General features: G+C 43.8%; 1 protein-coding gene and 1 non-coding gene across 2 annotated transcripts; one reads left to right on the forward strand and one right to left on the reverse strand.

Annotated features, from left to right (window-relative positions):
• Positions 1-46,451: 46,451 nt before the first annotated feature.
• Positions 46,452-119,616, forward strand: SCAI (suppressor of cancer cell invasion). The gene is made up of 17 exons (XM_038744590.1): positions 46,452-46,580; positions 50,826-50,957; positions 79,134-79,229; positions 80,207-80,293; positions 85,544-85,642; positions 86,659-86,755; positions 88,000-88,098; positions 88,415-88,567; positions 94,937-95,038; positions 95,785-95,886; positions 96,403-96,481; positions 98,452-98,551; positions 99,633-99,714; positions 107,436-107,508; positions 109,696-109,869; positions 110,040-110,140; positions 110,814-119,616. Exons 2-17 carry the CDS (start codon positions 50,851-50,853, stop codon positions 110,961-110,963), a joined length of 1,701 nt encoding a protein of 566 aa, XP_038600518.1. The 5' UTR covers positions 46,452-46,580; positions 50,826-50,850; the 3' UTR covers positions 110,964-119,616.
• LOC119927964 lies at positions 75,662-75,799 on the reverse strand. Its single transcript, XR_005450927.1, has one exon. It is a non-coding gene; the product is annotated as a small nucleolar RNA SNORA7 (small nucleolar RNA).
• Positions 119,617-123,500: the final 3,884 nt, after the last annotated feature.

Raw genomic sequence — 123,500 nt, forward strand, 5'->3', positions numbered from 1 at the left:
TTCTACCAATAATAGTGACATTTGTAAAGCACGTCCTATGTGCCAAGCACTGTCCTGAGGTCTGAGATAGATACAAGACCGTCAGGTTGCCTACAGTCCTTGTCCCCCTTCGACCTCACGGTCTAAATAGGAATATGATTCACCTATGCCCCTTACCCTTTTCCTGATTCCCGAGGATGGCCTCAAGGAAATTTGGGCGGTAGCAGCTTCTGTGTAGTCGGAACAAGAAATCCAGATTCAAGCAGTTCTTGACAGAGAGCTGACTTGTCGCCAGCCAACTAGGCATAATGGTAATTAGATTCTCGCCTTGGTGATTCTGCATCGCAGTCGTAGTTTTTCCGGCCTTTACCTTTCCTTGTGGAGCCATTGTTATTCTTTTAATACTTCCTGCACACCATCCATGTGCTAGAAGTGAGGGTGAAGGAAAGATGCTATTAAATATTGGACTAGTTTATGGAATCTCCTTCCAAGAATGTCTTTAAAAATAGATACCCAGCTGTCTGGGCTAGTTTGAGTGCGGTCTTGCCCGAAGGCGTTGGAATGGATTAGATGACTTTGCAAAGCCCTTCTAACTCTAGGGCTCTCAGATGGTTCTCAGATGGAGGATGTTGGAGCTGGTATAGAAACTTGGAATATACAATATCTTTAAGATGATGCCAGCTAACTTCTGAAATGTAAAGGAGCTCAGGGTGGGGACTCCTAAAAAGTTATGAGGCGTTGATAATAAAGTATTCCTGGATTACTTTGGGGCTCTCCAAACCACTTTAGTAACAGTGGTAGTCGTGGTGGTGGTTGTTGAGCACTTACTATGCACCACACACTGTAGACATAAGAGCCTGTGGTCGAACACGGTCCCCTTCCCTCATCGGGCTCACGGCCTAAAGTGGAGGGAGAACAAGTATCGAATTCCCATTTCACACATGAGGCACACAGAAGTGAAGTGACTTGCCCAAAGCCAGAGTAGGCAAGTAGCATCTCTGTGCCTTGAGAATATTTTTATTGGATGATTTCAATTAGGTCCCTCTGAATACGGCGTGTCTTTCTTGCTTCTTACTGGTGGGAAGAGGAGAGGAGGGCTCTCAGGGTTGTTACCTTATGAACACTGTGCCCACTGAGCTCACTTCTACTAGTTCAAAGCATTTATCATAGGCTTCGAAATACAACTACAATGTGTACACTATGTTTTTAAATGAGGTGTAATCAGTCAGCATTTGATCCGTGACAATAGTTCTGTTCGTAAAAAACAGGACTTTGGGGCCATGAAATGGAAGTGTTTTTCCCTTCCAAATGGTAAATCCTGGAGCCCAGTTTTAAAAATACCTCACACACCGCCGTAGCCCAGAGGTAATTCCTAAATTCCCAACTCTGCTGGAATCATGGAGAATACTGTGATGAGAGAGAGCTCCCTCTCCCAAATTCAGAGAGCAAACTGATTCAGGCTTCGAAGCCTCACACCAGGATATTTAATGATCGCCAAAAAGCAATCAAGGGCTTTGCAGATGGTTTGTACAAATGCTTCTAAAAGATCAGCAGGGAGTAGTTTTATACCATGGATACATTAACAGATGTACAGGAAAAGAAGTGTCAAATAATGAGGCATTCCTAAAAGACATATGAGAAAAATAAATTCAGTTATTATTGCAGAGAATGTTCAGTAGCCGCTTAGCTGCCCTCATTGGCGGGCCCTTCTTCTCAAACCTAATACTTGCCTGAAAAATCAGGAATAGGGAACTCGGCCGAAAGTTGAACCCAGGCTTCATGGATAGCTTTTTTTTTGTGTGTTGTTCCGATAATACTTTTTTGGGTGCATGATATTTGTTTTTGTTTTTTATAAATATTGCCTTGGTCCTGGCTGGTCCATTGATTTCATGGGCAGCTGTCCTCCGTCCACGAGTGTGTATTACTAGAGAGAGGAAAGAAGACAGGTGTAACAATTAGCCAGCGTTCCAGCTTCAGATACATTTAAATAGCACAGTTCAGTCCCTGAAGTGTAAACCTACCATCACATCTTTTTAATAGTTGTAGCTCATTTATTAACATTTGGCAAATGAGTTTACTGCAAATAACATTAAGGGAATAATGTTGGGAACGTCTTGTAGATAAGGTGGAATGGGGTGTTGTCATATTTAAGGGTGACCGAGGAGATGGAGATTAAAAATTCTACACCCATTTCAAGGTTGAGGAGGTTTATTCAGAAGATGCATCAGCAACCTCACGGTATATGAAAACTGGGGATCTGTTCTGGACTATTTCCTGATTTACCTCACCGATAGGGTTTTGCACAGTCCTTGAAGGTAAATCAATAAATCGATTGAAGGAATGAGTGAATGAATGAAAAACCACTTGCGGCATCTCCCTGTGCCCATCAGTTTTCAGTCAATCAATCGTATTTATTGAGCGCTTACTGTATGCGCTGTATTAAGCACTGAGGAGAGTACAATCTTGGGCAAGTCACTTAACTTCTCTGTGCCTCAGTTACCTCATCTGTAAAATGGGGATTGAGACTGTGAGACCCACGAGGGCTGATCACCTTTTATCTACCCCAGCACTTAGAACAGTATTTGGCCCCTAGTAAGTGATTAACAAATACCATTATTATTATTATTACACTATAACAGAATTGGTAGACAAGTTCCGTGCCCACAATGAGCTTGCAGTTTAGAGGGGGAGTTGCAGACCCCATCCACACCTCAAACTCAGCCTTCCTTCCTCTAATTTTTAGCTCTCAGTAGGACTCAACCAACATGTTGTAGGTTTTTCTGGAGCAAAACCTAACTTACCGCATGTTGGTCTACGGGGAAACTCTCCCCACGATGCAAACATTTGTGATGCAGCCACATTTTTGCGGATTTTCTTCCAGCTGACTCGTGGGCTGTGCCTTATACTCTTAAATAACCCTTTAAAATCTTGAGTTCTCGCCTTTGTAATTGCTTTCGGCGCAATAGCTATTAGAACAGACAAACTGAAGGTTTAATAACTAGATTGGTTATTTCCCTCTGAAATAACAGGAAATACAAATAGGAAAAACACTACCACAGAAAGTTCATTAAACACGTTCTCCCTATTCCTCCCTTTCTGTGTCCCCAAACAACCGACTGCCTCTTTTTCATGCCTCATTTTAAAGTTATTAAATTATAATGTTCTCGGAGATTGGATTTGCCAGGTTTTTGATAGCATCGTTTCAGGCAGTCACGAAATAGTCTTGCCTCTTGCAAGAATTTCTCTTTTGGAGGCAGCTGCTTGATTTTATGCACAGTTAGTGGCACATTACACATATTTAGTCCTTTTGTGGAAAACAAATGATATACCGGCCTGCAATTCCTTTTACTGTTCTGATTTCCCATTCAGTAAGACAATTTCTTTTATTTTTTAGCCATATGCTTCTTTGTCCATCGTGTTTGAAATCAATCGATCAATGAGTCAATGGTATTTGAGCCCCTACTGTGTACAGAGCAGTGTATTCAGTAGACTTCAGTACCATAAGGGTTGGTAGGCACACTCCCTACCCGCAAGGAGTTTATAGTCTAGAGGGAGAGACAGACGTATCACGTGTCCAAAACAGAACTTTTTATCCTCCCAAACCCCATCCTCGCCTTGACTTTCCCGTCACCGTAGACGGCACCACCATCCTTCCAGTCTCATGAGCCCGTAACCTTTGCGTTCTTCTTAACTCACCTCTCTCATTCTACCCACGTGTTCGAATCTGTCACTAAATCCGGGCAGTTCAACCTTCACAACGTCGCTAAAACCCACCCTTTCCCCTCCATCCAAACTGCTACCGCGGTAATCCACGCATTTATCCTCTCCTGCCTTGATTACTACATCAGCCTCCTTTTTGACAACCTGCCTCCTGTCCCTCCCCACTCCAGTCCATACTTCACTCTGTTTCCCAGATGGTTTTCTACAGAAATGTTCAGTCCTTGTTTTCCCACTCCTCAGGAACCTCCGGGGGTTGGTCATTTACCTCCCCGCGAAACAGAAGCTTCTTCACCTTACCCCCACCAACCTCTCCTGGCTGCTTTCCTACCTCAACTCAGCCCATAAGCATCTCTCCCTCAATGCCGAGAAGCAGCATGGCCTAGTGGATAGAGCACAGGCTTGGGAGTCAGAAGGTCATGGGTTCTAATCCGAACTCTGCTGCTTGTCTGCTGTTTGATCTTGGGCAAGTCACTTCATTTCTCTGTGCCTGTTTCCTCATCTGTAGAATGGGGATTGAGACTGTGAGCCCCACTTGCGACAGGGGCTGTTTCCAACCCGATTTGCTTGTATCCACCCCAGTGCTTAGAACTGTGCCTGGCACATAGTAAGCACTTAAAATATCGTGATTATTATTAATTGCTAACCTACTCAGTGTACCTTGATCTCATCTTTTTCGTTGCCGTTCTCTCACCCTCATCGTGTCTCTGACCTGGACTGCCCTCCCTCTTCATATCTGACAGACGATCACTTTCCCCGCCTTCAAAGCCTTATCGAAGGCACATCCCGCCGTCGACCCCCAGCCCACGTCCTCCCCCTGGCCTGGAATGCCCTCCATCCACACATCTGCTAAACTAGCTCTCTTCCTCCCTTCAAAGCCCTATTGAGAGCTCACCTCCTCCAGGAGGCCTTCCCAGACTGAGCCCCCATTTTCCTCTCCTCCTCCCCACCCCACCCACCCTACCTCCTTCCCCTCCCCACATCACCTGTATATATGCTTGTACAGATTTATTACTCTATTTTACTTGTACATATTTACTATTCTATTTATTTTGTTAATGATGCGCTTCTAGCTTTATTTCTGTTTGTTCTGATGACTTGACACCTGACCACATGTTTAGTTGTCTGTCTCCCCCTTCTAAACTGTAAGCCCATTGTTGGGTAGGGACCCTCTCTATATGTTGCCAAGTTGTACTTTCCAAGTGCATAGTACAGTGCTCTGCACACAGTAAGTGCTTAATAAATACGATTGAATGAATGAATGAATCTCCTCCGAAAGGCCTTTCCCAACAGAGGCCTCATTTCCTCTAATCCAATTCCCTTCTGTGTCGCTTTTGCACTTGTATTTGAACCCTTTATTCCCCCCTCCCTTAGCCCCCAACACTTATACACATAGCCATAATTTATTTATATTAATGTCTGTCTCTCCCTCTAGGCTGTAAGCTCATATGTCTACCAACTCTGTTATACTATTCTCTCCCAAGCGCTTAGGACAGTGCCGTGCATACAGTAAGCACTCAATAGATATGATTGACATTAAAATCAATTATGATATGTGCATTAGTGCTGTGGAGCTGAGGGTGGGGTGAACAGCAGGGGTTTAAAGAGCATAGGTGAGGGAGTTGGGGAAATGAGGGCTTAGTCGGGGAAGGCCTTTTGGAAAAGATGTGATTTTAGTAGAGCTTTGAAAGTGGCAATTGTGTTAGTTGGATATGAAGTGGGAGGGAGTTCTAATCTAGAGGGAGGACATGGGCAAGGCATTGGCAGTGAGACAGATGAGACTGAGGAATAGTGAGTAGGTTGGCATTAAAAGAGCAAAGTGTGCGGGCCGGATTGCCATAGGAAATCAGCGAGGGAAGATAGGAAGGGGAGAGCTGATTGAATGCCTTAAGGAGTTTGATTCAGAGATAGATGGGCCACCACTGGAGATTCCTGAGGAGTGGGGAGAGATGGACTGAACTTTTTTTAAAATAAAAAATGATCTGGGCAGCACAGCGAAGTATGGACTGGAGCGGGAAGAGGCAGGGAGGTCACCGAGGAGGCTGATGCAGTATTCGAGGTGAGATATGATCAGAGCTTGGATTAGCATAATAGCAATTTGGATGGAGAGGAGAGGGTAGATTTTAGAGGTGTAGCGAAGGTGGAACCGACAGGGTTTGGTGCCAGATTGAATACTTGGGTTGAATAAGAAAGATGGGTCGAGAATAAGGCCAAGGTTATAGGCTTGTGAGACAGGGAGGATGGTGGTGATGTCTACAGTGATGGGAAAGTCACAGGGAGGACAAGGTTTGGGTGGAAATAGGAGGAGTTCTGTTTTGGAAATAATGGGTTTGAGTTGTTTTGGCAGGACATCCAAGTAAAGATGGCCTGAAGGCAGGAGAAAATGCAAGACTGTAAAGAAGGAGAGAGATCAGGACTGGAGGTGCAGATTTGGGAATCACCCACTTAGAGATGGTCGTTGAAGCAAACAAATTCTCCAAGGGAGTGGTGAAGATGGAGAACAGAAGGTGACCCAGAACTGAGCCTCAAGGGACTTCCGTAGTTAGTAGTGATTGCTATCTTTAAAACAATATATCTTCTGACATTGATTTCTTAATGTTCGTGCAGTCATGAGAGATTCTTCTGGAACCAGGCCTAATAATTCGGTTGTTAGCTTTACCAAGTTAAAAAGACGGAGCTGCATTTTACTCGCGTTTCAAAACAGCCCTTTAAGTTTTTAGAAAGTTTTGAAGCACAGCTAAAAAGCCATCGTAAATGAGTTGGCAGAATAATTGCAAACCTTTCCCCCCCTGCTCAGTAAGCAAAAAAGAAATAAAAGACTATTCAAAAGGTAATGATTCTGTGATCATCATCATCATCAATCATATTTATTAATTATACGATTAATAAATCATTATTATTTAATTGCATTATATAATTATATAATGGTTTTTTTCAGTCCACTGTACGTTCAGTAATTGCTCCAAAGCGGAATTTTAAGATTTAGGTGTAAGCATAAAGAAGAAACCAGTATAGCAAAATTGCACATTCTGATCCTGCATTATTACCTGCTAGAATCTTATCTTGTTGGTATCTTGTTTATACCATTTAGGAGGCAGAGAATCCCAATGCTATGTCTTATTTTCTGGAAAAACGTAAAAAAATGTAATGCTGGGTAACACTCATGTTTCATCCAGCCTTTTTTTGTTGGTTTTTTTGTGGTACTTAAGTGCTTACTATGTGCCAGGCACTGTACTAAGCACCGGGGTAGATATAAGTTAATTAGGATGGACACAGTCCCGCCCCACATAGGGCTCACAGTCTTATTCCCCGTTTTACAGATGAGGTAACTGAGGCACAGAGACGTGAAGTGATTTGCCCAAGGTCACACAGCAGACAAGTGGTGGAGCTGGGATTAGAACCCAGGTCCCTGTTGTTCCAGTCCCATGCGCTATCCACTAGACCATACTGGTATTGTGTTTCCAGAAGAGGTACCAGTACAGTGCAAAAGGATACTTGAACACAGTTTTGCCCTTCTTTTTTTTTTTTGATAGCATTTACTAAGCGCTTACTATGTGCAAAGCACTGTTATAAGCCCCAGGGGGATACAAGGTAATGAGGTTGTCCCACATGGGGCTCACAGTCTTAATCCCCATTTTACAATGAGGTAACTGAGGCACAGAGAAGTGAAGTGACTTGCCCAAAGTCACACAGCTGGCAATTGGCAGAGCCGGAATTTGAACCCATGACCTCTGACTCCAAAGCCCGGGCTCTTTCCGCTGAGCCATGCTGCTTGACATCTACCCTCATTTTAGACTGTGAGCCCACTGTTGGGTAGGGACTGTCTCTATATGTTGCCAATTTGTACTTCCCAAGCGCTTAGTCCAGTGCTCTGCACATAGTAAGCGCTCAATAAATACGATTGATGATGATGATGATAAATGCATTATCCTACAGCACTAACTTTCTCTCTCATTACCTTACTATCCATAAATCTATCTAATCTTTCTTGAGCTTTCCGAGATCCTCAACTTTTCCTTCTAACTGTGGATTAAGACTCTTTCATCTATGAATTTACCCGAAACCTCCTAGAACCAATTGATGTTTTTCTGCCTTCATAACTTCCTGTGTACAAAATAATGAAGTTGAATAATTTACGTAAATGAAATGGAAAAATCTATGCTTAATATCAAATGATCATAGAATACTTTATGTACACACTGTGGTATTGTTTGTGTGTTCGTGTACATAAACATAGATGCAGTACCAAGTAGATATCAGGTAGAAAGCTAAGTGCCAAGAAACAGGTAGTTGATTAAAGGGTATAGCAATCAGGAGTTTGATTGGAATAAAAATAAAGTCAATCCTGAAATCACATTATACACATACCCCTACATTTGATTGCATTTGCCAGCTGTAATGAATTTTAATGCCTGTCTCCCCTAGTAGATTGTAAACTCCTTGAGGACAGAGATCGTGTCTACTTGCTCTGTTCTATTCTCCCAAGTGCTTATTATAGTACACTGCACATAGTAAGTGCTCAATAAATTCCAGCCCCAGAGCACTTATGTACAAATCAGTAATTTATTTATATTAGTCTCTCTCTCCCCACCTCTAGACTGTAAGCTCACTGTGGGCAGGGAGTGTATCTGTTTATTGTTGTATTGTACTCTCCCAAGTGTTTAATACAGTGCTCTGTAGACAGTAGGTGCTCAGTAAATGTGATTGAATGAATGAATGATTTCAGGACACCCAATAATTCTGTCAGGTAAATGCCCCAAATTGAGTACATTTTCCAGGAAATCAATCAATCCATCGTATTTATTGAGCGCTTACTGTGTGCAGAGCACTGGACTAAGCGCTTGGGAAGTACAAGTTGGCAACATATAGAGACAGTCCCTACCCAACAGAGACAGAGAACAAAACCAAACATATTAACAAAATAAAATAAATAGAATAGATATGCACAAGTAAAATAAATAGAGTAATAAATACGTACAAACATATATACATATATGAGAGCTCACCTACTCCAGGAGGCCTTCCCAGGCTGAGCCCCTTCCTTCCTCTCCCCCTCGTCCCCCTCTCCATCCCCCCCATCTTACCTCCTTCCCTTCCCCACAGCACCTGTATATATGTATATATTTTTGTACATATTTATTACTCTATTTTACTTGTACATATCTATTCTATTTATTTTATTTTGTTAGTATGTTTGGTTTTGTTCTCTGTCTCCCCCTTTCAGACTGTGAGCCCACTGTTGGGTAGGGACCGTCTCTATATGGTGCCAACTTGTACTTCCCAAGCGCTTAGTCCAGTGCTCTGCACACAGTAAGCGCTCAATAAATACGATTGATGATGATGATGATGAAAGCAGGAGATAGTCTGAATCAGAAAAATGATCAAAAAAGGTATGACTTCACTGTAGGGGAAAAATCTGAGATAAATGAAATTAGAAAGGAAAGTGGAAGCGAAAAGATGAGAGTTAAGTTCTGTGGCTAAGGTCATCACCGTTGCCCACGGAGACATGCTCTTCCATTGGCGTTCTACCCTAGTACTTGGTAGGCATAAAACAGAACCCAAGGGTGCTAGTTGGCACATTTAACACAGTCCCTGTCACACCTGGGAATGACAGTGTCTCAGCCCCATTTTACAGATGAGCAAAGGGAAGCCCTGATTCATTCATTCATTCATTCAATCGCACTTATTGAGCGCTTACTGTGTGCAGAGCACTGTACCAAGCGCTTGGGAAGTCCAAGTGGGCAACATACAGAGACGGTCCCTACCCAACAACGGGCTCACAGTCTAGACGGGGGAGACAGACGACAAAACATTCATTCATTCATTCAGTCGCACTTATTGAGCGCTTACTGTGTGCAGAGCACTGTACCAAGCGCTTGGGAAGTCCAGTTTGGCAACATACAGAGACGGTCCCTACCCAACAACGGGCTCACAGTCTAGACGGGGGAGACAGACAACAAAACATTCATTCATTCATTCAGTCGCACTTATTGAGCGCTTACTGTGTGCAGAGCACGGTACTAAGCGCTTGGGAAGTACAGGTTGGCAACATACAGAGACGGCCCTACCCAACAATGGGCTCATGGTCTAGAAAGGGGCGACAGACGACAGAACATTCATTCATTGTCGCACTTATTGAGTGCTTACTGTGTGCAGAGCACTGTACTAAGCGCTTGGGAAGTACAGGTTGGCAACATACAGAGACGGCGCTACCCAGCAACGGGCTCACAGTCTAGAAGGGGGAGACAGACGACAAAACAAAGCATTCATTCATTCATTCAATCGCACTTATTGAGCGCTTACTGTGTGCAGAGCACTGTACTAAGCGCTGATGGGTTGTGGTTTGTCCAAGATCATACAGCAAGCCATTATCAGAGCCGAAACTAGATCCCAGAGATTCTGAGTCCCAGGCACAAGTTCTTTCAATTAGGCTAGGCTGCCTCTCTTACCCCCCTCCCCCACTACATACTATCTATTTTTCCTTTTTTTCTAATTTTTTTTTTAACCTTTAGCCCTGGAAACCCTGCCCCTTGGCTGTTTTTGAACTCCCACAAATCTGATCACTTGTACTTATGATCCACTTGATGAAAATATTCAGCAAGGTGAACGTTATCAGCTTAAACACAAAGCATTCATCATCATCATCATCAATCGTATTTATTGAGCGCTTACTGTGTGCAGAGCACTGTGCTAAGCGCTTGGGAAGTACAAATTGGCAACATATAGACACAGTCCCTACCCAACAGTGGGCTCACAGTCTAAAAGGGGGAGACAGAGAACAAAACCAAACATACTAACAAAATAAAATAAATAGAATAGATATGTACAAGTAAAATAAATAAATAAATAAATAGAGTAATAAATATGTACAAACATATATACATATATACAGGTGCTGTGGGGAAGGGAAGGCGGTAAGATGGGGGGGATGGAGAGGGGGACGAGGGGGAGAGGAAGGAAGGGGCTCAGTCTGGGAAGGCCTCCTGGAGGAGGTGAGCTCTCAGTAGGGCCTTGAAGGGAGGAAGAGAGCTAGCTTGGCGGATGGGCAGAGGGAGGGCATTCCAGGCCTGGGGGATGACGTGGGCCAGGGGTCGATGGCGGGACAGGCGAGAGCGAGGTACGGTGAGGAGATTAGCGGTGGAGGAGCGGAGGGTGTGGGCTGGGCTGGAGAAGGAGAGAAGGGAGGTGAGGTAGGAGGGGGCGAGGGGATGGACAGCCTTGAAGCCCAGGGTGAGGAGTTTCTGCCTGATGCGCAGATTGATTGGTAGCCACTGGAGATTTTTGAGGAGGGGAGTAATATGCCCAGAGCTTTTCTGGACAAAGGTAATCTGGGCAGCAGCATGAAGTATGGATTGAAGTGGGGAGAGACACGAGGATGGGAGATCAGAGAGAAGGCTGATGCAGTAGTCCAGACGGGATAGGATGAGAGCTTGAATGAGCAGGGTAGCAGTATGGATGAAGAGGAAAGGGCGGTTCTTGGCGATGTTGTGGAGCTGAGACCGCAGGTTTTGGTGACGGCTTGGATGTGAGGGGTGAACGAGAGAGCGGAGTCGAGGATGACTCCCAGGTTGTGGGCTTGTGAGACGAGAAGGATGGTAGTGCCGTCAACAGAGATGGGAAAGTCAGGGAGAGGGCAAGGTTTGGGAGGGAAGACAAGGAGTTCAGTCTTCGACATGTTGAGCTTTAGGTGGCGGGCGGACATCCAGATGGAGATGTCCTGAAGGCAGGAGGAGATGCGAGCCTGGAGAGAGGGGGAGAGAGCAGGGGCAGAGATGAAGATCTGGGTGTCATCAGCGTAGAGATGATAGTTGAAGCCGTGGGAGCGAATGAAGTCACCAAGGGAGTGAGTGTAGATCGAGAACAGAAGGGGACCAAGCACTGAACCTTGGGGAACCCCCACAGTAAGAGGATGGGAAGGGGAGGAGGAGCCTGCACATTCCTGGTGTAAATCCGTACCGTATTCGAAGGAGAGTTTTGAACTAGCGTGAAGTAGTATTTTAGGGGTGGAAAACAATCTTATCGCGGCCTTTCGGTGACGGGCGTGCTTGAATTATGTAGAAGTTTGGTTTGTTTTCTTACAAGGTGTAGGTGAACAGGTTTACATGAGAAGCAGTATGGTGTAGTGGGTAGAGCATGGCCTGTGAGTCAGAAGGTCATGAGTTCTAATCCCAGCTCTATCACTTGTCTGCTGGGTGACCTTGGGCAAGTCACTTCTCTGTGCCTCAGTTACCTCATCTGTAAAATGGGGATTGAGACTGTGAGCCCCTCCTGGGACAGGGACAGTGTCCAACCCGATTTGCTTATATCCACCCTAGCGCCTAGTACAGTGCACGGAGTGCTTAACAAATACCACAGTTATTATTATTATTGTTATTTCAAAACTTTTTGCAGATTGTTAAGCAGCAACATACAGATAGTGGTACTACCGGAGCCTGAAGTCAATATTGAAATGTATTTTCTGACTTCAGCCAAAGTCCCTTTCTGAAGGTCTCTGAATAGTTCAGTGGATTACCATAAGGATAACACCGTTGGTGACTTCACTGAGAATATTTAGCATTTCTGAAAATACTAAGCTGAGTGTCAAGCAAATCATCCCCTGCAACTAAGGATTATTTTTTTTTTCCCCAACATCTTAACCTAAGGCTGAGAGAACCACCGAACTTGTCCAACTTATGCACCCCATAAGACATTCATTAGAGCCTTTCAGAAGCTAAAAAGTGTTTTTAGGTTTGAGGCTTTGCTACATAAGTATTTTCTGTTTCTGTCCAACTGGCTAATAATAATAACCGTGGTATTTATTAAGCACTACCAAGGTCCCAAGCACTGTACTAAATACTGGGGTAGTTACGGTACAATCAGATCAGTCTCACCAAAATCATGGCTTCGTTGACTTGTGACTTCCCTAGATATTACCTATTTTTCTTCCCTGTCTCTTAAGTACAGCCAATTTTTCCATAATATGTGTTTTCAGTACAAGAGTTGTTTAGAGTGCTGCTGAAAAATTAGGGAACTTTTTCCATAATACACTTTTATCTGGATACAGTGAGATCTGATGACAGAAGAAAGGATTATGTTGGCGCATGCGACATCAGATGGTAAAGACTGAGTAATAAATTGTAATTTCTTCTTAAAAGGAGGGTTCTTTAAGAACTGCCCCATTATAGGAAATCTGACTTTAGTCTTTGGGGGTTGATTAAATCCATTTATTTCCTTCTCATTTTTCAACCCTGTTTCTTGAATTTTCCGTTTCCAGCTCTCTTTACGTCTTCTTTAGCCTTGGTTTTGTGTGGCTGCCTCCCTGATAGTGTCTACTGTCTTATGTGTTTGTAGTTCTGTGTTGGAAATAGTTTTGGGGGAAATGTTATTAGCCACAGTATTTTATCCAGTTCTGCTGCTGTTACACGAATCCTAACGTTTTACATTCCTGAGCCCCAGGTGAGACAGGGACTGTGTCCAACTTGATTATCTTGTATCTACCCCAGCACTTAGAACAGTGCTAGTCACAAATTAAGCGCTTCCACCTCCGCATCAAAGAGAAACTCCTTATCATTGGCTTTAAAACAGTCACCTTCCCCCTCCTACCTCATCTCGCTACTCTTCCGTTACAACGCAGCCCGCACACTTTGCTCCTGTAATGTTAATCTACTCTCTGTACCTCGCTCTCATTTATCTCGCCCCCGACCTCTCGCCCACATCCTGCCTCTGGCCTGGAACACCCTCCGTCTTCGTATCCGACAGACAATTACTCTCTCCACCGTCAAAACCTTATTGAAGCCACATCTCCTCCAAGAAGCCCTCCGTGACAGCTCTTATTTCCCTTTCTCCCATCCCCTTCTGCATCTCCCTGATTTGCTCCTTTAGTTGCCTCCTCCTCAGCCCCGCAGCACTTATGTACACGTTTGTAATTTATTTATATTAATGCCTGTCTCCCTATCTAGCCTGAAAACTCATTGTGGGCAGGGAATTTGTTATACTGTTGTGTTGTACTCTCCCATTCATTCAATCATATTTATTGAGCACTCACTGTGTGCAGAGCACTGTACTAAGCGATTGGGAAGTACAAGTTGGCAACATATAGAGACGGTCCCTACCCAAGAGCAGGCTCAAAGTCTAGAAGGGGGAGACAGACAACAAAACAAAACATATTAACAAAATGAAATAAATAGAATAGTAAATATGTACAAGTAAAATAGAGTAATAAATCTGTACAAACATATATACAGGTGCTGTGGGGAGGGGAAGGAGGTAGGGCGGTGGGGGGGGAGAGAGGAAGCACTTAGTACAAGTGCTCCCAAGCACTTAGTACAGTGCCCTTTACACGGTAAGTGCTCAGTGAAGACGATTTATTGATTGATTGGATTGCCTTGCAGTATGTTATCATCTTCGTATGAGTTTATTGCCCATGCTACATCGGTGGGTTCTCATTTTGGGTCAGATCTAGCAGGTGGCAGAACTGTTCACATACATTGCTAATTAAGTTAAAAAGAGGGACTCTGAAGAGAAGTTAAACTCTGACTCTTTAAGAGTATATCTGTTCCATTAAGGCTATAGGTAAAGAAGTACTTAGCACTGAGTTGGTGTGCAGCTTAAAAATGTGGGAAACTCAGAATTTTGTAACCATCCCGAAGAAAGAGGAAGGAATACTTGGCATTCCAGATTGCTGAGGAGAAAATAATTCCTGTAATGGAATCTGACTCCTCAGGTAAGAGTTCTTCATTACAGAATCAATCAATTCTGTATTTATTGAGTGCTTTCCGTGTGCAGAGCACTGTACTAAGCATGGTTGAGGATTTCGGGATGAAGCAGTTGTAATCTGATCAAGTATTCCTTTCTTTCATTGACTTCCCGGGATCTGTTTGATAATATCTTCTAGCTCCTCATTTGAAAATAATAATCAGATAGCCCCTTCTTAGGCAGTGGGGACACTGGCTGGGCGGTGATGTGGGCTGTACTTAAGCTATAGCTTTTAAAAAAAATCATTTTACCCTATTTAACTTCAGATTTATTTAAATGACGGTTATGCCTGAAATTCCGGCCTCTTTCTTCCCCACCACCCCAATGCTTCACATTTTTAATTTTTATTTTAAATCATCTATTTTGGCAGTGGAATTAAGAAAAGCATGCATTGATTTATTAATCCATCTTAAATCTGCCTTGGTTGGAGTCAATTTAATAGCTTTGTGAGATTAAGCTGCTGGTATTTCTGCTTTGGTCAAGAGGATTGATATGTGTTTTGGAATGTCATATCTTGGTGGGTGGTCATTTTAAACTGCATCATAAATATTTTGTTCATGAGGGATTTCCCTTCTTTTCAATCTATGAAACGTAGAGTTTGCCTGGATAACTGGCAGTCTGTTATCAGTTTTTCCATATCCTTTGCGTGAATGTCACCATTCTCAAAATCACCATTTGAATATTGTTAATTTTGGTTTCATGCTGGAGTCCAATACCCTAAATTTATCAAGGACGTCTTAATATTGCTATGTGTGTCAGTGGTAGCAGTGATGCCGAGCATTCGTTTAACTATTTGCTTTACCTGCTAACACCGGAAAGGGATGCTGTTGAATAAATACCATCCAAATGCTGTATGCAAATCCTAAAATAAAAATATGAGTTTTAATAAGGCCTCAAACTTTAAAAAATGAAACCTAATTTTCCTATGAATTTTTTAAAAGCTCTGAAAATTATCCCCTATTATCTTTAAACCTGAAAAATCCATATCCTAAGTGCAACCAAAATTGTATTTGTTTTTCTTTAATCTTGCTAAATGTGTGGGGTTTCGTCCTGCTGTGTCTCTCCTTTTCCTTCTCTTCCTTCCTGCAGATATTTAAGCATCCCCCATGAAAAAACGCTTCAGATGGAATCAAATCTTCCTGCCTTTTTTTTTTTAATAAGGGAGTGTGCAAAACGCATATGAAATTGTCAGGCATTGTTAAAACCCTCCTCCTCTTTCCGGGTTACTATGGTGATTTTCTTTTAATGCCTGACTTGTGCTTTTTAGAAGCTCATACACCCCTATTGTTAAATGTTCAGTCTTGCGTGACTGTTCAGTGTATTATTGTTCACCTGTGGAGTTCTGGTTCCTTACGTGCATTTTGTCTTTCAAACACTTTCCTTTGTCGTGCTGTCTGGAGCAGTCAACTTGTATACACCCTGTCAGCTCAGATGACAAGTAATATTCTCCAGGTTTTTATGAGTAATAATAATAATAATGAGAGTGGTATTTGTTAACATTTTCCATGTGTCAAGCTCTCTACTGAGGGCTGGGGTATATTCAGTATGACCAGATTAAACACTTGGGGCTCACAGGCTAAGGGAAAGAGAGAACGATTGATCCCCATTTTACAGAAGAGGATACTGAGGCTTCGAAAAGTTTAGTGACTTGCTTAAGATCACACATATGGCAAGTCATGGAGCCGGGATTAGAATTCAGGTCTCCTGACTCCCAATCCTTCCTTCCTTCCTTCCTTCATTCAATCAATCATATTTATTGAGCACTTACCGCATGCAGAGCATTGTACTAAACGCTTGGGAAGTACAATACAGCAAATAGAGACAGTCCCTGCCCACAGCGGGCCCAGAGTCTGCACAGTAAACAGTCCTGTGCTCTTTCCACTAAGCCACACCAATATTGATAATAATAATAATAATAATAATGATGGCATTTGTTAAGCGCTTACTATGTGCGAAGCACCGTTCTAAGTGCTAGGTGGGGATACAAGGTGATCAGGTTGTCCCACGTGGGGCTCACGGTCTTAATCCCCATTTTACAGGTGAGGTAACAGGCACAGAGAAGTTAAGTGGCTTGCTCAAAGTCACACAGCTGACAAGTGGCGGAGCCGGGATTAGAACCTATGACCCCTGAATCCCAAGCCCGGGCTCTTTCCACTGAGCCACGCTGCTTCTCTGGTAGCAGATTCCCACCCCAGATTCGAAATTGGATGAGAATTCATGGCAAAATAATTTGAATTTTGCAAATTTAAAATACTATTCAGGTGTGTAAGTTAAATCCTCCCGATTAAATCTGTGACTAATTTATTGGTTTAAAATGTGTATTCTGAAATCAATCAATCATTGGAATTTATTGAGCGCAGAACACTGTACTAAGCACTTGGGAGAGTTCAGTACAACAGAGTTGGTAAACATGTTCCCTGTCCATAATGAGTTTACAGTCTAGAGGGAGAAGAACTGGGAGGGGAAGTATGATTTAGAATATCTCGTCTAATATCCTTTTGAAGTGTAAATGTCCAAGCTTGCCTTCTTTCTAGTTTTTTCTTTACTCTTTCTGGGTTGCAAGTTAAATCTGAGTGATTACTTAAAACGGTTTTTCTTGAGAAGTGGAGTTAGTCATTTCTTAAGGAAAGAATAATGATTTTTCCCAGAGTAAAACCAATTAGCACATTTTCAGTGAATGGAGGGCTTAATTTTAGAACAACTGTGATGTACTTGCTTGTGTTTGCTAAACTGTAATTGTTCCTGGAAAGTATTCTTGCAAGTTTTGTAAGCAGGAATGTGCAGATGTATTCAGAAGGACATAAGGTGCCTAGGTAACTGATATATAGTCACTCAGGGTCTAAGCATACAGAAGATCTAAATGCATTTATTGAACTTCATTTTGCATCTCCCTTCCTTTTGTGTTGACCTCTCCCTTCTGCACTTGGATTTGTACCCTTCAGGCACTCGAACTTCACCCCACCCTCAGGCCCATGGAGCTTTATATCTCTAATTTATTTTAATGTCTCTCCCCCTCTAGACTGTAAGTTCATTGTCGAGGGACCATGTCTACCAACTCTCTTACGCTGCTATATTGTACTCTCCCAAGCACTTAGTACAGTGCTCTGCGAATGGGAAAGGCTCAATAAATTCCATTGATTGAATGATTGATTATTGTTATAGTGTACTCTCCCAAGTGCTTCACACACAGTAAACGCTCAATAAATACGATTGAATGAATCTGGGGGTGGCAGATGGTGGTGTACAAAAAGGACTTAAAGTCTCAGAAGGCAGAAATTATATGTTGACTATTTAAAATAGAGAGCATTGAATCAGACAAGCATGTGAAGGAGCTGCAGGCAAATTCACCTCATCGAAGTGTAGTCCTCTAGACTTGAAGTCGACTGTACAGTTGTGTGTTACAGGCTCTACTCTCTCCTAATCCTCTGTGCCTTTATGCTTCCTTCAAAACAATTGACCACTCTCTTTTCCTAAAAATGCAATTCAGTCCTAATTTCCCTTCTCACTTGGCTCTCTTACCATTCTTCCTGGTTCTTTTTTCCGACTCTCATCTGCTAAACCGTACGTGTCACACAAGTGTCTATTCCTGGATCCCTTTTCTTCTGCCTCTGTTTTCAGAGAAGCAATTCACATGGCTACCACTTCTACGTGGATGATTCCCAATTCTACCTTGCTTCAGGAGTACCCAGTGATTCAACTCTGTTGCATTCCTTGAAAATCATGAACAACTGTGTCATCGGGGTTATTTTCCCGTAGACTTTCAGGTTGTAGAGTTAGAGTTGGTTCCAGAACCAACCCTGATGTGACAGCTGCAGTGATAAGTAAAATTACAGAGTAAATCGCTGTCCATTTTTTCCTGTTCCTGGTGACTTTCCTGCGCCTTTCCTTCCCTTCCCTCTCTCCCCTCAGCCCAAACTTGCTTCTGCTCCCCACGTGTCTCTCCAGTCATTCATTCAGTCGTATTTATTGAGCGCTTACCGTTTGCAGGGTACTTTACCAGGGCCCTTCATGCTCCCTTTGTACTCTACGGCATTTATTTCGCTTCTCTGAAATTTGAAATTTTGATCTGAGGGGTAGTTGCTAGTGCATCCACCGCAAGCAAAGCAACGGGGTCAGTGGGGGAGAAGCAGGAGGGAAGTTGTAGTAATAATAATAATAAACGTGGTATTTGTTGCATGCTTACTATGTACCAAGCACTGTGCTAAATGCCTGGAGAGAGACAGTCTATACAGATTGACCCAGTCCTTCTCCCTCAGTCTGTCAATTAGTAGTACTCAGTGTTTACTGTGTGAGTGCAGAGCACTGGACTAAGCGCTTGGAAAAGTTCCAAGTGCTTAGTCCAGTGCTCTGCACACAGCGCTCAATAAATACAATTGAATGAATACAGTACTACAGAGTTGCTAGACGCGATCCCTGCCCACAAGGAGATTACAGTCTACGTGGGAAAACAGGCATCAAAATAGGTCAGGATTAGGGGAGATAATAATAATAATAATAATAATAATAATAATAGCATTTGTTAAGTGCTTACTATGTGCAAGGCACTTTTCTAAGCACCGGGGAGGATACAAGGTGATGAGGTTGTCCCACTTGGGGCTCACAGTCTTAATCCCCATTTTACAGATGAGGTAACTGAGGCCCAGAGAAGTGAAGTGACTTGCCCAAAGTCACACAGCTGACAACTGGTGGAGCCGGGATTTGAACCCATGACCTCTGACTCCAAAGCCCGTGCTCTTTCCAATGAGCCACGCTGCTTCTCTAATAATAATAATGATGGCATTTATTAAGCACTTACCATGTGCAAAGCACTGTTCTGAGCGCTGGGGAGGATACAAGGTGATCAGGTTGTCCCACGGCGGGGGCTCACAGTTTTAATCCCCATTTTACAGATGAGGGAACTGAGGCCCAGGGAAGTGAAGCGACTTGCCCAAAGTCACACAGCCGACAGTTGTCGGAGCCGGGATTTGAACCCATGACCTCTGACTCCAAAGCCCGGGCTCTTTCCACTGAGCCACGCTGCTTCTCTATTCTGTAATAGAGTATAAGAGTATTCGCATATGTATTGTGGGGCCCGGGTGAATATCAAAGTACTCCCCTTTAGCAAGACAGCCAGGTTCATAATTGACACAGAGGGGAGGGCAGATAGAGGAGATAAAGGTCTTAATCTAGGAAGGCCTCTCGGAAGAGATGTGATTTTTAAGAGGGTTTTGAAGATAGGGGGAATGGAGGACTGTTGGATGTGAAGGGCGAGGGAGTTCCAGGCCCGAGGGACGATGTGAACAAGGGGTCGGTGGGGAGGGATAGGTGACATAGAGGTACCGAGAGAAGGTTGGTGTTAGGGTTTTAGACTGTGAGCCCACTGTTGGGTAGGGACTGTCTCTATATGTTGCCAATTTGTACTTCCCAAGCGCTTAGTACAGTGCTCTGCACATAGTAAGCGCTCAATAAATACGATTGATGATGAGTGGAGTGTGCTCGTTGGGTTGGACTAGGAAATTAGCAAGTTTCGATAGGCGGGATCCCCAGAGTGAGTGGGCGAGCACTAACAAGTCATCATCATCATCATCAATCGTATTTATTGAGCGCTTACCGTGTGCAGAGCACTGGACTAAGCGCTTGGGAAGTACAAGTTGGCAACATATAGAGACAGTCCCTACCCAACAGGGGGCTCACAGTCTAAAAGGGGGAGACAGAGAACAAAACCAAACATACTAACAAAATAGAATAGATATGCACAAGTAAAATAAATAAATAAATAGAGTAACAAATATGTACAAACATATATACAAATATATATTTGCATATATGCAAATAAAGTCATTTGCAGTTGCTGCGAGTCCTCGGGCAAGTGTTGCCAATTCCTACGTTCTACACTTGCCGTTTCTCCTTGGTACGTTCCCAAGCTCAGGGCAATGTTCCCGCTCCTTGGCATGGTCCTGGGATCGTGGTATGTGGAGGATGGAGGTGGGGGGTCAGCAGTCTTTCCCCTTTCCATGGCCTCAGGGCTACAATTCATGGAGGGAAGGCTGAGAGCGTGGCGGGCGGGGTGGGGGGGGGAATGGGTCACCATCCCATCCTCCCGTTGCGATCGCAGGCCCCCCGTGTGTGGAGGAGTGGACTGGAGGGATTGGTGACCCTTCCCACTTGTGCGCTTCCAGGGCCCCGTCATGAAGAGATGGTTGGCATCCCTTCTCCTCAGCTCATTCCACGGCCACTGGCATACCAGTGGGTCCGCGTCCCTTTCCCTGGCAGGGTCATTCATTCATTCATTCGTATTTACTGAGCACTTCAGGTGTGCAGAGCACTGTACTAAGCAGTTGAGCGAGTACAACACAACGGTAAACAGACACATTCCCTGCCCAAAATGAGTTTACAGTCTAGACGGGGGAGACAGACATAAATACAGATAAATAATTAAGTCCCAGACCTCTGGCGTGCGGTGGGAGGGGTTGGAGGGGTCAGGGCGGGTTGGCGTCCCTTCTCCTTGGCACGGTCCCAGTCTCTTGGTGGGTTGGTGTTCTTATGGCCGAAGCACTGGGCTAGGTAGGTACGGATCATCAGGTGGTGCATTGTGCCTGTTCCACATGAGCTTTACAATCTAACCAATCCACCAGTGGTGTTTATTGAGCATTAACCGTTCTGAGCGCTTGGGAGAGTACAACAGAGTTGGTAGTCGTGATTCCTGACCACAAGGGGCTTACAGTCTATTAGGGGGAGTCTAAGGTAAAGAGAGCAGGTATCTCATCTCCATTTTGCATATGAGGAAACCGAGGCCCAGAGAGGTTTAAGTGACTCGCTCAGGGTCCCACAGCAGGTCAGTGGCGGAACTGGGATTAGAACTTGGGTCTTTTAATCATCATCAATTGTATTTATTGAGCGCTTACTGTGTGCAGAGCACTGTACTAAGCACTTGGGAAGTACAAATTGGCAACATATAGAGACAGTCCCTACCCAACAGTGGGCTCACAGTCTTATAATTCCCCATCCCTTGCTCAATCCACTAGGCCTTTAAACTAATTTTAGTTTTTAGTTTTATTTTATGGAGTTTGTTAAGCACTTACTAGGTGCCAGGCACTGCTTTAAACCCTGGGGTTGATACAAGCTAATCACATTGGACACAGTCACAGTGCACCGTATGGGGCTCCCAGTCTTAATCCCCATTTTACAGATGACGTAACTGAGGCACAGAGAAGTGAAATGATTTGCCCAAGATCACACTGCAGACAAGTGGCGGAGCTGGTGTTATTACCCTAGTCATTCATTCATTCAGTCGTATTTATTGAGCGCTTACTGTGTGCAGAGCACTATACTAATAAACCAGAAAAGTGGGTTCAGTCTCCCATTCCTGGGTAGAAAGTAATGTTGGAACGTCCTAGTGACACATTTTTTTGTCCTCAATTGTTGTCCATTGCTGTTATAGGGCATTAGTAGTTCATTCATTCATTCATTCAGTCGTATTTATCAATCAATCAATCGTATTTATTGAGCGCTTACTGTGTGCAGAGCACTGTACTAATAAATCAGAAAAGTGGGTTCAGTCTCCCATTCCTGGGTAGAAAGTAATGTTGGAACATCCTAGTGACACATTTTTTGTCCTCAGTTGTTGTCCATTGCTGTTATTAGAGCATTAGTAGTTCATTCATTCATTCATTCAGTCGTATTTATCAATCAATCAATCAATCGTATTTATTGAGCGCTTACTGTGTGCAGAGCACTGTACTAAGCGCTTGGGAAGTACAAGTTTGTAACATATAGAGACAGTCCCTACCGAACAGTGGGCTCACAGTCTAGAAGGGGGAGACAGAGGACCAAACCAAACATATTAACAAAATAAAATAAATAGAATAGATATGTACAAGTTAGAGTAACACATATGTACAAACGTATATTTTATATATTTTTATGGAGCGCTTATGTGTGCAGGGCACTGTACTAAGCACTTGGGAAGTACACGTCGGCAACATATAGAGACGGTCCCTACCCAACAACGGGCTCACAGTCTAGAAGGGGGAGGCAGACAACAAAACAGAACGTGTAGACAGGTGTCAAAGTCGTCAGAACAAATAGAATTAAAGCTAAATGCACATCATTAACAAAATAAATAGAATAGTAAATATGTACAAGTAAAATAAATAGAGTAATAAATCTGTACAAATATATGTACAAGTGCTGTGGGGAGGGGAAGGAGGTAGGGCGGGGGGGATGGGGAGGAGGAGGGGGAAAAGGGGGCTCAGTCTGGGAAGGCCTCTTGGAGGAGGTGAGCTCTCAGCAGGGCTTTGAAGGGAGGAAGAGAGTTTAGTTTGGCGGGGAAGCAGCGTGGCTCAATGGAAAGAGCCTGGGCTTTGGAGTCAGAGGTCATGGGTTCGAATCCCGGCTCTGCCAAGTGTCAGCCGGGTGACTTTGGGCAAGTCAGTTCACTTCTCTGGGCCTCAGTTACCTCATCTATAAAATGGGGATTAAGACTGTGAGCCCCAAGTGGGACAACCTGATCACCTTGTAACCTCCCCAGCGCTTAGAACAGTGCTTTGCACATAGTAAGCGCTTAATAAATGCCATTATTATTATTATGATGATGTGTGGAGGGAGGGCATTAAGGCCAGGCGAAGGACGCGGGCCGGGAGTCGACGGTGGGACAGGCGAGTCCTTTTAACTTCAAGGCCCGTGCTCTCTCTGCTAGGCTATGCTTCTTCTCTAGTTCCTTAAATTCATTCATTCATTGTTGTATTTATTGAGCACTTAACTGTGTGTAGAGCACTGTACTGAGCGCCTGGAAAGTACAGTTTGGCAATATAGAGAGACAATCCCTGCCCAACACTAGTTACTTGCCCCTCCTGGTAATTTATTTAAGTGTTCCTTCCCCTGACCCCTCTCCCCCCTACCTAAACTGTAAGGTCCACAGGGATTCTGGCTACTAATTAATTCTATTTTACTCTTCCAAGTACTTAGGTAAGTGCTCATTAAATATTAGTGATTGATTGATCAATCATGTTATGTCTCACAGTTGTTGGGTGTCCGAATGTTAGAAAACCATTTAAATTTTTCTCAGTCTTTGAGAAGGAGTAGGGGACAGAATGTAATTAGAATAACTCTTCACTGCTTCCTTGAAGCAACCTAATTGGTCCTTCTCTATAATCAACACTTTTGGCAAAGTGTCAGCCTTTAGTTAGGCTGAACATGGTGCTTTTAATAATAATAATAATAATGGCATTTATTAAGCGCTTACTATGTGCAAAGCACTGTTCTAAACGCGGGGGAGGTTGTCCCACGAGGGGCTCACAGTCTTAATCCCTATTTTACAGATGAGGTAACTGAGGCACAGAGAAGTTGTGTCTTGCCCAAAGTCAATCAATCAATCAATCGTATTTATTGAGCGCTTACTGTGTGCAGAGCACTGTACTAAGCGCTTGGGAAGTCCAAGTTGGCAACATATAGAGACGGTCCCTACCCAACAGCGGGCTCACAGTCTAGAAGGGGGAGACAGAGAACAAAACAAAACATATTAACAAAATAAACTAAATAGAATAGATATGAAAGTCACACAGCTGACAATTGGCGGAGCCGGGATTTGAACCCATGACCTCTGACTCCAAAGGCCGTGCTCTTTCCACTGAGCCACGCTGCTTCTGCTTTAGTAGTTGGACATTAAAATAGATAAGATAGTTTAACATTTAAAGTGATTATTAAGCATGTGAAATATGGTCAATACCTAGAATTTATGGAAGCAGATCAACAGAGCTCTGTTAGCTATAATTGTGTCTTATATGATTTTCCTACGATCATTTTTTTTTTAAATCATCCAGTTGTGTTAGATATGGAATGTTAAAGCATATCAGCTTGGCCACATCTTTTCATTCATTCATTCAATCATATTTATTGAGCGCTTACTGTGTGCAGAGCACCGTACTAAGCGCTTGGGAATTACAACTTGGCAACATATAGAGATGGTCCCTACCCAACAGTGGGCTCACAGTCTAGAAGACTGTGTACCAACACCTTCAGTTGTGGAAAAAGGTAGCTCATTGTGGGCAGGGAATGCGTTTTCCAACTCTGTTATGTAGTACTCTTCCAAGAACTTAGTATAGTGCTCTGCATATGAGTACTCAATAAATAAGACTGATTTTCCCCCTTTTAGACTGTGAGCCCACTGTTGGGTAGGGACTGTCTCTATGTGTTGCCAATTTGTACTTCCCAAGCGCTTAGTACAGTGCTCTGCACATAGTAAGCGCTCAATTAATGCGATTGATTGATTGATTGATTGATTTTGGGGGGCTTTTTTCAATTTTCTTACTTGATCTAAATAGTCCAGATTCTGAATTGCTCCAGCCCTTTCTAAGTCTTTGGGTACAAAGTGTCTCCAGAGGTGTTTGGAGCCTGACTTGAATCTCCAGGCAGATTTTGGGTACCCTGAAGCATCCTTATTAATACTACTACTGCTACTAATAATAATAATGCATATGGGGTGTGTGGGTCAGTGGGACAACTGATGAATTTTGGGGTTTGGTTGACCCTCTTGCTTCTACTTGAATAGCTCTGCTACTGCAGTGCAGCAACCACAATGGCAAATTAGAAGTGGCTCAATGTTCTTCCAAACAGGGAGGATTGCATTATTTAACCAAAGCCAGACTGAATTGAAGAGTCTACTGACTATTCTTCCAGGGTGCTGCCCTCCAAATTTTGGTTTTTCAACGTGCTTGAATGCGACAGTTCCTTCGAAGGCTTTTCCCCCCCCCTTTTTTCCCCACTGTGATCTCTGCCTTCTCTGTCTTTCTCCTTCCCTATTTGGCTCGAGCTCTCCCGGTAGCACTTAATGCTAAGAGGATGAAGGCACCTACTGGAGTCAGTTCAGCACGGCCAAAATTGGCTGGAAAAATGAATGTGTGAACTTGGGCCGGCCGAGCTATTTCAGAGGCTTTTGCAATTTTCTAGGTGAAGTCTTCCGTCCGGTTTTCCTTATCTGTCGGGTGAAATCATCGTCTTAGCCCATTCTGACTCCCTGTTGGGCGGCAGGAACAGATGGAACTTCTCACCAGCAAGCATCTATTTTCCTGAATGGGGAAGCCCAGAAAACACAACACATGTCCCGTATGTCATTAATTTGAATGGAAATATTCTAGTTCATCAGAATTTGTCTTCCCGAAGCATTAACTGCTGCTTAATAAAAATTTTAGGTTGTTTTTGTAAGGCAGCATCTGGGCAACTCCTTTCATTCTTCATGGTTTTTTTTATGGTATTTGTAAAGCACTATGTACCAGGCACTGTACTAAGCACTGGGGTAGGAGAAGCAGCGTGGCTCAGTGGAAAGAGCCCGGGCTTTGGAGTCAGAGGTCATGGGTTTGAATCCCGGCTCCACCACAAGTCTGCTGTGTGACCTTGGGCAAGTCACTTAACTTCTCTGAGCCTCAGTTACCTCATCTGTAAAAATGGGGATTAAGACTGTGAGCCCCACGTGGGACAACTTGATCACATTGTATCCCCCCAGCGCTTAGAACAGTGCTTTGCACATAGTAAGCGCTTAACAAATGCCATAAAAAAAAGCAAGCTAATCAGATTAGACACTGCCCTTATCCCACTTGGGGCTCACAGTCTTAATTCCCATTTTACAGATGAGGTAACTGAGGCACAGAGAAATGAAGTGGCTCACCCGGGTCGGCGGAGCTGGGATTAGAATCCAGGTCCTTCTGATTCCCAGGCCTGAGCTCTATCCACTAGGCTATGCTGCTTCTCTAATTTGAGCATTTTACAACCAACCTGCTTTTATCTTATATATTTAAAGGAAAATAAGGCAAGCGATACAAACTGAGGTTATATACCCATGCATAGGTGCATCTATATGCATGCACTTGTATTTTCAGTTCCTTTGCCTTGGTCAAAACCCTCTCGGCAAGGGGAAATTCCTTTTTGGGCCCAAATCTGTTTGGCGCAAACTAAATTTAAGCAACGAGCTAGCACCAGGAGGGATTGTCCTGGGTAGGCGAGTTTATTGTTTTTGGAACCATGTGCCACTATTTTGGCTAACTGACAGAGTTGTAGACTTCGCTGGTCCTGTCAGCTGCTTCCCCTCGCTCCCTTTGCAGGCTAGCAAGAGGTGAGAAAAGCAGTTCACAGCCTCTGTAGCCACCAGCTGGGCAGATTTCCAGCCATGTCAGGAGTTACACCCAAAAGTATCGTTCTACCCCTCCCTCCCCCCAAAAACCCTGCCTGTGTGACGTCAGACTACCCATGGCTTTTCAGTTCATTATTGTTGAACTTCAACACAAAATGCTAGTAAAAAAATAGCCCACATTAATGACCGATGAGGCATATTTTGTTAGGATTACTTGGATCAGGCAGGGGTCTGCAAAGTTTTTTTTTTTTTTTCCAAATTTGTATTTCCTTTCTCTGTTCGTAGTCGGCTGGTGAGTCAGTCAATCACATTTATTGAGGGCTTACTGCGTGCAGGGCACTGGACTGAGTTTTTGAGCGAGTACAACCCAACAATATAATAGACGCAGTGAGCTTACAGTCTAGAGGGGGAGACAGACATTTATATAAGTAAATAAATTATGGATATGTACATAAGTGCTGTGGGGCTGAGACGGGGTGGGGAGCAAATCAGGGAGTGGAAGAAAAGGAAAAGAAGGACTTAGAGGAGGCCTCTTGGAAGAGATGTGCCTTTGAAGGCTTTGAAGGTGGGGAGAGTGATTGTCAGATATGAAAAGGGAGAGCGTTCCAGGCCAGAGGCAGGGCGAGGGTGAGAGGTCGATGGCGAGATAGAAGAGATTGGGGTAAAGTGAGTAGATTGGCACTAGAGGAGTGCAGCCTGTGGGCTGGGTTGTAGTAAGAGAGGAGCGAGGTGAGGTTGGAGGGGGCAAGGTGATTGCTTTAAAACCGATGATAAGGAGCTTCTGTTTGCTTTGGAGGTAGATGGGCAACTGTGGGAGGTTTTTGAGAAGTGGGGAAACATGGTCCGAATGGTTTTGTGGAATGTAAAATAAGTTTTTTTTAAAATGGTATACAAGCACTTACTGGGTGCCAGGCACTGTACTAAGCACTGGGATAGATACAAGCTAATCACCTTGCATGCGGTCCCTGTAATAGTAATAATATTGTGTGGTATAAGTGCTAACTGTGTGCCAAGCACTGCACTAAGAGCTGGGGTGTATGCAAACGGATCGGGTTGGACACAGTCCCTGACCCACGCGGGGCTCACAATCTCAATAACCATTTTATAGATGCGGTAACTGGGGCCCAGAGAAGTGAAGTGACATGCCCAAGGTTACACAGCAGACAAGAGGATCAGAAACTAGGTCCTTCCAACTCCCAGGCCCGTGCTTTTTATCCCCTGGGCCACGTTGCTTCTCAACTTCTCCTCCATTTGAACAGTAGGAGAGCACTCCCCCAGACTAAAGAAAGGTAAATGGATGGAGGCGGCCCTCTCTGCCACCGTCGAAAAAATGCTAAAATTCCTTCATCTCCCAAACTGCCTCCATCCAGGGGCAGCTTCTGCATTTGAGTAGCTTTCTTCCCTTGTCACCTAAATTTGCCTTTCAGGCTCGGATCAAAAGCTTAGAGTTCTGGGGCCTTCTCTCTCTTTTTTTTTCCCCATGAGCAATAATACCACTTGTCCTTGGTATTTGAAGGTGTTGCTGGTAGTATTACTAGTTTTTCATTCAATCGTATTTCTAGTTTTGCTAGAAATTACTAGTTTCTAGTTTTGCTAGAAATTACTAGTTTCTAGTTTTTACTAGAAATTACAAAACTATTACTAGCTTTGTGTACAAGTGTGGCTGGAAAGACTGAAGGGTGTACTTTAGTCTTTTTTCATCCCATGTACAAGGATCCTACTGTTGGAGGTTATGCCTATTGGCACTCCAGACTGGAAGCTCATTGTGGCAGGGAATGTGTCTGTTTATTGTTATATTGTACTCTCCCAAGTGCTCCATGCAGTGCTTTGCACACAGTAAACGCGCAATACATTTGAATGAATGAATGAATGACTGCTCTCTGGCTCTGCCGCCTTGTTTCTTGGCTTAGCTCACATTTTTCCTCAAACTGAGTTGCTCCATTTGACTACTCTGTGCCAGAGTGGTTTGTCTGATGTACTTCCCAAGCGCTTAGTACAGTGCTCTGCACACAGTAAGCGCTTAATAAATACGATTGATTGATTGATCACTCCTGCACGGTACATTATCAGGCTTCATATTGGACCTTGGTGCCTGTTCATATTGTTACTTTGTTTCCTGCTGACTATAGCGCTTAGAACAGTGCTTGGCACATAAGGCCTTAACAAATGCCATCGTTATTGTCGCCTGCCAACTCGGTTCAGTCAATCAACGGTATTTATTGAGTGTGTACTAAGCGCAGAGCCTCTCAGGGTCACAAATAGAGAGTTCCCAGTACGCTACCAGTCTGGACTACAGTGGGGAGAGTCAGGCAGGGGCCTATCCACTCCATTTCTAGCTTGGGCAGTGGCTAGCGAGTGGAAGGCAATCTACTACAAGTCAAAACTCATCTGTGCCGGGCAGCAGTGGCGTGGAAGAAAATCAAGGGTGAAGACTCAAGTTTACTTCGTGGAAGGAGGCAGTGGTAAACCGCTTCCATATTTTTACCACTAAAACTCTATGGATACACTATCAGAACGATTGCAGATGGAAGGGGGGTATTCTGGTAGAGATACATGTCCATGGCGTCACTATGGGTCGAAGACGACGGCATAAGACCAGACTGTGTGCAAAGCACTGTACTAAACACCTAGGAGAGTACAAGTCAACTGAATCAGCAGACACATTCCCTGCTCATAATGAGTGTACAATCCTGTTGTCCACTGTTGTCTTTGCCTGACCGGCCAACTGACTACGTGAGTTGTAGATCTGAGCTCTCTTCTAGTTATTACCCAATTTGAGATGAAGTAGACCTTTCGGTTTGGGCATAAACACGCTAGTTTGGAGGCAAGGAGCAGAGGTTTCCAAATCTCTGAAACAGAATGTCTGTCGCTTTCAAAAGGCATATCTGTCTCTCTGCACCGAGGGAACAAAAATAAAATCCTGGAGATGAGGAAAAAGGGTTTGGAGCCAGTTGGAGCACGCGTAGTCTATACCGCTTGTATTTGGTATTTAAAGGTGTTACCGGTGGTATTACTGTAGGCAAGCCTACCTCAGAGCCCATAGTCATACCAGTAAATTCAGTGATAGGATGAAAAGCGGAAAGTCTCCCCCTAATTTTTTCTATGTGTTTCCAAAGCTGAATCTGCACCAAGGCTCTTGCCGTTGTTTGGAAATCAGCAAGCATTGTAATAATGATTCTAGAGGAAAACTGTACTCTGCCAGGTGCTGTTTGCACACTGTAAGCGCTCAATTTATACCGCTGATTGATTCAAGGCCCTACTGATAGCTCACCTCCTCCAGGAGGCCTTCCCAGACTGAGCCCCTTCCTTCCTCTCCCCCTCGTCCCCCTCTCCATCCCCCCATCTTACCTCCTTCCCTTCCCCACAGCACCTGTATATATGTATATATGTTTGTACATATTTATTACTCTATTTATTTATTTTACTTGTACATATCTATTCTATTTTATTTTGTTAGTATGTTTGGTTTTGTCTCCCCCTTTTAGACTGTGAGCCCACTGTTGGGTAGGGACTGTCTCTAGATGTTGCCAATCTGTACTTCCCAAGCGCTTAGTACAATGCTCTGCACACAGTAAGCACTCAATAAATACGATTGAGGATGATGATGATGATGATTGAAAATAGACACTTTTTTCAGCTTCCTTTCAGTTTGCACTGCATAGTTCATCAGCAAGCATTGTAATAATGATTCTAGAAGAAAACTGTAGTCTGCCAAGTGCTTTTTGCACACTAAGCGCTCAATAAATACCACTGATCGATTGAAAATAGACACTTTTTTCAGCTTGCTTTCAGTTTGCACTGCATAGTTCAGTCTTACATTGATGCTCTTAGCGTGGAAATAGGGTCAAGCTGGTCTTGCCTTTTCATATTCTGTACAAAAGTGTTTTCAACAATGGCAGTGGAGAGGCTCTGGTCCCCGTAGAGCTAGGAAAGGGACAGAGAGGGACATGTTTCTTTAGAGGGAAAGAGGGGGACATGTTTTTTTTTTTCAACACCAAAAAGCCATTCTTGTTAACACTTCCCAGTCTCTCCCTATCTCGGCTTCCTGCTTGGCACTAGAATTCAGCAGGACCATACACATCTGCAAGACCCAAATAGACGGAGCCATTTGTTTCTTTTGCCTAAACTGGTTGCAGCACTGTGTCTTCACAGTGCTGCGTGTTGTGCTCTGGAATAGAGGGAAAAACTAGAGCATATGCAGGATGAGGTAAGTAAGGCTGTCGTCTACTCTGATTTTATTTTTTTCCTCCTTTTCTAGTGTAATTGTATGCGCTCTCGTTCTCCTGTTTGTCTTCTTTACCGTACTCTGAATTTAGGTTGCAGTATGGCTGAGAGGAAGCGGGGATATACTCAATGCCTGGCAGCACTAATTTCATTCTATGAGTCTCAAGTCAAATCACATCTTTTGGGACCCAGGCAAAGATTTTTCCGTGGAACTTCCTGGAAAATATTTCCAGATTGATCCTTTTCTGATTGCAGCTTGCTTTGGGTGCCCCTGTCTTAAACTTCATTTCTGACATTTTCCCCGTTCCCCTTTTTTCTAACTATTTCCAAAAGAAAAATGATTCCCACCCCCACCTCCCCCAGTTTTGTCTCATTGTTTTCCTTGATCATTGAAGAGCCCGGTATTTGTAGAGTGGTTTCTTCTGTATTTCTCCCAAGCACATTGGCATATTAAAATATTATGTGTAACCCAGGAGAATCTTTAAAAAAAATTTTATTTGCTTATTCTAAAAGGCAGATGTTTGTGTATTTTTGATTTTTACTGTCTCATTTGGTCAACATTTATATTACAGACGTGATCAAAAGGAAAAAAATACAACCATAACAAAATCCGTTTTTTGTTGTTGTTGTTGAAAAGTCCAACACCAAACTTTCAACAGCAAGGCACAGCACCAAACTGAGGACTTGACTGTCAATCTGGAAGGGCCTATTACATTATTAGACAGCCAGTACTGTACTAATAAACCGGAAGAGTGGGTTCAGTCTCCCATTCCTTGGTAGAAAGTAATGTTGGAACATCCAAGTGATGCATTTCTTTGTCCTCAGTTGTTGTCCAGTGCTGTTATAGAGCATTAGTAGTTCATTCATTCATTCAGTCATATTTATGGAGCGCTTACATGTGCAGAGCACTGTATTAAGCGCTTGGGAAGTACAAGTCGGCAACATATAGAGACGGTCCCTACCCAACGTCGGGCTCACAGTCTAGAAAGGGGAGACAGACAACAAAACTAAATATGTAGATAGGTGTCAGAATAGTCAGAACAAATAGAATTATAGCTGTATGCATATAAAAATATGGAACGCTTCACGAATTTGCGTTTTGGGGGAGCTTCCAAAAAGACATTCTGCCACATATACCTTAAAGGGGTCTTAAGGTCAAAAGGACCTGTTGGTAGGGCTTCTCTTTAGATGAGATATTTTGGGGCCAGGAACCAGTACCGAGCAATCCGTAATCATTGCCCTTACGTAATAAAGGTACTAAGGCGCTTCGACTTACTAGCTGAGGTTCACGATTGCTTGTTCTCAGAGAAGAACAGCAAATGATGCTGTGCAAATAATGTGATAGTGGTATTAATACTACTACCGATATTTAAGTGCTGAGAAAAACTACACGGGAGGAAATTGATCATTGAAGAGCCTGGTATATGTAGAGTGGTTTCTTCTATATTTCTCCCAAGCACATTGGCATATATTATGTGTAACCCAAGAGAATCTTTAAAAAAAAGACACTTCACTTTAAAGGACACTTCATTGGCAGAAAGTACCCAGAAAGAGGAGAACAATAGAAACACACACAAATGGTATTGGTTAAGCGTCTGCTATGTATCAAGCACTGTTCTAAGCGCTGGGGAAGATGCAAGTTAATCAGGTTGGACACAGTCCTACTTCTGTTGAAAAACCACTACCAGAGTCAACAGAATAATAATAATAATAATAACTTTGGTATTTGTTAAGCACTTACTATGTGCCAAGCACTGTTCTAAGCACTGGGGGAGATACAAGGTAATCAGATTGTCCCACATGGGGCTCACAGTCTTAATCCCCATTTTCCAGATGTGGTAACTGAGGGGGAGATACAAGGTAATCAGGTTGTCCCACATGGGGCTCCCAGTCTTAATCCCCATTTTCCGATGAGGTAACTGAGGCACAGAGAAGTTAAGTGTCTTGCCCAAAGTCGCACAGCCGATAAGTGGCAGAGCTGGGATTAGAACCCATGACCTCCGACTCCCAAGCCCACACTCTTTCCACTGAGCCACGCTGCTTCTCTAGCAAGCTGCTGCTTCTGTAGCCACCTGCAAAGCCTCATAATCAAATTTCAGTTCATTTAGCCGATGCGATTTTTGTGCTTTGAATTGCTCTAACAGAGTTTAAACAGTAAATAATAGGTGGTGTTTAATGTAACTATATATTGCCCTTAAAGGGATTTCATATTATTTTTCCAGAGGTTCATAGCATGTAAATCTTGAGGAAAGCATACCCCACGGTTCAGCCGTGCACGATCCATTCACGTATTCGAGGAACACATCACAACTATATCAATAGTATGCCCGTATGCAAGAGGTACTGTGGATTTCACATATGACAGGGTAGCAAGGGGACAATCATTTCATGCACTGATGTGGAGGAGATTGTTAGTCCCAAATCATCCTCCTGTTACCTGCTTGCTTACTGATTAAAAATGTCAAAAAAAGAATCTCCCGACGGGAGTCTTATCAGCACGCGCAAGGGCGGATGATAAGTCAATGTGGAAGAAAATCAGTAGACCCATCTGTCCCCTTGTGGCCCTGCCATATTTGTTTTCCTCAATGCCTAGCCTCAATTTTATTTCTCCCTCGCTGAGGATCTGACAGTTTGCTTTATTATGCCTTTAAAGCGTTTCTTATGTCCTTCCATCTCTTCCCTAAAGAGCAGGTCTCTGAGTGGCCTTCTCGCCATCCACTCTCCTGTCATGATTGTGCCAGCAAAGGTGCGATGCAACAGATATGTAGTCATATTAGTAATGTTTATTGGAACACCCGCCTTGCGCAGTACTCTGACTTAGGTGCTTGGGAATTGTAAAGTACTATGGAATATTAATACATTTATCAACTATGAACACTGTGTTAATAATTAAGAACCTACATGCAATTGTTTGGAGTTCTGTCTTTCGATTTGATCTCAAATTATGGCCTAAAGGAGGTGTCGATGCAACTGCTAAGAAGCTGGGTGTGGCGTAAGATAAATTCAGGTCTGTCATCTGAATAGAAGAAGAGTTTACAATTGCTCCGCAAACCTCATTCGGCTCTAAGATAATACAGTGTTGTGCTACCTACTGTCATTCTCCCAATTTCATTATAACCCTCCTGAATTGGGCTGCTTATCCTTTCCGGCAGCATTCAACTCCGGGTCACCAGTGGCGACCCTCGGGCTTTGCCGGGTGCAGCCTGGTATCGGACTGGGTGCTAATTACGACAGGTAATTCATAGTCGGCCGCATCCAAACTTGAGAGCGTGTACTTCCCAAGCACTTAGTACAGTGCTCTGCACACAGTAAGCACTCAATAAGTACGGTTGATGATGATGATGATAGTACTCCTCCCAGAGAGAAGCGGCTTGGCTCAGTGGGAAGAGCCCGGGCTTTGGAGTTAGAGGTCACGGGTTCAAATTCCTGCTTCACGACTTAGCTGTGTGACTTTGGGCACGTCACTTCACTTCTCTGGGCCTCAGTTCCCTCATCTGTAAAATGGGGATTAAGACTGTGAGCCCCCCGTGGGGCATCCTGCCCACCTTGTAACCTCCCCAGCGCTTAGAAGAGTGCTTTGCACATAGTAAGTGCTTAATAAATGCCATCATTATTATTATTATTATTATCAGTAGTAGTAGTAATAGCTTGTGTTTGCTTCAAGAGGTTTCTATGGTGTTTGTAACTTGAATGGAAACTGCTTCCCAGTGGAGAGGAGTCTAATTTGGCAACCAGATTCCTTGCTATTGTATCAAGAATAGGTTGAACAAGATTAGACCTATTCATAAGTGGCCAACTTTTCAAGCTCACTGTGGGCAACGGATTTGTCTGTTTATTGTTATATTGTACTCTCCCAAGTGCTTAATATAGTGACCTGCACACAGTTAGTGCTCAGTTAATACGATTGGCTGACTGACAGGGGCCAAAAGGAAGTAAGAATTGTTGGGGATGAGGAGTATGAGAAGGTAGACTTCAATCCATCAGTGGTATTTATTTAGTAGCGCTTAATATGTGCAGAGCACCGTACCTCACAGAGCCAGCAGATCAGAAAGCCGTCACATTGGATCTTTTCCGCCCCGACTGGAAACCCGTGTTATCGTCAACCCTGGGAAGTGAGTCCAGGAGTTCAGCTCCAAATGCCACCACCAACTCTGTGGCACTTAGTACAGTGCTCTGCACACAGTAAGCGCTCCATAAATATGATTGAATGAATGAATGTGTTGTGCACACTATGGTTGGAGTATGCAGCCCTGTTTTATCTCATTGCTGATGGAGAAAACATCAGACAGAGCTCTTCCAGTTGTGTTGAGGGGGCTAGCCATGCCATCCTGGAGTAATTTTAGACTCCTGATAAAATTTCCAGGGCAACCGAAGTATAGGGGAGCCCTAGCTTGCTGATAAACCTACAAATATTGTGCTGAGGCCTCATGAAAAGTGGGGTTACCGTGTGCTTCTCAAACCTCGTTGAATCTTTAGATTACAGCAGGGATTAAGATAAGCACTTTGGAAGGAGCATTAGCTTTTCCGTACCATTTCAGCAGCATATGTGCATTGTCCCTGGGAAAAGATTGAACACTCCCTTGGTTGTCTGAAAGAATTAATATTCCTCCCAGGGAGTAACCTTGGGGAACTGGGCTTTTCAATATTGATGGAATAGATTGATAAATAATAATACATGAATAACATTTCACTTGATGGGTCATTGATTACCTGCCCAGAAGTACTGGAAGCCAAATATGGATCAGGTCATCTTAAGGATCCTAGGAATCCTCTTCCTATTTATCCTATTTTCAAGGTAAATGCACAGAGATTGCATTTGTTCGGTGAGTAGAGACATTTATTTGTAATCTCACCTAAATGATTGCTTAACAAAAATTGCAAATGATATTTTAGGTTTGCTAGATGACTTAAAAGTTCACTGAAAGCAGGGACCCTATTTGAAGGAAGTAAATCAAGTTATTAAAATGTGATGGAATTCGTTTCTCAGGAAACTGAAGGTTGGCACCCTTCTTCTGATAGCTTTGAATTGGCATTTGTGTATGTGTTCCCAGGGAGACTTCTCTTTCCAGGCATTTGTGACGGAATAAATAGAGTAAATAGATGGCTTGTTCTGTGGGAGCATAAGATGGAAGCTTAAAATCAGTTCATTTTACCTATTCCATTGTTCAGTTGTCTTTCAGCCAGCAATACGTATTGCTGTACTTCAACTTCTTCTTGATTCGCACCCCTCGCCGTAGACTCTGAGCTTGCTGTGGGTAGGGAACGTGTCTACCAACTTGTATTGTACTCTCCCAACTGCTCTGCACACTGTAGAGGCTCAGTGAATATCATTGATTCAGTTCCATTTTATCTTTGGATTCTTGGGCACATTTTTATCCTAGACCCCAGCAACTTGTAACACACACTTTTTACTGGGCACAGGGTGAGGAGGGACGGTATCCCGGGAGAGTAGGAGCCTCCTGTCTCCAGGGACTTGGTTGCAACCCCCGTTGGGAAGAAGGAGGGGCTCTTCATTCATTCAATCGAATTTATTGAGCGCTTACTGAGTGCAGAGAATTGTACTAAGCACTTGGGAGAGTACAATGTAACAATACACAGAAGCATCCCCTGCCTTCTCGGTTGGCGTCTGGATGGCAAAGCGGAGAGAGTGCACTGCTGTCACCGATGCCAGGTCACGTGGGCTCTGCCCTCTTGCTTTAGGAGAGAACTGGGGATGTGTGACGGCTCTTCAGGCCACCTCTCCCTTCTCTTTTCCTCCTCCTCCTCCTCTTTTTCTCCTTTCCTCGCCCTCCCCAACCTCTTCTCCTCGTTCCTCCCCTCCCCGGCTAGCAGCAACAAACTACGAAACAACTGTGCATCATCGCACCACACCGTGTGCAGCAGAACATTCATTCATTCATTCAGTCGTATTTATTGAGTGCTTACTGTGTGCAGAGCACTGTACTAAGCCCTTGGGAAGGACAAGTTGGCAACATATAGAGACAGTCCCTACCCAACAGTGGGCTCACAGTCTAGAAGGGGGAGACAGACACCAAGACAAAGCATATTAACAGAATAAAATAAATAGAATATGTACAAGTAAAATAAATAGAGTAATAAATACGTACAAACATATATACACATACACAGGTGCTAGGGGGAAGGAAAGGAGCCTGGACGAGTTTTTTGTGTCGTTTGTCTTTTTAAATGGCGTTTATTAAGCTCTTACTCCTCTAAGCGCTGGGGGAGATGCAAGGTCATCAAGTTGTCCCACGTGGGGCTCACAGTCCTCATTTTACAGATGAGGGAACTGAGGCCTGGAGAATAATAATAATAATGGCATTTATTAAGCGCTTACTATGTGCAAAACACTGTTCTAAGCTATCCATGCCACATCTAACAAATGCTACTTTGTCCCAATCTTCCTCTACCTCTCCGTTGCTTTTTTCATAATGACATCATGTGTCGCCTAGGGGCCCCGTAGAACCAAGTAGCCCTGGGTCTTCTGGGAGGGAGCAGGGATGTCGCAGAAGTTAATCTGTTCCATCCTCTGCAGAGCAGGCATTGCGCAGAGTTGGGGTGAAGGAGGAGGGCTATTTTTTTTTTTTAAATGGTATTTGTTTAGTGCTTACTATATGCCAGGCAGGGGTGGATACAAGATAGTCGGGTTGGACACCGTCCCCGTCCCAAATAGGTCTCACAGTCCCAATCCCCATTTTACAGACGAGGTAACTGACTTTCCCAAGGTCACACAGCAGACAATTTTTCGGCAAAGAATCAGAACGCAGGTCTTCCGATTCCCAGGCCCATATTCTTTCCTCTTGGCCACGTTCCTTCGCAGCATTGAAACTGTTAATTTTACAATGGAATAAGCTCTGTTAATATGGATTTAAATTGTTTGGTTCTTGGCGCACCAACTGCTCTAAGATTTCATTGTGTGTTTGGCCCTTCTGCGCAAAATGGTGGCCGTTTCCTGTTCTTTGGCTCATTAAAAAGGCCCTGTCAAGATGTCTCCTTTCTCACCTCTTTTTTTTTTTTTAACATGAACAGTCAGTTCTTTAACGTGGGGGTTGTGTTCCTGAAGAATCTCACATTACGGGAAACTTGCACTGTGGTACTTGTACCTTGACTGACACCGCACCCAAGGAGAGAATCTTTTCATCTGATCTGACCTCGGATGACATTGTATCCAAACAGATGCACACTGTAGGAATCATGTTCCATAACTCCTCAATAACCTTTTATCCCCCCGTGAAAGGAAAATGTGTATTATGGAATTGACTGGATTACTTCTTTTGTCTGGTCTTAAATCACTGGTGAACGAAGAATTCTAAAAAAAAAAAATCAATGTGGTCGACTAGCAATTATTATCAATTTTCTTGTCGTATATATAAATTAAATTGAATCCCCTCAGAAAAGCAGAGTGACCTAGTGGAAAAAAAGCATGGGCCTGGGAATCAGAGGACCTAGATCCTAATCCTATCTCCGCCACTTACCCACTGGTCAACCTTGGGCAAGTCACTTGAACTTCTCTGTGCCTCAGTTCCCACACCTGCAAAATGGAGATTCAGTACCTGTGTTCCCTCCTACTTAGACTGTGACCCCCAGGTGGAACTTGATTGTTCATTTGTTCATTCAATCGTATTTATTGAGCACTTACAGAGTACAGAGCACTGTACTAAGCTCTTGGAAAGTCCAATTCAGCGGTAAAGAGAGACAATCCCTGCCTACACATCTCATATCTACCCCAGCACTCTTAGTACAGTGCTTGGCACGTAGTAAGCACTTAACACATATTACTATTATTATTAGTATTATTATTATTCTACCATAATGCAGATTTTCACTAGCCCTTTCGGTTAGCGCACTGTTGGAGAATTAGGGAACATTCTTCTGGAGTGAGCCTGTTTGCAAACAACCCGATATTGTGTTGGAATAAATAGTTGTGGCCACGTGTGCAGCGTCAAACACAGGGAGAGAACTACAGCACAGGTTTTCCTCGACATCCCTGGGTTATAAGAGAACTGGGTATGATAATAATTAGGGTATTTAAGCACTTACAATGTGCCGGGCACTGTATTAAGCACTGAGGTGGAAACAAGCAAATCAGGTTGGACACAGTCAGTCCCTGGGCCACGTGGGGCTCACAGGCTCAATTCCCATTTTACAGGTGAGGTAACTGAGGGACGGAGAAGTAAAGTGATTTGTCCAGCAGAGAAGCAGCGGAGCCGCGATTAGAACCCATGTCCCTCTGATTCCCAGGCCCGTGCTCTATCCACTAAGCTATTTATGTAGTGTTGTTCCAAGGTAATCCCTCAGTTGCATTTTAGGAATTCCCCTGTAGGTTGTAAACTCCTGAGGGGGAGAGATCATTTCTAACAACTCTCTCGTATTGTGCTTTCCCAAGAGGACTCAATGCAGCGCTCAGTATATACCATTGCGACCGACAGTGCTCTGCACACAGTAAGCGCTCAATAAATGCGATTGATGATGATGACTGATTTAGCAGGAATGCTTGTTCTTCCGCTCACTGCCAAGGCAGCTTGATTTTTCCCTCTTCCAAGTTTTCATTCCAGAATATTTTGTGTCCACCCTTGTACAGTTCAGATCTCTTGAGCTGGTGAAACTGCTCCTCCTCTCTTCCTGTAGGAGCCCGTTTTCAAATAGTGACGTCTTAAAGCGATCGTCTGGCCTTTCATAGAAGATTGCCTTTCACCAAGTGGCCTTAGAATTATCGTTAGTGATCTAAATCCATATGAAGGAATTTGGCCTTTCAGAGGAAGAGTTTCCCTGTGGCAAAAAGGCAACACTATAAAAGCCAGAGTTTGGAATATTCCCTTGAATGTATATCATCTGTAAGATGGGGGTGGAAACTGTGAGCCCCATGTGGGACATGGACTGTGTCCTACCTGATTAGCTTGTATCTACCCCAGTGTTTAGGAGAGTGCCAACAAAAAAACCCAACATTTCTTTTCTCCTCTGTAATGCCTCCTTTTTTTTCTACTTTGTCACCAGAATGTGAATCTAATACTACAACCCCTACAAGGCCTTTGCTTTCTCTAGTGTGAGAATGGGACCTCCCTATAATAATAATAGCTGTGCTATTTAAGTGCTACTATGTGCCAGGCACTGTACTGAGGCCTGGGATAGGTACAAGCAAATCCCTGTCCCACGTGGGGCTCGCAGCCTCAGTCCCCATTTTACAGATGAGGTAACTGAGGCCCAGAGAAGTGAAGAGACCAGCCCAAGTCCACACAGCAGAAAAGTGGCAGAGCCGGGATTACGACTCATGACCTTCCGACTGCCAGGTCTGTGCTGTCTCCTCTCTGCCGATCCGGAGCAGTCGAGCATTCAAGCGCTTAGTACAGCGCTCTGAACACAATAAGGGCTCAATAAATACGACTGAATGAATGAAGGAATCATTGTAAGCATTCTGGTCCAGGCTCTACAAACCGCATTTGAAGTGACATAAATTGGGATCATAAACAGTGAAATTCTGGAACCAAGTCAGTCTCCTAGTATCGAAGCCAGGCTCACCTTAACCCAGGAGAATGAATAAAAGCAGCATACCCATACCCATCTTACCTCCTTCCCTTCCCCACAGCACCTGTATATATGTATATATGTTTGTACACATTTATTACTCTATTTATTTTTTTATTTATTTTACTTGTACATATCTATTCTATTTATTTTATTTTGTTAGTATGTTTGGTTTTGTTCTCTGTCTCCCCCGTTTAGACTGTGAGCCCACTGTTGGGTAGGGACTGTCTCTATATGTTGCCAACTTGTCCTTCCCAAGCGCTTAGTACAGTGCTCTGCACACAGTAAGCACTCAAGAAATACGAGTGATTGATTGATATGACTTTCCTCCCACCCTTTATACTGTGAGCCCTTTGACCGACCCGATTAGCTTGGATGTATTCCAGTGCTTTGGACAGTGCTTGGCCCATAGTGCTTAACAAATACCCTAATTATTATTATTAATAATAATAATGATGATGGTATTTATTAAGCACTTACTATGTGCAAAGCACTGTTCTAAGTGCTGGGGAGGTTACAAGGTGATCAGGGTGTGTCACAGGGCGGCTCACAGTCTTAATCCCCATTTTACAGGTGAGGTAACTGAGGCACAGAGAAGTGACTTGCCGAAAGTCACAGAGCTGACAAGTGGCGGAGCTGGGATTTGAACCCACGACCTCTCACCCCAAAGCCCGGGCTCTCTCCACTGAGCCATGCTGCTTCTCTAATTACTGTTATATTCAGAGCTGAAATTAGGATGCTGAAAGCGAGGACAGAAGAAATGATTTCGAGGACACAGTAAAACAAAGCCTCTGACCATACTACGTCCTTTTAGACTGTGAGCCCACTGTTGGGTAGGGACTGTCTCTCTATGTTGCCAACTTGTACTTCCCAAGCGCTTAGTACAGTGCTCTGCACACAGTAAGCGCTCAATAAATACGATTGACTGATTGATAAATGAAAATGGAGAGTTTTCAGCCAGGGATAGACCAGCAGGGCATACTGCAATCAAGAAAGGAGACACTCTTTTTGAGCTAAAGCCTTGTAACGATTGAGAGGCGAGGAGCTAAAAGCTGAAAGAGTGCTAGGCACTGCAAGCATCAAACATAACCTTTTTGTGAACTTGGAGGGGATGGAACGGTTGGTCTTTCTTTTACATGTTCACTCGTAGGTGAATTTCACCCTCAGTGGTGTCGTCTTGGAGTATGAAAGACAAATATGTGTATTTATATATATGTATATTTATAGATAGGGGAAGCAGTGTGGCCTAGTGGAAAGAGCACACGTCTGGGAGTCAGAAGGACGTGGGTTCTAATCTCGGCATCACCACTTGTCTGCTCTGTGACCTTGGGCAAGTCTCTTCACTTTGGCTCAGTTACCTCATCTGTAAAATGGGGATTAAGACTGTGAGTCCCGTTCATTCATTCAGTCGTATTTTTTGAGCGCTTACTGTGTGCAGAGCGCTGTACTAAGCACTTGGAAAGTACAGTACAGCAGTGTGGGACGTGACTGTGGCCAACCTGATTGCCTTGTATGTACTCCTGTGCCTAGAACAGTGGCTGGCACATAGTAAGTGCTTAACAAATGCCATTAAAAAAATAGATACCAAACGTTGCCTGTTTCCCAGCCTGAAAAGCCAACTGGAAAAAGCCTGCAGGCAGGACTCTGCTACCTGTGGTAAAAATGGGAGTTGAGGTAATGAATGCAGTATTTGTTCAACTGACCAACATGGAGTGAAACTTGATTTTGAAAGTATTATGATCAGCATGCGAGCAAGTGGAAATTTCCTGTTTTTTGGCCATTTATGGCTATAGTGACAGCAGCATGATGCCAATTCTGTGCCGTAATGTTGTAACCCAGCTGCTGGTTGTCTTGGTGGTTGCTGCGGACCCTTTGGTAGCCAGATACTCCAGGGTAGCCAGATACTTTCCGAGATTCCAGTTGGGCCAGTCTACCTCCTGGAATGCCCTGAGTCATTCTCCTTTCAGAAACCTTTGCTAATCATCATCATCAGGTGCTTAGTACAGTGCTTTGCACACAGTAAGCCCTCAATAAATGCAATTATTAATAATCATATTAATAACAATCATCATCATCAATGGTATTTACTGAGAGCTTACTGGCTGTGGGACTAAGCCCTTGGGAGAGTACTGCAACAGAGTTGGTAGACACATTCCCGTCCCACAACAGTCTAGACATTGATGACATGCCCCAAAAAGGCAATCCCCTATTTGCAAAGCCAGGACTGGAACTAGAACCCCGGTTCTCTGATTCCCAGAGCCATGCTTTTTCCAACAGCAGGGATAAAGCAGTCCTGTTAATTTGGTTTTCAAAAATCTAAGTAGAGCAGCTAGCAGGCACGTACTGGGGGCACATGCCAGGGAGATGACTGCTGGACAGTGTTAATTTGGGAATTTGCCCTGTGCGATCTCCACCTTGTTTCCCCACAGCTTCCATGAACCCTCACCTCCTGCTCCCCTGACTTTTCCACTCACCCGCATCTCGTCCCCATGATCTCTCCAGGTATTCACCCTACATCTCTAAGCTGGCCTGACCAGTGAAGCTTTTAAAATGTTATTTTTAAACCCATTTTGCCATTGCCTGCCATTCCCTGGTCTGCCCTTTCTTCTTCTGGGGCCTCTAAAGCCCCGGGGATCAGGTTGGGCCAGAGCAGGTTAGGGGATGAGTGATGGCAGGCCCCTTCTAGACTTCTCTCCTCCTCCCAACAACTCCCTGGTAATGAGCCCGGGAGTCAGAAATTCATGGGTTCTAATCCCACTTGTCTGCTGTGTGACCTTGGGCAAGTCACTTCGCTTCTCTGTGCCTTGGTTACCTCATCTGTAAAATGGAGATTGAGACCGTGAGCCCAACATGGGACAGGGACTGCGTCCACCCCGATTTGCTTGTATCCACCCCAGCGATTAGTACTGGCACATAGTAAATGTTTAACAAATACCATTATTATTATTACTACTAATACTTCTGAAAATGAAGCTGCAAACCAGGGAAGGGGACGGGCAACTTTTTTTTTTTAATGAACTAAAAAAAGGAATTAATGCTGGGAGGGTCTGGGTCTGAGTGCAGGGGTAGCTTGGCAGGAGAGGTGTGTGAGTGTGTGTATGTGGAGTGAGGAGGGGACAGATTTAGGAGTGTTTGGGAAAGCAAAACACGTAGTTGTCATACTATAGCAAACCAGGACACATCTACCTATTGTGTGCAGTTCTAGTCACTGCATTAAAAGAAAAATGTAATAGAGTTGAAGAAAGAACAGAGGAGATAACCACCCTGATAAGAGATTTGAGCAATTTCCCTTTGAAAATAGAAAAGATTGGGACTCTTCAGTGGGGCAAACTGGAAACCGAGATGAAAACATAATTGAAGTTTTAAAAAATCATACGCACTTGTATCTGTATGCTTTAAACACCCGATATTCACTCCATAGCACTTAGGTACATAGCCGTAATTCATTTTCAGGTCTTCATCATCATCGGTGGTATTTATTGAGTGTTTATTGTATGCACAGCCTTGTACTAAGCACTTGGGAAAGCACACTGCAACAGAGTTTCTAGACACGTTCCCTGTCTGTTTCCCCTCTATAGACTGAAAATTTCTTGTGGGCAGGTAATGTGTCTATCAACTCTTGTATCGTGCTCTCCCAAGCTCTTAGTACAGTACTCTACACATGTAAATGCCCAATAAATACCATTGATTGATTATGCACTGAGAAACTGCCAGGAAAGAAAGTTTTAAAGAGGTTGGAGGTTGGAAGGAGGGAATAAGTGAAGGGTGAAACTTACTTGACGTCTAGCTGAGACGGGTGGTGGACATCAGCATGGAACGACTGATCAAGTTTGGCCAGAAGGAAAAGTCAGCTGCTGTTACGGAACCGATTTTGGGACCCCAAAATGACTGGCATTGAATTAGATTGCAGTAAGAGGCAGTCCAGTCCAAAAACCCAATTAAATTCTGGCCAACAATAGGGAAACCATAGAAAGCAAAACACATAGTTGTCCTACCATAGCAAACCGGGACACATCTACCTATTGTGTGCAGTTCTAGTCACTGCATTAAAAGAAAAACGTAATAGAGTTGAAGAAAGAACAGAGGAGATAACCACCCTGATAAGAGATTTGAGCAATTTCTCTTTGAAAATAGAAAAGATTGGGACTCTTCAGTGGGGCAAACGGAAACTGAGAGGAAAATATAATTGAAGTTTTTAAAAAATCATGAAGGTTGTGGTTAAGGGGAAAGTGGAAGTTTTTTACTGGTATTTAAGTGCTCACCATGTGCCTGGCAGGCACTGTACTAAGTGTTGGGGTAGATACTGAGCCCCTTCCTTCCTCTCCCCCTCGTCCCCCTCTCCATCCCCCCCATCTTACCTCCTTCCCTTCCCCACAGCACCTGTATATATGTATATATGTTTGTACATATTTATTACTCTATTTATTTTACTTGTACATATCTATTCTGTTTATTTTATTTTGTTAATATGTTTGGTTTTGTTCTCTGTCTCCCCCTTTTAGACTGTGAGCCCACTGTTGGGTAGGGACTGTCTCTATATGTTGACAACTTGTACTTCCCAAGCGCTTCGTACAGTGCTCTGCACACAGTAAGCGCTCAATAAATACGATTGATGATGATGATGATACAAGCTAATCAGGTTGCACATGGTTCCGTCCCACATGGGGCTCACAGTCTTAATCCCCGTTTTTCAGGGTAACTGAGGCACAGAGAAGTTAAGGCACTTGCCCAAGGTCACACAGCAGATAAACGTGGCTCACCAAATCCCACAACTCCCATTCCTGCATTTACGTGGCAGGTTCACGTCAAAAGAAGCACTTGGCTCACATGCCAGGTAGGTAATCACGTGGAATTTCTCACTCAAGTTTTCCAGGCCGAAAATGTAGTTTTAAGAGAAGAGTTTGGATGAATTAGTCTTTCGTAATGGATTATTAGTGGTATTAGTGGTCTTAAGCCCAAAGAGTTTAAAATGACAGACAACAGGTCCATGTGAATTTAATTTTTAAAGAATTACAGTGGTAATCTCTAACCAAGAGGGTATTTATTAAGGAGGCTCTAGACTGGAAGCCCCCTTGACAGGGAATGTGTCTACCAATCTACTGTTTTGTTCTCTCCCAAACTGCTAGGACGACGCTCAATAAATACCATCGATTGATTGACTGATCACAGTATTCCTCAAGATTCTCTGTTACTGTTAAAGATAAGACTTTCGGTCGGATGGACCTTTGTTCTGACCCGGAGTGATTCTTTTTATGTTCTTATGTTCTAATTCTATGGGCGAGGGAGCGTATTGCTCAGTTACAAAACCTTTAATAATATGGAGCGTAAGGGCCCTGTGGGCGGAATCACAACTTGGTCTTGTGCTCCCAAGGGCTTAGTACCCAGTGCGTGTTCAATAAATAAATACTCTTACTTTAATGTAATGGATTTTTTAACATGCTGACAAAGTAAGATGATGTGTGTGGTGAATTCAAAGATTCATAGAATTCTTGCATTTCAGGAGGACATCTGGACTCTAGCACCAGGCAGCGGAATTCCCAAACTATGCAAACAGATGATTATTTGTCTTATTTTAAATTTTGTCCTAAAATGAAGCGAATGCTAGTAACGTGGCTCAGACCACTGGTATCATAATCATTTCCTTCCCAGTTTTTGGGCCCGTAGTCTTTGTGACCGGATTGAGCCTTTTGTGTCATTTTCAACCCAGCATGGTCAAAAGGTTTTGGGGGGTTTTTCTCCCCGCAGTTTAAATGCATTTCTCAATCCGTTTTCTGATCGATTGGAAAACAACTGTTCAATCACCTGCTCGTAAAAATTTTCCTCAGTGCTTAAAGTCAATGAAGTCCTCAAGCCTAAACTTTCATTTCCAGCTCAGCAACCTCGATTCCTTTAACTTGTTCTCAGCCCTTCCATTGTTTTTGCTGTCCTTTTCTGGGTCTTCTCCAGTTTCTGCCCTTCCTTTTGAAAATACAGTAAGTAATGATAATGATGGTATTTGTTAAGCACGTATTTTGTGCCAAGCACTGTTCTAAGTGCTGGGGTAGATATAAGGTAATCAGGTGTCCCACGTGGGGCTCACAGTCTCAATCCCCATTTTACAGATGAGGTAACAGGCACAGAGAAGTGAAGTGATCTGACCAAAGTCACACAGCTGATAAGTGGCGGAGCTGGAATTAGAACCCAAGACCTCTGACTCCCAAGCCCGGGCTCTTTCCACTAAGCCACGCTCCAAAGTAGAACTGGACATTGCATTCTCAAGACTCTGGCCAACCCGGAAGGACGAAGCTTCGGACTTTGCAAGGTCTGTCGGTGCTCCTGTGGATGGATGCATCCTATGATTGTGCTTTCTTCTTTAATAATTGCAACTTGGCATCTTTTCTGGTCACGCTTGTGCCTTGCCAATCTTCCTCCTCCTCATATCTGGGATTGGTTTCTCCTCCCGTGTAAACTAGTCTGCACAAATTCCATGAAAGCAGGGGATGGAATTCAAGAGGAATTGCCTTTTTTTAAATTTCTGGGGTGAAATACAGTGTTTAGTTTCAATTCCATCTCTTCAAAGAATTTTGATTATTTAATGGCATTTATTAAGCACTTACTAATGTGCGAAGCACTGTTCTAAGCACTGGGGAGGTTCCAAGGTGATCAGATTGTCCCACGGGGGGCTCACAGTCGTAATCCCCATTTTACAGATGAGGTAACTGAGGCACAGAGAAGTTAAGTGACTTGCCCAAAGTCACACAGCTGACAAGTGGCGGAGCCGGGATTTGAACCCATGACCTCTGACTCCAAAACCTGTGCTCTTTCCACCGAGCCACACTGCTTCTCTAATTAGTAAAGGGGTAAAGAGTTATTTGGTTGTGTGGGTGTAGACATTTTAGGTGTTTGGTTTTTTTTTAAGAAAAATATCACATGGTTGAATATTGATTGTTATCATCAGTTAATTTATACTGGCTTCCAATTAATATAATCAATCAATTGTATTTTCTGAGCACTTGCTATGAGTAGAGCACCGTACTAAGTGCTGGGGTAGAGTCTAATGCAACACAATCAGCCGACACGTCCCCAGCCCATAGTCTAAAAGGGAGCACAGACATTAATATAATCAATCAACCGTATTTTCTGAGCACTTGCTATGTGTAGAGCGCTGTACTGAGTGCTGGGGTAGAGTCTAATGCAACACAATCAGCAGACACGTTCCCTGCCCATAATGAGCTTACGGTCTAGAAGGGAACACAGACATTAATATAATCAATCAATCGTATTTTCTGGGCACTTGCTATGAGTAGAGTACTGTACTAAGTGCTGGGGTAGAGTCTAATGCAACACAATCAGCAGACACATTCCCCGCCCATAATGAGCTTACGGTCTAGAAGGGAGCACAGACATTAATATAATCAATCAATTGTATTTTCTGAGCACTTGCTATGTGTAGAGCACTGTACCGAGTGCTGGGGTAGAGTCTAATGCAACACAATCAGCCGACACGTCCCCAGCCCATAGTCTAAAAGGGAGCACAGACATTAATATAATCAATCAACCGTATTTTCTGAGCACTTGCTATGTGTAGAGCGCTGTACTGAGTGCTGGGGTAGAGTCTAATGCAACACAATCAGCAGACACGTTCCCCGCCCATAACGAGCTTACGGTCTAGAAGGGAACACAGACATTAATATAATCAATCAATCGTATTTTCTGAGCACTTGCTATGTGTAGAGCACTGTACCAATAAATAATAAATATTATTATTAATAAATAATAATAAATACGATTGGTGATGATTGATGATGATGTACCAAGTGCTGGGGTAGAGTCTCATGCAACACAATCAGCAGACATGTTCCCCGCCCGTAACGAGCTTACGGTCTAGAAGGGACCACAGACATTAATATAATCAGTCGAAGGTATCAGTCAATCAATCGTATTTATTGAGCGCTTACTGTGTGCAGAGCACTGTACTAAGCGCTTGGGAAGGACAAGTTGGCAACATATAGAGACAGTCCCTGCCCAACAGTGGGCTCACAGTCTAAAAGGGGGAGACGGAGAACAAAACCAAACATACTAACAAAGTAAAATAAATAGAATAGATATGTACAAGTAAAATATCAGTTGGCAGGAACCAGCCCAGGACAGGACAACTGAGCCAGGGCCAACATCCCTTGGCAGGGTTGAGAGAGAAGGGCGGCTTCATTCATTCATTCATTCATTCATTCATTCACTCACTCATTCATTCAGTTGTATTTATTGAGCGCTTACTGTGTGCAAAGCTCCAGGCTGGGGAACCGGGCAGCGTTTGTGCAAGTCGGTCTCAAGGGGTTCATCCTGCCAATGCAGCCAGCAGCTCCCCAACCCTGGCACCGCCTCGCCCCTGGCGTGTTCCTCAGGCTGTTGGAAGGGGATGGGGAGGAGATAGGGGCGTCTACCGACTCCAGGGGGAAGAGGAGCCCCTGGGTGCCGGGGCTGGACCAGTGAGTGATGATCAGGGCCCAAAAGCATTCATTCATTCATCGTCGTATTTATTGAGCGCTTACTATGTGCAGAGCACTGTACTGAGCGCTTGGGAAGGACAAGTTGGCAACATAGGGAGACGGTCCCTACCCAACAGCGGGCTCACCGTCTAGAAGGGGGAGGCAGACAACAAAACAAAACAGATGAACAAAGTAGGATAAATATGTACAAGATAAATAAATGAAGTAATAAATATGTACAAACATATATACAGGTGCTGTGGGGAGGGGAAGGAGGCAAGGCGGGGGGGAGGAGGAGGAGGGAAAGAGGAAGGAGGGGGCTCGGTCTGGGAAGGCCTCCTAAAAAAAAAAAAGGAGCGGGCTGCAGTGGGTAGAACATGAGCCCAGGAGCCAGAAGGACCTGGGTTCTAATTCCGGCTCTGCCACCTGTCTGCTGTGTGACCTTGGGCAAGTCACTTCGCTGCTCTGGGCCTCAGTTACCTCATCTGTAAAATGGGGATGAAGGCCGTGAGAGCCCCATGTGAGACGAGCTGTGTTCAACCTGATTAACTTGTATCAAACCCAGTGCTTAGTACAGTGCCTGGCACATATTGAGACTGTGAGCCCCGTGTGGGACAGGGATTGTGCCAACCCTATTTGCTTGTATCCACCCCAGCACTTAGGACAGTGCCTGGTACACAGTAAACATTTAACAAATACCATTATCATTATTATTATTATTATTATTATTATTATTATGAAGTGCTTAACAAATGTCATATTTTTAAAAAATGGAGCCCTGACATCCTGGGACCACTTTCAGGCCCTTTCCGTCTCCCAGGGGTGGGGCGGTCTGCGGATAGCTCCTGCAGTGCCTGCTACACAGTAAACATTTAACAAATGCCATTAGTATTATTATCATCATCATCATTATTATTATTATGAAGTGCTTAACAAATGTCGTATTTTTAAAAAATGGAGCCCTGACATCCTGGGACCACTTTCAGGCCCTTTCCGTCTCCCAGGGGTGGGGCGGTCTGGGGATAGCTCCTGCTGTGCCTGGTACACAGTAAACATTTAACAAATACCATTATTATTATTATCATCATCATCATCATCATTATTATTATTATGAAGTGCTTAACAAATGTCGTATTTTTTAAAAATGGATCCCTGACATCCTGGGACCACTTTCAGGCCCTTTCCGTCTCCCAGGGGTGGGGCGGTCTGGGGATAGCTCCTGCCGTGCCTGGTACACAGTAAACATTTAACAAATACCATTATTATTATTATCATCATCATCATCATCATCATTATTATTATTATGAAATGTTTAACAAATGTCGTATTTTTTAAAAATGGAGCCCTGACATCCTGGGACCCCTCTCAGGCCCTTTCCGTCTCCCAGGGGTGGGGCGGTCTGGGGATAGCTCCTGCAGTGCCTGCTACACAGTAAACATTTAACAAATACCATTAGTATTATTATCATCATCATTATTATTATTATGAAGTGCTTAACAAATGTCGTATTTTTAAAAAATGGAGCCCTGACATCCTGGGACCACTCTCAGGCCCTTTCTGTCTCCCAGGGGTGGGGCGGTCTGGGGATAGCTCCTGCAGTGCCTGCTACACAGTAAACATTTATCAAATACCATTATTATTATTATTATTATTATTATTATTATTATTATAAAATGCTTAACAAATGTCATATTTTTTAAAAATGGAGCCCTGACATTTTGGGACCACTCTCAGGCCCTTTCCGTCTCCCAGGGTTGGGGCGGTCTGGGGATAGCTCCTGCAGACTGCCTTGCCTCCAAAGCCGTGAAGGTGATGACTCCCCTCATCCCCCATGGAGTTGCACGGAACAAAAGTGGTGTTTATTTAAATTGAAGACTAGATCTATAATTCCCTTTAAAAATCGTCTGGGATTTTCAATAGCCTGGCCATGTTTTCACTCTCACTCATTTATCCTCCTCCGCCCTTTCGGAGCCTAATGACGAAATGAGAAGAGCCGTGTGTTTAAAGCCCACTGAACTCTTAATCCAGTGAAAGTACAATTGCTCCCGGCTAATACGTGTATGGATTGTCTTTTTTTACAGGACTGAGCTTGCCCTAAAAGAAATCATGTCCTCAGGAGGAGCCGAGGATGATATCCCTCAGGGAGAGAGGAAAACGGTCACAGATTTTTGTTACCTTCTGGACAAATCTAAGCAGCTCTTCAATGGGTTAAGGTCAGTGGATTCTTGTTGCTTTTCTGCTGTTCTCATTCCTCCTTTTGAATCGGGAAAGGGCCAAAGTTTCTGGAAGCGGATAATAATAATAATGTTGGTGTTTGTTAAGCGCTTACTATGTGCAAAGCACTGTTCTCAGCGCTGATGGAAGCAAACATCGTAGGGAAGAGAGTGGATTTGGGGGGCAGTGGGACTAGATGAGAGAAAACGATGAGAGAGAGGGTTATTTGTAAATTGTGTATTTCAAATGATTTCTTACTACACTTGAAGACCTACTACTCACTTTAGGCCTGCTAGAGCTTACCTTTTACGGCAACCACTGGAGGTTCTTGAGGAGTGGGGAAACGTGGATTGAACGGTTCTGTAGAAAAATGATCCGGCCAGCAGAGTAAAGTATGGACTGAATTGGACAGAGGCAGGGAGGTCTACAGGGAGGCTGATTCAACAATCAAGGTGGGATAGGATAGGGAATTTTTAAAAATGGTATTTGTTAAGCATTCACCATGTGCCAGGTTCTAAGCACTGGGGTAGATACCAGGAAATCAGGTTGGCACAGTCCCTGTCCCATGTGAGGCTCACAGTCTTAATCCCATTTTACAGATGAGGTAATTGAGGCACAGGGAAATGAAGCGACTTTCCGTAGGTCCCACAGCAGGCAGGTGACAGAGTCGGGATTAGAACCAGGTCCTTCTAACTCCCAGGCCCATTCTCTATGTCACCCGTCGTCCGGGGACAGGTTTGTTCGGGAATCAGCGCGGAGAGAGAGAGAGGGAGGCCGGGGACGGAAAGCCTGAATTTTATATAAAATGTATTTTGCGAGGTGAATCGAATTATTTGTTGAGGCACAATGAATTGAACTTCCCTTTTGGGAGGCATGTGATTAATTAGTAATATTAGAGCTTCCCTAATGGGAGGAACACACTCATACGGTAGTCGCGCGTGGCAGAACCCCCGGGTCCCACCCATGCAGAATTCGTATGCGGTGGGGTGGCTAGCTCCCATCCATGTGCACTTCCCACTCGGGAGAAATCCACTTGATTTACACACCCGTGGGAAAGCCCTTAGTTCCCACCCATGAGTACTTTCCACCTGGGAGGAATCCATTCATTTGTTACGTACCCATGGGGAAGCGCCTGGCTTCCAGCCCCACGAGCGTTCAGCGGGACGGGACAGTCCCCCATCCCACGGCTCCTCACTTCATCATCATCAATCGTGTTTATTGAGCGCTTACTGTGTGCAGAGCACTGTACTAAGTGCTTGGGAAGTACAAGTTAGCAACATATAGAGACAGTCCCTACCCAACAGTGGGCTCGCACGTTGCTCACTTGGTGCAGGTTTCTCACGCTCTGGACAGAGGTGCCCTGCAGCCATCTGCTGCAAGTCTCGATCCTCTGCACAGAGGGCCGGGGCCTGCAGGTATTTATCTCCTGTGCTCCTAGGCCATTCCAGCTTCCAGCCTCAGTTTATCCAATCTCTGCCCTCCCCTCTCCTCCATACCTAATTTGATCAGCACGAAGGCGAGGGACATGTTCTGTATTCCCAGCTCGGGCTGCCAGTGTAGCAGTTTTGGTTGTGGGATCGGTATCCCACCCTCACTTCCTAGTTCCGTCTGCTGGTTCAGGCGGAAAACGAGCCATCATTTGACCTTGAGACGGCCGGTACCCCGGGGTTGCCTTGGGACACTCTCCACTTGGGACACACTGGATTTGCATGGTTGCAGTTTAGATGGGGAGGAAAGGACAGATTTTAGTGACGTTGTGAAGGTGAAGGTTGAGCCAACAGGATTTGGTGTTGGATTGAATATGTCATTTGAATGAGAGAGGTGATTTGAGGATAATGCCAAGGTTTGTGAGACAGGGAGGTTGATGGTGCTTGTCATCCTCCTGGGAAAGCCAGGGGGAGGGGAGGATTTGGGTGGGAATATAAAGGAGTTCTGTTTTCGACATGTTTTGTTTGAGGTGTTGGTGAGGCGTCCGGATGGAGATGTCCTGAAGGCAGGAGGAAATATGAGACTGTAGAGAAGGATTGATTGATTGTCAATCAATCAATCAATCGTATTTATTGAGCGTTTACTGTGTGCAGAGCACTGTACTAAGCGCTTGGGAAGTACAAGTTGGAAACATATAGAGACAGTCCCTACCCAACAGTGGGCTCACAGTCTAAAAGGCTGGAGATGTAGATTTGGGAATTAGCCGCATAGAGATGGTCATGGAAGCGATTGAGTTCTCCAAGGGAGTATGTGTAGATGGAGAATTCATTCATTCATTCAATCGTATTTATTGAGCGCTTACTGTGTGCAGAGCACTGTACTAAGCGCTTGGGAAGTACAAATTGTCAATGTATAGAGGCCGTCCCTACACAACAACGGGCTCGCAGTGTAGAAGGGGGAGACAGACAACAAAACAAAGAAGTAGACAGGTGTCAATACCAGCAGAGTAAATAAATTAATAGCTATATACACATGATTAATAAAACAGAGTAATAAATATGTACAAATATACACAAGTGCTGTGGGGAGGGGAAGGGGGTAGGGCTGAGGGAGGGTGTGGGGGCAATAAGGAGGGGAGGAGGAGCAGAGGGAGACCCAGAACTGGACCTTGAAGCCATTGTTAGAGGGTGGGAAGCCGAGGAAGAGCCCACAAAAGAGACTGATAAAGGACGGCCAGAGAGACTGGGGGAAAACCAAGAGGGGACGGTGTCGGCGAAGCCAAGATTGGATAATGTTTCCAGGAGAAGGGGGTGGTCCAAAGAGTCCCAAGTGTCCTGTTTCCCCCTTCAGCCTCTCTCTCTGGTTCCTTTACTTCTGCTTTCCACCGTACTAAAAAAGCTCCTTGAGAGTGGGGATCATATCTACTGACTGCATTGTATTCTCCCAAGTGCTTTAGTACAGTGCTCTGCAGAAAATAAGTGCTCAGTAAATTGATTGATTAATCCCATGGCATCATCCGTCTACCACCCCATCTCTAGGCTTCCAGTCCCGTGCAAGGTTCCTGAATGGGCTAGATTCACCCACTGCCTTTCCACAAGTCTTTCTCAACCCACTGCTACCTGGGTTTTGTACCTTACACTCTTCTGAAAGGGAGCAGAAGCAGCGTGACTTAGTGAATAGAGCATGGCCCTGGGAGTCTGGACCTGGGTTCTAATGCCAGCTCCGCCGTGGGTCTGCTGTGTGACCTTGGGTAAGTCACTTCACTTCTCTGTGCCTCAGTTACCTCATCTATAAAATGAGGATTAAGAGCGTGACCTCCATGTGGGACAGGGACGGTGTCTAATTTGTATCTATCCCAGTGCTTAAGAAAAGTGCTTGGCACATAGCACTTAGCAAGTACCATAATAATACTCTTAGTATTAATATTGTGAGCTCACTGTTGGTTAGGGACTGTCTCTATGTGTTGCCAACTTGTACTTCCCAAGCACTTAGTACAGTGCTCTGCACACAGTAAGCGCTCAATTAATACGATTGATTGATTGATTGATTATTAGATTCACCAAGGTCTTCAACAAACTCAGTATAAGGGACTCTCCTCTATCCCGGTCCTTCTTGCTCTTTCAACAGTCTTGGACACTGAGGCCACTCTCTAGTGTCAGACACCGTCTCTAGCCTCGCTTTCACTCACACAGTACTTTCCTATTTTCTTCCTACTTTTCGGACTGCTCCTCCTCAGTCTCCTCTTTCTGCTCTCCCCCTTTCCTAAAATCAGTCATTCAGTACAGTGGTATTTATTGAACACTTAGAGCGCTCTTGGTATGCAGAGCAGTGTAGTAAGCACTTGGCAGAGCACAGTACAAAATGGTTGGTAGACACGGATCGCTGGCCAAAAGGAGCTTACAGTCTAAAGTACAGTGCTCTGCACACAGTAAGCACTCAATAAATACGATTGATTGATTAAAGGGGGAGAGAGACATTAATTCGTAACTAGGGAAATGGTGGAGTATAAGGATATGTACGTCACTGCTGTGGGGCTAGAGGTGAGGTGAAAAATGAAGTAGCTAAAGGGCAGCTGTACAAGTTCATAGGCGATGCAGAAGGAAGAGCAGCTGAGGGGAATGAGGGGGCTTAAGGGATCAATTATTCAGTCAGTGGTACTTATTGAGCACCGACTGTTTGGAGAGCACAATACAATAGAGTTGGTAGATACGTTCCCTGCCTATAGTGAGCTTACAGTCTCATGGGGGAGACTGTCTAGAGGGAGAAACCCTTTTGGAGGAGATGTGAATTTAGAGAAGAAGCGTGCCTCAGTAGAAAGACCATGAGCCTTGGAGTCAGGGATCCTGGGTTCTAATCCTGGCTCCGCCACTTGTCCGCCGTGTGGCCTTGGGCAAATCACATAACTTTTCTGAGCCTCAGTTCCCTTATCTGCAGAATGGGGACTCAATACCCTTTCTCCCTCCTAATTAGACTGTGAGCCCCATGTGGGACCTGATTATCGTATATCTACCGTAGCTCTTAGTACAGAGCTTGGCACATTGTAGAGGCTTAACAAATACCACAATTTTTTAAATAGTAGTAGTAGTAGTAGTAGTAGTAGCAATAGGGCTCTGAATGTGGGGAGAGTGTTGGTCTGTCATATATGAAGTGGGAGGGAGTTCCAGGCCAGAGGGAGGATTTGGACGAAAGGTCCTTGGCGAGCTAGATGAGATTAAGGTTTGTTGAGAGATCGAGGTTGGCAGAGTGAAGTGTGCGGGTTGGGCTGCAGTAGGAGGTTAGTGAGGTCAGCCAGGGTGGGGAGAGCCGATTGAGTGTCTTAACACTGATAGTAAGGAGTTTTTGTTTGAAATGGAGGTGGCTGAGCAACCCATTAGAAGTTTTGGACAAATGGGGAGATAGGGACTGAACGTTTTTTCAGAAAAATGATCTGGGCAGCAGTGTGAAGTGTGGACTGGAGAGGAGAAAGAGAAGACGCAGGGAGGTCAGCGAGGGGGCCGAGGCAGTAGTCAAGGTGAGGTCTGAGTGTTTGAATCAATATAGTAGCAGTTTGGTTGGAGAGGAAGGGGTGGATTCTAGAAGTGTTTTGAAGGTAAAAACGACAGAATCTGGTGACAAACTGAATATGTGAGTTGAATGCGAGATGTGATGGAAATAATGCCAAGGTTACAGGCTTGTGAGACGAGGAGGAAGGTGGTTGTGTGTACAGTGATGAGAGTCAATCAGTCAATTATATTTGTTGAGCACTTGCTATTTGCTGAGCACTTGGGAGGGTACAGTATGATAAAATTAGCGGACCCGTTCCCTGAGAGTTACAAGCTTATGGTCTAGAGAGGGAGACAGACATTAATATAAATAAGTAATTTGCAATATCTAATATAAAGATATATATGTGAGTACTGTGGGGTTGGGGTGAGTATCAGATGTCCAAAGATCACAGATCTAAGTGCCCAGATGATGCAGAAGGGAGAGCGGGCTGGAGAAAAGAGTCTCAGAGAGGACAGGGAAAGATGAGGAATTCTGTTTCAAAAAATATTACTCTGCCCCTCCAAAACTTCCAGAGCCTGTCTGTTAGCAGAAACTCCTGATCGTATCGTTGTACAGTTATATTGGATACAAGGCTCTCCATCAGTTGTTCCCTTTCCTTTCCATTCATCCACTCTTCCCAAACTAACTACCTAACTGTGTTCTTTGCTTGGACATCTTCCATCTCTAAGTAGCATTGCCTACCAGAAAGAAGGAGGCAGAGTACCTTGGTTCTAATCTCGGCTCTGCCATGCGCCTGTTATGTGACCTTGGGCAAGTCATTTAGCTTCTCTGTGCCTCAGTTACCTCATCTCTGAAATGGGGATTCAGTACCAGTTCTCCCTCCTACTTAGCTGGTGAGCCCCATGCGGGACAGGGACCATGACTGATCTGATTATCTTATACCTTCCCCAGCACTTAAAACAGTGCCTGACACATAGTAAGCACGTAACGAGTACCACCATTGTTATTATTCAATCATATTCATTCAGTCATTTTTATTGAGTTCTTACTGTGTGCAGAGCACTGTACTAGGCGCTTGGAGAGTACATTATTATTATTATTCCCCCTCGTCCCCCTCTCCATCCCCCCCATCTTACCTCCTTCCCTTCCCCACAGCACCTGTATATATGTATATATGTTTGTACATATTTATTACTCTATTTTACTTGTACATATCTATTCTATTTATTTTATTTTGTTAGTATGTTTGGTTTTGTTCTGTGTCTCCCCCTTTTAGACTGTGAGCCCACTGTTGGGTAGGGACTGTCTCTATATGTTGCCAACTTGTACTTCCCAAGCGCTTAGTACAGTGCTCTGCACGAAGTAAGCACTCAATAAATACGATTGATTGATTGATTATTATCATTATTAAGTGCCGTTGAGTTGTTTCCGATTCACAGCGACTCCGTGTTTATACTTTCTCCAGAACATCCTGTCCTCTTCTGCCTTTCTGCAACCTGTCTAATGGTTCTTCCATTAGCGTTGTTATGGTCTCTATCCATCTAGCTGCTGGTCTGCCTCTTCCACATTTTCCCTGGACTTTTTCTAAAATTAGTGTCTTCTCCAGAGAATTAATCCTCCTGATTATGTGTCCAAAATATGCTAATCTAAGTCATTTGGCCTTCCAAAGACCACTTTGGTTTAACTTGCTCCAAAATCCATTTGTTGGTTTTTCGGGCAGTCCCTGGTATTCACAAAAGCCTTTTCCAACGTTGGAAAGTACAATTCAGCAATAAATATTATTATTATTTTTTTTTAATTTTGACCACCGCTCATTCTCATCTTTTTGCCTTTGCAAATCTGCCAAATCAGCCCTTTCCACCTTCCAAGCTTCCATAAAGAGCAACCTCCTCCAAGCAGGGATTCCTCTCTTACTCTGCCTCGTGTCATCCCATAGTCACCTTGAGCACTTTCATATATATCAATTTTATTCCTTTATATTAATATATATATACATATGTGAAGATATAGTATATATGTATTAGATATAGTATATAGGGATGTGTATATAGAGTATATATGTGTCCACTTTTGCTGTTGTCAGTTGTGTGAAATCAGTTTGTGTCTGCAACAGTGCCCAGCGCTTAGAACAGTGCTTAGTACATAGTAAGCACCTAACAAATGGCATTACTGTTATTATTATTATTATTATTATTATCATTATATGACTCTATTAGAACATTACTTCCCCAAGGGCAAGGACCCCGACATCTTCCTTTAGGATATGCTCACAAGCACTCAGTACAGTGTTAGGCACGCTGTAGGTGCTCAGTTAATACTGATGATGATGATGATGATGATCCCACAGGAAATATTTAGGCTTCAGAATGATTTAGGCAGATCTAGGGATGAGGGGGAGTGATTGGCTCCAGGCCTCTTGCCCCCAAGTTAGCAAGCACATCTCTTCAGGCGATGACATTTGGGGATTCCAGACCCCGGAGCCTCTGGGTGTTTATGCATCGGACTGCCTTAAGCACTTAGTACAGTGCTCTGCACACAGTACGCGCCCAATAAATACAATTGAATGAATAGCTGTCCAGTTGAGCGGTGCACCGGGCCTTCGGGTGGGGGCTGAACTGCTCCTTGGAGCTGTCTGAGAGGCAGGACATTGTCCCTACATTGGCGTGTGCTGCTTATTACTCATCCCCTTAAGGAGCCCAAGTGATGGGCTGTAGTGGATGACAAGAGGTGACAGAGCAAGTGCTACCCAGAAAGGTTGGAACAGTCAGGTTGATCCAGGGCTAAAGTCTTTCAGGGCTCAGGCATTCGCACGAGCACTGGGTAGTCTCCAACGGTCAACGGACAGGGCTAGCACCAAGTTACCCATGGGATGACGTCTGTAGTTGGAAAATGAATCATTCTATTTCCCCCTCTCTTTGAAGCATATTGTTAGTTTTGACTTTCTCAAAGCATTTTCAGCAACCCCTGAAAGTGTTCTGTTCTCCCTGAACACGATCTTCACCACAGGTCAATATTTGCAGGTTTTTAAAAAGTTTCAGATAGTTATAACAAACTGGTGTCAGGGGACAGATCCGTTAAGTAATATTAATATCCAGAAGAGCTGACCTATAGCCCTACGGATTCAGTGCCAAAGTGCTTGCAGTGCCTGTAAACTTATCTTGATTTCCTGGCTATTCAGAGGTCCTATTTGTATCTTTGACTCTTGGCTTCTGAAATGTCTGAGGAATGTTCCTTCCCCCACACTTGACTCTCCCTCCAGGAAGTATTATCCAGTGTATCATCCCACATTCCCAGTCACGCCACCCTATCTGCCACCTCGGCACTCGTGCATGTATTCATTTGTGTGTATCATCTTTACTTATTTATCTGTTTTTAATGGCATTTGTTAAGCCTCCCCCTTTTAAACTGTGAGCCCACTGTTGGGTAGGGACTGTCTCTATGTGTTGCCAATTTGTACTTCCCAAGCGCTTAGTACAGTGCTCTGCACATAGTAAGCGCTCAATAAATACGATTGATTGATTGATTGATTAAGCCTCCCCCTTTTAGACTGTGAGCCCACTGTTGGGTAGGGACTGTCTCTATATGTTGCCAACTTGTACTTCCCAAGCGCTTAGTACAGTGCTCTGCACACAGTAAGTGCTCAATACATACGATTGACTGATTGATTGATTGATTAAGCGCTTACTATGTGTCAGGCACTGTACTAAGTCCTGGGGTAGATATTAAGTAAAATATTAAATATTATTATTATTATTAATCATATTGAGCGCTTACTGTGTGCAAAGCACTACTCAAGGGCTTGGGAGAGTACAGTATAACATCAATTAGTAGGTGAGCTCTTTATGAGCTGGGAATGTGCCACTTACTTGTCTTGTTCTCTCCAATTCTCAGTGTTGAGTGAAGTTTCCTTCACTCCCTAACAACGTGCAGTGAAAACAAGCACAATGACAAAACTGATGTTCTCAGTTTATCCAGCCTGCCGAAGTGTGTTTGCAACAGCCCTCAGTGACAGCCACATATACCCCAGTGCACCATGCGTGGGCTAACAGTGGTGGGGAGAGGACTAGGATGTGGTAGCAATGGCATCAACACCTAAATTAAGGTGGGTAGGAGCAGTAGCATTTATTGAGTCCTCACTTGATGCCGTGCGGTACTAGGCACCTGGGAGATAGAGGATTCAGAAATAACATGTTCCCTACCCTGTCATGGCATGTTCATGTGTGCCAGCACCCTCCAGCCCCCCTCAGTTCATGAAGACCTGAACCTCCAAGGGGGAAGAGGAGTCGGGCTATATCATCCCCCGCTACCCCAAAACGGGCCCTTCTTTGTTTGCAGGGCGAGTGACAGAGGAGAAGTTGATCCATGGACTATTGCAAGCCTAAGTAGAGTAGGTAGGGATATTATGGAATTAAAAAAAACAACAACTAGAAACTGTAGAATATAAACTGAACTTGATCTCTGCCTTATGGGTCAGGATTGTTCCAACGACATTATCTTTGGAACAGTTAAGTAGAGCGATCTTAAATAGGAATGATTACCGTATATGAAAGGAGCAAGGAAAGGACAGCCCCAGTGATGGGGTGGATGTAAAACGTTCTCGGAGGATACGTGGCAAATGAGAACACGCTTTCTTCTGCGTTTGGCAGCTGAATCTGAAGAGGATGGAAGTACATCCAGCTCTTCTAAAGTGAGGGAGTTATGTGCTTGCAAAAACCGACGTTGAGGGAAAGCTGTCTCTGTAGTCGCCATGGAGTCCAAAGCTGTGCGCGTGCGTTCATAGGCATATGCCATTTCTTCCGGCACCGCAGCTTTTTCTCTCCAAGCCGGTTTGCATCGTCGGACGAACATTCCCTAATTTCCTTATAATGTTCCAGCCAAACCATGCAGTGATGACAGACATTCTGGCCAAACCGGGAATATAGCAAGCACAGATACCAAACTGGGACATTGGTTAAGCGCTTACGATATGTCAGGCACTGTACTAAGTGTTGGAATGGCCAGAAGATAATCACCTCTGAAAATCACTGGGGCTCCCAGTCTAAAGAAGCGGAAGAATAAGTATTTAATTCCCACGGGGGATTGAGGGGTGAGGGAACTGAGGCACAGAGAAGTTAAAAGTGACTTGCTCACGGTCACTCAGCGGGCGAGTCGCAAGACCAGGACTAGAACTCGGCTCTCTCGTTCCCAGGCCTGTGCTCTTTACACTCTGATGTGCGGCTTCTCGTGCGGCTTTAAATAGTTGGTACCAGCAAACACTCCCCACCCCCAAATTTTGATGTTGCCTGGTGGAAAGGGAACAAGATTGGGAGTCAGGGGACCTGGGTTTTAGTGCCCGCTCTGCCCACCTCACCTGCTAAGTTACCGTGGGCAAATCACTTCTCTGCACCTCAGTTCCTTTCTCTTTACAACAGGGATAAAATACCTGCTTTCCTCCTTAGACTGTGAGCCTTGTGTGAGGCCTGGATTGTGTTCATTCTGATCATCTTCCATCTTCCCCAGGGCTCAGCACAGGGTTTGGTTCATAGTGAGCTGTCCAGTTTATTTAGCCATTTCATCCTGACATGCTTGTACTATTACGTGTAATATCTTTTTGTTCTTCCGCTATTTTTAAACCATTTATGTATGCCTATCTTCCCGCCATGAGACTGGCAACCCCCTGAAGACAGTAAATATGGCTTTCGCTTCTGGTGAAAGTTCAGTGCTCTGCACACAGAAGGGGCTCAGTAAACACCATTAATTGGTGGGTCACATTTGGTTATGTTTGAAGACAGTCTAGCTTCCTTGGTCATGATGAATTTCATCTGTTAATCACCCGGTGGGGGGGAAAAAGAATCTAGATTCCTCAGGATTGGATTCATCAGCCCTTAGTTTTATGCGAGGTGCCTTTTCTCCATTTTCTGAACAATCCAGTTGAGTAACAAGGGAATTTCCTTTTCTGTGTACTCAAGGATTACACGGAAGTGTAGCTCTGTGCCAGCATTAGCTGTCCCAGTTCATGCTATCATTCAGAAACTTTCTAGGAAACAGAAGCATTTTAACCTCCACATTTAAAATTCCACTGTGTTCCCTTAGGGTTGGAAAATAGGCACTTCAAGCATTCTCCAGTTGGTTCTCACGTATTCAGTCGTATTTATTGAGTGCTTACTGTGTGCAGAGCACTGTACTAAGCATTTATTGTACTGTTGTGTATAATATCTTTGTGTTCTTCTTTCTCCCGCTATTTTTAAACCGTTTATATGGTTTAACATATCCACACAAGGGAGCAGGACACTAACCAGATGTCAGGAAATCTTCCCAGTAATTGGATCCAGGATTTTGTAACTAAATTTCCGACTCGACTGATTTGCTTTGAAAAGCCACAAAAAGGTAGAGTGGGCCATAGGAGCCCACATTTACTTTTCATTAGGCTAATAAATCGGAGATTTGGAATGAAGACTGTTTATTTTGTGCTCTGAAATTCCACTCATTAAGCAAATGAAGTATATTTGCAATAGATCAAAGGCAAGGGGCAACATCTTGGCAAGCCATCTGTGTTTCAAATATCAGCAGACCTTCTGGGCCAGAAACGATTACACAGAGAGCAGTGTGAGGTGGAACTGGTAGAGGGAAATATCGCCTGTTCACTGTGGTGCGGTGGGTACGACGAAGTAGCCGGAGATGACACAAAAGCAGATCTTTAGAGAATCAGCATGGAATTAGTGGAAAAGAGCACGGTCTTGGGAGTCAGGACGCGGGTTCTTATCCCGGCTCCACCACTTGTCTGCTGTGTGGTCTTGGGCAGGCCACTTAACTTCTCTGTGCCTCAGTTACCTCATCTGTCATGGGGATTAAGACTGCGAGCCTCACGTGGGACAAACTGATGATCGTGTATATTACCCCATGCTTAGAACAGTGCTTGGCACGTAATAATAATAATAATAATAATAATAATGTCGGTATTTGTTAAGCGCTTACTATGTGCCAAGCACTGTTCTAAGCGCTGGGGTAGATACAAGGTAACGTAGAAAGTGCTTAACAAGTACTGTAATCATTATTAATATTATCTTTCAAGAAAAAGGAAATTATGCCCACTTTGCTGATTACCTCTGGAGCATCTCCATCCCCGAGCCTCTCCGTATTCTCCCTCCAATGTTATGACGGGAAACTAAACTGCCCAGCTGTGGTTTAAATCCTGGGAGCCATCGATATTTGTGTCTTCAGAATACCCAGAATCTTCATAAGAGATATTTTCCTTTTCCCACTGTTTCGTTGGGATGAACCATTTCATTTATCACGAGAACCGCTGCAGGCTCTGGATTGCCCTGTCAGGGGACTGATTTTTTAAGGGCTCATCTTGGCCTTGGAATGTCTAGTTGAGCAGTGTTCAAATAACAGAATTCGTAGTCACCTGGGGAGTTCAGTCCATAGCCCCGCATCATAAGACGCCTCCCAAATGCTGGTGATTCAAAGGCTGAAATGGAGAATGATTATCGGAAAAACAGGTTGAGAGGGGAGCTGAAGGACCCAATTTAACCTATCTTAGGGAAAACAAAATGAACTTTCACTTACTACTGGCTTTGAGGTTACACTTTGTCACCAAGAAGCAAAGAAGCACTTTCTCCTCAGCTTATTCAGACCAACTACCTCTCCTTGTGAGATATTAGAGGGAGCTAGAGCCACTCCTTTAAACTATTTTTTAGTATTTAATTTTTTACTTTTTGTACATCTTTCTCTTGTTCTCTTTAAGTAATAAAAATAATAATTGTGGTTTTTGTCAAGCCCTTACTATATGCCAGACACTGTTGGGGTGTGGGGGGGACACACAAGCAAATCAGGTTGGACACAGTCCCTGTCCCACATCGAGCTCACATTCTTCATCCCAATTTTACAGATGAGGTAACTGAGGCCCAGAGACGTGAAGCGACTTGGCCAAGGTCACACGGCAGGCAAGGGGCAGAGTCGGGATTAGAACCCACGACCTCTAACTCCCAGACCCGTGCTCTGCCTAGTAACCCAGGCTGCTTGAGGTTCAATACTTGGGGTGGGATTCACCTGCCAAATTTGCGAGGGAAGTTCTGAACAAGCCGTGAAGTTGAGGTAGTGAAAAAGATGGGAAAAACGGTGTCCGTGTTGTAATGTTTTCTCCAGTAGTGCTGGTGACGGAATAAAATTACCGGTGGTGTTATTATCGGTAACAATAATAATAACGGTTGTAGTGTTTGTAAAACATTTACTTTGTGCCAAGCACTGTGCTAAAGGCTGGGGTAAATAGGCAGTTCGTACACAGTCCCTGCCTCGCATGGGACTCACAGTGTAAGAGGGAGAGAGAACAGGTACAGCGTGACTCAGTGGAAGTAGCACAGGCTTTGGAGTCAGAGGTTGTGGGTTCAAATCCCGGCCCTGCCAATTGCCAGCTGTGTGACTTTGGGCAAGTCACTTAACTTCTCTGTGCTTCAGTTCCCTCATCTGTAAAATGGGGATTAAGACTGTGAGCCCCATGTGGGACAACCTGAGAACTTAGAGCAGTGCTTTGCACATAGTAAGCGCTTAACAAATACCATCATTATTATTATTATTATTATTATTAATAAACCCCATTTTACAAATGAGGAAACTGAGAAACGGAGAAGTCAAGTGACACTCCTAAGGCAGGCAAGTGGCAGAGCCAGGATTAGAACTCATGACTTTCTTACTCCCATGCCTGTGCTCTTTGCACTAGGCCCTGCTGCTTTTCCAAACAGAAAAAGGGAACAATTTTCCAGATCCAGAGTCTCCCAAACGTTGTACTTTTTCTCCAGCTTTCTAAATCTTCAGCAAATGGGAAGCTGAATAATAGCCTCGTGCTACTGAAGATTGAAATGTCCTTCCAGGGAAGATGGCAGTGTTATGCCTGCCTGATGTTTCTCTTTTTCCAGTGTGACTATCATAATGGGATTTCTCCATGATTAAAAATAACTTCTTGTAACAATTGTGCATAATTAGTTTTTTTTTTTCATCCCACTGTGAAAGATCAGCACATCAGGGAAGGCGCACAGAGCCCAGAAAGGAAAACCCAAACAAAGCAAAGAGCATTTCGGTAGTAACAGCTCTTGCATGTAGTTCCAGCAGTATCATAAAATCAAAACGTGGTTTGGAGCAACCTTACCAATCAAGTCTCATAGTGGCAAGACAATCCAAAGCACAAGTGCTTGCTGATTCCTAGTTTCCAGGGCAACGCAGCTTTTCACTGCAAATGGAAAAGTACTTGGGATTATGTAAGGCAGCCGTCCGAGGCGTCTGTGTCGCCATCCGCAGTCGCTATCAATAATAAGCAGGCCGCGTGGAGGCCTCCTAGTACATCAATCAATCAATCAATCAATCGTATTTATTGAGCGCTTACTATGTGCAGAGCACTGTACTAAGCGCTTGGGAAGTACAAATTGGCAACACACAGAGACAGTCCCTACCCAACAGTGGGCTCACAGTCTAAAAGGGGGAGACAGAGAACAGAACCAAACATACCAACAGTACATTACTAAGTGTTTGACATCGAGAGAAAATAGATAACCAGACAGAAAGCATTGGGGGTCTATGGGAATGTGGTTTTAAAAGAGCAGCGCAACAAGTAGAGAACCGCATGTGGAAAGGAGCCATTAAGTCCTCTGAAAATGAAGATGCATTGACAAAAATGCAGGATTCCCAGCACGCCACTCATCACCGAAAAGACTGACGCTCAGAGAAATGAGCCTTCTTAATATTTTCATCCCAGATGTGGCACTGTGGTGATCCCCTGTCCCAAAAGGGGAATGACTCTGAAATCAACCATCTCCCAAGCGCATAGCGCAGGGGTTTGCGAATGATAAGCGCTCAACGAGTACCACTGATTGATTGATTTCTACATATTAGAATGTGAACCATCCAGGTTTGCTCATGACTTTAACGAGATCCTCAACACATACCTTTCAGGGCAGGTGTATAAATGGGTGTTGACCAGTTATCTTCCTTCCATCGATCACTCTGTAATATTTAGCGAGTACTTACTGTGGGCTGAGCACTCCACTAAGGGTTAGGGAGAGTATAGTAGAGGTAAAAGACATGCTTTCCGCTCACAAGGTGTTTATTGTAGGGTAGAAAGACACAAAGCGATATAAAACTGGGTGGGAGAAGATATGGAAAGATGGCTAAGTGAATAAATAAGTGGTTAAATAGCACTTTAGACTGTAAGCGCGTGATGGGCAGGGATCACGTCTACCAACTCTGTTGAGTTGTATTTCCCCGAGTGCTTAGTACTGTGTTCTGCACTGAGGAAGGGCTCAGTAAATAGCATTTTTTGTATGATTTGTAACAGAGTCAGCCCAGCCTCCTAAACTGAAGATCCGCAAGCCAAGAAGATGGTGACCCAGGGTCTCAGCTTGAAAGTGGCAGAGAGCAGACATTCTTGCGGGAGGTGTCGGGCAGTGGCAGCGGGGAAGCAGCGAAGAGCCCGGGCTTGGGAATCAGAGGTCATGGGTTCGAATCCAGGCTCCGCCACTTGTTGGCTGTGTGACTTTGGGCAAGTCACTTCACTTCTCTGTGCCTCAGTTCCCTCATCTGGAAAATGGGGATTAAGATTGTGAGCCCCACGTGGGACAACCTGATCACCTTGTATACCCCCAGCGCTTAGAACAGTGCTTTGCATATAGTAAGCGCTTAACAAATGCCATCATTATTATTATTTATTATTCACATGGGAATAACTGGCCCGACTCATGAGAGACGCCACCTCGGGCCAGTGGGGTGACAGTGGAGGACTTGGCTTGGGCAAGTGTTGGGGGCTAGGTGATTTGGGATAATGCCGCTGTCCCTTCGGGCATCTTCCTTCTCTTCATCTTGGCTGAGCCCACTGTTGGGTAGGGACTGTCTCTATATGTTGCCAACTTGTACTTCCCAAGCGCTTAGTACAGTGCTCTGCACACAGTAAGCGCTCAATAAATACGATTGATGATGATCTTGGCTGCTAGGCTGCCACTTCCTCTTCTGGTGGCTCCTCTCAGGGCTCAGGCTGCTACAGAAGTGGATGGAAGCACTGCAGCTGAGAAGCAGTGTGGCCTAGTGGATAGGGCCTCAGAAGGACCTGCCTTCTAATCCTTGCGTGCTGTGTGACCTTAGGCAAGTCACTTAACTTCTCCGCGCCTCAGTTACCTCACCAGTAGAAGAGGACTTAAGACCGTAAGCCCCATGCAGGACATGGATTGTGTCCAATCTGATTAGTTTGTATCTACTTCAGCACATACTACGGTGCCTGGCACGTAGGAAGTGCTTCGCAGATGCCATTCGTTCATTCAGTCGTATTTATTGAACATTTATATTCCCCAACAAAATGGCTAACGTTGCTTGGATCAAAGCACGGCAGTTTCAGGCAAAGTTAGGGCTTAAAATGAGGACGTGGCACAAAGCCATAGCGGTGCGGGTGTTGGTGGCTGTGGTAATGGTGATGCCCTGGGATTCCTATTGCCGATGTCCTCGTATGGCAGTCGCCGTTGCTGCCGCTCGGGTCTTACTTCCTCGAATTTCTTGAGGGCTGCAGGAATGGGGGGTGGGGGTAGTGGTCATTTATTCTTCCCTCTCCCTCATTAGAACTGGTGAACAGGCGGATGACTCTTCTCCACCCTGCTCTTCAGAGTCAACCCAACTGCCACACCCCCTTTAATGCAGTCCAGTAGCCCAGCCTAACCTCCCATTTTTCATGACCGGTCCGGCCACTTGCTGCCTTTAAGGAGAACTGATTCGTCAGTCTGCCTCCCCATCGATACTCCACCTTTGGAGTCAATCAGTCAGTCAGTCAGTGGTATTTATTGAGCACTTACTGCATGCCGAGCACTGTGGTAAGTGCTTGGAGAGTACAATACGAGAGGGTTGGCGGTCATGTTACCTGCCCAGGAGGAGTTTGCGCCGTGCCAACCACGAGGAATGTCAGTTGTCATCACGCGACCCACTTTATTGGGGATCCAGAACACAGACTCCACGACATCCAATAGGCCCTGCAGGAGACGGTCCGGCTGGCTAGCCACCACTCTGAATGATATTTTGCCCACCCAGGCCATTTTCCTAAAATTTCATTGCCCATATGCCTTTCCATTACTCCAAAACATCCATTGGCTGTCCCCATTCCTCTCCACCACAAGCAGGCACTTCTAACCACTAGTTTTAAGACACTTAACTCTTTCCTTTATATCAATCAATCAATCAGTCAGTCATTCACTGAGCACTTACTGTGGGCAGATTAAATGTGAGACTCGAGAGTGAGCCGTCAAAGTTGTGACCTTTGGAAGAGAGGACAGTAGTGTGGTTGACTGTGAGGAGAAAGGTAGATGAATCTTACGTCAGTCTAAAAACTAAGAACGGATCCTATCAGGGCCTTGCTGCTTGTATAATCTATGACTAAATTATTTTGGGCATCCTCACAGTCTTTGCCCCGAGAGTTACTTCAAAAGGAGGTAAAAAGACAGCCATTGTCTGGGGGTTGGTTTAGATATTTACAAATATTAAAACAGATCACTGCACTAGATCCTTTATTGAGGTCATGGTGAACATCGTGCCCCCCTCCATCCCCCCCTTCTTACCTCCTTCCCTTCTCCGCAGCACCTGTATATATGTATATATGTTTGTACATATTTATCTATTTATTTTACTTGCACATATCTATTCTATTTATTTTATTTTGTTAGTATGTTTGGTTTTGTTCTCTGTCTTCCCCTTTTAGACTGTGAGCCCACTGTTGGGTAGGGACTGTCTCTATATGTTGCCAATTTGTACTTCCCAAGCGCTTAGTACAGTGCTCTGCACATAGTGAGTGCTCAATAAATACGATTGATGATGATGATGATGATCAGGATTCTATACCTATGAAACTGGCATACATCAAAACGATGGAGAAGTCTGGGTGGAAAAAATGGACACTTCTGACGTTACCCGCTATCTTAACCTTAAAATGTGTAGCTGTGATCGCATCATCACCCCTGTCAGAACTTCCTCAGTTCTTCATTTGCATCAAGATCTCCCTGCCCCTCTCGCAGGGAACTATCTTGGATTTTAGAATTCCACAACTCAGAGATTTCTTTTGTCATCCTGAAAAACAGCAGAGAGGCTGGGAAACGGCGCAAGACCAAAAAAATTGAAATTGGTGTGAGATAATATATCTTATTGCTGTTTTCTCTGACAAGAAATATTTGCAGAGGATCATAAAGCTGCTCACATTCCTAAATCAAGAGAAACATAACAGAGGAGAGTGTGAAGTCTAACCATTAACGTACTCATTGAACTTTAAGGAGACAGTTCTCTCACCTCCTACAAAGCGAGATGAAGCATTTTAGCCAACTGGAATTATATTTATGAATTTACCAACTTTGTTCCATTGGGCAGGTCTATAGCCAACTGAATAAATTGAAAATGACCAAGAGTTCTTTGTCAAGAATGCTGCATTTTGAAAATCCCCTCAAAGACAGTTTTAAAATGAGAGCTGGATCACATTTCCTCGGGAACAGAATCCTTCAAATATGATCTGTAATCCTAAGAGATTATTTCTGTTTACCTTGACTCTGTATAGCACTTTCATGTTTTTCCCAAGCGGTTTCACATCCTCTTATTTTATCTTCACAACCCTGAGATATTATTATCCCCATTTTTCAGATGAAGAACTAAGGTACAGAAAGTTTAATTAGCATGTGTGACGGTCAGTGGAAACAGATCTACGGTAGGGCCCAAGATTTTAGATTTCCCAGATCAGTGCTCTTTCTCGTAGATGCCACTGCTTCACAGTAATAATTATTTAGGATGGAACTAATTGCTTCAGTGAACCCCCTTATAATGTACAGAATGAGGTCCAGTAGAAAGTCTGATTCCAAGAAACCAGCTCTCTCATCACCCCGATTTGACTGCTACAGAAATTAAACACATTTCGTAAACCAGACATGAGTGCAAAAAATCCGTCAGGATTTGTGATGCAGAAGTGAAGCAAAGTATTTTATGAAACGTCTCTGGATGCTGCCCAGAGAGACCAGAAAATTGCTTTTGAAGCAACCACTCTCTTCCTTAGACATGGTAAGAGGGAAGGCGCGAAGTATTTCTGCAGTTGATTTGGCCAACTGATTTCTATGTTTATATTTGACAATTGCGGTCAGTTCTCTTGTAATGGCAGGTAGCATTCTAGTAGAATTCTGTATTAAGGAAAACTCACATTTTGATAAGTAGCCCATATTTGATGCTATATACATGTGCACAACCGTTTTTTCCAACATCACTCTCCGGATAGTCACACATTGTCAAATGGCTGATCTCTAATCCTGCTATTGCGATGAAGCCAAAATATTTGGTGAAAACACATGTTGGCAATCAGTCAATCAATCATTGGTGTTTATTGAGCATTTATTCATTCAGTCTTATTTATTGAGCGTATTTATTGATCAATCAATCAATCGTGTTTATTGAACGCTTACGGTGTGCAGAGCACTGTACTAAGCACTTGGGAAGTGCAAGTTGGCAACGTATAGAGACAGTCCCTACCCAACAGCGGGCTCACAGTCTAGAAGGGGGAGACAGAGAACAAAACCAAACGTATTAACAAAATAAAATAAATAGAATAGATATGTACAAGTAAAATAAATAAATAAATATAGTAATAAATATGTACAAACATACATATATACAGATGCTGTGGGGAAGGGAAGGAGGTAAGACGGGGGGATGGAGAGGGGGGCGAGGGGGAGAGGAAGGAGGGGGCTCAGTCTGGGAAGGCCTCATTCAATAATAACAATAATAATAATAACAATAACAATAATTGATCATGTTGATCAATAATAACGATGGTATTTGTTAAGCACTTACTATGTGCAAAGCACTGTTCTAAGCGCTGGGGTTGATACAGGGTAATCAGGTTGTCCCACTTGGGGCTTACATTTGTAATCCCCATTTTCCAGATGAGGTAACTGAGGCACAGAAAAGTTCGGTGACTTGCCCAAAATCACACAGCTGGTAAGTGCCAGAGCTGGGATTAGAACCCATGACCTCTGACTCCCAAGCCTGTGCTCTTTCCAATCAGTCAATCAATCAATCGTATTTATTGAGCGCTTACTGTGCAGAGCACTGTACTAAGTGCTTGGGAAGTACAAGTTGGCACCATATAGAGACGGTCCCTACCCAACAGTGGGCTCACAGTCTAAAAGGGGGAGACAGAGAACAAAACCAAACATACTAACAAAATAAAATAAATAGAATGGATATGTACAAGTAAAATAAATAGAGTAATAAATATGTACAAACATATATACATATATACAGGAATATAGTGGAATATACATATATATTCCACTAAACCAAGTGCTTGAGAAAGTACAATGCAACAGAGTTGGTGGACATGTTCCCTGCCCACAACAAGTTTACAGTCTAGAGGGGGGGACAGAATTGCCTTTGTTTATTTATTACCCTTTGTGTACTTAGCATTCTGCTGTGCTGAGGGTAACAGTAAAGCAATGACTTGCCACGACTCTGTTAATATTCAAACATTAGTAGACAAAAACATCAGTAGTACGACAGCAGATACAGCATCATACAGCATCCCTTCCCCGCAGCACCTGTATATATGTATATATGATTGTACATATTTATTACTCTATTTTACTTGTACATACCTATTCTATTTAATTTTGTTAGTATGTTTGGTTTTGTTCTCTGTCTCCCCCTTTTAGACTGTGAGCCCACTGTTGGGTAGGGACTGTCTCTAGATGTTGCCAACTTGTACTTCCCAAGCACTTAGTACAGTGCTCTGCACACAGTAAGCGCTCAATCAATACAATTGATAATGATGATGATGATCGTACAGCATGGCCTAGTGGAAAGACCATGGGCCTGGGACTCAGAGGACCTTGGTTCTAATCCTGGCTCTGCCGATTGCTTGCTGTGTGACCTTGGGCGAGTCACTGAACTATGCCTCAGCCCTCCTGTTCTCCCTCCTACTTAGAGTGCGAGCCCCGTGCGGGACCAGGACTGTATCCAACCTGATTAACTCGTAGCTACCCCAGTGCTTAGAACAGCGTTTGATACATAGTAAGCACTTATCAAGACTGTAAGCTCGTTGTGAGCAGGGAATGGGGCTGTTATTTCTTATATTGTACTTTCCCAAGCACGTAGCGCAGTGCCTTGCACACAGTAAGCACTCAATAAATATGATTGAATGAGTGAACAAATGAATAAATGCCGTTAAAAAATAGATACATAGACCATAACAGTAAAACACTAGTAGAACACTAGTAAAACAGTAAACAGTAAAACAGTAAAACATTAATGTTGTCTAGGATTGATTGGTTTGATCAATCAATTAGACTGTGAGCCTGTAGACTGTGAGCCCACTGTTGGGTAGGGACTGTCTCTATATGTTGCCAATTTGTACTTCCGAAGCGCTTAGTACAGTGCTCTGCACATAGTAAGCGCTCAATAAATACGATTGATGATGATGACGATCAAATTCAGGTCATATCATTTTAGGAAACTTCATGAAGAGGGTAGGTTTTTAATTAGTCTTTTGAAGGAAGAGGGAGAGGTGGGACTTGGTGAAGAGCATTTCTGGTAATATCAGTCTCAAGAAAAATCAGTCAATAGAATATAGTTTGTACATTTTGGATGCAGAGCCCCATGCTAAACTCTTGAGAGAGGACAGTAGAGTTAAAAGACACGATTGCCGCCCTCAAGTAGCTTTCAGTCTAACAGGGGAGGCAGACACCAAATAATTTACAGATAGGAGGAAAAATAGAATGGAATGATGGATTTGATGGATGGAAGCAGCGTGGCTCAGTGGAAAGAGCATGGGCTTTGGAGCCAGAGCTCATGGGTTCGAATCCCGGCTCCGCCACATGTCCGCTGTGTGACCTTGGGCAAGTCACTTCACTTCTCGGAGCCTCAGTTACCTCATCTGTAAAATGGGGATTAAGACTGTGAGCCCCACGTGGGACAACCTGATCACCTTGTATTCCCCCCCCCCAGCGCTTCTTTGCACGTAGTAAGCACTTAACAAATGCCATTATTACTCTTAGTAGAATATGTTAATCAGGATGTACAAAAGCCCTCTGGGCAGTTTGTGAGTGAGTAAATACTCAGTTGTCACGTTAAGTTGGAGCTGAAGCAGGGGTGGTGGCTTTTTTCGGCCAGGGTGAGGAGTGAGCGGAGGGGAAGGGATAAGGGCTGGCCAAAAAACTCCCTAGAGGTACGAGAGAAACAAGATTGAGGAGGGGATTTCCCTTCCTCCAGCTCACGTGAGGGCCAGAAACTCCCTCCATGGACAGGTTCTGGGCAAATATCGTCCTTTCAGAGAGGTTTGAGTCTGGGTTCTGTGGTCTGCCTGGAGTCTCTCTAACCCCCAATGCGGTGCTCACCTGCCCTGCCCGGCAGTCCTCCGCTGAATTGCTTATAGGTGCAATCAAGGATCCCTCTTGCTGATTCCGTGTGTCTTCAATCGATCGGTGGTATTTATTAAGCACTTACTATGTGCAGAGCACTGTATTAAGTGCTTGGGAGAGTCCAATACAACAGAATTAGCAAATATGTTCCCTGCCTGCAGTCTAGAGGGAGAGGCAGATTGGAGTGTAATGTAGGAGGCCATAAATTAGGCAGCTCCTTGGATCCAGTTGTTCCAAGGTTTCATTTTGTGTGGCTTTTGGGCAACAAATTGATGCCAGAGAGTGGATAGGTAATGGCCTTTGGGCAAGAGAGTTGGGAATGAAGGATGACGAACACCTTAGCTCGGGGTAATGGGGAAGGGGCCGGAGGGGCTGGTATAGGCAGTTAGGGAAGAGGGGAGCCAGTCGGTGGGAGAACTTGCAACTGATGACCAGGGATTGCAGTCACCATGAGTGGCAAGGGAGAGACACGGACACATTGATGCTTGAGGAAGATGAATTTGATTGTCTCAAGATGTCTGGCGAAAGAGAGAAAAAGAGTCAGTAAGGTTGCAAGAAGCCACGTCAGACTCCTCTAAAAATTAATTGTTAGCCTGCAGTAAGTTTAAGCTATTTCCCCGGTCCCCGACTAATGCACCTGACCCTTTTTTCTTGTTTTGATGTGGATGAAGTAAAGGTCTTTGGAGTCAGATTTCCTTTTCGAGGTTTGAGGCGGGTTTATGAGCCGCCTGTTCAAAATGTAGGTACCTTTGCTCAATGTGAAATCCAAGGTTATTCAGCTTATGGGGGGAATTATTGGGCCTCATTTAATTTAATTCTATGGACCATTAATTTCCCATCTCTGCTGACAGAAATAATGGCCGTATGATATATTCAGTCTCTGAAAAGGGAACCAAATCCTGACTGGTAGAAAAATGGGTTCTTCTCTTTTCTGAGAACTTCAATCCATTTCAGACTGTGAACACAATTTTAGTGATTTGTGTGTCATTTTTTGACCCTCCTCACTAACAAAGTAGCCAGAGAAGTTTATACTGAAACCAATAGAAAATATCACAGAAGCAACCGATAGCTAAAGGGAAATATGTTCAGCAGAATTTTTAGATCCAGATTGAGACCATGTTTTTATAAAACAAAAGGCATTTTAGACAACTCTGGAGAATGATTGGGCATCTGAATGAAAATCAGTCTTGTCTAGTCAGGAAAATATTGATTATTCACAGATTATGTTTTGGAGTTAATGATTTTGTTTCAGTAGTGATTGATTCAAAAAACAGACTAATAGCCAGAGGCTTGAGAAGCTGTCAAACGACTGCTGAAATAATACTTTATTAGAACAAAAGCAAAAGTGTAGAAGGAGAACCTTTCCTTACATAGTTGCTCTTTTTTTCTTGGTCATTTCTTGAGCAGCAAAGGAAAATAAGCAAAGAAAACTTCTAGGTTTGTATTCTGAGTCCAAAGTAATATCTTTGTATGATGGGTCTTTCATGCCTGTTGGGAAAGAAACAAGAAAATAATAATAATAATAATGGTATTTGTTAAGCACTTACTATGTGCTAAGCACTGGGGTAGATATAAGGTAATCAGATTGTCCCACGTGGGATTCACAGTCTGAATCCCCATTTTACAGATGAGCTAACTGAGGCACAGAGAAGTGAAGTGATTTGCCCAAAGTCACACAGCTGACAAGTGACGGAGCCAGGATTAGAACCCATGACTTCTGACTCCCAAGCCCGGGCTCTTTCCACTGAGCCACAGTGCTTCCATGTGTGTGTAGGGTGAGGGTGCGGAGGGGGGGAAGGATGTCTGTGTATCTGTGTCTTATGTAAGTTTTAGGATCTTCTGACTTTGGGGGGCAAACATATCCCATGTGGAAAAACCATAGATTCAGCAGGAATGCCAATTTATTACTCTATTTATTTATTTATTTATTTTGCTTGTACATATCTATTCTATTTATTTTATTTTGTTAGTATGTTTGGTTTTGTTCTCTGTCTCCCCCTTTTAAACTGTGAGCCCACTGTTGGGTAGGGACTGTCTCTATATGTTTCCAACTTGTACTTCCCAAGCGCTTAGTCCAGTGCTCTGCACACAGTAAGCGCTCAATAAATACGATTGATTGATTGATTGTGTGTGGGGGGGGGGTGAGAGGGAATTTGTGGGAGAGGCAGTGGGAGCTATTGTCTTGTCTTATGCCGTCGCGTCACTTCCGACCCAAAGCGACACCACGGACACATCTCTCCCAGAACACCCCCCCCCCTCCATCTGCAGTTGTTCTGGAAGTGGACCCGTAGAGTTTTCTTGGTAAAAATACAGAAGCGGTTTACCGTCGCGCCTTCTGTGCAGAAAACTCGAGTCTCTGCCCTCGACTCTCCCATGCCGCTGCTGCCCAGCATGGGTGACTTTTGACTTGGAGAAGATTGCCTTCCGCTCGCTAGCCATTGGCCAAACTAGGAATGGAATGGGTATGCCCCTGCTTGACTCTCCCTCTCGTAGCCAAGACTGGTAGAGTACTGGAAACTCTCCAGCTGTGACCCTGAGAGGGGAGTGGGGGCTATTATTCCCATTGAATTGGACCCATGGGGCAAAAACATTAGTTTCCACCCCACTTCAGAAAGAGGGATAGCTGGAAACTGAACCCTTGAAGGAGTCAGCTCCTCACTAGCTGACTTAAACTGACTTAAACCTCACCTTAAGCACTCTGATACCCCAGCCCCACAGCACCTATGTAAATATTCTTGTTCTCTACTATTTTCCCTAGCCCTAATTTACTGAAATGTCTGTCTCCCCCTGTAGAGTATAAGCTTCTTGTGGGGAGGGGGTGCATCTACTAACTCTGTTGTATCATTCTTCCTGCTTAGTACAGTGCTCTGAACACAGTAATTGTGCAATCATATCATTTCTCAGGTTTCAACAAGGGGCTAAAGTTGATGGAAATGTATATGTGGCAGTTGATGATTCACCTTGAATAATTAATTGGTCATTCACTAGATATTTTGTCCCCTATTAAGATTATTGGGTTAAAAGGGTTCTTTTTATTTTAGCATATCATGTAAGCTCCTTGAGGGCAGGGATTGCGTCCACCAACTCTACTGTACTTTACTCTCCCAAGTGCGGAGTACAGCACTCTGCGCACAGTAAGCATTAGGAAAATAAGAATGATTGATCAATTGATCGAATGACTGACTTTTGGCTACACCTTTCCATTAATCAGTTGAATGATGTATTCATTATTTTGGGCCTTCTGTATGCGGGGAACTGTATAAGGGGCTTGGAAGAATACGTTAAAAACAAAAGACAAGGCTCCTAACCTTGAGGTGCTTACGTTCTAATGGGGGAAACAGAGAGAGATAAATGGTATACAGTGGGAGCGGGAGGATGCCGCTGGGAATAGTAAGAGGATGAAGAAATGAATAGTGCACATAAATGTAAGTGCTAAGGGTGGCCAAAAATAGTATTTGTTAAGTGTGTCCAACACTGTTCTATGCGCTGGGGGAGATACAAGGATATCAAGTTGGACAAAATCCTCGTCCCATATGGGCCTCACAGTCTAGTAGAGGCAACAGGTATCCCCATTTTGCAGATGAGGGAACTGAGGCACAGAGAAGTTAAGTGACTTGCCCAAGGTCACACAGCAAGCAATTGGCAGAGCTGGGATTAGAACGCATGTCCTCTGGCTCCCAAACCCATCCTCTTTCAACTAGGCCAAAGCGCTCCTCTAATCTCTTCTGACCCTGGACTGTGCTGTATCCAGACAAATACATGTTATCAGCAGAAGAGTCCTTAATTCTACCATCATGTTTTATCTAAAGGGCATAGTAAAAACACACCCTGGCCACCTCCTTGGCCATATGGGTGTATTTGCATGTATCCCCTTCTCTGGCCCTAATTCAATTCGATTCAATTTGTATTTATTGAGCACTTACTGTGTGCAGAGCACTGTACTAAGCGCTTGGGAGAGTACAGTATAACAATAAACAGACACATTCTCCGCCCACAAGTTTATAGACTAGAGGGAAAGATAGACATTAGTATAAATAAATAAATTACAGATAGGGACGTAAGTACTGTGGGGCTGGGAGAGGAGATGAATAAAGGGAACAAGTCAGGGCAACGCAAAGGGAGCAAGTCAGGGCGACACAAAGGGAGTGGGAGAAGAGGAAAGAGGGGCTTAGTCCAGGAAGGCTTCTTGGAGGAGATGTGCCTTCAGTAAGGCTTTGAAGGCTGGGGGAGAGTAATTGTCTTTTGGATTTGAGGAGGGAGGGCATTCCAGGCCAGAGAAAAGATGTGGGCGAGGGGTTGGCAGCGAGATAGACAAGATCGAGGAACAGAAAGAAGGTGAGCATGTATTCTTATCATTACTGATATTTGCTGTGTACCTTCAAGAATCTAGCCCTCTCATTTACCTCCTAGCCCTGCTCCTTAGGAACACCCCAGTCCACAGAGAAGTGAAGTGACTTACCCAAGGTCACAAGGTAGGCCTATGGCAGAGCTGGGATTAGACCCCATATTCTCTGACTTTTTCCACTAGACAATGCTGCTTCCAGAGGTGGCAGGCACGTAGACGCGTTCCCTGCCCACAAGGAACTTACAGTCTAGAGGGGGAGATAGGTGTGAAAATCAATTATGGATGGGTACGTAAGGGCTGTGAGGCTTAGGGTGGGGTGAATATACAGTGCTTAAAGGGCAGAGATCCAAGCTTATAGGTGAAACAGACGGGAGAGAGAGTAGGAGAAATGGGGGCTTAGTTGGGGAAGGCCTCTCGGAGGAGATGTGATTATAAGAGGGCTCAACGTCAGATGAGAAGTCAGGATAACCAACAATGTCCTGGAACACAATCCATCTACCAGCATCGAAGGCATTTTCATTGCTATCAGTCGAGCTGAAGTGGGAAGGTCACAAGCAAGGGGACCGAGCAAATGTTGTCAGGACGGACTTAGTCGTATTTTCAGACTGCTGAATGTCGGGAGACAACCAGGGCAGACTGACTAGCCTGGCATGCTGTGAACAAGAGAGCAGCGACTCTTCCCGAGCAAAAGCTTCAAGGGGATTGTGAGCCTTAAAAATCAAAAGCCAAGCCAGGTGCTGCAAATTGCAAACATGGCAGGGTAGAAGGGATTCTTTCATGTGGCTATCACTGCCAGTTCTGCATTAGCCTTTTCATCCACAGGTGCACTCATGGGTAAAATTCACCCACAGGGCTGTCATTCTCAACCATGAAGGTCAGATATATTTAGAATTACAACCTAAATGAGTTGCTGTTACATTTGTATGGCAGGGGGGACTGTAAGCTCCTCCCTTATCTACCCTCCTTGTGGGCCAGAAATGTGTCCACCATCTCTGTTGTAATAATAATAATAATTATGCTGAGCACTGTTCTAAGCGCTAGGGTAGATACAAGGTAATTAGGTTGTCCCACGTGGGGCTCGCAGTCTTAATCCCCGTTTTACAGATGAGATAACTGAGGCACAGAGAAGCGAAGTGACTTACCCAAGGTCACACAGCAGACAAGGGGCAGAGCCAGCATTAGAACCCACGTCCTCTGACTCTTTAGCCCGTGCTCTTGCCACTAGGCCATGCTGCTTCAATCAATCAATCAATCAATCAATCGTATTTATTGAGCGCTTACTATGTGCAGAGCACTGTACTAAGCGCTTGGGAAGTACAAATTGGCAACACATAGAGACAGTCCCTACCCAACAGTGGGCTCACAGTCTAAAAGGGGACTCTGTTGTACTCTTCCAAGCGCTTAGTATAGTGCTCTGCACACAGTAAGTGTTCAATAAATACTATCGATTGATCGGTCATGTGTGTGTGCCGTTTTCAAATGCTTGGTTCAATGCAATGTGTAGTTAAACACATATGTATCTATTGTTACAGGGATTTACCACAGTATGGACAAAAGCAATGGCAGTCTTATTTTGGGCGGACCTTTGATGTTTACACCAAACTCTGGAAGTTTCAGCAGCAACATCGGTAAGAAAACAACGATCCCAATTATTCTACCAGAATTTTGCAGCCAAATATGTCAAGTATATCTAGAACACAGTGAAGTTAAAGGCAGAGGACTAATCAATCAATCAATCAATCAATTGTATTTATTGAGCGCTTACTGTGTGCAGAGCACTGTACTAAGCACTTGGGAAGTACAAGTTAATGATAATAATGATAATGATAATAATAATGATAGCATTTATTAAACGCTCACTATGTGCTCCTTTTTGTTACTACCAATTAAAATGCTTCCTCTGCTGCCTTTTTTCCCCCACTAGCCAACAGATGGTTTTGGGTTTTGTTTTTTGTTATTTGGGTTTTGTTTTTTTTTTTTTTAAGTCAGGATGGAGAGGTGGAATTGTAAAGTTTCATATCTTAATGCTTGAAACTATAATGCCCTTTTCTGACCTTATTCCTAGAAACATCTGGCACATCTGGCTTAGTTCATAGTGAGTCTCACTTTGGCTGATGAATCATAGAATTTTCAAAAAATTGTCTCCCTTGATACATGTGTGTGGTCTCCCACTGCATCGGTTTATACATAAATACATATTTGTTACTCTATTTATTTGACTTGTACATATCTATTCTATTTATTTTGTTAATATGTTTGGTTTTGTTCTCTGTCTTCCCCTTCTAGACTGTGAGCCCACTGTTGGGTAGGGACCGTCTCTATATGTTGCCGACTTGTACTTCCCAAGCGCTTAGTATAGTGCTCTGCACACAGTAAGCGCTCAATAAATACGATTGATTGATTGATTGGTTTCCCATTCCTCTTGGGCTGTCGGCTCTGGGTGTCAGGGAGTCTCACTAGAAGGAAAAATGGGTGGCTCCCAGTGTTGCCTCCAGACTTCCTGTCACTGCAGTGTTGGGAAGCGCTAGGGCTGAATTTTAAACTCGGTTTTTAATTCTGCATTCTGTGAACTTTAAACCCCTTCCTTTTCTCTCATTTAAAACAGTCAAGTTTTGGACAATCGGTATGGCTTGAAGCGGTGGCAAATAGGAGAAATTGCCTCTAAGATTGGGCAGCTGTACTACCACTATTAGTAAGTGAATTGTACACTCGGAGAGTGAAGTCATCTAATGTCTCTGGTACAGTTTGCAGGCACTGCACTCCCTTCCTAGGCTGTGAGAGAAGCAACTCACTGCAGCTGCATCCTCGGGCATTAACTCTGCTTTTCTCAAACACGGTGGGGGCACCGCGAATCAGCCCAAATGAAGCAAAATGACTGGAGAAAAGATCTGGGTGAAGTAATGGTATTTCCAGCAGGTGCCCACCCCCAAATTATCCCGAAAGGCCATTTACACTCATTCGCCTAGTTCTCAATCAAGCAGTGTTTTCTCTTTGATTGCATGTGTAATTTGAAAAAGGGCACTTCAATTTTATATTTGCTATTTAGCATCCATGCTAGGGCAGATAGAAGACGATTCCGTCAGACAGCCGCTGTCCCCCATGAGGTTCACATCTGGTTTTTATCGAGCACTTACTGTCTGCAGAGCACTGTACTTAGTGCTTGGGAGGAGACGGAGAGAAAGTTGATGGAGAAATGGAGAGAGAGAGAGATTAACAGGCAGGAAGACCCTGAGACAGACATGGAAGCAGAAAGGTGTAAGAGGAGATGAGCACTTAAGTATGCACATCCCCTAGAGGATTTATGTACATATCTCTACTTATAATTTATTTTAGCTCATGTCTCCCCTGCTACATTGTAAACTCCATGAGGGCAAGGATAATATCTACTAATTTTATTGTACTCTCCCGAAGCACTTACCTAATACAGTGCTCTGCACTTAGTAGGAGCTCGGTAAATACTGTGTTTTGACCAGCCGAGGGGCAGGGGTGAAGATGGGAATCAGGAAAGACTCTATTCTCTGCCATGGCGGGGAATCATTAAGATTGGAATTGGGGGGTGAGGTGGGCAAGACCACCTCCCTCCCTGATGTAGAAGGGTGTGGGTGGGATATCCCCATGCTGTGGTTCTGTCCAGACAAGATCCTAACTTCCTTCCTCAGAAAGGGAGCTCTGGCCTCCTGCAACCCGATTATTTATTATTATTATTATTATTATTATTATTATTATTATTATTATTATTATTATTAAAGTCATCGAGTCATTTCCAATTCCTAGCAACTCCATAGATATACTTTCTCCAGAGTGTCCTGTCCTCTGCCATAATACACAACCTTTCTAATAGCTCTTCCATTATCGTTGTTATGACTGGAGCTATTATTTACCTCCCCTTCTCCCCTGCTAGGGGACAGAGAGAGACTTCTTCCTTTTGTCTAAGTCTCTGGCCCTTCTGGGTTATGTGAGTCGAATCCTTACCTAACACACTTTTCTTTGGATTTTTTCTCTCTAAACTGTAAGCTCACTGTAAGCAGTGAACCTGACTCCCTACTGTATTGTATTGTGCTCTCCCAAGTACAGCAAAACAGTGTGGCCTTGTGAATAAAGCACAGGCCTGGGTATCAGAGGACTTGGATTCACTCATTCATTCATTCAGTCGTGTTTATTGAGCACTTACTGCATGCAGAGCACAGTACTAAACACTTTGGAAAGTGCAATAGAACAATAAACAGACATATTCCCTGCCCACGGCAAGATTATAGTACAGAGTTGGGGAGACAGGCATCCATCCAAATAAATGTTACAGATATGTACATAAGTGCTGTGGGGCTGGAAGGAGGGAAGAACAAAGGGAGCAAGTCAGGGCGACACAGAGGAGAAGAGGAAAGGAAGAGCTTATTCTGGGAAGGCCTCATGGAGGAGATGTGCCTTCAATGAGGCTTTGAAGGGGAGAAGAGTAATTGTCAGTCAGATATGAGGAGGGAGGGTGTTCCAGGCCAGGCATAGGAAGTGGGCTAGGGGTTGAGGGTGAGATAGGTAAGATCGAGGCACAGTGAGAAAGCATTAGAGGAGCAAAGTGTGTAAGCTGGGTTGTAGAAGGTGAGTAGAGAGGTGAGGCAGGAGGGGGCAAGGTATCGGAGGGCTTTAAAGGCAGTGGTGAGGAGTTTTTGTTTGATGTGGAGGTGGATGGGCAACCACTGGAATTTTTTGAGGAGCAGGGTGACATATCTTGAAGGTTTTTGTAGAAAAATGATCTGGGCTTCAGAGTGAAGTAAGGACTGGAGTGTGGATAGACAGGAGGTTGGGAGGTTAGCAAGGATCTCTGATCCTAATTTGAATCCCGGCTCCCCCACTTGTCTGCTGTGTGATCTTGGACAAGCCACTTCACTTCTCTGTGCTCAATTACCTCATCTGTAAAATGTGGATTGAGACTGTGAGCCCCATGTGGGACGTGGACTGTGTCCCACTTGATTACCTTGTACCTACTCCAGTGCTTACTACAGTGCCTGGCATATAGTAAGTGTTTAATAAATACCATCTTTTAAAAAAAGGGCTTAGTACAGAGCTCTCGACACAGTAAGTGCACAATAACTATGATTGATTGATTGATTGGGAAGTACAACAGAGTTAGCAGATGTGATCCCTGCCCTCAACGAGTTTACGGGGGAGAAAGACATTAAAGAAAATTGGAGAGAGGGAAAATAGAGTATAATAATATTCACATTAGTATATGGGGCTAGGGTGAGTATCAAAGCGTCTAAGGGGTATGCAGCCAAGTTCACAGTTAATTCAGAGGGGAGGTCAGATAGGGGAAATAAAGGGTTTAGTCTGGGAAGGCCTCTTGTAGGAGATAGGAATTCAGAAAGGCTTGGAAGGTGGGAAGGAGAATAGTGGACTGTCAGATATGAAGGGGGAGGGAATTCCAGGCCCGAGGGAGAAGGTGGTCAAAGAGTCAGTGGTGGGATAGACAAGATTGAGGTACAGAGAGTAGGTTGGTGTTAGAGGAGTGGAATGTGTGGTTTGAGTTGCAGCAGGAGAGAGAGAAGAGCAGAGAGAAGTAATTGAGTGCCTGAAAGCTGATGGTTAGGAGTTTCTGTTTGATGCGGAGGAGGATAAGCAAGCATTGGAGGTTTTTTAAGGAGTGGGGAGATATGACTGATTTTTTTTTCAGAAAAATTATCCATGTATCAGAGTGAAGTATGGATTCAAGAGGGGAGACAGTAAGATGAAGGGAAGTCGACAAGGAGGCTGATGCAGTTGACAGGAAATGAAGAGTGCTTGGGTCAGCGTGGTAGCCATTCGAATGGCGAAGAAAGTGAATTCTAGAGATATTGTGAAGGTAGAATTTACAGGATGTGGTGACAGATTGAATGTGAGTTGAATGAGAGAGACCGAGTTGAAGATAATGCCAAGGTTATGGGCTTGTGAGACAGGTTAGGTAGTGGTTCTCTCTACAATGATAAGGGAGTCACGGGAAGGACAAGATTTGGGTGGGAAGATGAGAAGTTCTGTTTGGGACCTGTTAAGTTTGAGGTGTTGGTGGGACGTCCAAGTAGCGATGGCCTGAAGGCAGGAGGAAGTGTGAGATTGCATCTGCATAGAGATGGCAATTGAAGCCGTGTGAGCAAATGAGTTCTCCAAGGGAGTGGGTGTAGATGAAGAATGGAAGGGGACCAGAACTGAGCCACTATTAGAGGGTGGGAGGCAGAGGAAGAGTCTGCAGAAGAGACTGAGAAGGAGCAGTGAGACTCAGGAGGTTAGTGTCAGTGAAGCCAAGGTTAGATAATGTTTCCAGGAGAAGGGGTTGGACCTCAGTGTCAAAGGCAGCAGAAAGGTTGAGGAGGATTAGGGTGGATTAGGCCATCTGATTTGGCAAGAGGAAGGTTTTAAAGAGGACAGTTTCCTTGGAGCGGAGGTGGCGAAAGCCTAATTGCAATGGGTCAAAGAAAGAGTTGGAGGAGAGGAAGTGTAGACAACTTGCTCAAGGAGTTTGGAGAGAAATGGTTGGAGGGAGATGAGTGATAACTGGAAGGTGCAGTGGGGTCAAGAAAGGGATTTTTTAGGATGGGGATACATGATCCTGTTTGAAAGCAATGGGGAAGGAGTCATTGGAAAGTGAGCGGTTGAAGATGCCTGGCAGGGAGGGGCAACTGCTTTGATGAGGTGAGAGGAATGGGGTCAGAAGCACAGGTGGGAATAATAGAATTTAATTGGAAGTGAGCCCGCTGTTGGGTAGGGACTGTGTATATGTTGCCAACTTGTACTTCCCAAGTGCTTAGTACAGTGCTCTGCACACAGTAAGTGCTCAATAAATATGGATGAATGAATGAAAGTAGGAGAGAAGCAGTATGACTTAGTGGAAAGTGCACAGGCCTGGGAATCAGAGGATCTGGTTTTAATCCTGTCTCTGCCATATGTCGGCCGTGTGACCTTGGACAAGTCACTCAACTCATCTGTGCCTCAGTTACCCTTTCTGTAAAACGGGGATTAAATCCTCTTCCCTCCAATTTAGACTGTGAGCCTCATGTGGGACATGGACTGTGTCAGACAAGTCACTCAACGCATCTGTGCCTCAGTTACCCTTTCTGTAAAACGTGGATTAAATCCTCTTCCCTCCAATTTAGTCTGTGAGCCTCGTGTGGGACAGGGACTGTGTCAGATTACCTTGTATCTACCCTAATAAGTGCTTAACAAGTAACATTTTTTAAAAAAATCTCTGCTTGAGTTAATGCTGGGAAGGATGGAGAATCCAAGAGGGGGACTAGAGGAGGAAGGGGCCGTAAAGGAGTAGGGGAGATTTTAGGGAGACAATGCCCAGTGATTTCAATTTTGTTGAAGAAAAATTGTGGCCAGAACATTAGGTAATATCCGTATTTGGCCAGTGAGGAAATTGAGGTTCAGGGGGTTTAAGTGACTTTCTCAAGGTTACACAGCAGGCCAGTAGCAGAATTGGTAAGAGAATCCAGGTTTCCTGACTCCTGATACCATGTTCTTTCCCCAAGGCCTCACTGCCTTCTGTCATTTTGCCATCTTATTATGGCATTAAGGTTTGAGATGTTTTATAGAAAAGAATGCTTTGCGGGAGCACCTTTTAAAACTTTTGCAGATTAGTAGGTTATCTGTGAAGGATAATTTCAGATGAGCAAAGGAGGTTTTGCAGTTGGCTACTCCCGTAGAACAGTAACTCTTTCAAAATCACATTCCTTTTGTAAGGAAAAAGGAAACAGTCTTTGTAATTGCACAACAGCTAGCACATATTAAACCCCACGTACAAACCACTATTGTAGACTCAACAGGAACAATTTATGAAGTTGCAGGCCTTGCCCTGAAGGAGCTGAGAGCTGAGAAAAAACATCTTAGGAAAAAGAGGTGGCTGGGTATTTTATGTGAGGCAGGGTTTAACTTAAACTCCAATATGAAGAATTAAAGTAATATATTTTTCCAACAGCCTCCGCACATCTGAAACCAGCTATCTGAATGAGGCCTTTTCCTTCTATTCCGCAATCAGACAGAGATCTTATTACTCTCAAGTCAGTAAAGAAGACAGGTATGGGAGCGTTGATATATTACCTATTACAGACTGGAAAGAGGTGATTAAATACCCCCGCATTCATTGTAAACGATGCCCACAAAGATTACATGGGAAAGCTCATATTTTAGAAATAGATTCCTGTTGATCCTAATGACAGAAATGGTATCTCTAAAATGTGATTCTTTTCAACCAGAGGCCTGTCTAGAGGCAGGAAGCATTTGAAAGCCAAATCCCACAGCCACACTGAAATCCGTAGCTGATCAATTCAGTTTGCCCCAGACCCTGTCTGTTTGTCGTCGCCAGTTAGTCCTGGATGTTCACAAGCTGCAGGTAACTGTCAGGCAGAAGCAAAGTGGATCAAATAATACTTCTGTTTCCCTCTGCTATTTGCTTTCACAAACAAGCCCAGTACTGTTTGCAGTCCAGTAAGCTACACCAAAGCAAATGTGAACAGGAGAACGAGATGCACTCAGAATAGAGGCCGGCAAATTGCACATGTTGCAAGCTGCTCCCGACTGGGTGCCCAAGGGCAAAGCGTTGGCATTGTCCCTGCTAACTCGGTGATGCAGCTTGGCTGGGAGTTTTCAAATCAGGGAACCCAGGTGCTCCAGCTTTTCCCGAAGCAGCCAGGGGGGAGCCCAGGGAATGAAACTCAAGGATGTCCGAAGCTTGACTCCGGCTCCGCTGATCTAGCTCTCCAGGTCTGACTTCACTCAGCCTGATTCTCCACATCCAGAGGAAATAGGAATTGTCAAACTGGGGAAAGGAAATTTAGCCCTAGTTTATGGATAGGGAATTCACCTGTCCAAGCAGAGCATTAGGCGCTAAGACCACTCAGGCATTTAATACAAGTTGGCCAAAGTTAGGACTCGAACGTCATGTCTTGTGCTATGATGATCTGCAGCTCGAGAATTTAAATCCAGTGCAGTCGAGCTGTTTTAAGAAATTGTGGATGAAATGAAATGTCGAAAACACTTTCTCTCCGCTTCGTTGCCATAGTTCAAGAGCTCTGTTCCCTTTTCATGTCTTAGGCCTGAGCTGGTGGTTAAGAAGTTACGTTACTACGCAAGGTTTATAGTGGTTTGTCTTCTTCTCAACAAAATGGATGTCGTGAAGGATCTGGTAAAGGTAAGTAGTCTCTGGCGCATCAAGTCCAATTGTCAGTGGTTTGTGTTTGTCTTTACTTGGGGGACTTGAGCCTAAAATGAACCCTGAATGGATTTCAGGGCGCTGTTTCAGCTGCAACCCCATCTCCTGGCAAAACCAAACAAAAGTTTAAGGCAGCCATCAGAAATTCAGACAAGAAGTCCATCTGATATTATCGGCATAATTGTTTTCTTTACCTACTGTTTCACTAAAGCAGTGGGTACTTTTTTTTTAATGGTATTTGTTAAGCGATTAGCATGTGCCAAACGCTGTACTAAGCGCTAGGATAGATGCAAGCTAATCAAGTTGGACACAGTCCTTGTTCCACATGGGGCTTACAGTCTTAATCCCCATTGTACAGATCAGGTAACTGAGACACGGAGAAGTCAAGTGACTTGCTCAAGGTCACACAGCAGATGAGTGGCCGAGCCAAGATGAGAACTCAGGTCCTTCTGACTCGCAGGCCTGTACTCTATCCACCCAGCCATGCTGCTACTCAATCTCAATTTGAGAAAACACTTTGTGCATCTGATTTCCCTGAGAAAATCCTCTGTGCAGCTGATTTCTGTATTTTGAGAACAGTGGCCATTAAAAAAAAAAAACCAACAAAATTGTCACGGACATTCATACCTTTCCTTTTGGTTCTGTTCCATTCCTTTTCACTTGCTGTTGGAATTAGCTCCAAGGAAGTTGCCAAAGCTGGAGAGCGTCTCTGGGCCTGGCTGAGAGGCAGCAAGACTTATCTATTAATGATGGTTTTCTTTCCATATATCCCTGAGTCCTCTGTCTATTTTTGTGACACCAGTGACTTCTTGTGGGTCAGAAGTAGTATTCACTGAGACAGTATCAGGAGGCCCCCAATTGGTCTTCATCAATCAAAGACAGAGCACTGAACTAAGCCTCTGAACGGAGGCAGAAGGAATAGAACCTGCCCTCAAGGAATGAACAATCTAATGATTTCTATCAGCATTTTATGAGCCCTACCCAGCTATAAAATGGAATCCCGGAGTCCCTGTTGCCCCTGGTTTTGAAGCAACTACATACTCGTTTCTCTTCTTTCCTTCCTGCTGTGGGGTGGGACGAGTATTGATGGCAGTCAGTGTTCTTTATCATTAGATTTCTGAGCTGAATCATTCCTGTGGTGTCCAGAGCACGCGCTTTACAATATGCAGACCCTTCAATGCAGGTTCTTTACGATCTCTCCTTTTTTTGGATTTAAACATCAGGAATTGTCAGAAGAAATTGAAGACTACACCCACCGCTTTAATACTGAGGATCAAGTGGAGTGGAACCTGGTACTTCAAGAAGTGGCTGCTTTTATTGAGGTTAGTTTGTATGGGACTACGTGGTGTTTGTCGCGGGGAATGGCTTATTCCTGTGCAACGTGAGTGTTTAGATGATGCAGTTATATTTGGTAAGCGCTTACTCTGTGCCAAGCACGGTACTAAGCACTAAGGGAGATACAAGATAAACACATTAGACACAGTCTTTGTCCCACAAGGGGCTCACGGTTTTTATAGAAGGGAGGACGTATTTAAACCCCATTTTACAGTTATCTCAAGCGCACAGACATCTTTTCCTACCGTTTGATTTTTGCCCTGCGAGTTGGGACAGGTAACTGGTGGCTCCTTTTTTCTCCAGGCAGATCCTGTCATGGTTTTAAATGACGACAATACCATCGTTATCACCTCTAACCGTCTTGCTGAAGCAGGGGCCCCTCTGCTGGAACAAGGGATGATTGTGGGACAGTTGACTCTGGCCGACGCACTCCTCATTGGTAACTGCAATAATCAGGTAAAGAAATGAAGTGGAATTGTGTTTCAGTGTGCTGAAAATCTCAGGAATAAGTCCCCTGAAAGAAGAGTTGCCACATCTTGGAGAAAAATGACAGAGGTGCTTGAATAAGCTTATAGGAGACCATCAGGCAAAGAAGTGAAGTGAAATTGTGTTTGTGTGCTGAAAATCTCAGGGATAAGTCCCCTAAAAGAAGAGTTGCTACATCTTGGAGAAAAATGACAGAGGTGCTTGAATAAGCTTATAGGAGACCATCCGTCAATCAAGCCATTGCATTTATTCATTCATTCATTCAATCGTATTTATTGAGCGCTTGCTGTGTGCAGAGCACTGTACTAAGTGCTTGGGAAGTACAAGTCGGCAACAAGTGCCTACTGTGTGCAGAGCACAGTAGCGCTTGGAAAAGTACAGCTATACAGAGTTGGTAGGCACGTTTCTCGCCCACAATGAGTTTTTAAGCTAAAGAGGGAGACTGACATTAATATAATAAACAAATTATGGATGTGTACATGAATCCTGTAGACCTGAGGAAGGGGTGGAAAAAAAGGAGCAAATCCCAGTGCAAGGGTGACGCAGAAGGAAGTGGGAGTGGAGAAAATGAGGCATAGTTGGGGAAAGCTCTTGGAGGAGATGTGACTTCAATAAGACTTTGAAGGTGGGGAGAGTGATCGTCTATCGGATATGAACGGGGAGGGAGTTCCAGAGGACCGTGGCAGAGGAGGAAGCATCCAGTCAGCAAATGCTTCCCTGATGTCAGTTCTTGGGTGATCTCAACATTTGGTTATGTTAGGGCTGTTAGCGGGGCAGGTGGCGGGGGGGAGAAGAACCCTGACCTGAGAAACTTCAGTTATATAGGCCTATGGAATACGCCGTGTGAGGCGTTTGTGGCTTGTAATGATGTTTATTTCGCACATTCCCCAAAAGGGGCTTATTATTACAACCCATGACCAAATAGTACTAGTAGTAGGAGTAGTACTTACTGTTTACTGTGTGTAGAACATTCGTTCATTGTCGTGTTTATTGAGCATTTTGTTTGCAAAGCACTGTACTAAATGCTGGAAAAGAATGGGAATTAGACACCATCCCATCTAGCCAGTTGGAAAATATTTGAAGTATTTTTTAATTTCTATGTGGGTGCAGTTTACAATCCCCAATTTTTCTCCTGTTGCCTCTCCCTCCAGGGAAGAACTGTGTCCACTTTTAGGCAAAATAACGTTGGATTGGAGGGAAATTGGAAGAATCCCAAATCCATCTCTCTAGCCCCAACCTCTCATCTGCAGTCTCGCATTTCTTCTTGCCAGCAAGACATCTCCATATGGCTGTCCTGCCGACACCTCAAACTCAGTATATTGAAAACTGAGCACATCGTCTTCCCTTCTAAAGCCTCTGCTCCACCTAACTTCCCCTTCGCAGTGTGACAGCACTTTCAGTCTCCCTGTTTCCAAAGCATGCAACCTTGGCATTATCCTTGATTCCTCACTCCGTTTCAACTGTCACACCCGATCTGTTTACAAATCTTGTTGGGTTTTCCTCCACCACAATTCCCGGATCCTCTCCTTCCTCTCCACCCCATGTCCACCAGCCTGTTCCAGAAACTTGACGTATCTTGGCTAACTGCTGGATCGGTCCTCCTCACTGATCTTGCCTCCAGCCCATCCCCTCTCTAATCTATATCTCCCTTTCCTGTTTGGGTCATGTTAATAAAAATAATAACAACAATAATAATAATAATGGTATTTAAGTGCTTATTACACGCCAGGCACTGCACTAAGCCCTAGGGTGGGTACAAGCAAACCAGACTGGACACAGTCCCTGTCATTCATTCATTCAGTCGTATTTATTGAGCGCTTACTGTGTGCAGAGCACTGTACTAAGCGCTTGGAAAGTACAGTTCAGCAACAATGGGGCTCACAGTTTCATTCCCCATTTTACAGATGAGGTATCTGAGGCCCAGAGAAGTGAAGTAATTTGCCCAAGGTCACCCAGCAGACAAGTGGTGGAGTCGGAATTAGAACCCATGACCTTCTGACTCCCAGGCGTGTGTTCTGTCCACTACACCATGCTGCTTCATGTTCCTTAAATCAATCAATCGTATTTATTGAGTGCTTTAATTTAATTAATTAATTTACTGTGTGCAGAACACTGTACTAAGCGCTTGGGAAGTGCAAGTTGGCAGCATATAGAGACGGTCCCTACCCAACAGTGGGCTCTGTTCTGCACACATCTGTCCACTCCTCAGAAGGCTTCCCACGATTCCCATTTATCTTCACATCCAACAGAAATTCCTGACCCTGAATTTTAAGGCACTCCAGAGCTCTCTTCCTCTTCCCTCTCCACCTATCTTTTCCTGCTACACCCTCGCTTGCACACGCCATTCTTCCCAAGCTCACCGCCTCAACTTTCCCGCCTTTGAAAGCTGGCTCACACCCTTCTTCCTGCGTAGAACTTCTTCCCCTTTCAAATCTGCCACATTACAGCTTTCCTCATCTTCAAAGCCTTTCTAAATTCCCACTTTTATTCAGGATGCTTTCATGCTTTCCCTGATTAATTTATTTTCTCTCCAGGTCAGATTCTTGGCTACTCCACAGTGGAAATGTTGGTTCCTTGCCATCATTGAATCTGGCTCACCTCAGATGACACTGTCTCCCTTGCCACTCTCTCTGGGGTGTGGAATGAGGGGCTCCTCTTCTCCCTCTCCCCAAGACTAACTGGGAAAGGGGAAGGCGTTGACTTTCTTCTCGCTCCCCAATGTTGCCTTCTCACCATCCCACCTTCTCCATCCCTTTCTTTCTCTTCCTTTGAAGCCCCTATCATCCACCTCTACCTCCCACTCCAATTACTAGTCAGTCTTTTACCATCCCCCTGCCCCCTCCTCCAACTTTCTGAACCATTTTGATCCCTTTCTCACATTCCTGCTCCCATTTTGCATCCCTATCTTGATCTTAGAGGACTTCAGTTTCCAAGAAAGTTTCCCGATGACCTTCCACTGTCTACTTCCTCTCACTCCTCTACTCCTGTGACCTCCTGCTCCACCCTGTCTCTCACACTCACCAACTTGGGTACACACTTGATCTTATAATCTCTTTTAACCACAATCTCCTTACCTGCTCTCTTTCCCATACACCCACCCCCTTCAAATCTGTCCTGTTCCCCCGAAGAGAGCTCCAATCTTTTGAACCCCACCAATATTCTAAAGCCATCTTGCCTCATTTGGCCTCCATACCCAAACTACCTTTGCGTGTTGCACAAATTAACACAGTCAACACCACAGTGCCTGGTACTTAGTAAAGCACTTAACAAATACTGTCATCATCACTCTCTCCACCGAACTCAACTCCCTTGCTCCCCTGTCCCTCTGCGGATTTCATATCACTAACCCCCAACCCTGGATCCCCACACTCCGCTTCCGGAGCGCTGCTGGTGTAAATCCAGACATCTCTCCGACCTGGTCCACAGTAAATTCATTCTTACATACTTCAGTTTGTCCCTCTTCTCTGCCCAACAACAATACTTCTCCTTCCTAATTTACTCCCATACCCATTGCCCCCACTAGCTGTTTCAGGTATTTAACTCCCTCCTGTCCCCGGCCCCTGCTATCTCTTTGTCCTAATGACCTAGCCACATACTTCATACTAGGGGAAGCAGCGTGGCTCAGTGGGAAAGAGCCCGGGCTTTGGAGTCAGAGGTCATGGGTTCAAATCCCGGCTCTGCCACTTGTCAGCTGTGTGACTTTGGGCAAGTCACTTCACTTCTCTGGGCCTCAGTTCCCTCATCTGGAAAATGGGGAGGGAGACTGTGAGCCCCACGTGGGACAACCTCGTCACCTTGTATCCCCCCAGCGCTTAGAACAGTGCTTTGCACATAGTAAGCGCTTAGTAAATGCCATTATTATTATTATTATACTTCTGTAACAAAATTGAAACCTTCTGGTTTGATCGCCCTAAAATCTCCCCTGCTCCTATCCAATCCCTTCTCCTCCTCTTTCTATGTTCCCTGCAGTATTTCAAGAAGAGATCTCTTGCCTCCTCTCAAAATCTACCCCCTCCACCTATACTTCTGACCCTATTCCTTCATAATTTATTAAAACACTCACCCCCCTACCCCCCCCACCCGCTTCCTCCTTCCCTCCTTGATTGTCATCTTAAGCTGTCCACTTTCCAATGGCTTCTTCCCCCTACTTTCAGAAGTGCTTTCTTATTGCATCCTAAAAAAAAAAACCCTCTTATGACCCAACAGTTCCCTCCAGTTATCACCTCATCTGTCTCTTACCGTTATTCTCCAAACCCTTTGAGTGCGTCGTCTACACCTGCTGTCTCTTCTTTGTTTCCTCCAATTCTCTCTTTTACCCCCTCCAATCTCGTTTCCACCACCATCACTCCACGGAAACAGCCCTCTCTAAGGTATCCAGTGACTTTCTCCTTTCCAAATCTGAAAGCCTCTACTCTGTCCTAATCCTCCTAGACCACTCAGCTCCCTTCAGCACGGGAGACCACCCCCTCTTCCTTAACACTTTATCCAGCCTTGGCTTCGCTGAGTCTCTCCTCTCTTGGTTCTCCTTCTGTCTCTCTGACTGCTCCTTCTCAGTCCCTTTTACAGGCTCTTCCTCTGCCTCCCACCCTCTGAAAATAGGGATTCCTCAAGATTCAGTTATGGGTTCCCTTCTGTTCCCCATCTACAGTCACTCTCTTGAACTCATTCGTTCCCATAGCTCAACTTCCATCTCTGTGCAGATGATTCCCAAATCTTTATCTCCAGCCCTGACTGCTCTCTTTCTCTGCAGTCTTGCATTTCCCTCTGCAGTCTTGCATTTCCTCCTGCCTTCAGGACATCTCTAACTGGATGTCCCACTGACACCTCAAACTCACCATGTCCCGAAACAGAACTCCACATTTTCCCACTCATTCCCTGACTCTTTCCTGTCTTTCCTATCACTCTTTTGTCACTGTAGACAATGTCACTATCTTTCCTGTCTCACAAGCCTGTAAACTCGGTGTTGCCCTTGTCTCATCTCTTTCATTCAACCCACCTGTTGAATCTGTCACCCAATCCTGTTGGTTCTACCTTCACAAGATTGCTAAAATCTGCCACCGCCCTGATCCGGAGAAGCAGCATGGCTTAGTGGAAAGAGCATGGGCTTGGGAATCAGAGGTCATGGGTTCTAATTCCAGCTCCACCACTTGTCGGTGGCATATTCCGTGGCCTCTGTATGCTCAGATATTAATATCAATCAATCAGTAGTATTTGTTGTATGCTTACTATGTATAGATCCCCCTTTTAGACTGTGAGCCCACTGTTGGGTAGGGACTGTCTCTATATGTTGCCAACTTGTACTTCCCAAGCGCTTAGTACAGTGCTCTGCACACAGTAAGCGCTCAATAAATACGATTGATGATGATGATGATAGAGCACTGTACTAAGTGCTTGGAGGAGTACAGTACAGCAGAGTTGGTTAGACATGTTTCATGAGCAAATTATTTTGGAATAGTAGGCCAACAACCCAGCCCCCCAGTTAATCAGTCACTGGCATTTATTGAGCACTTATTGTGTGCAGAGCACTGTAGCAAGTACTTGGGAGAGTATAATACAATAAATACTTGTTCCACCCCCGGGGTAGAAGCCACTGCATAATGATAATGGCATTTATTAAGTGCTTACTATCCACTGTATAATGATAATAATAATAATGGCATTTATTAAGCGCTTACTATGTGCAAAGCACTGTTCTAAGCACCGGGGAGGTTACAAGGTGATCAGGTTGTCCCACAGGGGGCTCACAGTCAATCCCCATTTTACAGATGAGGTAACTGAGGCACAGAGAAGTTAAGTGACCTGCCCAAAGCCACACAGCTGACAATTGGCAGAGCCAGGATTTGAACCCACGACCACTGACTCCAAAGCCCATGCTCTTTCCACTGAGCCACGCTGCTTCTCTATGTATGGAGACCCGCTGCTCTCCCATCTGTCGAGAAGTCTCCTGGGATATTGCCCCATCTGCCCGACTACTCTTTTACCTCTGGTAGAACTAAAAAGAGGGGCTTGCAAGGTAGTTGAATGATTTGCCCGAGGATTCCTGAGGCAACTTTATCAGAGGCATCTATATAACTAAGGATTTGTGTTCTGAGCAGAGGGAGAGAGCCAGGTTCTTCCTCTGGAGTACTGTTAATGAATCAATCACACTTTTTGAGCGCTTGCAGCGTGCCGAGCACTGAACTAAGCGATTCGGAGAGTACAGAGTCGGTAGATATGTTCCCTGCCCTCATCGAGTTTACAGTGTGTAGGCGGGGACAGATATTAATATAAATAAATAAATCACAGAGATGGTGAGCCCTGTAAGGCTGTGTTCAATAGCCAGGTATGTGTCTACTGCAGGTGAAGTTCAGCGAACTGACCGTCGACATGTTCCGAATGTTACAAGCCCTGGAAAGGGAACCGATGAACTTGGCTTCACAGATGAACAAGCCGGGAATGCAGGTGAATTTTCCTCCTCAGTTAAAGACCGATCAACACACACTTGTCTTTACAGTAAGGATTGGGTCTTCTGTGCTTTCCCATTTTCTGAGAGTGTGCAATATTCCCTCCAAGTGCCTGTAAATCAGAGGTAGAAAGTAAACTGTGGCAGGGGCCTTTTCTGGGGTTGGGAGACCAAACAAGTTGGTAGGTACCGTTCATTCAGTCATATTTATCAATCAATCAATCAGTCAATCGTATTTATTGAGCGCATACTATGTGCAGAGCACTGTACTAAGTGCTTGGGAAGTACAAGTTGGCAACATATAGAGACGGTCCCTACCCAACAGTGGGCTTATTGAGTATTTACTGTGTGCAAAGCACTGTATTAAGCGCTTGGGGAGGTGCAGTATAGCAATAAAGAGAGACGATCCATGCCCAAAGTGAGCTCACAGTCTAGAGTAGGGGAGACAGTTATCAATACAAATAAACAGACCAGAAATTATTATTCATTCATTCATTCAATTGTATTTACTGAGCGCTTACTGTGTGCAGAGCACGGTACTGAGTGCTTGGAAATTATAATTCGGTGACAAAGAGAGCCAATTCCTACCCGACAACGGGCTCACAGTCTGGCTGGAAAGTATTAATTAATGTAAATGGCGGTGGGCGGGGGTAGAACTGATGAATAAAAAGGTAAAGCTAAGTACCCACTATTAAATGAGAATTGCCTGATATGTGCCTGTTGTTGATTTTGTGCGTGAATACAGGAATCAGCTGATAAACCTGCCCGGCGAGAGAACCCCCACAAATACCTCCTATATAAACCGACTTTCAGCCAACTGTACACGTTCTTAGCAGCATCTTTTAAGGTTTGTATGACCACATATTTTTGACAACAAGGGAGAAAGGGTCATTTTTAACAGGCCATTAAGTAAGCTGCTGATTTTAGGAAAGTTTACCCTTGAATGAAGGGATAGGTGGAGTAGACACATGTATCAGTAACAGCACAGCTGAACTCAGAACAGGCAGGCCTGGTTCATTTTTATGTAGCGTTTAAACCAAGAGGGTTTTAATGAGAAATACCCTCTTCATCAATCAGTCATCAGTAGTATTTATTGAACACTTACTGTTTGCAAAGCACTGTACGAAGCCCTTGGGAGCATGCAGCATAACAGAGTTGGTAGCCATGTTCCCTGTCCTCAACGAGCGTATAGTTTAGATGGAGAGGTACCTCATCCCCAGTACAGTGTCATCGCTCATAACGTAAACACTTACTGCTGTTGGGCAATTATCCAGCAGGATTTTAATGGGACATACACTGCTATAAAAGTGTATTTTTTTTTCTTTCTTTATTGTTTTGTGTGTACGTATGTCTTAAATTTCAGGAGCTGCCAGCCAACAGTGTTCTTCTGATTTACCTGTCAGCTACTGGTGTATTTCCAACAGGTCGTTCTGATAGTGAAGGTACAATAAAGGAATGCTCCCTGTCATGAGCAGGGCTTGAATTCTCTTTATATTTCACAGGCGAAGGTCCACAAAACTCCTGCCCAAGAGAAATAAGTCCTGGTAGAGGATTTAATATTGCTGATAAGCTTCCCCATTTTCTATGCCAATGCAGTGTTCCCTAAGTAGCACTCGGAGAAACATATTTACCATTATCTTTCCACTTTTGAAGGGCATAGCTCAAAATCTGAATGCCCGACCAGCCATTATATAGGCTTTGTTGATTCTGAAGACACAAGAAACTTGGTTGGTCCACTTATTTGGAATCAGCGCCGAAGTCTGTGAGCCAAGCGTGAGTTATGTGGTTGGGTCAGTGGGTGCCAAGAAACTAAAAGCTTTTGAAGAAATCATTGAACTTGTTTCAGTGTTGTTTCTGTGATAATTCAAGCCCTTGTCATGATTTTGTTTGCTCTGTCCTTCTCCTCATTTTGCCTTCTTAAATTTGATCCAGTGGCATATTTGGGTGTAACTTCACCATAAAAACCTAAAACCTGGCTGACTGGAGTAAAAGCAAATGGACGATTGAGTTACATTTGTGTAACTTCGATTTAAACAGTTTTCCTTTTAGGAAGAGAAATTCTGTCAACATCCTTAATATTGTATCCACTCATCTGTATGTTGATTGTTGAGATTGCATTCCTTTATAAGATGCATGTTCCTTCCATCTTCCTTGCATGACTCAAAGATTTTCTTAAAATACTAAAAAGAAAATGAAAAATCCCTGTAAACTTTCTAGAGATGCAGTGATTTTTTCTTTTGAAGGGTTGGGATGGGGTATGAGAAATCAAATTTGGTTTTCCTCTCTGGTGACCCACTGTATTTTGGTTTCTTTTCTAATCTATGTCTTTCATTTTGGTTAATTTCCTGGCATGCCCTGCTCCAGATATAAATTGTCTGTAGTATCCCTGTCCTATACGTATCCCAAACAAGTTGATTAACTCCCCTCTTTTGTTTACACAAACCTTGTTCCTTTCCTTAAATCAGGAGGGAAATTGGCCACGGAGGAAGAAGGTCTTATTGTGTTTTTCTTTTATCACATACTTCTTGCTCCCCTTAATGATAACTGAAGTGCCCAGCTTGTGTGGAGGAGAGACTGGGATACTTTGTTTGACCTTAGCGAAAGATTGCAGATACTGCCGAGGTCTAATATAATGAGTTCTTTCTATTTTGGTTTCTTTACTATCTCTGTACCACTAGGAAAGAAGCCATATCCCCAGGCATGCTTCATAATAGCTTAGCCGTTCTGGAAGGGAATCTTAAAAGTCTGGTGGATTCAGTTGAATAAATTCAGACCTAACTTTCTGGAAGCATTCAGAACTCCCTTACTTTAAGAAGGTTGTAAAATAGAGGTTGTCATCTGAACCTGGAGTATGCCATGTTACTGAAATCTGACCTCTGATTTCTCCTCAAAAACCAAATATTTGTCCAGTGAGAATCCTATAAGTCCTTTAATCGATACTGCTTCTTACAGTGTTTCAGGAGATGAAGAGTGGTGGGTGGCAAACCTAGAAAAGTTCATGTTACAAAGGAATTATTTGAGCAAATTTCAATTCCCCAGCATGTTAATTATCGCAATATTTTAACACTTACTGTTTTTCTTTCTGCATGAAATATGTGATTTTCTTTTCCTTTTCTGCAGAGGATGCCTGCAGTTACTGCATCCCTTTCATTACCCAGAATGATGGGATATAGTAGATTTATGATTTGCTTCTCATAATACTCTGAGAATAAATGAGTAATGTTGAGGTTTTTGCAAATGTGGTATTGGTGGACCAGGCAGCGCACATTCAGTTGTCTGCAAATCATAAAAAATTGGTTTACAGTATATCGTTAGGAAACGCTTCATGAATATGGTGCTCATCTCCTCTTCGGAGAGCAAATAGATTGCACTGTACTAGTTAACGTCAGGAATTTTCTCTTACATTTTGCAGGTCCGTATGACTTTGGAGGCGTCCTCACCAATAGCAACCGGGATATTATAAATGGGGATGCCCTCCACAAAAGGAATCAGTCCCATAAGGAAATGCATTGGTAAGCAGTGTCTGCCCGGTCAGCTCTCCTTGATAAGTATACTGGACCCTACTTTGTGTTTCGCAGGAAAGATCTTGCTTACTTGGGCCAGAGAATTCCAAAGAATGATTACATTTGTATAAGGTGCTAATATTATTTCTGGTCCCCTGAGCCTTCCCCTGACTGTCTGAGGGAGGCAAGAGTTTTTAACTGACAATTTAATAGGTCTGAGAGGTTCTGATTGTTGTGGAGGAGAGATTTGAATTCTGTTAACTGCAGGTTCTTCCAGTTCATGCCTGCTGCTTCTTAAGGGGCTTACCTGGGGCAGCAAAGAGCCTAGTCATTCAATCATATTTACTGAGCACTTACTGTGTGCAGAGCACTGTACGAAGCGCTTGGGAAAGTACAATACCACGATAAATAGTGACATTCCCTGCCCACAACAAGCTCACAGTCTAGCTCTTACCTTCACGAGGCATTTAGGGAAGGGACTTTCACTACATTTCTCAGTAGGGTCAATCCATCCACCTGTGGTTGTGTAGACAGACCCCAGAACTACCCTCAGAGTGCGGAGATACACTTTGGAAGGAAAAAAGAATCCGTTTGGTTCCAGAATTGCCACCCCATGTCTTTTGAGGAGGCGAAAAGTTGAAGGGAGGGGGTCCCTCCCCCTGGAAGTACAAGGACTTCCTCACCATGCTGTCTTGCAGTCGGTGTCTTGGAGATTCCAGACGGGAAGGATTGGGCTGCAGATAAAGTTGTGCAAATGGATTGGCTGTCATGCTGGGTGGGTCAAGTCAAAGTGAGCTCTTAGGAGGCAGGCCCTTTGAGAAGAAAGAGTCAGACCAGGCCCTCTCATCTCAGGTTGCAATAATATGTGTTGGTTTGCTCATGCCCCATGTTTTCTTGACGGCAGGGACAGCTTCTGGCTCAGTGACATTTTTAGTTTTAAATCTGTATGCTGAATGAATATCAGGCCGACCGGGTTCCCAAGAATGCTCGTAGAGAGTGCTCCTGTGACTTTTAGCCAGACCAGAGAATGAGGTCTGTACTCTCTGTCCTGTTTGGTTTGGGCTCTGAAATCTCCCTTTTCTTCTTCCAGCCTACATCCTGGAGACCTTTATCCTTTCACAAGAAAGCCCCTATTTATCATTGTGGATTCATCAAACAGCATTGCCTATAAGGTGAGGACACCAACAATTATGGCCTGCTCGTTAGGGAGAAAACATCAAGCCCAGGGCAGCCTGCTCTTTTAACAGGCGCCTCTTGGCGTTTTTTGTTGGTTTTTTTTTTTTACTTTATTTCCGCAGTTGGTATTTAGTCTTTCTTTTCTTTTGAGGTTGTGCATGCTTGTCAGGATCGGGTGCTATGACTAAGAATAAGAAGAAAACCTCATGAATGGATGCTCAGTGGAAATTAATAAACCCTTCTGCAGGAAAAAAAAAACAAAAAAACTCAAGATTTCCAAGATCTCTGGTGGGCGGCTTATTTTTGCTATGTACCAAAAATGGTTTTCTTTGCGTAGTTTGGGGTGGGAGAAGCTTTTTCCTTTCCAGTGATTAGGTATTTTTCTTAAGCATGGAGGTTTTTAAAAATGAAATTTGCCATGTAAAGTGCCACATGACTATATTTCACATATTTAAGTATATCAAAAAACATGTGTTTGAAAAATTATGGCATGTGCAAACTTGAAAAAATGGTGGTACTAAATGCAAAAAGATGCACCACCCAGCTTCAAAATTCTTTGCGTAATCTGTGGCAAAACCTGTAGCTTTTCAGAACAGTGTGGGAATTCAAGTGGTAAAGTATTTCAAATCTAAACATTTGTTAAAACCCAAATCATGGGTAATTCTCCGAAAAATGGAAGCCTCAATTCAGGAGTCAATCAAATCTGGATGAAATAATTTAATTAGTTAACGTTATGTCCCCAGAATGTGCAGGACAGGCAGAACTGCCACGTCTAAATGCCTTCTGTTAATAACTTCTCTTATTTACGTTCAGATCAAATAAATTAGGTTTCACATATTTATTTCTGAGAAATAATGGGAATGTGTAGTGACCGGGAAAGCTGCCTCATTTGAATTTTAGCCCAGAAGAGCACAGGCAGTATTTTGAATGAAATGAGTTGATTTTATGCTATAGCGTGACCAAATTCTCCTAAGCAACAGGTAGTGGGAGGGAGAGGAGTAATACTAAATAGCTGTGGCCTAGGTGGCGGTTGATTAAGGCAATCGATCAATCAATGATATTGATTGAATGCTTACTATGTGCTCAGCACTGGACTAAGTTAAGCGCTTGGGAGAGTACAGTGCAGCAGAGTTAGCAGACGTGTTCCCTGACCACAATGAGATTACAGTCTAGCACTCATTTGTGCTATGTTCAATTCGCTCCAATCCACATGCCATGGTTAGAATCAATTTCTTCATACAGATCTTAAAAGTCAGCTCCCAAATCAGTATTTATTTAGTGCTCACTGTTTTCAGAGCTTGCAGAACTCGGAATGGTTGGTTGTGAATGATTTAAAAGCAAACAGCATTATTGTGCGCAAGTAACTTGCAGGGTGGGCACTGAAGTTGAGTTATAGCCACTACCACTTAGAAATTCAAGATAGGTGAGGGAGAATGCAAGTTTTTACTTTTCCTTGACTCAGAAAAGCATTTTTGCTTGAGGTAACATGATTTTCTACTGTTAAATAAGTTAGAAGAGTATATTGTTCTTTAGGAAACCTAGTAACAGGTCTCTCAGATAAATTTGAAATCCAAATTCACATTTTGTTCTGTTGCGGCTGCTCCCTTCTTGACTTCCTAAGTAAGTTTCTAATCCACCACTAAGCAGGTGTTCCACATCCTGGAGACTTAATCAGATCGATTGTCCCAGGTATCGTTCTGGGAAAAGTGTCATGCCTTCTAGGAAAATATTCTTAATGTAGAAAAGATCTGTGAAATGTCATCCCATGGAAGGAGTTCTGTAATGGGACTTTCCTTCCTACTGTTTTCATCCTTCATCAATCATCATCATCATTAGAGAAGCAGCGTGGCTCAGTGGAAAGAGCCCGGGCTTTGAAGTCAGAGGTCATGGGTTCGAATCCTGGCTCCATCACACGTCTGCTGTGTGACCTTGGGCAAGTCACTTAACTTCTCTGAGCCTCAGTTACCTCATCTGTAAAAATGGGGATTAAGATTGTGAGCCTCACGTGGGACAACTTGATCACACTGTATTCCCCCCCCCAGCGCTTAGAACAGTGCTTTGTACATAGTAAGCGCTTAACAAATGCCATCATTATTCAGCGCTTTGAACAGTGCTCTGCACATAGTAAGCGCTTAATAAATGCCATTATTATTATTATCATCATCATCATCAATCGTATTTATTGAGCGCTTACTGTGTGCAGAGCACTGTACTGAAGGCTTGGGAAGTACAAGTTGGCAACATATAGAGACAGTCCCTACCCAACAGTGGGCTCACAGTCTAAAAGAGTGGGCTCACAGTCTAAAAGTCAATCCTTATCAACCAGTCAGTCAAAAAATGGTCTTTATTGAGTGCTTATTCTGTGCAGCGCACTTTATTCTGCAGTTGGGAGAATACAGTAGAGGGAGGGATCCCTGCCCTCAAGGAATTTACAGTCTAGTTGGGGAGGCAGATGTTAAAACTCTTTAGCATTAGGGAAGTGCCTAATATAAGGTTATATACAGAAGTGCTGTGGGGTGGAGGTGGGGTGATGAGGCAATTGCTAGAATAATATAAACGGCCTCATCTGTAAAATAGTAATAATAATTGTGGTATTTCTTAAATGCTTATTATGTGCCGGGCATTAGACTAAACACTGGGGAAGATACAAAACAGTCTGGTTGGACACAGAGTCCCTGCGCCATATAGGGCTTACAGTCTTAATCCCCATTTTACAGAAGAGGAAACTGATGCCCAGAGAAGAGAAGTGACTTGCCCAAAGTCACTCATCAGACAAGCGGTGGAGCTTGGATTAGAACCTAGGTCCTCTCCCTCCCAGGCCTCTGCTCTTTCCATTAGGCCATGCTGTTGCCAACTTGTGCTTCCCAAGCGCTTGGTACAGTGCTCTGCACACAGTAAGCGCTCAATAAATACGATTGATTGATTGATTGATTGTCCAACTGGTAAATCAGGTTGGATACGGTCCCTGTCCCACATGGGGCTCACAATCTAAAAAGGAGGGGGATTGAGTACCCGTTTTGCAGAAGTCAGAGGACCCATGCTCTTTCCAGTAGGCCATGCTGCTCCTCCGTAGATATGTTTAGTTATATTTAAGTGCTTCCTTTGTGCCCAACATTGTGCTAAATGCTAGGGTAGAGAGAAGAAAATCACAATGGGCCCAATCCCGGTTCCACTGGGGCTCGCCATCCAAGAGGCAGGGGTAGTGGTTATTTTAGCCCTGTTTAATAGATGCAGAAACAGAAGCTCACAGAGGTCTGGTCAAATGGCCAGCCAGTGGCAGAGATGAGATTAGGGGAAGCAGCGTGGCTTAGTGGAAAGACCACAGGCTTGGGAGTCAGGGGATATGGCTCCCTCTCTTATCTGCTGTGTGACCTCGGGCAAGCCGCTTAACTTCTCTGTGCCTCAGTTACCTCCTCTGTAAAATGGTGATTAAAACTGTGAGCCCCCCGTGCGACAACCTGATAACCTTGTGTCTACCCCAGCGCATAGAACAGTGCTCGGCGCATAGTAAGCGCTTAACAAATGCCATAATAATAATAATTATTATTATTATTATAATTACTTGGACTTGTCTCCTGGCTCCAACCTCTTTCTTCTGTAAGGACACACTGCCACCCTAGTTGTCCCTTGGTTTTGGGAGATGCGATAGGTAGTAGAAATACACCCATGAGTGCATGTATGACAGAAAAGGCCAATATGAGACTCACAGAATCGGCTGCATTATACATACAAATACTCTGTCCTTTTTTGTATTACCATGTTTGAGATTTTCTCTCTCTCTCAGATTGATTGTCCAACTGGTAAATCAGGTAAATCTCTCTCTTAGAGAGAGAGAGAGAGAGAGAGAGAAAATCTCAAACATGGTAATACAAAAAAGGACAGTGTTTTTGTCTCTCTCCCTCTCTCTCTCTATATATATAGAGCGAGAAAATCTCAAACATGGTAATACAAAAAAGGACAGTGTTTTTGTCTCTCTCTCTATATATATAGAGAGAGAGAGAGGGAGAGAAAATCTCGAACATGGTAATACAAAAAAGGACAGTGTTTTTGTCTCTCTATATATAGAGAGAGAGAGAGTGAGAGAAAAGTATAGCTATATAGAGCTATATATATAGCTATATCTTAGAGAAGCAGCGTGACTTAGTGGAAAGAGCCCGGGCTTGGGAGTCAGAGGTCGTGGGTTCTAATCCCAGCTCTGCCACTTGTCAGCTGTGTGACTTTGGGCAAGTCACTTAACTTCTCTGTGTCTCAGTTCCCTCATCTGTAAAATGGGGATTAAGGCTGTGAGCCCCACGTGGGACAACCTGATTACCTTGTATCTACCCCAGTGCTTGGAATGGTGCTCGGCATATAGTAAGAGCTTAACAAACACCATCGTTATTAATATTATTATATAGCTCCTGGTGTTGTTTGGTTTCACTTTTGCCTGCTTGTCTATTGATTCTTACGAAGCTTCTACTCAAAAAGAGTGTGACTACTTATTGTGTCATGGAACTGCGGAAAACTGTGGAAAGAATCTGAGCTGCTTGTAGGTAGTATCAAATAGTACCAAGTATTGAGCTCCTGGCATTGGAGCATGCCAACATTTCCAAAGCATTTATGAAAGCCAAAAATAGGTCCCGGCTCTCATGAATGCATCGCATATCAACCCAGATCTAAATGAATACAAGTGATTAGGCTGTTCTTCTCTTTGGGTTCATAATCAACTGGCTTTGTTTTGCTCAAACTGAACCATCCCACTTCTACTTGTTCCGTGCTAGTCGTAGATTGATTGGAATTCTGGGTGTGACATACAATAGTTCTTCACAGTTTGCATTTCCAAACTGTTAGTGACTTGACCAATGACTCGATATTTGCCCCAACCCCACAGTCCTTATGGACATGTCTTTAAATGACTATAAATTACTAAATTTATTCATACTAACGTCTGTCTCCCCCTCTAGACTGAGAGTTCTTTATGGGCAGGGAACGTTTATGCTAATTCTGTTGTATTGAACTCTCCCAAGTGCTTAGAACACTGTTCTGCACCTAATAAGTGCTCAATAAATACCATTGATTGATCGAGAACCATTTATTGATTGACTATAAGCTCGTCCTCTGGGCTTTAAGCTTATTATGGGCAGGAACATGTCCGCTAATTCTGTTGTATTGTATTCTCCCAAGTGCTTCATACAGTGCTCGGCACATTGATAGCACTGAATAAATACCATTGATTGATGGATTGATTGACGGTCCCCCGTCTCCCTGTCATTGTTCTTGGAACAATTGTTCTTATTCATCTACTTAGAGCAGCGTAGTCAAATGAAACCAGATATTTCACATAGCAAAGGTTCAAATTCATAGCTTGACTGGGGCCAGAACCAAGAGCAGTTGAAAGATGTGATCCAGATCATTTCTTGAAAATCTTTTACTTTTTGGACTTTGCAATAAATGGTACTCTTTTTTCAAAAAGGTGTTAAGTTTCAGTCTTTCCTTCTTTCCTCATCTCCCTAACTCCTCATTTCCTAGGAATGTTCTAATGTGTTCCTCGGGAATTGAGACGTGACTGTGTTGTATAGTCCCCTCCAACTTAATTGCATGAACTTGTAAAATATGTGAGCAGAGGGTCCTGGTCTTTGTTTCTTTTGACATTATAACAGATTTTGAGAGCCTCCTTGTTGAATAAAACAATCAAGAGTTGCCCGAAGGGATATGGTTTTTCATATTAGCCACACAACCCGTTTACTGAATACTACAAGAATCTCCCAGAAAATGAGTTGAACAGGTTGTGAGTGAGTGTATTCGTGCTCTGATTCTGGGGGAAAATCCAGTTTGCAGCAATTAATGCTAGAAGAAAATTGATTAGAAAACTATCTCGTGTTAATCTCTACCTGGTGGTAATTGCAGTTTAATCTAGTAAAGAATGGCAGGTTAATTCTCTCTTGGAGGCTTTTCTATTTCAGTGGGGTGCAATTATTGCTTTTTAGAAATAAACATTTTCAATAATGCTCCATATTCAGACTGTCATACCCTAAAATGGCAACCGGACCTGTTTTTAAAGCATGTTTTCACATTTTCCCTGTTTGCATTTTATAATATTGCCACCTTCAGGGCACACATAAGGATAATGGAGATGGCCCCCAGGAGAGGAGAAACGGTGCACAAGGGAGATGTTTTCTCTCTGAGAAATCTCTGCATGATTCTGTATCTCAATATTTAACTAAGCTGCCGTTTTGTGGGCCCTAATTTAAAAACCAAGCCCATCATGTAATCGGGTAATGAAGTAAAGTTAGGCATCTATTTCTGTTTTTGGTAGAATATTTATGTAGAGGCAATTTTGAAAATTTGACATCTACGTGAAATTCTTCATTTGTTCAAAACATAATGGTGGTGCTAAAATGTAATTAGCTGCCCTGGGAGATTGTGACTGGATACCATTGTAGGATGAAACTACAGAAATACAATGACGATAATAACAGTAATAATAATGGAGAAGTGGTGTGACCTTTTGGATAGAGCATGGGCCTGGGGATCAGTAGGACCTGGGTTCTAATCGCAGCTCTGCCACTTTCCTGTTCTCTGACCGGGCAAGTCACTTACCTTCTCTGTGCCTTAGTTACCTCGTCTATAAAAGGGGGATGGAGCCTGTGAGCTCTTTGCAGGATAGGGACTGTATCCAACCTGATGGGCTTGTATCTATCCCTGCACTTAGTACAGTGCCTGGCACATAGTAAGTACTTAACAAATACCATAAAATAATAATAATAAGTGGTATTTATTTAGCACTTACTGTGGCCAAGCACTGTAATAGATGCGCAATGATGAAATAAAATAATAAAAGTGACTTGAAAGAACAGACTACATCGGTCCAGGCCCTCCTCTGAAGAGCATGAAATATTTGTGCTTCAGTTTCTTAATAATCTGAGTTCAGGCAGCTAATTGTTATAAATAGTGACTTTAGGATTTGTTCTTTTGGACTCGGCTGTTTTTTTTCCTGTTCTTAACAGTGCAGTTTATTCCCATCAAAAACACCGATTAGCAGCATTTTATTATGGTGCCTTTGAAGGAGGCACCACAGATGCAAATGTTGAGCTTGCCGTACTAATAATAATTGTGGTGTTCGTTAAGCGCTTACTATGTGCCAAGCATCGTTCTTAAGTGCTGGGGTAGATATAAGGGAGCCAGGTTGGACCCAGTCCCTGTCCCACCTGGGGCTCACAGTCTCAATCCCTTTTTTACAGATGAGGTAACTGAGGCACAGTGAAGTGAAGTGACTTGCCCATAGTCACGGAGTAAAGTGGCAGAATCAGGATTAGAACCCAAGCCCTTGCTCTTATCCTCTACGCCATGCTACTTCCCCTAGAACTGTTCCATAGAGGCAGTCTTATAAAGCAGCTCATCGGTATTAATCCCTGTTGTTTAGCACCTCCTTTGTGCATAGCACTATACTAAACAGGAACCTGCAAAAATAGATACCGAAGACCATCCCTGCCCCTAAGTAGCTTCCCTCCAGCTGCCAGGCCCGTGTTCTTTCCACTAGGCCACACTGCTTTCACATGCTGTAATAATAATAATAATAATAATAATGATGGTATTTGTTAAGCACTTACTATGTGCCAAGCACTGTTCTGAGTGCTGGCGCTACTGTTGTCAAAGGTTGTGCTTATCCTTTGTTCACCAAGCAGGTTTTCTAACTTGGGCTAGAGCCTTATTGAGTGTCTCAAATTGTGTATTTCAGAATTTCACAAACTTGTTTGGTCAACCACTGGTCTGCTTGCTATCTCCAACAGCATATCCAAAAGCATTGCAAGGTATGTTTTGTCATGTACTGTGCTCCCCATAGGTTGAAGCTGCTGTTCCTTCCATTGCCAAAATATTCAACTTTTTCTTCCCTCCATACTGAGCTTTGCTACAATTTGGTGGTGAATCCCTACCTTCATGGGGGTGGTTGTCAGGCTGCAATCTGCTAGGCTTTCTTGGCAACCACTAACTCACCTGTCAGTGCGAAGCCAAGTCACCCCCATGGTGCTGAGATAATCGCTCCTACTAGGTCCCAAAATCACTACAGAGTGCATTAGATCCTGTAGTCCTCAAAAGAGGGTCATTCTGCTTTCTACTGTGTGGAAAGCTGACCGCGAGTTTGGATCTCGTATGATTTGGTGTTGTTAAAATCTTAAAGGGAGTTTTTGCTTTCGTAGCTGTAGGTTTGATCTGTACCCCGAATGAAGCAAAGTGTATTTGTCTAGAAAAAGTTCTGAAATCTTAAAGGGAGTTTTTGCTTCCGTAGCTGTAGATTTGATCTGTACCCCGAATGAAGCAAAGTGTATTTGTCTAGAAGAAGTTCTGAACTCTGTGTCAAGGTTAAGGATGGCTCAAGTGACGGGGTATTTGTATTCGGTCTCTTTAATCCATTTATGCCAAGCCTGTAAGGCAGATCAGTACAGTACTCGTTTCCTGGATCGCCAAGTGCGACCGAGGCGTTAAAACTGGAACTCAAGGCCAAGCACCTTGCATCACCAGTAGAATCTGTGTGTGCTAAACGGCCCAGTTTGGTCGTCCAGCCGCTCGTCGCCATTCAGAGTTAGAATTATGCGAAGCAAGACTTGCTGTTTCCCAGTAGATGTTGACAACTGTATTTAGCGGTACCTATCACTCTTTCGCTATCTCCCTAACTGTGAATAGTGCTGGCGTCTCTCAGTGAGAGATGGCATTTTACTGCTACTTCCCAGCCAGAAGTCCAGTCTGCTGATATAGTTTGACACAGGAAGTGGGGGTCAGCATATGAGTGCTCGAGAGAAGCTGGAGACTTTCACCGTTGTTTTAAGGTAAGTTCTCCTGTTTATTAGAAAAAAAAACACGAAAGTAGAAATGGTAGTAAATATCTGAAATGTCAAAGTGGCGCAGTCATGGAACTTACCTAAAACAATGGTGAAAGTATCTTGCTCGGGACTCTCTTGTCTCGTGTCTTTCCCTCCCCTCACCCCCCATCACCTGAGCATTAGCCAGAACCTTACTGAGGAATCCGCAGTCTGACCTCTTATCATGGATTACTTTCTGGGTGATAAGTTTCTAGCAAAAAAAAATAATGAAAGATAGAAGATAGGTCAATCAATCAATGGTATTTATTGAGTGAGCGCTTACTCTGTATAAAGCACTGTACTAAGTGCTTGGTCCAATACAATGGAGTTGGTAGATTCTCTGCCCACAAGAAGCTTACAGGTTAGAGGGAAAATAGAGTGATCTTTGGCGTATGTGCAAGTCGCTGAACATTTTGTGTAAGTGGAGATGCAAGTTAAATCAATCAATCGTATTTATTGAGCGCTTACTGTGTGCAGAGCACTGTACTAAGTGCTTGGGAAGTACAAGTTGGCAACATATCGAGACAGTCCCTACCCGACAGTGGGCTCATAGTCTAGAAGGGGGAGACAGAGGACAAAACCAAACATATTAACAAAATAAAATAAATGGAATAGATATGTACAAGTAAAATAGAGTAATAAATATGTACAAACATATATACATATATACAGGTGCTGTGGGGAAGGGAAGGAGGTAAGATGAGGGGGATGGAGAGGGGGACGAGGGGGAGAGGAAGGAAGGGCGAGGGGGAGAGGAAGGAAGGGGCAAAACCAAACATATTAACAAAATAAAATAAATAGAATAGATATGTACAAGTAAAATAAATAAATATAGATAAATAAATATTCTGTAAAGTCTGTTCAGCATAAAGTAACAACTTAATCGGTAATTGCAAATCTCAGAGCATTGAGAAAAACTTGCAAAAAGACCCCTTTGAAAGAAAAGTGATGAATGCATAAAAATGGCCTGAAAGGACTCTTCTACCCTGACGGAGTGCACGCGGTCTCCGCTGACATGGAGTGACGGATCGAGTCTGTTTTTAAGACTACAGCCTGAAGTCAGGGGGATACTAAAAGGAGCGTAGAGGGACCTGCTTGTTCAATTCCACTTTTCCCGAGGCACCGTGTTTGTTCTTTCAGATCAATCGCAGCGCGGCAGCCTCTTCACCCTGTTTCTGAACAACCCTCTTATGGCCTTCCTGTTCGTCTCTGGATTGTCCAGCATGCGCAGAGGCTTATGGGAAAAGTGTCAAGAGTACCTTCGGAAAATCAACCGGGATATTGCCCAGCTGCTGACCCACTCACGCTCAATAGGTACCCTGCCGAGCAAACTGCAGCCTTAATAGAGAGCTTGATACTGCAGATTCTGAGTTGGTTATTACTTGTTGGGAAAATTGAAGTGTTTCTCTCCAAGTTGTCATCTTCTTTCAAAGCGTGTGAAGCACCCAAGTCCACTCGGCGTATTTTATGTCTCCTCTTTGCAGATCAGGCATTTCTCCAGTTTTTTGGGGATGAATTCCTCCGCCTGCTACTCATCCGGTTTATCTTCTGTTCAGCCGCCATGAGGATGCATAAGATTTTCCGGGTACGTAGGGAAGTTGAATACCAGTTTAGACTCGCTAGAACTATTTTCCGTGGAAGGGGTTGAGGAAATTAAGAAAGATTAAATTCACAATTAAATAAGCATATCTGACTTTGGCCGGACTAAATAGGTCCGAATAGGTGCTTTTGTGGTGGATTAATGCCTACAATTCTTGTGTTCATAGAATTGAATAAGAATCTCAACTCTGTCTTATTCCAAGGCAACTCTCCCCTAAAATCAGATGCTTCAGAATGGAAACTAATTTTGTGATTTTATGTGTTGCCGACTTGTACTTCCCAAGCGCTTAGTACAATGCTCTGCACACAGTAAGCGCTCAATAAATACGATTGATTGATTAATTGATTGATTGATTGATTGATTGACTCAGAAATTTCAACCTGACCTTGATTCTTCTAGAAGATGTGCCGGTGATGAGTATCTAATTTAGGAGGAAGAAAGACTTTTCAAAAGATAGAAAATGCTTAACTTTGTCACCTTTCCCCCCAAAACTATTATTCTAAACATTTTATTTGACCCCCTTCTTATTAGCAACAGGCATCGGTTTTGTTGCATAGGAAGGTGAAAGGCTCCCCGGCCACTTTTTCATAATTGAAACATTTTAAGTCTTTTTTGTCTCGATTGTGTCATTAAAGTTCTCTTTCTCCTCTTTGTCTAGCAGGAAACACGAAATTATCCAGAGTCGTACCCCCAACTGCCGAGAGATGAAATAGTGGAAAACCCTCACCTCCAGAAGCATATTTTAGAGCTAGCATCCATCCTGGATGTTCGAAACGTGTTCCTTGAAAACACTATAGATGACTATTAATTGAACTTTCTTGTTAAAACTCTGTTTCATTAGCCACAGATTTTGAATGGTGCCGTTTTCTAATGTGAAAATACACAGTAGAAGTTACTTGATTTTTATTTGTAAATCTAGGACCATCATTTTAAAAATAACTCGTGGCAGTGCTGTTGTAACCTGTAAAGTAACTGTTTTATAAACAATGCTCTTCAGCCCTTTTAAACGTTAGGTTAAAATAATCCTGGGAATTTTATTACGGCATGTTGGGTGGAAGTCAAGCCCATCTCCTGCAACTGATCCTAAACTTAAACAAATAATCAGTGACCACCTTCTCCCTAATGAGGGTAAATCATTTATTTTTATACGGTGAATCCGACAGTAATGCTTTCCCTGAGTATTTGGAAAAATCTTCAGTTGTTGGCAGGGATGGAGTCACCCAGCACAGACCAATGCTAGGAGTAAAAGGACAAAGCCTTTTTACCAGTTACTTAGATGTGTCCAAGGCTGATTCGGCATACAGTGAGTTATGTGCCAAGGGTTAGTGGAGAGGGTATCCCCAGAAACCCAGTGTCCACTTTGAATTATTCACTCTCTCCAAACACCATCAGCTTTTCAGAACTTTTGGAGAATAATTTGCCGATGAAAGCAATATATTTTCTTGGGAGCTGAAGGCAGCGCATGCTAAAGTTCTGGACTTTGCGTGTCTTGATTTGTAAAATCGTGTGTGTGAGTCTTGTTTTGTGCCCGTTCGTAGTCGTAGAAAGTCGATCGAGAACCACAGCCTTGAAATAGTTCAGTCCAAAGGGCAGGGCTTTATGATGCCATCACTGCTGCGAGCAAGCGTGCATTTAAACTGAGATTAGTAAGTATAAGTGTGTAGGCTGGATGGGTTCGTCAGTGGAATAGATCTTCTGCTCCCTGGATGCACCTAGAAGACAGTAAAGAGTCTTCTTCATCCCTGTTCTTCTCCCCAAATTCCCTATACTTTCAGAGCCAAAGCTGTCTTTAGATTTGGGGTGGGTGGAAAATGGGTGGTGGCATATTTGAAAGTCCTCTAGCGCGAAGCCTATGTAAGTGATTTTCAGATACAAAGGAAACCTGCTAAAAATCCTTTTCCCAGTGTAGACTTTCTGTGTGAATCGGGATGGAGATACATGTACATTTCTTTTGCGGGAAAGGGATTTTAAATAATGGGTAACCGAGGGATTTTTCTCTGCTTGGGCCCCCCTCTGTACTGCAGCCATCCTTTTTGTGTTTAACTGCTGGACCAACCATAGGTCAAGCTTGTGCCTCCATTTGCAGCTATTTTAGTGTTAGTGTCTGGCTTTGACAGTGCTGGAAGATAGAAATCCATTCTCTGGATGCCCTTTTACATTATTTTTGGAAGGGGTCCACATTCCAGCTTCTGCAGCCCGGGAGGAAACCAGCCTGGTGACTCTTTTGGTTCCCTTTCCTCGTGTGTCGTTTAAAGGGGAATTTTTAAAACTTTAGCGTGACTTTAAATCTTGGCTGTAGGTGAGGTTTGGTTTATGCAGTTGGTGGTTTTGAATTATTCAAGTACATTCACCAACATTCTCTCTTCTAAAATGTTGGTGGATTTGCTAAGCATTCCTTTAAACTTTGGCGTTTAAACTTTTAAACACACTGGCCAGAGTTGGTCTGGAAATGCATTTCAGTTCTTGCCGGAGGAAGGAGGGGGACTGATTTTTGCCTCCCTGCAAATGCGGTGGCCACTGAGCTCTCACCGTGCCTGCGTGAAAGAGTTGTGCCGGCACTGAAATCCCTGTGTTTTCTCTGGGAGGAGTCCCAGTAGCCCACGGGGTATTGGCAGTGTTCACTACACTGCCCTTGCGTGCCCCTCCACTCTAATGTAAGGTGTAGCCTCTGGGTCACTAGGACGTTGGCTGGGCTGTAGGCTCTGCCCCCCTGCTGCCTCCTGCTTGGGGTGATTTTCATGTAGTTTCCAATCACTCCTGTCACAGAAACATCAAGAAGTTGAATGTCAGAAGCGAGGAGTTTGTAGGCATGGTTGCCCCGGTGCTAGAGACCTGGGAAGAATCACTAGCAGAAAGAAGCTGGCATTGTTTCTGAAACTACAGCTTTTTCTGCAGCTTTGCATATCCTTCAGATGACAAGAGGGCATCTAATGTGCGTTCCGTAAGGCATAAAGAGAACCAAAATGTACTTCTAGTGATCCCAAATATGATAGTTGTCCCTACTTTGAGGGATAAGACAGTCTATTCTCTACAAAACAGATTTTAAGCACAACCGTCTTGTTTTGTACGATATCTGTTTTAAACGTATATCAATTTTTAACTTCAACTGACTGCCAAAACGGTATTTATGCTTTAGAACCAATGAAATGCTTATATAGATTAATAGAACTCTTCTGTTCGATTGCACAGATTTACTGTTACAGAATTGAACTAGTGAACCCAGGGATTCAGCACTAGCAAACTTTGGTTTACTGAAGTGTGGCGGTACACACCTTAGACTAACAGAACTTGATTTTCTGCTGGGCTATCATCCCTTTTCTCAAGGAAGTGGTGCTCGTGAGGACATGGATGTGGAAAAAGCACAGCCCAATAAAGCCCTCCTGGAAATGCTTGCAGCCTGTAGATGGAGGGGACAGGGCAGCCCCAAGTCCCGGTGCTCCACCTCATTTCTTCTTTTGTGTCTGAGTTCTCTGAGACAGATTGGATGCAGATTATTGTTTTCTTTGTTGAGATCAAAGGAGAAGCGGAGTGCTAGCCTCTTTACTCGGGGGAAGATCAGATTTAGATCTTGGAAAAGCTAAATTTGATGCCTTTTTGAACTAACCTGTCCCAGTAGATCCTACTCCATGACAGGCCACGCTACCTAGTGTCCTCTGAGGATTCTCTGTCCTCTCCGGGAGATCTTGGAGAGCAGGCTTAATGCACTGATAAAATTGATTGGAGAACTTGGCCTGTAATTGCGGGGGAGAATTGAAGAGTAGAATTAAGTTACCCTGAGAGATCTGTCATCAGGGTTAATGATCAGGATGGATAGGCAGAGACATGATTCTGTAGGACACGGGATGAGTGTGGATGCTGCTGCTTTTCATCCTTTGTTCCTGAACCATGATTGGGAATGTGATTTCTGTTTCATAAGACAGGAGTTGAAGAGGAATCAGCCGAGAGAGGGTGAGAAACCGTGGTACTTTTACAAGATGAGTGGCACGGGGTGGAGATGGAAACTAAGGAGAGGGTCATGCCCAAGGCCCCTTTCATTGCTTTAAAAGGGAAAGAGGTGATGCTTTCTCAGTTGCACTGGTTCTTGTCCGCATTTTCAGACACTCCGGTCCAGATCACTGAAAGAGGTTGTAGTATTCCACAGTGGAGCATATGTGTGAATGATACCTCAGCTTCCCTCTTGGTCGGTGGTGATAGGTGTGTGTGTGTGGGTGTGAGAGAGAGAGAGGAGAGAGAGAGAAAGGTAAATGGGGTGTTCTTAAAAGGGACACTGATTCTTTAGTCACCCTTATTCTTTTGGGTTCTTTTTATTTTTTAAGGTGAGTGTGTTTATCTCTGTGAGGCATAATGCAATCTAAATGTGTATGTAGATACATGTACATAACTGTAAATACATTGGGGCGAAATGATTAAAATATGTGAATAGTTATATCTACGATGCCCATTGTGGGGTAAATATTGAAGTTCTGTGAGGACATTGTAGTGGCATCTTTCATGCTGCTGTAGTTAAAAAGTGTTGGTTTTGTGCCTGTCACTGGCCTCTATTTTAAGTGGCTCGTGTTTGGGTTTTGTGGGATAATTTGGGCTGAAACTGGGACTTGGAGAGCTACACCAGAGAACGTGGACTTTCACAGGTGAAAAGTATTCCCATTAAGTCGATGGTAAATTTGTGCTGTGGATTCAGAGAGACTGGGAGGCACGCACATGGAGATTAATCCCCGTGACCCTGAATCCAGGACACGGGATGAGAATGTTGGTGTTTACTCCTTTTCATCCTTTGCTTCTCTACCCTTCCTCGGACTGTGTTTCATACTTAATACGTGAAAAACCTAGTTACTTTCAGAAGCCATGACGAGTGGCGTGGGGATAGGAGCGAGGGGAGGGGAATGCCACAGGCCACTTTCATTGCTTTACGGGGGGAAGATTTCATGCTTCCCCAGTTGCACTGAGATTATTGTCCTAAAGCCCAATGTCGGATTGAACTCCAGACACTTCCCGTCATTGCTTTGCCATCGTTTCCCTCCATCTCTCTGAAGTCGGTAAAAAAAAGGTCAGTGCCTTTGCTGAGCATTGGCTGCCACCTCGTCTCCTCCTTAGGGAAAAGTTGAGGGAAGCGTTGTCTATTGGTGAGCTAGGCACTGGTCAAAAATAAAAATAAATTGCTTTTTATCCGCTAAACCGCAGGTTTTTTAATCTGTGTCTGCAGCAGCTAGTGTGTGTCTTTGGCATTTTCCCCTGCAGACTGTCTGAGGTGGAACTGGGTATCAAAGGCAGAAATACTCAACACGGGTTGGGACTTCTGGGGTCTAGAAGAAAAATGTGAAGTTGTGCCTCTGTAAGACCACTACCCTCCCTAAAGCGGATGAAACGGAGCGCCACACGATCAGCTGTTAGAACCGTAGATCCTGCCCTCTGCCTCACTGGAATTACTGGGCTTTTAGGAAGGGGACAAAGGTGTAATAATCGATCATAGTCATATTTTGGGGACCTTCACCCATCCTTGTTGATGTGAAATAATTGGAACACACAGATTTGAGTCATTTAGTAGAGGCCACTGTATCTTTAGGCAGTCTGTTTAGCTGCATAAAATTACTGGTGGAATTTTCAGTGTACATTGGGCACAAGTGGAATGCCTTTATTATGACACTTAAAGTGAAAACCAGCTACCAGGACGGGCAAAGCTTTTTTCTTACGTTCAAAGACAATTGGAAATCATCTGTGTGATGATCTCCAGAGCATTGAAACAATTCAAGCGTAGTACAGGACATTCCGAAATGAAATCGTTCAGATCGGAAGTCAAATTTCACATCCAAAATGTTGCCCTCACCTCTCTGCGGTACTCCTAGCAGATCAGACAGACTTTTGCTGCATTTTCTGTTTTTCGATGGAGTAGGAATGTTCATAAATTTTACCTGATTGCTTTAAGTGAATGTTAGAATGCGCATGTCCAGTTTCCATAAATCAGATGAAGCACCTAATCAAGTGTGTGTGTGTGTTCTTAAAACAAAATCTGTCGTTGCAGTTTGAGACCTAAGAAGCGGATGATGTTTCATTTAGACCTCATTTGCAGTGGATCATCCTAGGTTTCGAAGCCATTAACTCTAAAATATGTCTGACAGAGACTAGTTGTTGAGTTGGTGGTGACGCGTGTTGAGGAAATAACAGAATACGGTGGTACCCAGACTTTACAGCAGTTGCCTGGGAAACCAGGTGGGGTTTCTTCAAGATGACTTCATGTATGGTTGTAAACGGGTGCTTTCTACTTGTCAATTTAGTTACCTCCCATTCCACCCAGGTACTGCAACCTCCTGGGTCCTCCAGGTGTTGTACGTGTAATGTTTTTTGTTTTTTTTTTCTAGAATCAAGTTAAAAATATAAAAATCGAGGTGTCCCTCGGCCCTCTTAACACGGGACAGCTGTATTAATACACACCGCTATTGCAGGATGCCCTGTGTTTCATGACTGGCGAGGGCTGTGGAGGAAGGGAAAAGAAGAGTAAAAAGAAGAATCTTTCTTGTAGGAAAAAAATGTGTTGTTAAAATGGGCCTTATTTCCAGCCTCCTTGAAATGTGTTTTTTCTTGGAGTCCTGTATTAATCTAGAGTACATTATTTGTGGCTAGGATTATTTGTAATTGTTTTTTGCCTTTGAATTGGGTAAAAATAGTTATTTATGGTTAGGGTGGTTATCCTTTTGTTTTTCACTTCTGAACCGGGTAAATCCTTGGTACTGAATTTACCAGAGTGACTCCATTTGTACTTGAGAATGTTACCTGAACACTTGACTGAAGATTCACTCCGGCATTTTATATTTTCTTTGAAACTGATTGACTCCTTTTCTGGTCAATGTAAAAAATTGCATTGTAAAAAGACAGTTGTTCATGTAATTCGTATTGCTTTTCCTTTGTGATTGAAACCACATCCATAGTTATTGTTTGTCTCTATGCCAGATTGAATTCTTTGAATCTGTATTTGGTGGTAGTACTGTTTTCTGTTTTGAGTCTCTCTATGTTGCCAACTTGTACTTCCCAAGTGCTTAGTACAGTGCTCTGCACACAGTAAGCGTTCAGTAAATACGATTGATTGATTGATTTCCTTTCCTCCTCTCATCAGACTTTTCATCCTGCCCATCTCCTCAGGTAACCAGCTTTGAGGGAGACCAATTGCTTCTTACAATAATGTTGATTTCAAGATCCAGAATCGGCCCTTCCAGAAAGGAGTGATTTTTTTTTTTTTTTTTTTTTTTTGGTTAGGTCATTTTGAGTATTAAATACATTTTAGGATGCTCGGGGAGAAAAAGTCGTAAAGGAGTCCTTCTTTCAGATCCCCAGTTAATTTAATCTGAAATTTTAAGTGTTTACACTTTGTCAAAAATACAAAATGATAATATCGCAAGATCATAGAAGACCAACCCAAGCATTTCAGAAATGGCCACTTGATGAGGCATTATTTCCTGAGATTTTTTTTCTCGGGCCCCCAAACTATACCTGGTTTACGGAAGAAGGAATGGGAGAGATGGCATTGTTCGTTCTTTCGGTGGTATTTATTGAGCGCTTACTGGGTACAGAGCGCTGTACTGAGCGTTTGGGATGTACAAGATGGCAATATATAGAGACGGTCCCTACCCAACAGTGGGCTCCCAGTCTAGAAATGGGCTCACAGGTGTTGATGATGTGTTTTTCCGGATTGGATTTCTCCAAATCATCTGGACTTTTCCGAGTGACAGATTCTGGAGATTCTCCCCCACCATTCCAGGATGCCTCCGCTCCCCCACCGCCCGAGCCATGGGATTTGACTTTCAGAAGCAAATCAGCTTTCCATCCCAGTTTTTCCTCTCTAGATGTGCAGGCCTTGGTTAGTATCAGAAGCAGAGATAAACTCTTGATAGGTCCAGGTGGCAAACGAAAGGAGTCTTCATCTTTGCCCTCACCCTCAGAGTGGTGGTTGTTGTCACTTTTGGTTTATTTATTATTTAATGAGAAAGCAGATCCCCTAAATTGAGGGACGGGGGCAGTAACTCTTACTATAAAGATTTAACAAGTTCCACCATGTCCTTCATTTTCCAAGACAATTGTAATCGGCGATGCGATTCCGCCATTACGCTTCTTTCACAATTGTCACGAAAGCGTAAATCCTGGGAGGAATACCAGTACAGTTGCATCGGATCTTTTTTCCACGGCAACGATTGTGATCTTTTTTATATCCTTCTGTGGTTACTAGACAGAAACATACTTTTTTATGTCACCGGTATTATTTGGAAATTATGCTTTAATTTTTCTAGTAGCTTGAAAGGAATTTTTAACCAACCGTGGCAAATACTTGTCCTACCTGAAACATTAGTGAATCGTGACACCGTTTGTAGGGATTATTAAGTCGTCTATCTATTAGGGGCTCTCCAGAAGAGACTGAAGCACAAGAGTTTTACATATATCTATCCTGTTCCAAGTGCTGCTCGTCCGTAGCGCGTATAATGAAACTGTTGGGTAACAAGCCTATTTAGCTGTTCGCAAAGTTACCGTAACCTCTGAGGTGTCGTCTCGTTTCCCATTTGTATTAACACTTGAGGATCGGTGGGAGTTTGTTTTTTGGGTATCTATTAAGCGCTCACTCCGTGCCAGGCGCTGTTCTAAGCACTTAATTTGGAAAACGACGAACGAAAACTGGTAACTCGGCCCTTTCAGACGGCTGAGGACGCTGGATGTGGTCTGGTTTTATTTTCCGAGGTGCCGTGGGTTAACTTGCAAAGAAAAATATCGTTTCCAGTACCTAACAAAAAAAAAAAATGTTATAGTCAATACCAATCTGTGCACCGGGCATGACAATCTGATGTCTTTTGTGTGTGGTACTACATAGGCCTTGTCTGTTGATGTATCTGAATTGCTTCAAACTGTTTGTTGAACATGGGTGTTTGTTTTGTTTCATCCTGTCTGATAAAACCTTTCCCAGCTTTGAGTCTGTGGCTATTGATACTTCATAGTCTGCGCAAGTGATTTGAGCAAGGTTTTGGAATATTTCTTTGAGTCTTTTGAGCTGGCTCTTCGGGGTAAGTGATCCGTCTTTAAAAAAAGCAACCCTTTCGTTCTTCTCACGTAGGAAATGGAAAGCGCTTTATCAAACTTCAGAGTGAACACTGTGATTTGATTCTGTATAGGACAATACAGAGGGACCATGATTTTGTGTTTTGTTCTGCTGAACAGTGCCTGCCTAGCACACTGGACCATTCAGAGACTAAATGATAATGAAACGAAAAACGGTTAGCGTTCGTTGCGTTGCGTTGCGTGACAAGACTATGAACGGTTTAATTTTCGCTGTCAGTTGTGTTTTGAAGACATTTTCGTTTTGGTAAATGTTCTCTAGGAATGTGACCACACTCATCGGTTGTGAACTATTGTACATTAATTTTGTATCCGGATTCCACTAGTAAATTATGTGTATTATCAATATGAAAATAAACATATTTGCTTAAGGTTTTTGTACTTCTCTACGTTCAGGAACATGAGGGGAGCTTTTTATTTTGATCATATGTTTTGTTTTGTCGTCTGTCTCCCCCTTCTAGACTGTGAGCCCGCTGTTGGGGAGGAACCATCTCTATATGTTGCAAACTTGTACCTCCCAAGCGCTTAGTACAGTGCTCTGCACACAGTAAGCGCTCAATAAATACGATTGAATGAATAAATACGATTGAATGAATGAATGAACTTGTCCTTCTGAAGCGCTTAGTCCAGTGCTCCGCACACAGTAAGCGCTCAGTCAATACGATTGAATGAATGACAGAGACTGTGAGCCCGCTGTTGGGTAGGGACCGTCTCTATATGTTGCCAGCTTGTCCTTCCCAAGCGCTTAGTCCAGTGCTCCACACACAGTAAGCGCTCAATCAATACGATTGAATGAATGAATGAATAAATAAATAAATGCTATTGAATGAATGAATGAATGATTGAGACTGTGAGCCCGCTGTTGGGTAGGGCCCGTCTCTAGATGTTGCCAACTTGCCCTTCCCAAGCGCTTAGTCCAGTGCTCCGCACACAGTAAGCGCTCAATCAATACAGTTGAATGAATAAATGAATACGAGTGAATGAATGAATGAATGACGGAGACTGTGAGCCAGCTGTTGGGTAGGGACCGTCTCTAGATGTTGCCAACTTGTCCTTCCCAAGCGCTTAGTCCAGTGCTCTGCACACAGTAAGCGCTCAATAAATACGATTGAATGAATGTTTACACATATTTATTACTCCATTTATTTTCCTTGTACATATTTATTCTATTTATTTTATTTTGTTAATATCTTTTGTTGTCTGCCTCCCCCTTCTAGACTGTAGGCCCGCTGTTGGGTAGGGACCGGCTGTAGATGTTGCCAACTTGTCCTTCCCAAGCGCTTAGTCCAGTGCTCCGCACACAGTAAGCGCTCAATAAATACGACTGAATGAATGAATGAGTGTTTACACATATTATTACTCCATGTATTTTCCTTGTACATATTTATTCTATTTATTTTATTTTGTTAATATGTTTCGTTTTGTTCTCTGCCTCCCCCTTCGAGACTGTGAGCCCACTGTTGGGTAGGGACCGTCTCTAGATGTTGCCAACTTGTCCTTCCCAAGCGCTTAGTCCAGTGCTCTGCACACAGTAAGCGCTCAATCAATGCAGTTGAATGAATGAATGAATGTTTGCACATATTTATTACTCCATTTATTTTCCTTGTACATATTTATTCTATTTATTTTATTTGGTTAATATGTTTTGTTTTGTTCTCTGTCTCCCCTTTCTAGACTGTGAGCCCACTGTTGGGTAGGGACTGTCTCTGTGTGTTGCCAACTTGTCCTTCCCAAGCGCTTAGTCCAGTGCTCTGCACACAGTAAGCGCTCAATCAATACGGTTGAATGAATGAATGAATAAGATTGAATGAATGAATGACTATTAGCCCACTGTTGGGTAGGGACCGTCTCTGTATGTTTCCGACTCGTCCTTCCCAAGCGCTTAGTACAGTGCTCCGCGCACAGTAAGCGCTCAATAAATATGAATGGTTGAATGAATGAACGAATGAATGAATGAATGAACGGCAATTTTCGGAGCAATGTGGCGGCGAGAGCGCCCTCCCGCGGTACCTCGCGGCGGTGGCGCCAGGCTCCGAGCGCCGCTCCGTCCTCGCACCTCCCCTAAGGGGGCGGGGCCGGGAAAACGCGCCTGCGCCGTGGACAGGCGGGGGGGATCCCGCGCCTGCGCAGTGGGCGGACAGGGGGCGGATCCCGCGCCTGCGCAGTTGGCGGGGGGCGCGGATCCCGCGCCTGCGCAGTGGGCGTTCCGGCGCGAGGGGGGCTGCGTTTCCGGGTCGCCGGCTCGTGCCCCCGCGCCTGCGCAGTGGGCGCCGCCTCGGCCGGGGCGGGGGGGGGGAGGGGCCTGCCGACAGCCTGAGGGACTTCAGCTGCTCAGTGAGTGAGGGAGGCGCTAGTCCTTGGCTTGGGGGGGTTTTTAATGCTATTATTTGTTTATTAAGCGCTCACTACGTGCCAGCCACTGTACTGAACGCTGGGGGAGGTACAGCAATAATAATAATGATGGTGGTGACATTTATTAAGCGCTCACTATGTGCCACCCACTGTTCTGAGCGCTGGGGGAGGTACAGTAATAACAATAATAATGATGATGGTGACATTTGTTAAGCGCTCACTATGTGCCAACCACTGTTCTGAACGCTGGGGGAGGTACAGTAATAATAATAATGATGATGATGACATTTATTTAATGATAGTAATGATGATGATGACATTTATTAAGCGCTCACTATGTGCCAAGCACTGTTCTGAGCGCTGGGGGTGGTACAATAATAATAATAATGATGATGAAGACATTTATTAAGCGCTCACTATGTGCCAACCACTCTTCTGAACGCTGGGGGAGGTACAGTAATAATGATAATGATGATGATGACATTTATTTAATGATAATGATGATGATGACATTTATTAAGCGCTCACTATGTGCCAACCACTCTTCTGAACACTGGGAGAGGTACAGTAATAATAATAATGATGATGATGGCATTTATTAAGCGCTCACTACGTGCCAAGCACTGTTCTGAGCGCTGGGGGAGGTACAGTAATAATAATAGTGATGATGACATTTATTAAGCGCTCACTATGTGCCACCCACTGTTCTGAACGCTGGGAGAGCTACAGTAATAATAATAATAATAATGATGATGATGACATTTGTTAAGCGCTCACTATGTGCCAACCACTGTTCTGAGTCCTGGGGGAGATACAATAATATATATGTATATGTATATCTGTATGTATATATGTGTATAGATATATGATGGTAATGATGATGGCATTTATTAAGTGCTCACTATGTGCCAAGCACTGTTCTGAACGCTAGGAGAGGTATAGTAATAATAATAACGATGATGATGACATTTATTAAGCGCTCACTATGTGCCAACCACTCTTCTGAACACTGGGAGAGGTACAGTAATAATAATAATGATGATGATGACATTTATTAAGCGCTCACTACGTGCCAAGCACTGTTCTGAGCGCTGGGAGAGGTACAGTAATAATAATAATGATGATGGTGACATTTATTAAGCGCTCACTATGTGCCAAGCACTGTTCTGAGCGATGGGGGAGGTACAGTAATAATAATAATAATGATGATGATGATGACATTTATTAAGCGCTCACTATGTGCCAACCACTCTTCTGAGTCCTGGGGGAGATACAATAATATATATGTATATGTATATCTGTATGTATATATGTGTATAGATATATGATGGTAATGATGATGGCATTTATTAAGCGCTCACTATGTGCCACCCACTCTTCTGAACACTGGGAGAGGTACAGTAATAATAATAATGATGATGATGGCATTTATTAAGCGCTCACTATGTGCCAACCACTCTTCTGAACGCTGGGAGAGGTACAGTAATAATAATAATGATGATGGTGACATTTATTAAGCGCTCACTATGTGCCAAGCACTGTTCTGAACGATGGGGGAGGTACAGTAATAATAATAATAATGATGATGATGATGACATTTATTAAGCGCTCACTATGTGCCAACCACTCTTCTGAGTCCTGGGGGAGATACAATAATATATATGTATATGTATATCTGTATGTATATATGTGTATAGATATATGATGGTAATGATGATGGCATTTATTAAGCGCTCACTATGTGCCAAGCACTGTTCTGAACGCTGGGAGAGGTATAGTAATAATAATAACGATGGTGATGACATTTATTAAGCGCTCACTATGTGCCAAGCACTGTTCTGAACGCTGGGGGAGGTACAGTAATAATAATAATAATAATGATGATGATGACATTTGTTAAGCG

The sequence above is a fragment of the Tachyglossus aculeatus genome, chromosome 4, assembly GCF_015852505.1.
Source record: "Tachyglossus aculeatus isolate mTacAcu1 chromosome 4, mTacAcu1.pri, whole genome shotgun sequence".
NCBI lineage: Eukaryota > Metazoa > Chordata > Mammalia > Monotremata > Tachyglossidae > Tachyglossus > Tachyglossus aculeatus.

Excerpts from the sequence above, each read along its gene's own strand:
- SCAI (XM_038744590.1), top strand. The coding sequence starts at position 50,851 with ATGTCCTCAGGAGGAGCCGAGGATGATATCCCTCAGGGAGAGAGGAAA. Across the intron at positions 80,294-85,543 it reads CAGCTGTACTACCACTATTA|CCTCCGCACATCTGAAACCA; the intron begins GTAAGTGAATTG and ends TTTTTCCAACAG. Across the intron at positions 107,509-109,695 it reads ATATCCAAAAGCATTGCAAG|ATCAATCGCAGCGCGGCAGC; the intron begins GTATGTTTTGTC and ends TTGTTCTTTCAG.